The sequence below is a fragment of the Electrophorus electricus genome, chromosome 4 (genome assembly GCF_041902795.1).
Source record: "Electrophorus electricus isolate QZ-2024a chromosome 4, ASM4190279v1, whole genome shotgun sequence".
In the NCBI taxonomy this organism is placed as follows: domain Eukaryota; kingdom Metazoa; phylum Chordata; class Actinopteri; order Gymnotiformes; family Gymnotidae; genus Electrophorus; species Electrophorus electricus.
The window spans coordinates 14,444,566-14,556,705 of record NC_137500.1 but is presented as its reverse complement, the minus strand read 5'-3'; the positions used below and the strand labels follow the sequence as shown (position 1 = coordinate 14,556,705).

General features: G+C 41.2%; 4 protein-coding genes and 1 long non-coding RNA gene across 11 annotated transcripts; 2 read left to right on the top strand and 3 right to left on the bottom strand.

Moving 5' to 3' along the window:
* Window positions 1-26,405: 26,405 nt before the first annotated feature.
* Window positions 26,406-42,286, top strand: drd4-rs (dopamine receptor D4 related sequence). 2 transcript variants are annotated; one of them, XM_081712559.1, is made up of 6 exons: window positions 26,406-27,837; window positions 32,352-34,583; window positions 34,757-35,061; window positions 35,497-35,609; window positions 38,435-39,135; window positions 40,859-42,286. In XM_081712559.1, the coding sequence occupies exons 2-6, from the start codon at window positions 34,463-34,465 to the stop codon at window positions 41,065-41,067; spliced, it is 1,449 nt and encodes a 482-aa protein (XP_081568685.1). In that variant the 5' UTR covers window positions 26,406-27,837; window positions 32,352-34,462; the 3' UTR covers window positions 41,068-42,286. The 2 variants fall into 2 exon arrangements, with proteins under 2 accessions (XP_081568685.1, XP_026870054.2); XM_027014253.3 differs by lacking the exon at window positions 32,352-34,583 and having other exon boundaries at window positions 26,409-27,837.
* A 28,336-nt stretch (window positions 42,287-70,622) lies between these two features.
* irf5 (interferon regulatory factor 5) lies at window positions 70,623-80,969 on the top strand. Of its 3 annotated transcripts, XM_027014272.3 has the most exons (12): window positions 70,623-70,899; window positions 71,662-71,851; window positions 72,734-72,795; window positions 73,454-73,577; window positions 74,127-74,249; window positions 75,670-75,856; window positions 75,945-75,970; window positions 76,130-76,157; window positions 76,332-76,655; window positions 77,168-77,557; window positions 77,960-78,078; window positions 79,018-80,969. In XM_027014272.3, the coding sequence occupies exons 4-12, from the start codon at window positions 73,527-73,529 to the stop codon at window positions 79,204-79,206; spliced, it is 1,437 nt and encodes a 478-aa protein (XP_026870073.2). In that variant the 5' UTR covers window positions 70,623-70,899; window positions 71,662-71,851; window positions 72,734-72,795; window positions 73,454-73,526; the 3' UTR covers window positions 79,207-80,969. The 3 variants fall into 3 exon arrangements, with proteins under 3 accessions (XP_026870073.2, XP_026870072.2, XP_026870071.2); XM_027014271.3 differs by lacking the exon at window positions 71,662-71,851; XM_027014270.3 differs by lacking the exons at window positions 71,662-71,851; window positions 72,734-72,795.
* Window positions 80,970-82,012: 1,043 nt separating this feature from the next.
* Window positions 82,013-97,955, bottom strand: tnpo3 (transportin 3). 2 transcript variants are annotated; one of them, XM_027014276.3, is made up of 23 exons: window positions 97,682-97,955; window positions 95,855-96,055; window positions 94,824-94,897; window positions 94,470-94,626; window positions 93,458-93,601; window positions 91,291-91,466; window positions 91,007-91,145; window positions 90,694-90,840; window positions 90,152-90,259; window positions 89,848-89,939; window positions 89,498-89,637; window positions 88,828-89,019; window positions 88,306-88,397; window positions 88,050-88,126; window positions 87,827-87,887; window positions 87,565-87,705; window positions 85,419-85,535; window positions 85,125-85,219; window positions 84,516-84,672; window positions 84,217-84,384; window positions 83,719-83,831; window positions 82,971-83,062; window positions 82,013-82,795 (listed from the first exon to the last, which is right to left on the bottom strand). In XM_027014276.3, the coding sequence occupies exons 1-22, from the start codon at window positions 97,799-97,801 to the stop codon at window positions 83,002-83,004; spliced, it is 2,772 nt and encodes a 923-aa protein (XP_026870077.2). In that variant the 5' UTR covers window positions 97,802-97,955; the 3' UTR covers window positions 82,013-82,795; window positions 82,971-83,001. The 2 variants fall into 2 exon arrangements, with proteins under 2 accessions (XP_026870077.2, XP_035379621.1); XM_035523728.2 differs by having other exon boundaries at window positions 88,050-88,114.
* Window positions 97,956-100,131: 2,176 nt separating this feature from the next.
* On the bottom strand, window positions 100,132-104,297 carry calua (calumenin a). 3 transcript variants are annotated; one of them, XM_027014274.3, is made up of 7 exons: window positions 104,223-104,297; window positions 102,778-103,014; window positions 102,439-102,632; window positions 102,104-102,270; window positions 101,842-101,902; window positions 101,426-101,625; window positions 100,132-101,117 (listed from the first exon to the last, which is right to left on the bottom strand). In XM_027014274.3, exons 2-7 carry the CDS (start codon window positions 102,996-102,998, stop codon window positions 101,013-101,015), a joined length of 948 nt encoding a protein of 315 aa, XP_026870075.1. In that variant the 5' UTR covers window positions 102,999-103,014; window positions 104,223-104,297; the 3' UTR covers window positions 100,132-101,012. The 3 variants fall into 3 exon arrangements, with proteins under 3 accessions (XP_026870075.1, XP_035379639.1, XP_026870076.1); XM_035523746.2 differs by having other exon boundaries at window positions 104,261-104,284; XM_027014275.3 differs by having other exon boundaries at window positions 104,082-104,223.
* Window positions 104,298-107,597: 3,300 nt separating this feature from the next.
* On the bottom strand, window positions 107,598-108,570 carry LOC145657639 (uncharacterized). Its single transcript, XR_014123512.1, has 2 exons — window positions 108,352-108,570; window positions 107,598-108,253 (listed from the first exon to the last, which is right to left on the bottom strand). It is a non-coding gene; the product is annotated as an uncharacterized LOC145657639 (long non-coding RNA).
* Between the last annotated feature and the right edge of the window lie 3,570 nt (window positions 108,571-112,140).

The following is a 112,140-nucleotide window of genomic DNA, read 5'->3' as shown; positions in this document are numbered from 1 at the left end:
GTTATTTCCTATCATTACTGAAAGGAATAAATAGCGCAAATGTAATATAATTTTCTTGTACTTTTAAGCATTCATTGAGCATTTAGTATAAGACTAAAATAATCTGTCCAGTCCAGACAGGGGGGCTTGTGGGAAGGGATGAATAGAGACAGGGAATAACCTATCTGAGAGAAAAGGTTGAATAAAATGCAAAAGCAAAGTTCTCCAGGCTTCTGTTTCATGGAGTGTTACTAATTGGTGGAAGCTGTGTAAAATTAAAAAACACAGCCCTGGCTGCAGTTAGTCAAGTGCAGCTCCATTTGTCTGACCATCACAAGTTGATTGTCACCATCATCTCACTTTTCCCTGGTCCTTCCTTAGTGTGCTCCTTTCATCTCTCATTCTTGCCCAGTGGGGCCATAGCAGTGCAATTTCTTGAGGTTATAAAGAGAGTGTTCAACTCTGAACTTACCCTTGCCACTTCCACAGTTCTTTGCGTTTCTCTCTCAACTTATAAAGGTCAATAAAGGCCTCTGGATTTTTAAAGTAGCACCTTTTTTGTATAGGTGTGTGTCTCCAAAACAAAACCTGACACCAGCTGCTCTTCTAATTTTCACTTCTCCACTGTCCTTGGTTGCTTTCTCTGTTCCGCTCGCGACCTCTCCTGTCTGCTGCTGGTCCTTCTTCATTCCTGTGTGCCACTTGTTTTCAATAAATTCACAGTTTACTCAGTTACCTGGCTAATGGTTTTCAAAAAATTATTAAGAAATTAATAATGTGAATTCTCTTTTTTCTCTCTCTTTTTTTGGTTAAAATGCAATCCACATATCAGACAGTAGTGTGGTTACAAATCAGCCATCCTGACTGCAGTCATCGGAGTGACTCTGTTGTCACACTTCCTACATGTTGTGTGCCATATCTTGCTCTGCATGCAGACAGAATTATAGGTGACTCTCAAAATATTGGAAACACTGTGACATATATTCATGACTAATAAATAAATTATTAATATGAATCCAAGTGTCTTGATGCTGGGGTTATTTCCAAGTTAACTAAACATGTTATTGGGTCATCCTACTTATTATCACATATAACAAATCTATCATTTTCACCCTGATATGAGTGGTTGCTTCCAGTCCCTCAGACTCAGGAATTCCTTACTGTTATCACTCCTGACAAAAGTTTGCCTGGAGGATAATTTCTGTAGCACTTTCTCTAGTACTTTCTGCCTGATGCACCACTAGAAATACATCTTAAGGTTAACAAAAAAGCCAATATAAACTTAAGGTCCTTAAGGTTCACCATCAGATGCATTGTGAAGACGAAGACTGCTAAAATAATTTAGTGAGAGATTACTGCGAGCAGTGTGGCTATCTTACTTTACATCTGTGCAATAAACCACATAAAGGCTCAGAGAAAGCATTTGCAGCTGTTCTCTTATCATTATCAAGTTCTTAACATTATAGGTTTATTAAAAGCATTAAAAGTAAAATGCACATAAATGTGCAAAAAGATGCATCAATTATAGTAACAGGTCAAGGTAATGGAGATTAGCTGCCTCTATCTGACGGCTATAATGCGAAGCGAACATAAGGCGGACGCAAACACTGAGAAGAGTGAGATTTATTATGGGCAAATCCAAAGTCAGGGTCGTAATAATGGTCCAGGTTCAATGAGACTACATGACTGGGATACATAATTGTAGGGATGAAAAATGAGGATTAATATACATATAAAATGTCAAAGTGTCTGTCACGGTTGGCCAGTCCAACACCAAGAGGGAAACGCTCACATCAGACGAGGGCCGTACCGTTTGTTTACCCTGCTCCCAATCACCTGTTTACTGCTTCTCATCGCTATGTCTCACTCTTTATACTTCCACAGGTCCCGAGGAACAACGCTGCGCATTAGCGGTCACGGAAACCACTGGAAGCCTTCGATGTATTGCCACTCAATTTCCAGAGTATTCCCACGGATAATTTTACTGAATATATTTATCATCATCGCCTCTCGCTTCTTCTGTGCCACCAGCATCACAGAATGCACAGCCAACTGGAAGCAAAGTGAGTAGGCCTGACTGGGTTCACCTGCTGACAGTTCAGATGGCAGCTCTGGACCAGAAGCAGGAGATCAGGGAGATTCGCTCGATGGTGCAGGTACTTGGGAAGTACGTACACTGCTTGGGCACGAGCGCAGAACAACGGGCAAACCCCACAATCAGTTCACCAGTACTGGAAGGGATAAAAGGACTGATTGCTATCCCTGAGGTATACGGAGGAGACCTGGAAGCTTGTGAGGGGTTCACTGTACAATGTGAGCTCTTCTTTGGTTACCAGCCTCGGGTGACGGATCACGTGAAGGTGTCATTCGGGATCTCCAGGTTTACAGGTAAAGCTCGCGCATGATGTGCGGTGCTAGTCACTGACACATCGTCCCTAATGAACGACTATTCTGAGTTCGTTTGGGAACTAAGGGCTGTGTTCAACCCCCCCCATCAGGGGAGGCTCTGCAGACAAGCCCTGTTGCACCTGAGGCAGGGTATCAGACCAGCTGCAGACTACGCTATGGAGTTCTGGACCCTGGCTGCAGGAACAAGATAGAAGGAGCCCGACCGACTCTCTGCACTAGCCTTAGTAGACTCAGGGGCGGCTGGTAACATCATGGATTGGGGTTTTGCTAGAAGGTTGGGGATAAGAGCCCTCGCCCTCCCCTCCCCGCTGAGCGTACAGGCCCTGGATGGAGGCCCTGTAGGTCCCCCCCCCCCCCGTGTGCTCCTCAGGACCAATGGGGAGCACACGGAACACATCACCTTTTACCTTCTGTCCTCCCTCTCTCATCCTTTCACACTAGGCCTGCCAGTGTTGCGTGCCCACAACCCCCATGTGACATGGCCTGACAATCACATTCTACAGTGGGTACCCGCTTGCTACAAAAGGTGCCTCTCCAACAAGATAATGCCCCTCATGGCAACCTTCATAGAGAGTCCTGGAGCAGACCAACATTCACCATACCCCCGGAGTATGCAGACCTGGTGCAGGTATTTAGCCCCATGAAGGTTTTTTTGTGCCATTACCCTCAAGGAGGGCATGGTGCCCCCCAGGTGCAGGATCTGTCCCCTCTCCAAAGAGGAAGAGCGAGCGATGGAGCAGTACATCTCACAGGTGCTGGAGCAAGGGTACACCCACCCCTCTACCTCTCCGGCATCAGCCAGGGTCTTTTTCGTTAAGAAAAAGGACGGGGGCCTAAGACCGTGTGTGGATTACCGAGGGCTAAACAAACTATTGGTTCAGTACCCTTATCCCCTCCTGCTGGTTCCAGCAGCACTTGAACAGCTGAGGGGGGGGCTAAATATTTCACCAAGCTGGACTTACGCGGTGCTTATAACTTGATACGGGTCAGAGAGGGGGATGAGTGGAAAACCGCTTTCAGCACATCCACCGGCCACTACCAATACCTGGTCTTGCCATATGGCCTGGCCACGGCTCCATCCATCTTTCAGGCACACATCAATGAGGTTCTGAGGGAGTACCTGGGAAGATCAGTCATCCCTTACATTGATGATATCCCGATCTATTCCTCCTCCTGGAACCAACACGTGCAGGACGTTTGGGTCATGCTCCAGATCCTATTGAGTAACCTCCTATACTGCAAAGTAGAAAAGTGTGAGTTCCACTATAGGGAGGTAGACTTCCTGGGGTATGTCATCCAGGAGGGCAGTGTGTGTATGCAGTGGGGCAAAGTGGAGGCAGTGAAAGACTGGCCAAGACCACACACGCAAAAGACACTACAACAATTTCTGGGCTTTGCTAATTTCTACAGGAGGTTCATCAAGAACTTTAGTTCCATCGCTAAACCTCTCACAGACCAACTCCGGGGACCGGCTAGGCGGGTCAGGTGGACTCCCGAGGTGGAAAGGTCTTTCGAGGGGCCACTTTCATCACTGCACCAGTACTACAGCAGCCCAACCTGGAGAAGCCCTTTGTGGTGGAGGTGGATGCTTCAGACACAGGAGTGGGTGCCGTGTTGTCTCAACGCACGAGTGAGAGAGGGGGATTTAAACCCGTTGCCTACTTTTCCTGGAAGCTAAGCCTGGCAGAATGGAACCACGGTCTAGGGGACCACAAGTTGTTGGCCATGAAATCAGCCTTCGAGGACTGGGGGCATTGGCTAGAGGGAGTGCGACACCCCTTTACAGTATACACTGACCACAAAAACCTGGAGTACTTACAGACAAACAAAGAGACTAAATGCTAGACAAGCCTGGTGGTCCATATTCTTCTCCAGGTTCAAGTTCAACGTAACCTACAGGCCTGGGGAATGAAACACCAGGGCGGACGTGCTGTCCCGACAACACCACGCGGAAGCCTTACCAACAAGTGCGGAACATGTTCTTCCCCCCTCATGCTTCTTGGGGTCTCTGGAGTGGGACATCGACCAACAAATAAAGGCCACAAACCCACATCCGCAGTGCCCACCTGACCACCTCTATGTACCTCCAAAACACTGGGGTGCCTTAATCACATGGGCTCATAGCTCTGTGGGAACGGGACATCCTGGTGCCACACGTACAGCTCAGCTAATCAGCACCCGCTACTGGTGGCCCGCTATGCATAAGGACGTGGTGAGATATATGTCTTCTTGCATGGAGTGTGCCTGCAGCAAGACCCCACGCATCCTCCCCGCCAGTAAGTTGCTCCCCCTGCCTACTCCTCTGAGACCCTGGTCGCACCTTGCTGTGGCCTTTGTTACCTCTGAGGGAAATACAGTAGTTTTGACAGTTGTTGACAGGTTTTCGAAGATGGTCCGGTTCATTCCTCTGAAGACACTGCCCACCACGCTGGAAACAGCTGATCTGCTGTTCCGCCAAGTATTCCGCCAGTTTGGTCTGCCTGAGGACATTGTGTCTGACTGGGGCCCTCAGTTCACATCTCGGGTGTGGAGAGAACTGCTGGGCAAACTCAACATCATGATCTGGAGTACGAAGTGATACCCCTGCTCGATTCCCAGTGGAGAGGCAAGGGGTTGCAATACCTTGTGGATTGGGAGGGGTACGGCCCTAAGGAACGTAGTTGGGTTCCGGCCTCCCAGGTTTTAGGCTCCGACCTCATTGCCTCTTTCCTGGCGAGGCGGGCCTCACTCCAGGCGGCTGGCGGAATCTTTTGGGGTGGGTTCTGTCACGGATGGCCGGTCCAACACCGAGAGGGAAACGCCCACATCAGACAAGGGCCATACCGTTTGTTTACCCTGCTCCCAATCACCTGTTTACTGATTGGAGACACCTGCTTCTCATCGCTATGTCTCCCTATTTATACTTTCACAGGTCCCGAGGAACAATGCTGCGCGTTAGCGGTTACAGAAACCACTGGAAGCCTTCAGTGTATTGCGACTCGACTTCCAGAGTATTCCCACGGATAACTTTACTGAATATATTTATCATCATGGATAATAAAGAGCACGTTAGTTCAAGTTCGCCTCTCTCTTCTTCTGTGCCGCCAGCGTCACAGTGTCATCTGATGGGGATGGTACATGAACTCTCAACTGGGAATATGTGACTTCTGCCGCCTGGATTTTTAAAACTTTTTAAAAAAACGTTTTCACTTTTTAAAACATTTTTGTTTAGTTATAAATTATATCACAATATATTTTCATACAAGACATTTCTTTTTCATTTATAGGCTACTTACACACTCTTCGTATTAAATTTTAGAGATAAAATAAAGGAAAAAATAAAGAGATAAAATAAAGGAAATCCACTCCAAAGTAAAGTAAAAGCCAAATAAACATGGAATGTTATATATCAGACTGATAACGAATGTAAATGGAAAATGACAAAAGAATATTTAGGGGAAATGAAAAAAGATGAAAAAGAAAAGCATCCCCACTGTATAGTAAATCCCTGATATGGCCCTATTGCTTAGTAAATATATATATTTTTATAGCCTTAAATATGTTATTTGCTCAATTTGGTACACATCACACGCCTTTTGGATCCATGTGTTATTTGCAGAAGGTCTGGGTTCATCCATTTGATGGAACCAAGTTCCATCAAATGAACTGGTTTCAATCAAACATTTCAGGGCTGCTTCCTAGGAAATATTTCATAAACCTTCCCTTGAGACTTCCCCTCTAGACCATCAGGTATTACTTCTAGTAGCCACCATAGGATCTTGTGGGATATTCTGTTGGAACTCCACCTTAAGTGCATCATATATCTCATTCCAAATGACTTGTAACTTAGGACATAAAGTCATCTGGCCTTTTAAAAAGATATTTGCCTCATACCAGCTATCAGCCTCCCCTCAGATGTTTGCCATCAAACCCCCATAGACAAAGGCATAGGACCTGGCATGCTGTATGAGTTGTTCCCCCTTATTAGCTCTACAGGCAAACATGTCCTGACAAATCTGATGCAAACCACTAATTAATGCAAATAATTCAGAAATTTGTTAATTATAACACTAATAAATGTCAGCTATAAATCAGCAGTGGTTTAAAAGCACTGAAACTTCCCTCCTGCTTCATGGGCTGGGGGTGCATGCTTTAATTAGCAGCACTGCTGGGACCTGCTCACATACTGTGTGTGGAACGCAGCAGAGCCAGAAGGTTAAACAATTGGAAAAGCAATCACAGCTTGCCGAGACTTACTGATGAGACGATTATCTACTGGGCTTGGAGGTTCTGGGAGCAATCAGACATGGACGACGTGCAGGTGTGGGTGAGAGATAGGGGTGGAGGTGGAGGTGGAGGTGGGGTGTTTTGTGGTGTGAACATGTAGGATGATGGGACCTGGAATACTGAATGTCAAAACTGTTGCTGAAACTGGATCCAACACCAGGTGGCAACTGATCAAAGTTTAGGACAGTGTAACAAACAGGCATGGAAGTGTAATACAGATATAACTCACACTCTGTTATCAGTCCAAAGGGATTTAAAGTGCATGTGCAAACACACACACACACTGAGTTTATGGGAAGCTTTTATTACTGTAGTTAAATTTATGGTGTATATCTTAACTCTAAGCCTAAAGAGATATTCTGACACTAGTTGTCACAAGGCAGGAGTTCCAGGCTTCCCAGGGTGTGTCAAATGTGCAGTAACAAAATAGGAGCAGATTCAGAGGGTAAAAAGAGAAGGAACAAACTTGCATGTTGTGTGGCTGGATATTGCCAATGCATATGGGTCAGTCCACCACCAACTCATCAAGTTTGTCCTGGATTTTTTTTTTTACACGCCTGACTGCATTCAAATCATGGTTGCCACATACATTGAAGACATCCAGATGTGCTGTGCTCATCAGAACATCACCACAGGCTGGCAAAAGTTAGAAGTGGGGATTCCATGGGGTGCTCTATTGCCACCATTTTGTTCATCACAACATTTGAGGTCAGTCTCTTAGGGGCGAGGAAGATGGTGGGAGGAATGAAACTGCTGTCAGGCAAAAGGCTCCCACCAGTCAGAGGCTACACTATATTGCCAAAAGCATTCACTCACCTATCCAAATCATTGAATTCAGGTGTTCCAATCACTTCCATGGCCACAGGTATATAAAACCAAGCACCTAGGTATGCAGACTGCTTCTACAAACATTTTTGAAAGAATGGGTCACCGTCAGGAGCTCAGTAAATTCCAATGTGGTACCGTCCAGTCGTGAAATTTCCGCGCTACTAAATATTCCACAGTCAACTGTCAGTGGTATTATAAGAAAGTGGAAGCGACCGGGAACAACAGCAACTCGGCCACGAAGTGGTAGGCCATGTAAAATAAGAGCGCGGGGTCTGTGGATGCTGAGGAGCAGTCAATCGCTACAGACCTCCAAACTTCATGTGGCTTTCAGATTAGCTCAAGAACAGTGCCTAGAGCGCTTCATGGAATGTATTTCCATGGCTGAGCAGCTGCATCCAAGCTTTACATCACCAAGCGCAATGCAAATTATCGGATGCAGTGGTGTAAAGCGCGCCGCCACTGGACTCTAGAGCAGTGGAGACATGCTCTCTGGAGTGACGAAGCATGCTTCTCTCTCTGGCAATTCGAGTCTTGTCTGACTGCATTGTGCCAAGTATAAAGTGTGACAGAAAGGGGATTATGGTGTGGGGCTGTTTTTCAGGGGTTGGGCTTAGCCCCTTAGTTCCAGTGAAAGGAACTGTTAATTCTTCATCGTACCAAGAGATTTTGGACAATTTCATGCTCTTAATTTTGTGGGAACAGTTTGGAGATAGCCCCTTCCTGTTCCAACATGACTGCACCAGTGCACAAAGCAAGGTCCTTAAAGACATGGATGAGCGAGTTTGGTGTGGAAGAACTTGACTGGCCTGCACAGAGTACTGCCCTCAACCCGATAGAACACCTTTGAGATGAATTAGAGCAGAGACTGCGAGCCAGGCCTTCTCATCCAACATCAGTGTCTGACCTGTGTCTGACCTGGAAAAATGGTCAAAAATTCCCATAAACACAATTCTAATCCTTGTGAAAAGCCTTCCCAGAAGAGTTGGAGCTATTATAGCTGCAAAGGGTGGGCCGACATCATATTAATCCCTATGGATTAAGATTGGGATGTCACTCAAATTCATATGCGTGCGAAGGCAGACGAGTGAACACTTTTGTTAATATAGTGTATATGGATGATATTACCACCATACTCCAAACAGCAGTTTGATCAGCAAGACTACTGTAGAGGATTGATCAGCTAGTGGGTTGGGCAAGGATGGAGATCAAAGACTCCATATCGCCATGTTAGTCTCTTAGAAAAGGGATCAGATGTGATAATACCATCTTTGTTGCCAGCGGTGCGATCCCACTGCTGTTGAAATAGCCCATTCATAGCCTGGAAGGAGCTCTCAGACAGACAGATGGGGAATATAGTAAGGAAGCGTCTTGCTGACGGCCTTGACAGGATCAATCAGAGCCAGCTGCCAGGTAAGTACAAAGTATGGTGCTACCAGGCCGTACAGTACCAAAGGATCATGTGGGTGCTGAAAATAAGTGAGATCTCCTCCTCGCCAGTAAGCAAGATGGATAGTTTAGCAAACTCATATATTAGGAAGTGGTGGGGTTGCCAAGATGCTTCTCAGGCCTCTTCAGTAGGAGCAAATTACATCTGCCTCTGCAATCTGTCAGCACAGGATACAAGCAGAAGAAGGCTCATCTGATTCTGGAACGGAGGGAATCCACCAACCATTTGATGAGAAGAGTGCACATATAAGTACACACAGGAAGTAAGTGGAAAGTCCAGGATCAGGAAATCAGCAGGCTGCACACTGCATTAGCAGTACACTGAAAAGGCACCGTTGGAATGCAACAGATAGCAATGCCCAGCAGGTAGACCATCAACCTGTATCAAGATGTGCTTGTAAATTAATCTCCATTTACTGCAATTGTAGCAAACTGTTACCACAGACAAAAAATTTACCACATAAAATTGATGTACTCATAAAATAAAACAACCTCTTTGACACCCACTTACAGAGAAAGCAAGAAGTTACATAAGATAAATGTTAGTGCAACAAAATAAAACAGAGCTAACTGGATGCATCTCCTACAGGAATTAATGACAATTGTAACTGTTCTAAATTAAATGTAATAGGCCTTTATCACTGCTGAATCGGTTACCCGATATTTTCGTCAAAGCAGTGCAGGGATAGCGTTTCTGTTTTGGCCAAGACGACGCGGTCTGATTAGTGAAGGAGAATTCATAAGTCAAGGGTTCCACGTTGAACAAAGGCTACAAGTTCTTTGAGAAGTTTATTTTTAACTACAGAGGTAAGTAAATTGCAAACACTAGCCTTGTCTGCTATTTAGCTAGGCTAGCTAGTAAAAACAGACTAAGGCTAATTCTAATAAATAACTGCAGACTATTTGTTATTTGTATACTTTAATGTGTGACGTTGGGGAGGCGAGGCAAGCTGCACAGACGAGCCGTGTCGAACACACACAGACGTTTATTAGCACACGAAAGTAAACAAACAGAAAGTAAAACACAAACAGTGACACTACGTATAAGTGACACAAAATGCCATAAACACGCCATAAACAGTGATATGAACACTACTAAGGTAACAGCTCACACCGGGTTAACACCGAAAAGGGCTGATTATTACAGAGGGACTTCAATATACACGTTAAATGACGACAAAGGACAGGTGTAACACGCAGTCGACTAACGTGGGAGGGGCGGGACACACACAAGGACATGGAGAGGAGTCGAGGAGAAGGGGGCCGTGCCATGACATAATGCACTACAAATAACCTGGAAAAGCGCTTATCATCAGTCTTAAGTATTTGGTGGATAAATAATAAAAGAATCTAAACTAAATAATAGAAAGTACACTATTACTTCGCACTGGAAAGCTCTGGTTCCTCTTCTGGCAATGGTTCTTTGATCTGGAAACACCACAGTTGATGATGATGCTAGCAGTGAGATGTTTTGGGGACACTTGGTAAAACTGATTTAAATATGACTTTTTACCCTTACAAAAGATATGCAATAACTTAATATTTTGTAACGTGTGTATATAATATAATGTAATCTATCATATGAGCACTGTATTGCAAATTGTATATAAAACTCTCAAACGTGGCCTGCATCCAAATAAATATTTTTAGTTAAATTGATAGACTAATCTGGTAGACTTCATTAAAATGATTAAAATTTGGATTTTAGCCAGAAGCTAAAGTAAATGTCATGCTTACTATTGAAAGATATTGACTGAATTGTGCATTTTATGAGGAATCCAAAATATTTTAAGCTTATGTAAATATTTCTTTAACATTCTTTGTATAGTGTACTTTTCCGCAAATACCATCTGTGAGAAAAAAAGATACATTTTGAAAATACCAATTTGCAGTCAACGTTTCAGCCCTAATGTAGGGCGGTCGGGGCTTCACCTGAAGCATGCCAAGCCTCATGAGGCATCACATCTAACTAAAACTGAAGCTTCCCACAGTTCACAAGCACAAGGAATGAAAGTACGTCAGGTTTTACTCTCACAGACCCACTCTTGCAAGTGGCTCTGCTGGAAGATGCATGAAACGTTTTAGGAAGTACTCTTCATACTCTTCTGCAATTCATGCATGTTATGGGCCACATACTAGCCATAACCTTAGGAGAGGTTTTGGCTGGGTAAAGGCTGATCAAACTAGTGCCCACATAGTGTTGACTGATGGGTTCTGTACAAGATCCCATCTGAGTGGTTGTGAGAGAGAACCACTAATGGGGGGATTAGGCAGGATAAGCTAGAAAGATGTATCAGCAGTAGTCACAGCAAACGCAAACAAAGCAACATAAGCCAAGAGACTTAGGGAGAAGGTGGAGATGGCAAACACACGCATGCAAACACGCACGCATGCACACGCACGCATGCAAACACGCACGCATGCACACGCACGCATGCAAACACGCACGCATGCACACGCACGCATGCAAACACGCACGCATGCACACGCACGCATGCAAACACGCACGCATGCACACGCACGCATGCAAACACGCACTTATGCACACACACGCATGCACATAAAAAGAATAAAATCATATGCGAAGGCTACAGGTTGTGTAGGAAGCGTGAAGCATTTTCATTGCTGAAATATATGGCAAGGCACCAGTAAGAACAGTTGGGTGGGAGGTGGGGGTTAACTGCCTTCTGAAACAGGCAGTTAAAAAGGACTGTTCCTATGGCACACCCCCCATAAAATCCAGGCCTAAAATGCTCTTTTTTCCCTATATCTAATTAAATAAAACATAGCACAAATTCTGTAAGCTTGTAGAAGGCACTTTGATGAAGTAAGATTCTTTACATATGCAAATGAGCAATTTTTCCATTAACTCAGATTACAAATAGTTTAAATACCATGGGAGTAATGTAATGGATAAACAGGACTATGACCTACTGGTAAAATTGCCTGAGTACAGTATCTCAAATTAATGGTGTCCTTGGTGAACATTCCCTTTAAAAAAGCCACTTTGAAGGGCCAAGGTGAGCCTTGCAGAGAATCCAACACATCCTATTCTTATTGGAGGAAAAGAGATGCTGTCCTTAATCACTAAGTCACATACAAGACAGTGGGGTGTTTACATGGACATGTGGAAACGATGCTCAATCAGTAGTTTGAAGGGTTGGCCAGTGCTACGTTGCTGCATATTTGAGGAAAGATATGATGGCAGGCTTAATACACACTTCACACTTCACATTTTTCTTACAGGTTGCCTGACACATTAGATCAAAACAAAATATGAAAAGGAATAAAAGTTTGTGAGAAACAAAAATACAGCATTGTGACTTGTGACTCTCCCTGTGAACGAAGTGATTTACTATCTACAGTAGAGGCCTCAAAAAAACTATTTCTGCAATTTGCATTCAAGACAGCTATGAGTCACTCTCTGTATGTTCCTTCCTTTTCTGTTGTGAGCTCTCTCTAAGTGTACACATGCAAAAGGCACATCCGCAGACACATTTGTGCTCCATGTAATATCTCTATAGTAATGCACACAGAAAGCCTGCTTGCTTCCTTCACTGGTCCTGATGACGCTCACCAATGCAGTGCATGATTGAAAAGTGAAACAGCTGCCTGTGATGCATTAAAAGATGCCTTATAATCACCTCCACTTTAATGCCCTGAACTGGGACAGGGATCTAAAGCAGGAGTGGGTGGGGAGTAAAATGGGCTTCTTTCCTCTGCAGTCAGGAAGGCGCATATGAAAGCTACAATTAGCGAGCTATCGAGTGCCGAGCTAAAGCTGAGAGAGGAGGGAAGAGGAAGACTCTGGTGGTGTGACGCAGACCTCACGAGTAAAGGTGGAGGAGGGTCTGATTGGAGGGGAACAGATGCTCACACCATCTCACATTCAGTTGAATGGCAACTGAAAATCCAGTGAGAACGTTACAGCTGAGGTTCAATGCAATTAACAGCCATGCAAAAATGGTGGGGGTTAGGTGTGGCTTTCAAATTCCTCTCACTTCCTGCTGTCCTCAGTGTGTGCATTATTAGAGAGGGCATGTATGAGACTGATCAGGATGTTCCTTACTTTGTCATCGTAGGAGAAGGTGTCTGAACGAGTCTCATAGTGAAACGGTATGCTGTACTCTGAGATAAATCAGCCACCATCTCCGTAAAATTCATGTCTTATTTTCCAATTCTGAACTCAGTAGAGACTACAGTAGACTACATAAGAATGCTTAGCAACATGTTAAGCTTTATTTAGGTTACCAAAGAGTGAAAAGTCTCGGCTAGTAAAAAAAAGGGTATGTTTTCATATTATTCTATTAACATTTCTACAGTATAAACAGTATGTTCATCTTATATTCATGTTTTTAATGAATGCCTCTTAATGGATACATAGCTTTATATGCTTTATAAGCATTATATGCTTGAAGGCAGTAATTATTGAAATTTATAATACTGTTATATGTGATCTCCAAAATGCACTTTCAGAACATAAATGGGTATCACTCATTTTTTAGAAGCTTTTCTTATGCAGGTTTGAGAACTTTGTTAGATTAAATTTAGACTTTACATAGAATAATATGAGGCTATATCAGATAGTAGTGACAATACTGCCCTCAAATGTGCCAATTAACCTTTAGGGGTTTTATTCTATAAAGTTCATATATATTTCAAACATATTTAATGGTCAGATTTATGCTTTAGTCAGTACATGATTACTCTAACTCTGGACAAGTGCCATAACATTTTCAAGACTGCTGTTATAATTACGTTCCACAGTAATCTCCTTAACAGGACAATTAAACTTGCTATTTCATTAGCAAAAGTGGCATTCTAAAAAGCAGTCTGAGTGCTCTTTTAACTGAGCTGTCAGTACCACCAATAAGGTCTATTTGCAGCTCAATAAAAATGGGCAGAGGTTTTATAGTTATTTATACATGCTATTGTAATTACAGCACTCAGGCAATGCTGAGGCACCTGAGCCTTTTTCAGGTTCTGGCTTAGCAACACTTCTTAAAAAAACAGAACAAAAACAATTCTTCTGCATGAAGTGCACCAGGCTTGTCTGGCCATTTGTTTTGGTGTTTTCTTTCTTATTTGCCTTTTGGTTTTACAGCATACATCAGAAATCGTTTTGCTGTCCGGACATTAGTTTGCTCCTATAAACCAAGCACATACTGTGCATATCTCTTTTGTCCCGTTAGTGCTTTTAACGATGCAGGGAACATTTTTTGAAATATTAAAAACTGAAAGAATGCTTGAATTTTAACAGAAAATAAGTCTATTTAAAGGGGCATGATATGACGCAGAATGATAAATGATATGTTCTGTAATAAGTGGGACCATGATATTTCATAAGTACATTATTCGGATACTATGTAATACCGTGAAAATCATTTTACTTTAAACGGGATTTTGTGTCACTGGAAGTGAACACTTCAGACTGGTTGAGCAAGGGACATACAGGTATATGTCCTCACCTTTAATCTGAGAAAGTGGTTAGCTTTTCTGAACACATAGTGTTCTGGTCTTTCTCCTGCGTGCACGCACATGTACACAAGTACACACATACACATAAGCTCACATCTGAAATTTCATATAATTTCACTGTCCATTATTCTTTTTAAAGGTCAAGACTCAGGGTATATTGGGCTTATGATATTTCATATAACATTGACGTGTTGATTTGGAATGTGCTTTACAAAGGTCAAATTTAACTGTTCCAGAACAAAATTACCAAGTTTCCATTTGGAGGTAATGTATTGTTATGCCTGTGACTCACCCCTTGTTAGTAAGCATACTGCATTTGTATGGGCTATGATGTGGCCCAGGCTGTGGTGTAACTGGAGTACACTTCACTATTATGTAGATAGCATATCTACATTACAGGTATTTCCAAAACAATAGGATTGTAGTAGGTAGCACATTGCATTTGAAATGAAAATCTGTTTGAATTACATCTTTATTGTTTGAACCATATGTCATGAATCCTCCAGTCCTGTTTGCAGCTTGCCCTGGTTCTCTGTAACATTATATCATCTATGTTTTCCACATAGCGCCAGTGTGCCTACAAAGATGCTTCACTTCAGAGTTCATCTTGCAGCTGCTGCCATTGCATCATCAGGAAGGGCACTGTTCGAGCATAACCAGGTCTGTCAGGTCTTTTACTGTTGCTAAACTTAACAATGCATTTTGAGAGATCTAATTTATTTGTAGTAACACTTTATATTAGGGTTCAGTTAACTGGCCTTAGTTGCAGCATTTGTAAACATTAACAAACAAAACACACTGTTTGCAGGCCAAGGTCATGGCCTATAGTGTGGTGTCCCAATGGGCTTCTGATGCGCTTGGTACCATGCAGGTGAGAACTGAGTGGATGGGAGCCTGGTCACATAGCGTGACCACTACACTCCCTTAATAAACATGTCAGACAAAGTGATGAGGCTGAGCAAAAGCTCTGTGAAAGTAAGGGCCTGTTTCCCTAAACACTGCTGTTTACTTTCAATGATTTACTTCAGATAAGATATTCATTCCTTCAGAAAATCAGAACCCTTATGTTATAGTCATTTTTAATGCACTAAATATCAATCTTTAGGAAAACAATTTGATTAGGAGGATGGTGGGAAAAGAAGGAGAACTGAACTGACAAAACAGGTGCTCTAAGGTCCCTGTGGCCTTTGTTACGCTCCAAGCAGTAATGACTTACACTTACATTCAAAGGCCTGCAAAATAACATCTGCTCCCTTTTTATCAGAACTCACCAGTTCCTTTATTAGAAACACTTATTTTGTCACTAGCCTTCTTAGCTACACCTAGGAGGCATTTTATAACAGTATAATTACAAACTGCAGCCCATCTGTTGGCTTGTATAATTTGCCAGCCATCCTCTGCCCCAGTTGTCAATAATCAGTGTCTAACCGCAAAGCCACTGCTGACCAGATATTTGTAGAACGTGTTCAACACAGTATTAACTCAGATATGTGGCACTGCTGTCGCTGTTGTTCTGGTATAAGTTCATCAGGCACAACTATATCTAACATAATAGATGCACTGGGCCATGCATCTGATGACCAAAACTGAACTTGTTAGATATGAAGCCCCCGTGTGGGCACTAATGCTTCAGTTCTAAACATTTCACAGAGGTCAACAAAAAAGAACGACAAGGTTGTAGTTCCGATTCCCAACTATGGAGACAAAAACACCCTTGAGGTGCGATTTCATTAGACCTATGCCTGAGGGTGTTATTAACAGGTGTGTGTTTAGTGAGAGTCTCATGTCTGAGTTTGCCCCAAGAACACTCACAGAGCCGTATCAGGGCCTCTGCCAAGACAGGGGAACAGCTGTTTGGGCCAGACTGTGTAATCCTGCATGCCAAAAGTGATGACGAAGGGCTGGGCAGGTGGGTGGTAGTGTTGGTCAAAGAGAATAATGAATGATGAAAGAGAGGAAGAAATTGGGTTAAAAGCGTTGCTTTGAGATGGATGTGATACTGTAGTGATGGGCCATGATCTATCTGAATATTTTTAGTATGTTGGTCTCTATTGCACTTTGATTCTTGTAACTCCTGCTCACTATACACTGGAAGAAAATGAAATAAAAAGATCAGGTAACAAGACATTTGATTCTCCTACCCTGTGCTGTTATTTAAAAATGGAAGACAACACAGTTTTAAAAACTACTCAGAAAAGACTTCGACTTTGCTGCTGCCAAATATATATATGACAATTTAAATATATAAATTCTACAAAAACTGCTACTTTGTTGTTCACCCCAATAGTCATGCTTGAAGTGACCCATGTTGAAGTAAAGCAAAGTGTCCCACAATACTGGTATATCAGCTTCATTCTTGATAATGACTTCCTTTGTGTCACATACCTGTCCCATTTACCAGCTCCATTTGAGTTAAAGTAGATCAGATAGTTAAAGTGAATTGTGGTTGTGTAGGCTTTGGACATTCCATTTAAATGAACTGATTATAAATCCACTGATGTGTGGGCAGCTGCCTGGGAGGTCATAAACTCATCACTGTCATGAGAAGTTTGTAGGAGTATAAGTAAAAAGATGCTAATATTCTGCTTGTAAGAGCAGAACTTACTTTTAAAAGCACTCTTTATGTGCTACTTTGATTTCTCCAAATTGTTAAATGGACATATCCATTTTTGATGTTTTAATAGCAGGAAAATGATAACAATGTACATCCCTGATTTTATATGCATCCATGTGAAGCAATATGTAAAAGGTTCAGCAATTGGGTTTAATGTGATGATGAAGATAAACTGAGAGAACTCCAGTGAGATAAATGCAAATTGCCTAACCATAACTCTAACAAGACCAGAATAATAAAAGAATCTCAATCATGTCCCGACTAACACCCAGCCAGACACGAGGCACTGTAGATGTTGCAACACTCCTCTTCACGCATGACACCATTCCTCTTCACCTGAGTACTGATTATGCACACCTGTCCCTGATCTCACCAGGGCTTTATAAACCAACAGGTTTCTTCTCAGTGTTTCTCATTAGCCTGCCAGCCAGACTAAAGCTACACCTGCATCTTTAACTTAACTGCATCTTACGTGCTTTGCCTACTAGTCAGCAGTACCTGATCATACTAAAGTGCTCTTCATCATCTATCATCTCATGGGGAGAGCCAAGGTCTGAGGCACCATGCTGGTTACCACCAATTCCCTGCTGAGGCTAATCTGCTCATAAGTTCATAAAACAACTGAAGGTGTTCACCATTCAAAGCAGAGAAGAGTTTGTGGGAGAGTCCCTGCTGCACCTTAAGTAGCAGAATATCCCTTGGTTTTCCAGACAGTGACAGCAGCCGCTCACTGGAATGAAGAGGCTTTAATCAATGTTTTCATGGATGGGTTAAGGAGATACAAGCTGAGCTGACCTGCTGTAAGCTCACAGCTTCTCTGGATAAGGCAGTACAGTGAGTGATGACCAGCATGTATGACCAGCTCTTGAAAGTGAAGGACCTTTTTCTCTACTCCTATGCCAATTCAAGGGTCACATCACTCATCATGTGCCACACACCCTCGTTCAGGGCAGTGCATTACCCACCAAACATCTATGTGTAATGCACAAATGGTCTTTGTTCTGTCATGTACTGCCTGGACCCAGACCCTGCTTCTTCGTTCCATCGGGCCCATTCCTCTAGGCCTGCACCTCATTGCCTGGATCGCCTTTGCTCATGGTTCACTACTGGCCCCTGGTGGTGGGGTACTGTCACATCTCATCCAACACGCAGCCAGACATTAAGCAGTACGCACACCCATGAGCACCGATTCCAGCCCTGGTTTGCAATGCACCTCACTTTTGTTTCGCCCACGGCATCACTCCCCTTTACCTCAGAACTGATCACACACACCTGTGCCCAATCTCACCAGAGCTTCACAAACCCATATGTTTCTTCCCACAGTGCTTAGCATTAGCCTGACAACCAAAGTGAATCTAAGCTTGCATCTTTCTGAATTTAAACACTTACCTCAGCTGTCTCTGTTTATTCCATTCATTTGTTTGTTTTGCTTTTGGATTCCTTTTTTTTTCTGCTTTTGTGTTGTTTATTGTCTTGGAGTACAGCAATAAACCCAAGTGTGCTGGACAGCTTGTGTCATCAGCTAAACAATGAATTTTAAAGAATAGATGTCATAGGCAGAATAAGTGAGAGAATGCATTTATAGACACAATATGTTTATAGACATAATTATCAGAGTTAGTTTCAAAATAACTTAATCTTAATCTTAATTCTTAATATTAGTCTTAATCATATATGCTATTGATCAATTAAATCTACTAAAGAATTTCACTGCAAAAAAGATGAAATAAAAAGCCTTTATTGTAAATAAAATGATGTAATAGTTAGTCACAGCAGGCAACACACAAAGGTGGCAGCAAAACTGTAATCATGTTTTCTGTTTTTCTCAGTTAACATTTTTCATTCTTTCCTTCTACCTGCATTTTTTATGCTGCAAGAAGTAGCTCCCAGCCTGAAAATTTGATGTTATGTGAGGCATATGTTATATCATGACATCTATATCAAGGGGTGTGTGTGTGTGTGTGTGTGTGTGTGTGTGTGTGTGTGTGTGTGTGTGTGTGTGTGTGTGTGTGTGTGTGTGTGTGTGCATGCACGTGAATAAAAACCACACTTCCTAGCACCATGACATCTGAAAAACAACTTCTTTCTTAATGATGTGATTAAATTATATTGGGCTATCATCTTGGACCCTTGCCAATACATTAACCCCTGATACCAGACACATCAGCCCCCACCCTCATGCTTGAATCTTACACCTCTCAGAAAGGAAAATGTGAAATTAGGTGTATGTAGCTATATCCTGTTCATTACTGATCCAACACTGTGAAAACACAGATACACTTGGAACCATTCTACAGTGAGCTCGTCCTATCCTTCAGCTGCAGGAGTCTGGTACTGTGTCAAGATTTGCTGACCCCTCGTTAGCAGGCTGACTGTCTTTAATGTTCAACATAACTGAGTGACTAAAAGCTTTCTTGCCACCATCTACCATTTTCTGCTCCTCTTACCCTCTATAAACCCAGCTTCCACCCACGGCTTAGAGCGAAAAATGATTAGGAACCGGAAATAAACTCAGCAGTTGGTTGGGCATTAAAGATTAAGTAGCCACTCTGCTTGAATGAAATACTGGCAATTTGAAGTCACTCAAAATGCTTAAGCACTTTTTTTTTGTTGCAATCCCTGTGGGCTCTTTTCCAGTGACAGAAAATTAGAAATCCTTAACGGTAAAAGATATTGTACATGAATGCATGAAGGCCAGCTTTGTGTTGTGTACCTCAAAGGCCATGCAAGCTTAGAGACCAACTGTGATTGTTAGTAAATTAACAGAGATGTAATTAAAGATTCTTAGAATTTTAGTAGAATAATTTATTAGAATTCTCTGAGCAGCCCATAACACTGCTAGCATTTGGAAAAATACGGCATTGTTTATCATTGTTATTATCAACACATCTGTTCACCTGTTTTTGAATCAGCCATGCTGTATCCATCCATCCACTGTTCATTTCAAGGTCTTGCTTTTTCCAAGAATTGGTTATTAATGCTGGCAGGATCTGGACAGCATGGAAAAATAGCAGATACCTCAAATAGTACAGGTCTATTGTCAACAGGACACTGTGTAATAAGGTACAGGCTTATTGCCAACAGGTCACTGTGTAATACAAGGACACAGATCCAGGTATTCAAGGACTGTGTGTGTGTGTGTGTGTGTGTGTGTGTGTGTGTATGTGTGTGTGTGTGTGAGAATTATATCCATTGTAAGAACAAGGAAGAACCTCACCAACCAATGGCTTTTATTATTTTTATGTTTTCTCAGTGTAGCTTCTCACTACATTACCCAAGATGCAGCTGTGACCTTTATAACAATAGTGTGTAATAAAAATTGCAGTTAGGTTCTGGGCTCTGCAGTATGCTGAATTTGAGCAGTCAGGGGCAGTGTCTAATAATCTCACCATAATAGTGGTTGGAAAATGGTAGAGATGAGTAAATGAGGAAATAAATTATTTTCATGCACATGTGTGTATCTCTGTTGTTTATAGGAACATGTGTGTGTGTGTGTGTGTGTGTGTGTGTGTGTGTGTGTGTGTGTGTGTGTGTGTGTGTGTGTGTGTGTGTGTGTGTGTGTGTGTGTGTGTGTGTGTGTGTGTGCACGCGTGGTGGGGAGGGGAAGTCTGTGCTCTGCATCTGTCCTTTACTCAGAGCTAAATCAGGACAGCAGAAACTGATGTCACTTAAAATCCATTTAGTTCACACCTGCTGCTCTGGATTCACTTGTTTCCCACTCTCTTGGTCCTAGATTACCCGCAACTACACTTACACAGCACAGCAGGGGTCAAAGTCAGGCACTGTGAGATAGCCCAGGTGTACAGCACCTGACAGCTGGAACAACAGCCAGAAGGTGTAGTGACACAGCCTGCTGTATGATTACCGGTGGTGTGAGCTTTCCGGGGTGTGCTGCATTTGCACAGTGCCCTTACACTGAAGGGCACCTTTTTGACAAGGTGATAGATGCTGGTGACCACACATCAGGCACAAAGACATACACACAAAAAAACAGACATAGACACACACACACACAAACAATAATCACTAATCTTTTGCTGCCCAGAAAGACACACCGACACCCACCCACAAAATCCACACACAGAGAGCAAAAAACTGAAGTCTTATCACACTGTCCTTCAGCTCAATGCAGGGAGTGTGATAAGACAAAAGGAGAAACGTATGTGTGCGTGACTGCGTATGTGTCTATGTCTAAGCACACGTGGGCATACGTTAGCTATCTTTGTGATCTGACACACAGGAACTAAGAGGTGTTATGTACTGTCCTCATCTCTATCATAAATGCAAAGCTCTTAAAGAACACAAAGCACATATCTTTCTGCCATGTCAATGGCTGATGCTGTGCATAGCATTAACAAACACTAAATCAAATAATTAAATTAGCAGACAATAAGACTCAATTATCTAAGATGACTTATTCAATCAATGCTCTAAAGCCCAACTTAAAATAATGAAAACTGCATGATCCTTATTTCTTTGTGCCACTTTACAATAAAAGGGAAATATTCTCAGCAAATTTCAAACATTTTCTCCAAACAAAAGAAAACTGGAAAAGATTGTGATTGTTGTGTTTTCTTTTTTAAGTATAAGTAAGAGCCACTAATGAGACACTTAAATGAGATTAATAAGAGATAAAGTCAGTCCAGATCGGAGAACTGGCACACGCACTGTGAACCTACATGATACGCATTGACCATACTGCACATCAATTTTCAAAACCACATCACTCACAGGTCTCATGACTGATAGGCACAAGACGCAGCTCTGCTCTGTTTCCGTTCAGGGAGAAAGAAACAGGTAAGTTATCCAGGTGATATGCCTGGATATTCCTTTACCCTCAGATACTGAGCCATCAGAAATTCATCTATTTACTGTGCATGTGCATATGTGTGTGTGTGTGTGGGGGGGGGGGGGGGGGGGGGGCATGGTAGTGATATTCTTCCATTAGCAACAAATAATTGAAATAATAAGTTTAACTGATCCGAACTAACATCATGGCACCATTTTACCACTTACAGCCTTGAACTAAAGTGACTATAATGAAGTAATCAGAAGAGCAGTGCTGCTCCTAGAACTGGGTGGGACTGCATGGATTTGAACATAGTCATATAGAAAAGAGCTTTGTTCCATTACTTAAACACAACAGCGATGTTAACTGGCTCCCAGCAAACTTGCGTCTCTTAATACAATAAGCTGTTTGGTCTGAGACATGGGGGGTGGGGGGGTGGGGGGGGGGTTGGATGGTTGCCACCCTTCTGTCTATTTAAATGCTGCTTTCTGCTCCTACTTCGTGGGTTTGCCTCTGCTCAGGTTGTTATGTATGTTGATGTGTGTGTTCACTGTTCTAATGGAGCAAATGTTTGGAGCTTAGCCTTGTGCAATATGCCTGGATGATTTCATAGTTTTCTCTTGCTTGCTAGATGAACACGACTGTATTGGACAGTGAGTGCACCTTTACGGAGCTGAAGCACTAGTCATTGTTATAAACCTGCAGAGGTGAGATTGTTAATATGGGTGTTTGGTGACCAAACTTTAACTGAGTGGTCGTTCTGTCATTCAAAAGATTGTACTTTCAATCTGAGAAACACTCTATATTTATTTTCTTTGGGTGGTAAGAATGGTTGATTTTATTTCTCTAAGAACGAAGGAATCTCTAGTCATATATAGTTGGGATATACGCCTAAATTCAAATCACAGAATTAACCCGGAATTATATTATTCAAACATTTCCTGTAATATTTGTTCTTGTTTTGCAGTATATTTTAAATTAAACAATGTAATGATACAGCTAGGGACACACCAAAGTTTTAACCAAACCTTGCATCAATCTTGCATCAAAGGTACACTAATAACATGGTCCTCTTTTAAACCCAAAGGTTTCAGAAAGCCAGTTTGGACTGTAATGTCAGATAGGCTGTCTGGATATGTTCATGTTTTGGAATTTTGAATAAACATGCAACATAATATTGATAAATAGTTTTATATTTTACGGTTCATTAGTTTCATTTTGTCAAGTTTTATGCTTGTAATATGTTTCTGTAGTAGTATATTGTTGTTTTGTACTGGTGTCGTCCAGTGCTGACAGTCTAGCTTTTCACAACCAACTGATAACTTAAATTACATATATTACACATACACTCCATTTTATTAGGCAGATGGATATTTAAAATATACATCTTGTGATCCGAGTACATAGGCGTAATATGCTTGTTTTAGTCAATAAATCTAAATGTATTATGTTCATAAGTACAGAATCAGAAAATTATTGTTCTTATATTTTATGCCATAGTGCTGAGATAATAAACATGATACAGCTGAAGTTTCTTGAATTGCTATTTTATCAAAATAAAAAAAACTCAAATATATTTTAAACCACAGTGCTGTTACTTCTTGTATTGTTCAGTGACAATAGACTTGACAAAGGCAGCCATAAAAGCTTCTGTGAACCTCTTCAGTCCCAGTGCTGATTTCTTTTCAGTGAATGCATATGCCTGAGGATTTGATTTCTTAAAGGCAATGTGAATTTGAGGGGGAACTGAATTGAATGCAACGCCTGGTCCTCGTTCTTGTCCCCAGCACTTTCAAAGCAAAGTTACGCCCATGACTGATTACATCTGGTGGTTGGACTTGGCAGAATTTCTGTTTTCCCTTGCATGCATAATGGTAACTGCACTATGCTACTTACAGTATTGTTGTGATGCACACAGTGAATAACTCAAATTGGTTGGTGTTGCATAAAAAAGTATCTTTGTCAAAATGGTTTCCCTTAGTGGTATGTAGCAAGTCTCCCTGCAGGTAGCTCGTTGGCTACTTTATATGTTTTGATTATTCTCTAATTGGCACTCTCTCCTGGTATAGGTACTAGATGGAATATATTTTAACAATTTTAGTTGAAATTAATATTCGTGCTATTATAGCAGACCTACAAACTGTTTTAATCTTTGTTAACTTTATCTTGTATTACTTTCTGTAAAATATTTCAATAAACTGAAAAGATAACTAAGAATTATGTTATTATTATGTTTAGTATGCCATAGATACAGAAAGTTAAGCTATTTCTCTGTGTGCAATCTTGGAATATTTTAGTTGATTTTATTACACCGAGCCCACACCTTAAACCATTTTACTAAATTAGAGATAAAACAACAATTGCCTGAAAGTAATTTTCTTATGGGGAGTCGCCAACTGCGAAAAGCGTATTTCTACATATATATAATTATTATAATATATATTACACTTTGGTATATATACATTGCAGTGCAGTATTATAATAACTCTGTATTAATTATAGCCAGACAGGGCACTAAAGTTAGCCAGCAGCCAGCAGGGAGTGTTCTGACAATCAAAGCTGTGTGTCAGGATTGGTGAAAGGTGATGGAGCTAACAATGGCTGGATGACTGGGAAAAGACTTAAAGAGAAATTAAAGCAGGATGTCAGTGGAGGGAAAGAGAAAGGGAGTGATGCATGGATGGAAGGATGAGGAACTGTGGGATGTGGGAGGTTGGGATAGCAGAGAACTAGAGGCAGGATAAATGAGTGATGAAGAGAGCCAAACGAAGGCGATCTCCTTGGAAACAGCCTAAGTGCAGAGATGAAAGTGGACGGAAGCAGATGCAGAGGCTGAATGGATGTGAGAAACCTGGGTAGCCCCTCTCTCACCATTCAAAGGACTTCTATTACTGGGTGTTCGTCTGGTTTACAAACCCACAAACTGATACACACACCTACAGAACTCATTAGCGAGATTTGAACTAGAATCTTTTTTGCTACTGGCTCAGGTTGTTCGTTGCTCTCTGATGCAGCTTCTTCTGTTTCTGGCTCAAATCTAAATGGTTGAATTTCTCTGTTGTGATGTACAGTCGCCACCACTGTCACTGCAGTTTCATCATATTCATCAAACTCAAAAATATCTTAGAAATCTGAAGAACCAGCAGCGGAAAATTCGCAGTCCAAGTCAATCGTAATGATGTTTGATCGCAGAGTTGTTCACTGTTGTCCGCCAGTGATGTCACTTGGCAACTTTCTGGAATTTCTGGAGCGACATTGGGTTTTTCCGTCAATTTACTTGAATTTCTTATTTTTAAAGAAATGAACTTGGAACATGTGTGGAGGACGAGGGGCCTGAGGGACTGCACATGAGCTTCACCATCTCAGGGTTTCCCTGTGCTACAGGCTCTGGACTCTGGCAGGAAACACGATGGTCAGTCTCCGGACCTCGGCGTGCTTGGGGACGCACATGTTTCTTGTTTTTTTGCTGGTTTTTTGTTTGATGTGTCAGGTTCCATGCATTAAGGGGGGGGGGGGGGGGGGGGGCTGTCATGTTCGCTCCTCCCTGGTGCCATGGTTCCCACGGCAATGCATCTTTATTTACTTCCTGGTTTTGTTTCCTCGTGTTCCTTGATTTGGTTTCTTTTGGTTCTGCTTCCTAGTTAGTTCAATTAACCTACCTGCTATTGTACTCACCGTTTCGTGTTAATCCTCATCAGTCTCTGCAAACCCCATATTTGTTATCAGTCTTTGTGAAGTCTTATCTACTCGTTTGGAACATTTCTATGCCGTTGTAGATCCTTGTCTGTGTCTCTGGTTTGTTGGATCTCTGCCTGGTTTTGGATTTCCCTCTTTGCCTGTTCACCATCTGTTTTATTTACATTGTTGACTGATTTTTGGATTTTCCACCTTGGCTTGTATTTTGGATTACGACTGTGGAATTCCCGTGTTCTCTAATAAAGCTTCATTCATCTTAATGCAAGCCACTCCATCTCTGGACATGCTCAGAACATTACAGTAATGACCTTGGGTATGTTGGCAGTATACACATAGCAGTAAACACCAGTTAAGCAACTTAATATATTAATATTTTAATGAATGAGACATTATTTATCTGACATCTATGCCTTTAAAATAATACATCCCATGTACTAAAGCACTTAAAGAGTTTGGATACCAGTGTGCTGGGCATGATTATCACACTGTACCTGCTCCTACACATATAACATGCAACAATGGGATCAAACCAATCAAACTTGTCTTGTAGTTGCCATCCGTAGATGCTATAGCTCACTAAATCTTTTATCTTGAGCCAGCCATCCCATGCCTCTGTGGCTCATGTGAAACATAGTTGGTGGTTTCAGCTAAAGTGAGAGGGCTTATCTGTGTATCCCATCTTTTAATCTTCCATTGCCTGAAACTGCCAATTCAGTCAGCACATGACCCTCAACCCCATCACAACAAGCAGAAATGTGAGGACTTGCCACTCTTTAATTGGTTTTTTTGGATATTATCAGGTCAAAAATATCTCAAGGTTATTTTTTCCCCCCTTTTATTTTCCATGGAACTTTCTAGGCATCTCTGACTGGTTTATCAGCGTTTGCCAGCGGTCTGCTTCACTGCTTGGCAGTGTTCCCCTGTGGATGGAACTGACGCTGGACGACTCCAGAGGCGAAGCTCTCAGCAGCTCCGCTTCATGGCCCTGGCTATATCAGGAGATAAGTACACACTGATACATGTCAAATCAAACTTCAGTAACCAGAAATGTAAGCATCAACAGATGTGGACAGAAGCCCAAAATTTAGCACAAAAGCCAAACAAACAAACAAACAAGGTCCAATCCATGCGTTTTCATCCACCAGACACTTTGTTAGAAACATTTACCTTATATTTTCACTCACTGGCCACATAATTAAACATACCTATCTTCTAGGTGCATTTGTATGTATGAAAAATACTGTAGCCTATATGCTGGTGTCTGTAATTTGACATCCATGCTCTGCCTCATTCACCATTGGTCAGTTTCTGACCACTGCACCACTACTCACTGGATATTATCTGGGGGGGATATCATTCTCATCACTGACATGCTAGCAGCCAATCTGTTTCTGTGGTCAGAGATGACCACCAATGTGGTGGAGATACTGGAGGATAGCTAACTCCATATGGAGGCAACAGGCTTACTCGAGCTGTAAACTGTAAGCTGTAAGTACAATGCTTGTACAAAGATCGTCTCCTGTAACAGAAGGAAGAGTTATTTTCATTGGTTCATTGTGAAGGTGAATAGAGAATTTGTGAATAGAGCTTTAAGATCATCAGAACACATGTTTGGGTTCTGTTCATGTGACTATCATTACTGTAAGCAGGAGGATAGGTGCTTCATGAATACTGGCCTTGAGCTTGTGCACATAAAAAATGCAGGTGTTAAAGGGGTGTAGACAGACCTGATGTAGGTCCAGAATTTAACTGTGAACCGGTCAAATTGCTGATTGATGGTCGAGGTGAGAGAGAAAGAAGGAGTGCCGGAAAGGAAAACTATTTGTGAGATAAAATGAAAGAAAAACGGTAGGGCAGTAAAGAAAAAATAAACTATTGAGAGGGAGGGAGAGCAAGGGGTCAGAGAGGAAGGCATCAGTGGGGAGGGAGGGGCGGTTACACAGTTCCACACAAATGGAGAGAAGAGGAGGTGGAGAGTGTGAGAGTGCACACTCACACAGCCTCTCCACAGAGCGTATAATGAACACAGGACGACAGAGGAGAGACATGCATCTGTAGCCTCAGGAAAGTTTCTGCTGTGCGTGAAAGACAGACTGAGACCATCGGCTAGAGGAGGACAGGACAGGGCTATGGGAGAGAGAGGATTTCAACAGCCAATTAAGAGGTCTGAACAGAGACTACAACATAAGGACACAAGTCTCTGACCTCTGACCTTCAACAGATGGACATGCTCCTCTGACTGTCGAGCTAAGAAGCTTTCAGAATGCCCAAAATGGAATTCTGAAGATTTTCTGTGATACTTTCCCCTGACCTTAAAGTTTTATACTTCAGGGTAAGTGGCTTCAATTATTTTGTGAATGTGAAATATGTACTAGCCTAAGAACACTCTTCATATGCTACCAGTGCATTTGTTGAAACACATTACAAGTACAGATACCAAGCAAATATAGCTGTTACAAATACAAATGATCAGTTAAAAGGTTGGGTCAGATTTGCATCTACCTATTTAAGGAAAGCATTCATCATTTTTCTCTTTTAAATTATGTAAATGACAACAGAATGTTATAAATATGTATGAGCTCAGAATAATCAGCAGTTTACTTGACTAAAGTCAGTCCAATCACAGCCAAAATCTTTCTTATTACTGATTCTAATGGCTTTCATTAGGATCCAGAAGACAAAATTTAATTTCAGGTAGCATTTCTATAATCTGAAACTGGCATTGAGCATTTTACTTGGTAGTCTCCAAGAAACACAAGGAGTAGATTTTGTATAAATGCATTTGTACATTTTCCTTCATCACATACATTTTTAAAATTAGTTTCTTTTGTCGTGTTTTAACTTGTACATGTAACAGGTGGGGCTAGATAACATAATTCTTACTGAATATATATATGATTGTTAGTTTTCGTGTTTTAATTGTATCTGCAGAGCAAATTCATCAGAAATAACAATCCTCCACCCATGATGCCTTCCACTACATAATCCACAACATAATTCTGCCAGACAATATGGAAGATTATAAAGGAGACCCTTGTGACAATTATACAAGCAGACATTTCATTGCTGGAGTTTTACGATGATCATGAGTCTTTGAAGTGAGGGAAAATTACCTAATAATGAAGCATGCTTGTGCATACACACACACACACACACACACACACACACACACAAACCACACACAAGAACCTTGACCATGGCACACACACTAACACGGATCGTTTAACACTTATGTAAGCCTTATTTGAACAAGCAGCTAATGTCACATCTGTTCACAGCCAACTTGGTGGCTTAGTTTACAGCTATTTAATCTCCTAGTCATTTTGATGCTCTTTCTTTGAACTCCAAAAAACTGAAACACCAGATCTCACTTGTGCCTGGAGTCCAGGCAGGTGTTTCTGGAGTCCAGGCAGGTTTATGCTGGTAGGAGAAAAGGACGGCAGCTGTTCCATTGTAGGCGAGAGCAGCTCCCGCTTGAAAGTGCCACCAGTCCATCAGTGATAACATATAAATATGATATTGAGTTTCATCACTGATGAAATATAAATGTGACACTGAGATTCCATCACCATGTAGCTAATTAGATCTATAATTAACAAACCCCTCTGTGGTGTCTTTTGTCTTGACACCGCACATTAGTGAGGCTGAGAAATTAATATTGCTAATAATTACTGATGAACATGTTCTTGAGTGTCCCACTCGGTATAAGAGTGAGGTGTGGCAAATGCAGAGCTGTGCTCAGAAGGAGACCTTCATATTTGTAAATGGGAGGAGCAGCAGCACAGCCCAATCCTCTTTCCACCATGCAACATGCTTTCAAAACCATACACTTGTGCTGCAGATGTGACGGGTAGTATTAAATGGCTTTGCGGTAACTAAGAAACAAAATCACCAAAAAGTTTTAAAATCAACAAATACTAAGTACCATAAACAAAAACAGAAAGAAAGAAACCAAAAACAAACCCACTACAGCCAATGGCCATCATCTATTGCTTCTGGCTCCTGAAAGCCCTTTTGGCAGTGACCTCTCGTGCCATTATGAGGCGTCATGGGACATTAATTTTCCCCTCTTATGCCGCCATGCTGCGCAATCACAGCCCTCCTGCTGCAGCGGCTGAGAAACACATCCGTTAAGCCTCACGGCCATCTGCCAACACAACCCACAGGTTGGTTGCTATGGTTTCCAGACCCATGGTGGGCACACGCCCTCCCCAGCCACTTTCTGCCACTTGGTGTTACGCGGACAATTACTTCACATCTTGTAAACTGCAGAGGTCTCATAGCTTAGTGGGCACACTGTTCCAGGAATGTGATTGGCCCACAGGATTCAATCTGTCACCCCCTCTGACACACCCATGCAGAGATGGAAGATTGCTGCACCCCTAGCAGACTGTCGGCAAAAGCAGATAACAACGAAGAGTAGAGAAAAACAGAGGAAAGCAAGCATGTCAAAATGGTTTACACCTACACTTAGTGTTATAATCACAGACTTCCCTGGTCGGAAGACTAGGGGCTCATGGGTTTATTCAAAATTCAAAAGCCGCATGTGCCTTGCCACATCAGAGCTCAGAGGCAACATGGACTGGCAGATGTAATGCCTGAGATGTATGGAAGAGCTCTCAGCTATATAACTGATCACACTGGGGACTGCATTCAGTAACTGGCTGTATTTAATAACTGGCCCTTTGGGGATAAGTCTGCCCTGTGTGATATATACTGTGTATATATACACACACATGGCCGATAGAGATCTAACTTGCTAAGGGTCTAAAGGGCAATCAGATGGATAATGCTAACAGGCTAACAGCCAGTACTCTTGTTTCAGGCACCATATAAAGCTCAGGGAGAAGAAGAAATAGAGATTAATGCATAGAGAGAGAGAGAGCGAGAGAGAGAGAGACCATATGACTATGCAGTCTAAACACTACCAGCTACCAGTGTAAACACTAAATGCCCCAAAAGGCTTCAAACAGAGTAAGATGTAAATATAAACACAAGTACCCTGAGAGAATACTAAGGGCCACATATACTTGCCACCACACACATGCACACACTTGAAATTGCTGTTTTAGGCTGAGTTCACTCTATTAGCTGATATCTCAAATCACCTCACTGTGTCTATCGTCACCATCTCTCAAGGTTGGCTTTGGCTCCTCTCCCCATTTCTTCTCGATTTTTCCTCGTTGATTTACTAATTGCTGACAGTGAGGCATCTGGAGGCAGTGCTGCCTTGCCAAGTCCATGACTGAGTTTATGCCTCTCAATCCACTAATGATATTTGGTTTCATGGGTACCAGCCCACACCTCTTCAAAATCTCATTACATTGTCTATATTGGTGAACCTGCGGTTCACACACGGCGACAAAACAGAACAGATACTCCCAATGGCACAGCGATGTCTCCATGCACAAGACAGCCTTTATAAAAGTAGTTATAACTGCATTAATTCCATTTATCAAAAAGTGTTTATCATGAGTATGTGTGTTCTGGATACTAAAATAACGAGCTGAGAAAGAAGGTGGTGCGAAGAAGCCAATAGCTGATCTTGACAAGAAAGATCTTTCAGCTCCCGTGATCAATGTGAAACATCTCATTGCAGCTCTCTTTGATTGAGTGATAGTAAACAAGTTAAGCATAGATCTTATTGATGTTAGTTTGTGCTGGCGGATGAGGATGAGAGTCTGCGGACGTGAATTCTTAGTATGGTTTGGTTTTAAATTTGACATCCATTTGGCACAGGCGTCAGCCTCTGACAGACAATCTTTACCAGATCATGCTAAGAAAGCCTTTCATTAACCTTTAACCCAGAACTGAAAGGATCTCAAAACTAAGCAAACAACACTAAACATACAGCAAATGGACAGCAAACAACACATACATGACATACATACCATTACACATACACACAGTAATACATAATTCAGCATACAACATAAAAACATACTGCATATACATACAAGTACACACATTAAAAAGGTTAAGTGAAAAAAATCGATGTACATATGCCACACACACACACACACACATTCATAATCTTATTTCTGCATCCCCCCACAGACCATCAAAATTATTGATGAGAGAACCATGCAAATGAAAAGGCCAGTGAGCCTTCAGCAACACGACAACACTACCTTTTCCCTGCCTCTTAAACACACAAACACACTCCACACAGTGCGAAAATCTATTTCATGCACACAAACTCTCACATGCATGTAGCCCCCCCCTTCTTCCCCCAAAGATCCATAACACTGATGGTATCTCCTTACAGTGGCTGTCTTCTCCTTAATGTCTCCACCTATTTGCTGGTCAGAGTCCCAGCGCTCAATATCCTGTTTGTTATAAATCTTCAAAAAGAGACATTCAAACATACAAAGGAAATGTCACAGTCCACCGGCCGGTCGAATATCTCCAACACCTCCTCATAAATCAAACCACTAATGGTGAAAAACACTTTCTGCTGCACAGCCTCCCACTGTCTTGAGAAAAATTCAATGCCTGTGGCGCCAGCTGTTATGTTTTCTCCAGCATCTTTTTCGGTTAACTTGCAAAGCCCTTCTCTCAGGAGTTGACAGCAACGCCTCTCGTTTGAATAGAACCCTTCAGTAACTTCTGCCACTTTTGTTTGCTGTTCCTTTGATATGCAGCGATGAATGGAACTGTACTAAATTTTTCTGAATGTAAAGTGCCGCATGCACCTTGGGTCCGCCTACGGTCCGCTGTGCTTTGATTGGAAACCTGGTAATAAAAGACAGGAGAGCTGTAATTATAAATATCGGTAACAAGGGACAGACAGAGGCCTGCAATTACCTTGATTACTACCTGTTGTTCCTATTGTTCTTGTTGTAGGGGTATGCGTCTGTTCTGCCACTTTCTGCAGCCTGGCTCCCTTTAAGTGGCAAATTGCACGATGACGGGCAGGTTGAGGTGAGTGTGGTGTGGTGAGGGGCAGGCCAGGCGAGCGTGGTGTGGTGAGGGGCAGGCTGGGGTGAGTGTGGTGTGGTGAGGGGCAGGCCAGGCGAGCGTGGTGTGGTGAGGGGCAGGCTGGAATGAGTGTGGTATGGTGTGGTGTGGGGCAGGCTGGGGAGAGTGTGGTGTGGTGTGGTGTGGGGCAGGCTGGGGTGAGTGTGATGTGGTGTGGTGAGGGGCTCCAGGACTTCAATGGAAGAGAATCAATTCAAGAAGAGATGGAAAGGCTTGCAAGCTTGCAATAATGGAACTAACACAAACACACACCTACAACCACACAAACTCCATGTTGAAATGCTGTGTACCTCTAAAGCCTCTGGAGAAGACCTCGTCAAGCTCCCATGAAGTTCCCCATCAGCGTGCGAGACTATTAGAGTGTCTCTAATCAGCCTCTGGATGTTCGAGTGGACACAGTGAAAACCCTCTCTTGCGTGAAGGTAGAGGGTAATAAGTTGAAGTTTTGGGGATTTTTTTTTAAGTCATCATATGCGACCATATGACCATACGTGAGCGCTGTTGTATTTCAGAGTTTATTAATGTGACCATGTGCATATTTCCCTGCAAACCGCACATACAGGGAGGGCCTTGGTTGCCTTTTTTACTGCCAAGAAAAGTGAATTGTGAATTGTGATTATTAGCTATGTACAAGCAATTTCAAACATTCTGTTCTGACAAAACACTCACAAGGGCTCATGAGTGCTTTTGTTGTTTTGTTTTTTTCTCCACCGTTCTTGTACATTGTCTTCATCCTACCGCCGTCGTTATGCTTTGATCCTTGGGATGACATTTACAGCAGAACGCAGGGTACAAGAGCCATTCATGGATTACCCAACTGACGAGTGCCAGGGACGCACATCAGTGGAGGAAGTGGGGGCGGTTGTGTGTGTGTGTGTGTGTGTGTGTGTGTTTGTGTGTGTGTGTGTTTGTCTGTTCTTGCATGCTTGTATGTTTGTGTATGAGTGCTTGTACAGCAGAGGATTCTTCACAGGAAACCGTTTAAATTTCATTTAAAACCTACACAGTGAAACATTTAGGAGATGAGATGAGAAATGAAAACAGTTCTCACAACGCTGTCGTTCTCAAAACAGTGCTTGACACAGGAATTTAAAACATACAGCGAAAATCATAACCTATCATAATATCATTACCACAACAAATCAACTGACATTTCAGTATCTGAGTGGGGAGAGAGGGAGAGACAGAGAGAGCATGACAGGGGGGATAATCATATTATTTGTAAATGATGGCAGGGGAAAAAATACGTTTTGATTAGGAGAAGCAGACAGAGCTCTGGAGGTGAAGTGGAGAGAAATGATGCGACTGCTTTTTTTTTTATTTATGTGCATGTTGACAAGTGGCTCTCTTTTTACGCTGCTACGCACACCGATGGGTGTCATGGCAACCCTCACCTGTTGTCGAAAGAGTGGAGAATTTCAAATGATGTGCATCTTCAGATCCCACGCTTAATCCTGGCTCACAGCATATACGGAGCAATTTCAGTGAATCCTTATAACCTTGCTGCTAATTCCTGGAAAACCTGTCTGTCTATCTATTTATCTGTCTATAGGAAAAGTTTAATCTTATGGTAATTAATTAAATACAATAAAGGAACATTAATTGTTACCAATATTGTATTATAACATCAAAGAATAGCATAATATTAAATGCTCTTTTCTTGGAGATTTGATTCTGGGTTAGTGACTCAGTACTTTCCCTGATTACACACACTGTTTTTCTTCTCTGAGCACTGACAACACTCACAGCATCTCTGTCATACCAAACTAGAAACTCTGAGTAAAGTAAAATCAAACTTCTCCAAAAACAGTCACTGGACCATATGTGCTCTTCTCAGGTCTTTTATAGCTTTTTCACTTGCGTTAACAGTGGCCCATGATGCAGATTTGTCAAATTGCAATTAGCACCCCTGCTCTCTTTTGGCAAGTGTGTCTGCCTCCAGAAATAAAGTGAGACCTTGACGAACATGGCCGTGAATGTTTGCGCTGATGAAGAGTCACGGATGCATCATACACAGTGCCAGAATACGAGCGCTACACACACTGACGTCAGCCGTCACGTCCCATTCAGTGCAGGACTTGATAGGCCTTTTGCAAGGTACATGTCACGCATGGGAAGACCGAGAGAAATACGAACAAATAAACACACACGTGTCCACACACATCTAGTCACACAGCAACCCATGTATGACCATCAGCACTTGAGGACAAACCCTCTCCCTTGTGTCTCACAGCTCTGTACCTGCGCAAACGCATTTCTATTCTCCGCAGATGCTGACTGCAGGCCGGCTGCAGAACCCGGGGGCACCATGGTGGGTAATGTGACACCTGCCAGCGGCAGCAGGAACAGTGGTAGCGACAAAGGCCCAGGGGAAGACGCTGAGCACTACAACTACCTGGCGCTGGCGTGCGGAATCCCCCTCATCCTCATCATCATCCTGGGCAACGTGCTGGTGTGTCTGAGTGTGCTGACTGAGCGTTCGCTCAAGACTGCCACGAACTACTTCATTGTCAGCCTGGCGGTGGCTGACCTTTTGCTGGCTGTGCTGGTGCTGCCACTCTACGTATACTCAGAGGTGAGCTCGGCAGTGGGGAGCACCTGCTACACACGGGAACACAACTGGGAATTCATGTTTGGGGTTGAGTAGGGGTGACAGGAGACTGTATATTGTTTGCTGACAGTCATGCGGTGTAATCGCTCGCCCTTGTTAATATGTTTTCGAATCCTCATTTTTAAAAATAGGTCGTTTGCAGATACCGTTAAAAGTTCCCCAAGAAAAAGACAAAAACAAAAAGCATTCTGGAGGACTGGTCTGCTTTTTCATCTTCTTTATAAAGACAAAGAGAAAGGCTTTCATTCATTTTTGATCTTCGTTAATAGCTTTTACTGACTTTTTTCTGTTTGAAGAGAAACAAACTGTGAAGTGAGCTACAAACTGAGTTCTGTAGGATTGCAAGAACAGCACAACTTTCAGTGAATCGGTAAAAAAGGGTCTCTGTATGTGTTTCAGTTCCTTGGTGGAAAGTGGACTCTAAGTATGTACATTTGTGATGCACTGATGACCATGGATGTGATGCTCTGCACTGCTTCAATACTAAATCTATGTGCTATCAGCATCGACAGGTAAGGCACCTGCTGACACACATAACCCTGCACACCATTGTTCTCTTACTGTACCCTTTCATTTTCCCTCCCATCTGTTACAATAGGTAATTATGGTAATTTTTCAATATTTGATTTAATCTGTTGTTATCTTTAGAGCTCTAGCACAATAAATTTCCTCTTATGCTTAAACTGGGATCAGTGTTCAAAACCCACTGGCACTAAGAAAGAATGCACTGCAATATCCATCCAAAAAACTTTTTTACATGCATCCTTATACACACTTACTCAACACACTTGAGATCCTAAAAACAGTGAAAAATATTTATATGTGTATATGTGTACATGAATTGGAATTCGGTGATTAAATGGCTCTGCTGCTCAGTGGGACTCCTGCCTGAGTATAACATGGGATTAGATTCCTTAAATTGACTTGACCCCCAATCAAAGTAGTCTCTCTACAAAGAGTAAACACCATTTTACAGCTTTAAATGCTTTAAGGAGACCATACAAAAACTAGCTTTGCTGGATGTTTAATAATATGTAATATTCTCTGCTTTCTGGAACGAAACACCAAAACTCTCTTGTTATGCAGATAAACAGGCGAACAATTTAATTAATGATACATGTAAATTGAAAAGGTCTGTTGATAAAGGCTATTTTAAAGAGAAGTCAAAACACAATACCTTTATGTGACGAGGAGGCTGAGCAGGATGTGGGGACGAGTTCGTAAGACAAACACATACGTTTATTTAGACACTTCAACATGAGCATAGCACGCAGGCTATTGGGTTCAAACATTAACCCACCCAGACTCAAACACAAGACTTATATACACGTACGCCAATGAAACACAATGCGGAGCAGGTGTGAAACACAAGGAGGGCGTGGCCATACAGACGAACGTGCACACACACACACACACACACACACACACACACACACACACACACACACACACACACACAGGGAGACGTTTGGGGGGAGGGGCTGTACCATAACAGAGCCCCTCCCCAATGGCACAGCTCCCTAAGTGCCAGCCTATTGGGCCACGGCCCTGAAACCCACGCCGAATGGCGAGGCTGGGGAACCGAGCGACCCGACACGGGCCAGTGCGAGCAGGATAGACGGGAGGGAGACAGGGACCAGGACCAGAACAGACACAGGGACGGACACACTGACGGGCACAGGCACAGACATAAAGGGGGACAAAGCAACCAGTAGAGTGAGCAAGACAGGGATGGGTATGGTGATCAGGACGGGTACGAGAACATGACTACATAAAGCACTACTAAACAGTCCTGGGAAGGTAGCATGTGCCCCAGCCAGTCCTCCACGTGATGGCTGGGTTGGAGTCTGCCTCGCCGGCTTGTGTGGCGGCAGCTGCTCCGTCTTCGGCGTGTGCATCTGGAGGCGCACCAGCTGATTGGGCCATCTTGGGGGCGGGCTCTGGTGATGGCGCCTTCTTGTCTTTACGAGGCTTCGGCGTAGGCGCCTGAGCTCTGGGGCTGCGAGCCTTTGCGGGAGGAGTGTCCACATCGGAAGACGACGCCTCCCTGCAAGCCTCATTGGGTAGCCTACTTATTCCGGGTCGGCGCCTCCTGGGCAGAGGCTTAGGTGGTACCTTAGGTGACGGAGGCTCTTCGCTCTCAGAATCTGCCGAAACAGTATTCATCTGTGAGAGAGAATCCCTATGAAGGGCCTCCTCCACCTCCACTGCCGGATTCTCCACCTGATGGATAGCGGAGTCCGATCGGAAGATGACGTCAGTACAATCCGATTGGAGGCTGATGTCCATATAGCCCCCACTTTGTTCATACTCCCCGTAGCTCTCCCAGTAGTCCCAGTAGTGTAATGGGACCCCGCGGAGTCTGGACCTGGATACTGGTCTCCCTTGTACCGGTTTTCATAGTCTGTCAGGGGCCTGTAGGACTCTGCAGAGTCCTCCCCTGAACTACACCCAGAATGTTCCAGGCGCACTCTCCCCTGTCGTTGCAATACCGAGAGTGTCCAGGCATATGGCGGGTTTCTCCGTAAGGGCTGGGGAGGAATGGTTTTGCGCCTTCTTTCCCTTCTTGCTTTTCTTTCCCGGCGTCCTTCGGCAGTCGATGTTTCTGTGACGAGGAGGCTGAGCAGGATGCAGGGACGAGTTCGTAGGACAAACACATGCGTTTATTTAGACACTTCAACACAAACATAACACGCAGGCTATTGGGTTCAAACATTAACCCATCCAGAATCAAACACAAGACTTATATACATGCACGCTAACACAACACAGTGAGGAGCAGGTGGAGGGTGTGGCCATACCGACGAACACACACACACACACACACACACACACACAGGGAGATGTTTGGGGGGAGAGGCCATACCGTGACACTTTACTTGCATATTTGGTTCTATTCCCATGGTACCAAAACAACACCTTGTCCTAACCAGAAATTGAACTAACACTCATAATACATGACTATACAAAAGCCGTGTATAAGCCTTCGATAAACCTCAGTATGCTTAGGATTTTTGTTGGTGCTGTCCATGTCATCATAGACAATGTATCTTGACTGAAAAATGTACAATGAAATCAATACCACCAGCATTTTTTTTGACAGGCAGAAAAATATGTCAATTTTTATTAAAGAATGGTACTTTGTTAGGCAGAAATACATAATGCAACAAAATATTTTAAATAAATTCTCAACAATTCATATTGGAAAAAAACTTTTTTTTGTACTTTATGTAGTTTTTGTACTATAGTATTACAGTGTATGTGGCAAATAGAACCTTGAACTTGAACCAACACATTGAGATCCAATTGGACAAGTAGAGTGATCTTTGTGTTGCAGGTACATAGCAGTAGTAGTGCCTCTGAAATACAACAGGAACCAGTTTAGTGTTCGTCAGCTGGCCTTGATCACAGCCACATGGGTGCTGTCCCTGGGTGTGGCGAGTCCAATATTCAGCCTGAACCAGGTGCCCAACAGAAACAAGGACATATGCAAACTGGAGGACGACAAGTTTGTGGTGTACTCCTCGGTGTGCTCATTCTTCGTGCCCTGCCCTGTCATGCTCCTGCTCTACTACTGGATGTTTCGTGGCTTGAAGCGCTGGAGCTCCGGCCGCAGCCGCTCACACCTGAACCGGGTCCCTAGAGGGCGCCACAGCCTGTCCCTGCGCCTGGGGGATGCACTGCAGAGGGAGAAAGGCCGCAGCAGGGAGAAAGTGGAGTATCTCATGCCAGGTGGCCTCAGCCCCGCCTTCTTCCCCACCACACCAGCTAGCCCGCTGTCGCCCGCCAACCTGGCAACCGCAACCATGGACGAGCAGGGAGACGGACAGACCCCGGCGGCCAAGAATGACCCGATGACCATGCAGATGGACAGCGCATCAGAAGTGGAGAACGTAGAGAAGGCTACTGAGAGCGGGAGTGTGCGGGAAAACGGGCTGGTGAAGAACCAGGAGGTGCGGAGAGGGCGTCGCCATAGCAAGAGTAGCAGAGTAAGCGGGCGAGAACGTAAAGCCATGAAGGTGCTGCCCATCGTTGTGGGTAAGATCGTCTCAGCTGACTGTATCTCTGTGTGTGTGATTATATGTAAACACCAAATGGTCATAAGCCACAAGCCTTCAGTCTGTTTGAAGTGTTCAGGCTTCCAAAGAAAAAGGTCTTTGGTCAAATTATTTCAACTGAATGCTTTTGGAAAATAATTTACCAACAATTATACATTTATAAACAACCTTCAAGATGAAAAGTCTCAGAGCCAGAGTTTTGAATAATCTTGAATATAAGCAAGAATACTTAACTAAGGTAAATCTGACTGGACCTGAATCCTTGTTTAAGCCTCCCTGTACAGTAGTATTTGTAGACAATGTCAGTGACAGTTTCAAACTTAAGGAAAAATAAAAACATCAGCATCTGCAACTATTTAGACAAAGCTTGTAGAAACATCCAAGAAGACTTGCAGCTGTAATTGCTGCAAAAGGGGCTTCTTCAAAGATTTGAATAAAAATGTCTTTAATGATTTTGTGAATAATTTCACTTTTTGATTTTTAATTAACATTCAAAACTCTTTAAAAATGTGTTTTCACTTTGTCATTATGGGTTTATTGAAGGGTACAATGGCAATTATATCCATTCAAAATCAAAACCACAATAGATTAAAGTGTGCATCAATTAAAGACATCTGAACACTTTCTGAATCCACTGTATGTATCAGACATTTAAAAAAAAATTGTATATAGAGGGGTTAATTTAACACATTATTTGTTTAATTATTTTTTGCTAATCCCATCCCAAAAATACTTGACAACACCAACACCACCCCTTTGGGGTCCAATACATTTTTTTCTTTCCCCTTTTAAATCTGAATCGGTTACATATAAAGTGCATTGTGTTAATGCACTGGTGCAACAAAGTGCCTTTGCCCAACACCCTATAGATTCCTCCCAGTCAACCCACACCATCCATTCCCAGTTTAACATGTTATTTTATGTTGGGCCAAACTGAACATACCATATATTCAGGTTACACTACTGGCACAAGCAAGAAGTCTGTTAAACATAATCTGAATCTATACTCAGCAGCTGCTTTATTAGAAACACTTCTTTCATCTCCTACACTCACTGGCCACTTCCAGGTGCACCATTCAACTGTTCATTTATAGACTGTGGCCCATGATATGAGAGAATTCGTTAGCCATCATTTACCCTATTTATCATTGGTCAATTTTAAGATACAGGACCAGTGCTGACAGTATTAATTGGGTATCATTCCCATTGTTGACAGAGCCTTCACACTTACTCGGTAGAGTCATGGTTGTGGGCTTGAGTGGGTACAAGTGTATCAGGCACATGAAGGTTGCTGTCAATGGAGATGTGTCAACATGACTTCAAGGTCAAGAGCAGTCTATAACCTTACGTATGTCCAGCCACAATAAAGCCTGTGGTGAAAAACTGACCATTGTTAAAGGGATAATGCATGGCAACAGATGGAGCACTGATTGTAATTGTACACCTAAAAGATGTACCTACAAAGCAGGTGTTTTTATTGTAGTGGCTGAGGTTCAGGTTCAGGTCCAGGTTCAAAAGGTTCTGCTGTGAGTTTTTATCACATTAATTCTACCTGATACCATCAGCTAATTAGGAAAGTCAATGAGATTGGAACTAAATCTTGAGACGGGTTTTAACTTTAGGAGCCTGAAACTACTGAATGTATATTCAAAAAATAGCTATGGTTTTAATATCCCCTAACCTGGACATTTTTTCTCCACTAGGTGTGTTCCTGGCATGTTGGACGCCCTTCTTCGTAGTGCATGTGACAAATGTACTATGTGAGTCATGTGACATTGGACCAACACTGATCAGTGTGGTCACATGGCTTGGTTATGTCAACAGTGCTGTCAACCCCATCATCTACACTGCCTTCAACGCTGAATTCAGGAATGTCTTTCACAAACTCCTGTGCTGTCACTCAGGAGACTAGCTCTACGCATACTGGCCATATCACACAGGTCGAATGCATGGTGTTCCTTGGTCATGATCCAAAATGAAGATAAATATCTGTGAAGCTTTTAGAGAATGCCTTGATACCGTCCACCTGATCACTCCTTGCAGTGCTATGGCACTTTTGGGAGACTGATTCATCTCTCATAATGAATTACTGCCTGATTACTACAAGTTTCAGAGAACAAGACTGAACACAGGAGTTTGTGATAAGGAAACATTACTGAGGCCTTAGTTGACAAAACTGATGAGACTTTTTCTTGTAAAATTGTTGCTTAATTAAAATAGATTACTGACTACTATTATAGCCCAGAGGCATAAAATATGTGAAAATGTGTGCATTTGAAATGACAGTTGTGTGTGACTAATATGTGATAGTTATCTGTGTCGGTCTCCACCACAGCCTTCAGAGGCTCCCATATAGTCCACAGTTTTGCTCTGCCCCAGCTCTGAGCACAACTGTAGCAGGCACCAAGGATCTTGATTGCATGGCTCAGGTATGTCAGTAGCTGGGAGGTGTGGTATCGCAAACATGTGGACAGGTTGGGGGTCCAAATGGACCTTAATAGACACTAATTTATGTTCATTTCACAAATGTCAATTATCTCATTACTTATATACAGATACTTTCTATAAAGATCTGACAAGCAGCTTTTAAAAGAACATAAGAATGAACACTTTTTAAACTTACAAGATGCCTCATCTTGACATTATAAAAGTTTTAGATTGAAGATATAATCTAACTCCACTGGGAAGTCTTGAGAGAAAACGTAGCAACTTCACTTCTGAAGCTTTGTCTGTTTAACTTGGAAAGATCTAACTCAGACCTGTTTTAATGAGTGAGGATCAATGGCCTGTATATAGGACAAGTTAACCCAGTGGCTTTTTTAATCCCAGTGTACAATTCTCACTCATTAAATTCACTAAGATATCCAGGCTGTGGAATATGTATTTGTAGTGAGCCTCCATGCTGGCTTGTGTAGTAACTTTGAAGGTCATGGCTGTTATCAAAATCAAGTTTTTGCTCATATGATTAACAAATAGCTGTGCTGATATTCTGTGAAGAAGCTATAGTGGAAAGCGTTCTGCTCAACATAACAAAGGGAAATATGTGCTGCTTTATCCAAAGGTTTGGTTCCACTCAAGCTGTACACATGTAACTATTTAACTATTCATAATAAATGTCAACTTCCAACTGTCATTAAGAGCAGTCTTAATCCAGATTTAGACAAAAAACGTCAAAACATTTTCCGCAACACTCCCAGTTAGGGAACTACTGTTAACATGGCCTCCTTCCTGTAATTTATAAACAAAGTCAAGATGGTACAAAACAAAATTCTCAAAGAACTGCACATCACATGCTATGTCTGCTATCATCTAGGAGAGAAAGGAAAACAAATGACATGTGGAAATGCATGTTGAGGAGTATGATTTGTCATGCTACAGCAAGCATGTGATTCCATCTCCAAATGGATGCTTCAGTTGACTGATAATTGAACCACCTCCACACAGCTAAAAAACCACAGCTGTCAGAGTCAGTGATGAGTTACATGGGTAATTTGGTACCTCTATGAATCCAGAACATAGATCGGTTCATGCAATGGCATACAGTGTGCCCATATTCTCAGTGCACAAAACTAGGTTAAAGATCTTAGTGAAAGCCATGATAACCTCTGATTTACAATATAAATGAGGCACAGTGAGGTCATGTAGGGCACACGTTAAGTAGACAAGTGTTGCGGCCCTGCTACCCGACACCATCTTTACATTACAGCTATAATGCTCACCATAGCCAATCTTAAGTGTCAAACATGGTCAATATGGTGTATATCTCTTACAAAGGTCTACTCACATGATCATCTTGATGTATTTTAACTCAAATGGCTGATAACCGTTTGGTGATTTGTAAATGAGAATGTAATATGCAAAGCCTCAAAATTAAATACCCTTGATTTTAAGCATATCCAAGTAATAGTCAGACAGCAAGTAGATCATGCAGCATGTATGATTTTTGAGCACAATATTATAGCCTCCACACAAAGAGGGAGGTAGAAGGTTTGGCTGAAGATAGTCACATGCGCTTATGCAGGTGCTCAGAGATCGATCAACACAGCAGCCTCAAAAAGGAGAAGAATGAGAGCGTGGGTGAACCCAGCTGACTCTTCCACTAGTCTCACAGGCTCTATGACAGAATCCAGCTAGACTGTCATTACTCTCTGAGCACTTCTGATACCCTACAGCCACATGCCTGTACTTCCATCCCTGCAGCGATTCCGTTCGGCTCTTTCAAAGTGTCTGGAACATCGCGTCGGCCAGAGTAGGTCATCCTTTGAACAGCGTTTCAAACAGAGTAAAGCATCTGGCAAAACTAGGATTGACATCCTAGTTAAACATGTCCTGGTCTATAAGCATCCATTTGAGGATCTAGTTGAAAGCCCTGACACAACCATTAGCCAGAAGTCGACAGGCTAGAGAACTGTGCATGGTGAATTTTGAGAAGCCTATCAAATTGTGGTCAGCAGTGAATAAATTATGAAACACTTTATCTTGTGATAATGTATTCATATTAATAGGCTAGTTATACATTGAAATCACATTTATAGTGCACTGATGGAAAATTTGTTTAAAACAACCCCCTACTACTGTGTTGCATGTCAAGGAGTATTACTGCTTCACTACATTTTGGGTCATTATTATTCTCACTGCTCAGTTACCACATACCTAATTAATGAATATCAATATATATTTCTTTGTAAATGTAGAATATGCAAAGTACTAAAAAGCAAAAGCTCCCAATTTATTGAATATAGAGACCCATGTTCTAAGGCTGCCCCATGTTTTAAATGAACAATAATCTGTTCACTTTGCCATTAGTCTATAATGCTTTAAAAAGGTCCATCTTATATGACGTTTTAAATTTGCAAATTTTACAGTACTAATGCATTAAGAAAGGTTTGACTATCACATCTATTTTAATCATGCTGGCTAGCTAGCAAATGTGCAGTAGATGGTTTTGCTAACTTGTGAAGCTGAATAAAACTTGCAATATGTAGTGTTAGGTGATTCAGGACTCATCTAGCAAAAAAGATAAATATCACAAGAATACTGTTTAAGATTTTTTTTCTATGGTGTTAATTAATGTTAACATACTTTCAGGATGCTGATTTTGGAGAATATTCTTCTCTAATGCAACATCAATGACAAAAACACAAGGTGGTTCAGGTGGTTCATATTTTAGAATTCCCCATGGTCGCCTGTGGACTGCTCCTGCACAAGTGCAACGGAAAGCTCCATTCACACTTCCTATAATAGTTGCTTATCTGGATCTCAAGATACATTGAAACACAAAAGATGTGAAGAATTAAAATGCATTTCCTGGTGAAGTTGTTACTAATAGCTTGCAGTGATAACCTTTATTTGGTAGTCTCTTGCTTTATGGCAAAGGCACCCTCCAACCAGTTTGGGGAAAAAAAGACATAATTAAAACTAGGAATGTTAAAGAAAATTAGAGAATTTACTTTATACTATGAAAATGCATTTATTTTTGTGCAAAAATATTATACACAAAGTTTAAACAAGAAATAAAAGGTGAGTTTCTTTATTTGCTCTAACTAAATTGATCTTACTAACACAAAAAAGATTGGTAGTATATACTTGAGTTAGTTTAACAATAAAAGGCTCATAGCTTTTACTTCTAGATGAAATCTAGATGAGAAGATTGCAAATTGCAAAGTGTTACCTCATTTAAAAAAAAAAGTAGATCCAGTATATTATTTTTAGAGTGTATTTGTGCTGTCAGAGTTATAAATGTCTCTGTGCACAGGTGACCTCACTATTGGGCTGAAGTAGTGTCTATTTTGGAAGGTTATCCCAAAAGAAACTCAATTTCCTCACCTTTTTGGTGTGCATCCCTAAAGGAGGGTAGTCACAAGTACCCAAAATGCTCAATTGCTTCTCTACATAACATAGAGTTCCATTTCCCTGAAGTTCCTGAAGGGCAGTTTTGACCTTCCTTAGATGGAGCGTAACATGGCTGTCTTTCACATGCACAGACAGCGAGAAGAAAGGCACTGGTGTTTATTGAAACAGGTATGGTTCTGTGTTCATAAAGCACTCAAATAGGCACGGGATAACTGGAATAGTGGCTTATGCTATGCCACAGATTTGACTTTCTGCCCACACATGACACACCTGATAATGGCGGAGCTGTGGAAACATAATTTGATTATTTCAAAAGATCCCCCCCTGAACCTAATTCATAGGGGAAGGCAAATTGGAGAGGCACTGTCACCTTTCGAGTCAAACATCTGGGCCCGCTTTGGCTTTTACAACACTGATCCTACAAACTAAATTGATAAAGGCAAGAAATCTGACAGAACTGTCTCATGAAAGTAAAGTATATGGGCAACACAAAGAACATGCATAAGCATCTTGTTCATTATCTGGATATTGTTATGGAAAAAAACAGCTAAGGTTACCACAACTGGAAGTCACCGTATAATTAGTAGTGTTTCAAGAAAAGCTTCCTTTTACATCCCTGAGGGCTACACATATTGTTAAGTCTATCACTGGTTTATTTGTAAGTACGTTTGCCCATATAGTGTAGTCAAAAATGTCTTATCTCCTGATAATTTATTGATTGTACATTGTTATTGAAATATATAGGTTACATTTTATTGAGGTTGTGAATTAAATTAATTTTATATTGCTATTGATATTTTATACTGCCTGGCCAAAAAAAGGTCACACACTCTAAAATTTCGTTGAACCACCTTTGGCTTTGATTGCGGCACGCATTCATTGTGGCATCATTTCCACAAGCTTCTGCAATGTCACAACATTTATTTCTGTCCAGAGTTGCATTATTTTTTTCCCAAGATCTTGTATTGATGAAGGCAAATTTGGACCACTGCGCAAAGTCTTCTCCAGTACATCCCAAAGATTCTCAATGGAATGGGGTTCAGGTCTGGACTTTGTGGTGGCCAATCCATGTGTGAAAATGATGTCTCATGCTCACTGAACCACTCTTTCACAATTTGAGCCCAATGAATCCTGACATTGTCATCTTGGAATATACTTGTGCCATCAAGGAAGAAAAAATCCATTAATGGAATAACCTGGTCATTCAGTATATTCAGGTAGTCAGCTGACCTCATTCTTTGGGCACATAACGTTGCTGAACTTAGTCCTGACCAACTGCAGCAACCGCAGATCATAGCACTGCCCCCACAGGCTTGTACGGTAGGCACTAGGCATGATGGGTGCATCACTTCAGCTGCCCCTCTTCTTAACCTGATGTGCCCATCACTCTGAACAGGGTAAATCTGGACTCATCAGACCACATGATCTTCTTCCATTGCTCCAGAGTCCAATGTTTATGCTCAATAGCAAATTGAAGCCATTTTTGCCGGTTAGCCTCACTGACAAGTGGTTTTCTTAAAGCTACACAGCCGTTTAGTCCCAATCCCTTGAGTTCCCTTCACATTGTGTGTGTGTGGAAATGCTCTTACTTTCACTATTAAACATATCCCTGAGTTCTACTGTTGTTTTTCTACTATTTGACTTCACCACACATTTAAATGATCGCCGATCATGATCATTCAAGATATTTTTCTGACCACGTTCCTTCCTCAGAGATAATGCTTCCCCACTGTCCTTACACTTTTTAATAATGCGTTGGACAGTTCTTAACCTGATTTTAGTAGTTTCAGCAATATCCTTAGATGTTTTCTCTGCTTGATGCGTGCCAATAATTTGACCCTTCTGAAAAAGATTAACATATTTTCCATGACCACAGGACATGTCTTTCGACATGGTTGTTTATCATATGAGAAGCTACTCACTGCATCAGTTAGGGTTAAATAACTTGTTGTCAGCTGAAATATAATCAACCATGCAGTAATTATCCAATGGGAGGCTCTTACCTATTTGCTTAGGCCAGGCAGTGTATTGCTCAAAATAATTAGCAAGCAAATGTGTGTCTAAAGCGTTTAACAAAACAAAATTAAGCATAAAAGTACACTTACACAAACAAAAGTGCTAGCATAACAACCAGTAGTGATAATGGAAACTAAACAGAATCAAATAATGCTAAACGTAATGACATAATAACCCACAGTTGGTGTGGCACATCTGAGGGGGGTATGGATGAACATAAACAAAATGTGATAAAGCAAACAAAGAATAACATAAATAAAGTCCATGGTGGACACCAAGTGCTAGTAGCTGTCAGCAGGAGGAGGGTGGCACCGTGAAAATTATTAAAATTACTAGTCATTTCTAACATTTAACTTACCTAAACTTTAATGCAAGAACACAGCAGAATCGTTTTTTAAGGGTTTTTTAAATTAATTAATTCATTATTTTTAAAATTAATTCATATTTTAGGTGATATCATTTACAAAATATGCATTAAATTAATGTTTTAATGAAAATTCCATACTGCGCTGTCCTTTCATTAAAGGTGAGAAAGAGTGTCACTAAGTGTCAAGCCAATGCTGGAGGCAACGAACACCATGTGTGATGAGAAGAGCCCACCAGTTTCTTTCATTGCTCCTCTTCTGAATGACGCAGTTGGTACGCTTGAGGATTCTCGTCAGAACGATGAAGAGCACCAACCATCGAGACCTATCAAAGAGATATGACTCTACACAGGAAAACAACTACCTTTACTTGTCATTCACTTGTCATTAGACCCCAGGTTTAAATCTCTGCTCTTCCTGCTGCCAGAAGATATGTAGTAGATGTAGACCAAAGGGTCAAAGGTTGCTGCACTGAAGGTGTGTACATCTTACAAAGAGAAGTGGGTCAGAATATGAATTCTTAATTTCAGTTTTGTGTCGATGTGCCTTTAAATCATCAGACTACTGCTTGAGATGCCATCCTCCAAATATTTCCAATCCATATGCAAAAAGTAATGTGAGAAAATTTTAGTTCTATAGAAATGGCTATGTGAACATATTTTTTAAATAAAAATGTGAAAGGCTACTGTGCATTTCCTTACAAAAGGATGCAGACTTGGAAATCGAAAATGATTCTCATGAAAGTACTACTGACAGGAAGGAAGCACGGAGAAAAGTGCTGCTGAATGGCTTATCAATAAGAATAGGCTGATCTTTCTACTGAACACACTCCAAAGAGGACATCGGCACTTGCTGACCTTCTTGAGCAGATGTTCAAGAACACCAGAGCCCCCTTCGTGTTGGCTACTTCCATAGCTGAAAGGAGATCAGACAACACCAAGATGCTCCACCTCTACTACTGAGAGATGAGCCTTTGGATTGGTGGAAATCTCAGGTACAAGGCTACCAGCTTATCGCCAAGTAGGTACCAGATGTATCTCTGTCTCACAGGGACTAGTGTATCTGCTTAAAGTATCTTTTTCACTGCTGGTAACAATGCAGATCCATTGTAGTTCCTGAAGAAGAACATGTATATTTGAGGATGAATTGAAATGTCCCCAGGTTTACATAAAAGGAGTTGGTTATGTCTGTTATAATAAGAATAACCACTGAAATGTGTCCAGCTTTGCATAAAACAAAGTTGATTATACAGTTTAATGGAAATGGAAATGTGTATTGTATTTTTTTTTTGAGAGAGAGAGAGAGAAAGGGAGAGAGGCAGAGAAATAAATCAGGTTTCTATAAACCTAATTTACACAGATTGAAAATATGTTTTTGGCATTTTTGTGTCCTTCCTTTCGACATTTAACCCCAGAACTGTTCTGCTTTCTGACAGTTCGTCCCTTTGACAATTTAGTGCTATTTTACATTGGCGTGATGACACACTTGGACATGCAGTCCGTATGTGTGCGTGCACTGGGTTGAGGTGGAGAGGGGGGCAGGGAATGTTTGTCCTCAGAGCTACAACATATGCACTCCATATGCACAAAGTGCAAGCATGCGTGACATTGAAAACTGCTTTTTTTCTTCTTTTTTTGCATTCTTTTAGGACATTTCCTATGTATGCCGTGCACAAAAATATCACATAAGAAATCTTCAAAGGCCATATGACTTACTCAGTAATGTCATAATGACTTTTGTGTAAAGACTCACTTCAACCCTTTCTGCCATCGCAGTTTGATAATATTCTAAGAAATGTAAAAAAACCAAAAAAACAAACAAGTTCATCTCTTTACAGCTGTCCCTCACTCTCTTTTCAGCATTCTCTTTCAATTTTTAGCCAACTCCTTTCCAGGGATTTCATTCCACTCTCTCAAGCCTTCTCAGTTTTTCATCCAAAGGTGGGTAGAGCTCTTTTCATACACAGTATGAAACACAAAGCCTGGACAATTTTCGTCTTATTTCCACTTTCCTCCATGAGTATAACCATAAACCTCACTGAGGGCCCTATCTTTACCAAGCAATCTTAATGACCTTGCTATTTTTACATGAGCAAAGGTGGATGCATGCTTGCTATGTGCAAAGGGTTTGAAGTGGAATATACCTATATTGCAAGACGTGGCGGTTAATCAAAGAAGAATTGCAGAGACTCATTTATTTATCTATTGTGGTGCAGTTGCATGCAGGTGTGGTTACAAACAAAACAACCCTCCCACTGCACGTGACAGGCCAAACCACATGACTTGCGAGAGGCGAGCGTTCCGTGACAAACTTGGGAAGTGGTCAGATGTTAAAAATGTTTTGCTTTAATAAACAATGTATTATTTTGAAATTAAGGACATCAAATTTTTATTTTCCTAGTCTAATGTTATAATGACAGCTCATCGCTAATTTGGTAAGGCATGAGCCAATTTGATTGTATATAGGATATGAGGGTTGACATAATTAAATACTACTGCAGCATACATAGTCACACCTGTTGATAACGTGCTCATTGTGACCTAGCCCCTTTTGTAGGAGGCGGATGCTCATCACCAGGTTATCGCTTACACTGAAGGTCAAAAAGATACCAAGAATATTGCTTTATTACCACAGGCTGTGATTTTCTGCCTTATTTTGTAATCAGAATCAGAATATTTGATTTGCCAAGTACAAAGTGTACTTCTCTTGGTGAAGGTGTCAACATATTAATTAAGTACAGTAAAATAAATAGAGAAAGACATACTATATATTGACAGCGGCGGGTGAATGGAAGCGAGAGGCGATCTTTATTCTCCATCGGTAATCCACGATGGGAATACGGGATCTCAAATACAAGGTGTAGAGGAGCTAGTCTTCGTCTAGACAATCAATGATGCGTGGTTCGGCTCGACGCAATAGGACCGCTAATGTGCAGCTCTATCTCCTCAGATCTGGGGATTAAAATAGAGCAGGGAGTGAATGTAATAGGTGAAAGCAATTAGAAATCAGGGGATTGTGAATGGGGCAGGTGCGATGAGTAGTCCCTAGCAGGGGTGGGTGTGTCTCCCCTGCTAACTGGCTGACCAACTGGCTGACCAGCATATATAAAATATACTACATACTATATATCTGAAGACTATATAAAACTATATATACTATATATAACTTGTATATACATAACTATATATAAAATATACATAAACTATATTTAAGCATAAAAGACAAGTATACAAACAACGGCAAGTAAAAGTTCGCACAGTGCGAGATAAGTACAGATAATACCAAGTACTGCAGAGGTACATATATAGTATGAATGATAAGAGAATAAGTGACAAAATAAATATAAACAATGTAAAGGAAAAGGGTTCTTATTCAGAAGGATTATGTTATGGTTTAAACAGTGATTATGTACATTACAGTGTATGTAATAAAGTACATAAGCAGTTTAAATCAGAGGGATGTGAGAGGGGTCCTTGTTTAGGAGGTAGGTTAGATGGCCTGGTGAAAAAAGTTTTTTAAGGCTCTCATTCTTGGTCTCCACTGTGACAGAAACCGCTAGAAGAAAGTGACCGGGGTGTGAGGGGGTCAGCCATGATTTTTCCTGCCTTCATCCACCTTCCAGCTGTGTAAGGTCTTTGAGGGCGAGGAGCCGACAGCTCATGATTTCCTCTGTCCCTCACACCATTCGTTGCAGCTTGTGCTTGGTCTAAGATGCAGAACTGAACCAAATGGAGATGGAGGATGTGATGATGCAACTACCTGTTTTTCGGTTACAGAATGACCAGAAATGCTTAGGTTCACAGTTTCTGGTACTTTTGTTCAGGCTCTAACTAAATATTTGAAGAAAAGAATTATAGATAATAGGTGGCATGCTGTAATCATATCCATCTAAAACCGCCATAGAGTATCATAATTATGAGCATCAAGGAGGTTATTGTTACACACTGTAATTGCTGTACGTTTCTAGCACACCGCTTATTTGCACCTGCTGGTGGAATCACAGAATTATCACATAACTGGACTGAATTTATTCAGGTTATTGCAGTGCTACGTGGCCTTGTGCAGCCTCATTTACATGGAACTCACAATTTTACTTTGACTCCCACCCCCATCCTTCCCCAACATGGAAAAAAAAAAATCATTTCATTTGTTACTGAAGTTATTATTTTGCAATCCTAGAAAATGCTACTCTTCATAGGGCAAATTACTCTGATTCCATCCTTTTAGTCTTCTGTTACACTTTAAAAACATTTATCATTTATATTACTTACACATGACTGACTATCTTAGCCTAAGGGTGGTGGTGTGGCTTATGGTCAAATATTAGCAAGATGTCAGTTGCAAATGGCTGTCTAATAGCAATCACAAGACAAGGTTTTCAACACCAGACTTAACTGCAGTATAATTGTAATAGTAGTGTAAAAGTGGAACTGTAGCAGTATTCACTCACTTTTTAATAATATTGCTTCATCCTGTTTTACAAGCCACATCTAACCCAATTTTTACATTTTACACTTATTCATTTGCACAGGCTCTTACTCAGGAGATGCAGATAATACCTTAGTTTTTTTCACTAAGTCTATAAGTTTTTTTTCTTTTATATCTATGGTCATTCTGAAAAACCAACTGTAACTGTGAAGCAGTTTATGAATTCAAAGCCTCTTTGTGTGTTACGGACTACTGCCCATCTATTTGTTATTTATTAATGTCTTTATTACAAACATTTTTGTCCTACAGCATAATAACTTTGGCGTGTTATTTCATATTGTCAAACTTTCATGTCTGTAGCAAAATCCAATTTCTAAAGGATTATTTATTTATTCTTTATTTACATTGCAGACTTTGTTGCTCCTAACAAATAAAACCATTCAGATAACAAAATACAGCAGGACTGTGTCTCTCTCTGATCTGGAATAGATTACAACTGAACCACAAATGAAAGAGCAGAACAGCAAGGGAGTCAACATGTAAGTGAATGTAAGAGAGCAAACACTAATATGGGCAAATGAGCAGATAGGGCTATGAATTTGTCATAATCAGTTGACCCCACATCGTTTGTTTCTCTTCATGTTGTATCAGTGTTTATGTTGAACAATTTGATGTTTCTTTCACTAACTCAAAACTCATGATGTGTTGCTATGCAGACTTGAGAATTTGATTGACATTAATGAAAATGCACTCAGCATGAGGATTTTCTCTCAAAGGCAGACAATAGTTTGTCTTTAACGGTTTCTATTTGACCAAGCTTTCTTTTCCATAGTGTTCCTCAGCATTAAGTTCTTGGCACATTGCATTTCATTATGTACATGCTTCCCTTTGACAATATCATTAGATATCATGGCCTCCAGGTTCATTAATATGCTGTTGTAGCAAAAATCTACATACACACTAAACCCTCAAATAGATTGCCACCTTTCCTTCAATTAACCGCCTGACCAATATAAAGATTTGGTGGCTAAACATTTCCTAAAATAAAATAATGATAAATCTCAATCCAAACTATTTGCATCCCCACTCAACCTGACGAAAATCGGCCACCCCGCGCTTACACTTCTTTGTCCTTTTTGATAGTTACATTAGAAATATCACTAAAACAGTATACTTTCCTTTCCAGAATATTACCAGATTATTTCTTCCCCATTTTCTCAATATTAACTTTATTCATGTGTTTACGATTTCTAGATTCGACTTCTGTATTATTGCCCTTTATGGGCTAAAAATCCAGTTGGTGATCATATCCTTTTTCCACACACTCTGGCATTGTACCAGAGGCCTGGGAGTTGGAGAGCACATATGTTCCTGGGGTTGCATTCTTCTCGACTGAGATTGATGTTGTCATTGCGGGGTTTTGTTGGCTCGACTCCTGTATCTTAGACTCATTACCCCCAGTACCCCTATCAGCACTGGGAAATATTCTGTCCACATTCTCACTGTTTCTTCTTTCAGTCTTTTTTTTCTTTTTCCAACTTCCCATATTCCTTTGTTTGCTGACATAAAAACCAGAACACTCCTCACAATGTGGCAGATTCAACATCCAAAGGCTGTACTCCAACCAGAAAGAGGGGGAAGGCACCTACAAAGTGTGAGATCCACTGTCCAGAGTGATACACGAAACATCCATGAATATGTCCAAGCAATGGCCCCCAAGGATGAGCTAAGGAGGGACTGCCTCAGTCAGATGGAGGACATGGTTACCATGGAAGCAAAAGAAGTGCCATGGCAGGATCACCCCCCCCCCCCCCCCCCCGCCCCATGGAATGTACCACTGAAAGATAGCAGAGGTGGTGGACATTAGACAATCATATCCATCGCTGGAAAATGTATGACCTGAGGACAGCATAGAGACACTAATCATGGCAGGACAAGATCAAGCACTAAGTATTAGGTCAATTAAGATGTTGACTGTGAAATGGAGCAATGGGATGCAAGATGCTGGAAGGGAAAACATCCACTGAGAGAAAAGCAAGTGGCAGGGATGACATACTGGAACATTTGCAATGCATATGAGCAGGACACCCTGTAGTCCAAATGGGAGGAACCACAGAGAGTTTTGGAGAACAACAAGGTTAAGAACCTATGGGATATCCGGATCCGGAAAAATAAACAAGTAGTGGCAAACCAACAAGACATCGTGATAGCAGACAAGGCACAGAAAACAGCAGTGGTAATAGATGTGCTGGTTCCAAGTGAAGCAAACATCAAAAGGAAGGGATATCGCATTTAGTGCTATAATTGTATATTCTAGCTATGACTGCAATTCTTAAACTTTGTGATTCTCAAGCATACAAAGAAGCCTAACTACTTTTATGGTGTCACATACCATTATAATGGTATCCGCTTATTTAGGTGGTTCAATATCAGTCTTTTTTTCTATCAAAGCCTCACGTTTTCACACATTTACAGTGCTATTTCTGGATTGTTAATAAAGTGTCTCAGTTCTAATAAAAAGATGTTGATAAAATGTCTTAAAGTAGGAAGTGGTGAAAATTCCCAACATGGAGAACATTACCAGATATACCAATCTTACTATATGCAACAAGAAAATGTAATAGAAATATTAGTGTGAAGAATCTTAAGATTCTTATTGCAGAAATTGCTTGTAATATAATCTGCTTTTATTCATAATAAATAATTAAACCACGAGGATCTTGAAAACAAGCAGTTGGACTCTTTTAGATTATGTAGATGAATGAACACACACACTCACACTCACAAACACACACACACACACACACACACACACACATATGAGAAACAGAACACTTTGGATAGAGGTCCTTTGTTCGAATTCGTTTCTCCGGAAACTCTTAGTACTTTACTACAATTCGGAATCTCTCTGGCTCTCTTTCCCATATATATGTATGGGAAACAATTCGAACAAAGGACCTCTGTCCAACATGTTCTGTTTCTCATATGTGTGTGTGTATGTGTGTGCGTGCGTTTGTGTGTGTGTCTTTTTTTTTAACTGCACTGCCAGTCCTGTGTAAAGGTCAGTGGATTAGCAGATAGCAGAACAGTCACTGAACAAAATCATGTCATGTGAAGAAACAGACCATTAGGAAAGTGAAGTAAACAAAAGGGAAGTGCTGTCTTGGCTCTGGAGCGCGTTAGTTTATACATGGGAGGGAGCGAACAAAATAAAGCACGAGGAGTGAGGAACTGGAGAACTGTCCTAAAATAATCCGCTTTAAGCACTATAAATGGTATGTAAAAAATAGAGCAATTACATTGTATTAAACAGTCAATCCCAAATATTCACTTTCTTGTATTTCTTTTGCAATACTGCCCTCTAGGATTGGAACTCGTGAGACTTGCAGAAAAGTTTAACATTATCTGCAATAGAACAGGCAGGTCTTAAGAGGTCAAATATATTTACATACACACAATAACTATAAGTCAGTTTAGACATAAAAACCTGTCAGTTGCATACACTACACTAAACAGTACTCTATTATATTAAGCTTAAACCTTATTTTAAGGGAGCACTGTTTTGTTGCATGGCAGCCACTATTTGTACTGGATAAAACAGAATGCAATGCAAGGCTGTGTGGTGAGAATAATAAATCCTTTGTTAGTCTATTGCATTTTACTTACCCACTCCAAAATGCTGGAAAGCTAATGCAGAACAACGTATCTAAATCTGAAACATTTCCCTGCACTCACTGAACCTTCCACCTGCTGTTAGTAAAAGAAAAGATTAAAAAAAATCACAAGGCTACTTCTATAGGGTACTATCAGAGTAGCAAAGGGTCAACTATTGCTGCCAAAGCACACTTCAGTAATGTTCTGCTATGGATGTCACAGAACAAAACTCAATCACTCTGAGTATACCTCTAACAGTGAACCTAGTAATCCATTCAACTGACAGGATTAACAGTTAGGATAAACACCCCTTTACTGAAAAGGTGTATAGGCTCCTGAGCTGTGGTTCATTGTTGAGGTCGGGGACACATTTACAGCAGGCACTGCACCACAGCGCCCAAAGTGTTTTTGTGTGGGCGCTTGTGTTTGTGTTAATTTGTGCCTTTTACGTGTGTCTAGATGCAGAGTTTCAAGGAGCGCACCAGACTGCCCTGAGGGGGCAGGGATTCTGCATCCTTACTCCATTTAAGGAGTCTCCTCGGCTTGCGGTTCCTAGCCCACCTCATGTAGGGTGGGCACCAGGCAAAGCCGTATTGTCTGTGTGTATACGGTAGCCTGGGGCTCGCAGTCCTGGAGAGGAGCTGCCAGGAGCTGAGCCCCTTGGGAGAGGGTTCTGTCACGGGAGGCTCCCCCCCCCCACCAGTCACATGGTAAGGCCTGCCGCGTGCAGGGGGGTTTACGCTTGTTTGTGGCCACACCCCCGTGAGGTCACGCACCTGTATGGCGTTAATTGTTAGTGTTTGTTAGTCTATTTAAACCCCCGTCAGTTTAAATCCCTATTTAAACCCCTGTCATGCTTGCTTGTTTTACCTCAAGGGTCAAATTGAACTTATTGTTTTCACATGACTTGGACTGAGAGGAATACAGACTGACTGGAGAGACATATCCACCAACATAGAGAATAGTGCACCTTCAGGATAGTCATGAACTAATTTAAACATTGCATGACTACAAGACTTGTTGAAACTGAAATGCTTTGCAAATGCAAAAGTAAGCTTTCCTTACTTAACTTTGTGCAATGTGCAACATGCCCTCTATTCTTGCAGAAGATGTGGGAATTGTGTACAGTTAAAATAGTAGTAATACTCTAATCAAATTATTGTAGTAAATCCCTGATCTTAATGAAGATATATATGATTTGTCACATCTGGACCTTTTTTGAGCATGAGAAATTCATCTGAATAAACTGATTGATCAACGTATTTCAACCTAAAACTCATATAACTAAATACGTGTACGGCGGGCCGAACAGTGGGAAGGGGATCATTCCATGACAGAACTCCCCCACTCTAGTTTTTCGAGAAACTAGAATTAGCTATCTGTTTAACTTTTTTCTTTGGCTGTCAGGAACAGTAAGCCAAGTCTACTTCCCCTGGGCTGCAATGGCCAAGAATTTCATTATTCCCTTGTCCTCCCCTTTCAAATGTTCTGCATATGTGACATATCTGTGGTGAACAACTGGATGGAAGCTAGCAAGCAAGTCTGAGAGAAAGCGCACCAGAGATTGGAAGTTATGCTCCAGCAACAGAAAGCACAGGTGGATCACCAGCATGGCCCTACAATTTACAGCACAGGGAATCATGACTGAATGTTCACCTGGGTGTACATGTCACTCGCAGACTTTGTCTAAGGTCTATCCAGCGCCCTCTTGTTATGTGTCACTTATTAATCCTGTAGGTACCATACAGACCAGCAGGTGGCAGTACTCACAGGAATGCACAACACAAGCTTACGTCAAAGACAGAAAAGGGGGTACATTCAATAGCACATGGCACCTGGTTTTTAAATACTTTTGATCAAACTTTGACGACCTCATTACTACTCTGTGAAGTTGTAATCTGAGCACTGGTGTCAGTTTTGTTCCTAGTTAGATATGCAATTGTACTAAATAGAAATCTATGATTATTTTTGTTATTTTCTGTTAGGGTGGAGAGATGAGCTGTTCAAGCAGTTCTAAGTGCCTTTCTGTACTTGAGAAGGCTCTCCTTCCATGCGAACCGGAAGACTACAAGTTTAGTGTGGCGCCATTTATGTTCTATTTTTTTAATGTTCTGTTTTAAATTGCAAATATGATCATCATACCAAGGTACTTATTTTAATTTTTTATTCTTACATGGAGCAACATCATTCAGTGTGCAGCGAAATACTGATTCTAAGCATTGATTCTTTGATCAAGTTCCATGGGGTTTGATGGTATCCTAGTCACAAATGGTAGATCTGGGAGATTCACAATAAATCTAGATGCAGTGGCTGATGTGATCGTGTGTCTGGTGTGGTAGTGAGGCGAGGTTACTGTATTGTGGCTCATATGTAATTCAAATGAAAGGAGAGAATGGTCCGAGATGGCATCAGACTGGGGTACTATGACTACGTTCTCTATGTCTACACCAAATGTCAGTACTAAATCAAACGTCCTCCAGAGTGTGTGGGTTCTTAAACATTGGGTAAAACCAATTAATTCTAAATATAGAACTAAAGGCCAGTTTGAGAGGGTCTCAGATCTCAGTGGGCACTATCAAAGTGAATATTGAAATCACCAACAATAATGGATCTTTCTACTAGAGTGACTAGATTAGAGAGGAAATCTGCAAACTCATTAATAAATCCTTAATAGGGTGCTGGTGGCCTGTAGATGCCAATTAGTGGAAGAGGCTGGGTGGGCTTCTTATCACTGAGTATATCATTTATCCTAGTAAAAATAATGTCAAAGGACTCAAAATCATAACCAACTTTCTGGTTTATGGCTAACATGTCAGTCTAAATAATTGCAATGCCTCCTCCATGGCCAGTTAGATGAGGGTGGTAAACATAGCTGTAGCCAGAAGGACACACTTCATTTAAAGCTATGTACTCATTTGGCTTGATCCAGGTTTCTGTTAGACAAAGTACATTAATCCATCCATGTGTGAAAAACCTAGGCCTGATCTTTTTCATCTCTCATTTGATGCACATATGTAGAACAGCTTTTTTCTACCTATGTAATATTGCCAGTCTGCAAGAGATATCCCTTAAAGATGCTGAGACACTCGTCCATGCCTTCATAATCTCTAGGTTGGACTACTATAATGCTCTTCTAGCTTCCAGTAAATCCCTAAATAAGATCCAATTGGTCCTGAATGTAGCAGAAAATGTCAAAAGACAAAAAAAGAGAGAATGTATTAAAAGTTAAAATGTATGTAGAAAAGTTTTAAATATGTTGGACATTCAAATCTTCTCTGTTAAAATCAATTTAGTTTCCATTTAATCCACTGTATTTATGAAGATTACATTCTTAGCTACTCATAAAACCTCCTTACGTTTTTACTGTGAGAACATAGCAAAACTGTGCAAATGACTAATCTGTTCACTATAGTATCCATTAAGTTCCACTAATACCAGCTGACCAACCCACCAACCCAAACAGCTCACCACTCCCTACCTCCCTACTACCTCTTCCCCATTGAAGCTTAAAATATCTGACTGTACCTATCGATTATAAACAAGAAAGAGTTATTAACACTAACATTTAGTCCCACCCCCATAAGATTTGTTCATTTAAATGATCAGATAGCAGAGGTACAACAAAATAGCATTTTACATTTCCCAGTTCAGAAGTTGAAATCCATGTCGAGTGAATTATTCCTTTTCGTCAGTGTACTTTTTGAAGTGCACGTCAACATTTTTAATAGCAGGCCTTAATAACATGAAAACTGCTAAACAGAAAACAGTATTGCAACATAGTAGCTAGTGCTACACTCCTGTATAAAGGGAGAGAGGAGAACTATTAGAACCTCCATGCATTTAACACCCTTAGGCAACTGCCTACAACGCTACTGTATAATTGCATCCCATACATGTAGGATTAACTGCCTCTATGTTGACAGCAGCTATTTACCATCTGGACACCCAAATCCCAAGATCACATTTAACAGTCATGAAGGTCCTAAAATTAGCACAGCACCAATATATATATAAAGAAAGTAATTGTGTAAGTTCGCTGTCATAACATAGTAGAATCCATGGGAATTTATGGATTTACATATGGCTTTGTGGCAAGGACGGAATCAAGGTTTCCCAACACCAACACAAGAATGCCTATACGTACGTTCAAATGGACCAATAAGAACACTCCATTCACAAAAAGTACACAGCACAAGCACGCAGTTGCTTATTAACCTCTGGCTTCAGCTGCCTTGATGGAAAGGATACTGGTTTGAACAACTGCAAACCTTACGAAATGGAGTTTACCTCCAATTCCATGCATGCAGGCCAAAAAAAAAAGAATGACATTTTTCCCATGACATAAAAAAAAACCCCTCAAACAAGCCAAAGGTGAGCATAATAAGAAAGCAGCAGAAACAGTGATCTGACATAAGCATTACCAATATCGCTGGATCCTACTGGCACTCTGTTAGCTGCAGTGCTGTCAGGTCCTGGTGACTGATGGTTCACCCACCATCTACAGCCCTTTCATTTCTTCCCATTACGTATATATCACTTTTTGAATCTCTTTAAAATCAGCAAATCAAATTGTTATCAAATCACACCACTATATTCTTGAAAAACACTTTCCTACACAATGTATATCTTTAAGTAATCTTTAAGTCATTACAGAATCTGGAGTAATGCCATCCTGCAGAATGCTCATTTTGTTAGGCTACTGCAATGAACCATCGATAGAAAAGGCTGTGCAACATGGATCTAATGGAATGCTACTACAGCAGCACCCCCAATGAAACAGACTATTTGAAGGGCATAAGGAAATTATTGATGAGGTGAAGACCATCACCTAATATTGAAAATTTGGCCCATGCTCTGGAAACATTCTCCTAGCAAGCTACATCAGCATTTGCTCTTAGGACCACAATACATTTAGTTAGTCAGTTGTCGGGCAAAACCAGACGCTTGTGGATATGAAAAGGGAGGTGATTGGTTAATTGTACAGAGATAGGGGAATAATCCAAGGTACATAAAGGGGCAATCCAAAACATAGAGAAATAACCAGTCCAAGTCCGAAACGAAAAGAGCAATGACAAAAAGTACCAGGCAGAAAATCCGACAGGGGTAGGCAAAAAGACAAAAACCAGAAATACGAGAACAGGGTACGATACACAGAAAGGCTATCCAAAAAGAACGCTTGGTATGCTTTAAGATAAACTATCGGCAATACTTCGCAAAGACTGTGAGTCTGAAACATTCTTATATACATTTATAATCAAGACATAAAGGTGAGTTCAACACTCTGGCGACACAGATCTGATTGGACGCCTCCGATTGTTCACGTTGTTGACTGTGTGACGAATGGACTGCTGGGTACTGGAGTCTACATTGGGATCTGGCGTTATGACAATTAGACATGTAAATTGCTTGCCTGTAGCAACTTTAACTTTCTTGAGGTATGAGCAACACTTAAACACTTAAATTGCATATTTATTGTATGTTTTGTTATTACAGCTGCTTATATCCTTGGTCAGTTCCTGATCTGTATAATCCCAGATGTATGCAAAACTGTGCAGACCATTGAAGAGTGTGGTGGTTATCCAGCAAGGAATTGTAGAATGTTTTGTGCCATATGTCTTCAAGCACTGCCCTTCTTCATTATGGAACCAAGGGACTTGTTTCCTATTGTTTCAATTTTTAATGGTCAGGAGTGTATTTATTTTCTTGTATATCTAACTCTGTATTCTCTTCTTTGTCCATCTTTCTATATGACAATAATAATGACATGACCCAAATTTTGTCCATGCCAAAGTTGCCAGACCTCAAATTAGGCAAACAGGAAAAGGAAATTGCTTTGCTTTCCTTACTTTGAAAAAAGTTAATAGAGAATGAGGCTTTCAATAAGGATGGTGAATGGGAGCAAGGCATGCTTAAAGATCAAAATTCTGCCCGGGTGGTGGACTCTGCCCATACAGTGTTAAGTAGCAAGCTACATTGATTTTCATGACAGACCAGTGCATTTTGACTGTATTTCAACTAAATCAATGGCAACTTGCAATGTGGCTATAGCCACATACTACTTTAGTCTTGGATTTAGGTTACAAACTGGAACTGTTGGGCTACATGCACACATTATTCATTGGCAAAAAAAACCCATTTTCTCCCAGGGTTAATTCTAAGTAGTTGGGATGTTATAATGAAGCAGTTCTAGCATTAGCACACCCCTAGGAAGAGGCAAATGATTATATAAAGAAACAGGCACCCAAACACTCTGAACAGGGTTCTTTTGACAGGATGAGAAGGGTGAGTGGTCATCATTTTATGACCAAGGCATCTCAGTCATTTCATCTCAGATGTTCAACTGACTGAATAAGAGTAAATGAACAAAATGCCAGAGAACCCAGAACAAACTCCAGTTTTAACATAGATAGTCAGATAATAAATATGCCACTAATCTTCAACATGTTCATCATAACAAGCCCATTCTGTATAGTGCAGTGATGTATCTATTCTGAAAGAACTTACTTTAAGATGAATGACACATAGGGAATGTTGTAATAGTTAAGTATAATTACAGCACAGTCTCAGGTTTTCTAGTATTGTCTCAGACTGTACCAGAATATATTCCTAGGGGAAGGATACTTTTTAAATAATGTGGTGTCACAGTCTGATTTGACTGGTCAAATATTTACATGGTCTTATTTTAATAGCTGTGAGGGCATTAAGCCCCCCCCCCCCCCCCTCAATACTAAATAGCAGTGGACCTCCACTTTCATTAGAAAATCTCTGGTACCGTGTGCTATTGAAAATATGTTTTTATTTGATGGAAGCTTGCTGTCACTGCTGGTCTGCACTGTACCTCAACCAAATTCATACCAACTGCCTGATTTTTTTTAACAGGTAATGATGGTCCTTAACAATTGCTTGTCCTTGTTAGTGTAATGACCTGGGCACCATAGGACGAGGAGCAGGACGTACAGACCTCCTCAACGGCGATAGACATTTATTTACACATGTGAAAGACAACGGCACTCACGTGCAACATAAGCAGTGAACGCTAACACAACTACGGCTAACGAACAATGTGAACACAAGCACAAAAAGGTACAAACAAAGGCAACAAGAATGACAAACGGTAACGACAATGACCGACCAAGATGCACACACCAGCCGCGGTTTAAATACACACAAACATTACAACACTAAAGCATGTGCAGGTGTGTGCTGATAACAGTGGTGTGGTTACAAACAAGACAGACAATGAACTCCCACTGCATGCAGCGGGCCAAACCACGTGACCAGTGGGAAGGGAGCAGTCTGTGACAGAACACCCCCCCCCCAAGGAGCACGGATCCCAACACGTCCTTCCCGGGACTGCAAACCCCAGGCCGCCGTGTGTACATATACACAAAAAACATACAACAGAAGGCAATACCTGGTGCTCACCCAACACAAGGTGGGCTAGGAGCCACCAACAAAGGAGGTCTCTCAATACATGAAGGGGACAGGCAGAGTCTCTGCCTCTCCCAGGGTAGTTCGGTATGCTCCGTGGCAGGTCCACCAGCTCCGAAGGTGCGGCTACGACGTTGAGCGTCGGCAACCTCCTCGGAGGGACTCTGCTTGTATGTACAGCACATCGCACCCACATGCACCGTGGGTGCACACAACAAAAAACAGATGTGCTTGTAGACACACACAGAAGGCACTTAGACACAGAACCCGCAGAAAGCACAGGTGCTGGGGCTGTGTCCTTGGCCATACTGGACATGCAGAGGGGTCCTCCTGTCGCTAGCTGGCGAAGGGGAGCCCCAGAGGCAGTCCACCTCCTGGGCTTTGGGCAGACCTGTCCAGTACTCAGAACACAGGCTATATACTCACTAACCAGCTCCACCAAACCGCCTACACTGCAGTCCCTGTGGAACCCCTCAGCTCTCAGAAGTCCTGGCTCAGTAGCCCCAAGAAATTCCAGGGGCCATTCCTCTTGTACTCTGGTGTGGCCGCAAATACCGGTCACTGTCCTCTCCCCAATATCCAGGGATCCAGGAAGCAGCTTGGGATGTCCCTAAGCACATCCCTGTAGGACGTTCGTTTGCCGTTGAGAGAGTAAGTGTCCTGTGGTGGTCAGTCATTCTGTAACAGCCCGAGTGCCACAGGGTGAGGAGTAGGACACACAGGCTCTCTCAACAAAGACAGATGTTTACTAAACACACACAAATAGCTAACACATTGGCACGCACATGAAACAGGTAAGGTGAACACAGGCAACAGCTTACAAACATAATGTGCACCACTACCATGAACATAAACAGGAACAAGGACCAACATTGATGCACACTCCCACAGCAGTTTAAATACATATAGACATCACACGGTAAACCATGTGCAGGTGTGTGCAAACATGGGCGTGGTTACAAATGAAACGAAGAACTCCTACAGCAGGGGAGCAATATATTACCTTAGTCACTGTAATTGTTTCAGATTGCATCTATCTGTCACAGAATGCTCCCCTGCTATGTTATCATGTAATGGGGTTGTTTTCTTTGCTTTAATTGGGTGGTGGATACTTGTTCAAGGTTTCAGGTGTACGCTTGTTTTTGGACTTCTGAAGTAAAGAACTGTGCCCCATTTCTCAAAACATCATAACGTTAACATCATCTTAAATATTAGAGCGAATGTTCACTGTAACACTCAGTTTAACATTTAAAAATGAACTTTGTGTTACTCTTCAGAAACCCAGCCCTTTACAATATCTTATAGAATATAATAACATTCTAAGTTAAAACATTAACTTCTAAAATGTGTTTGTGATCAGGTTTATATTAGATAATCTTCAGAGCAGATAATTAAGGCATAAAAACACTGCACATAAATAAATATACCCATCTATGTAGTTTGCCTTTGGCCTTTTCAAGAGTTCACTGCAACTGGGAATAACATGATAGATATATTAATATGAAATAAAAATTTTAAACAACAAATGTGTTGGCAGTTTGAGACACCACTTCTAAATGAGCACTATGAAATGTAAAATCATATAATTGCATATAATAATAGGAAAATAATCCGTCTCTCTCCGGATATACTCCTGATACTCAAGATGCATTAAGCAACTAAATGTAAACACTGTCTTTTCCCTGGTGCAATTAACTTCATGATACCCTTTAATGCCCAATGGGGACATTTAACCTCCTTACCCTGTCTTATCTGTAATTTCATCCTGTAGTTCCCAACGTAGACAGCAGGTGCTGATATTTACCAATAATACATGCAATTGTGTGCCATTTATATTCAAGCAAAATCTCCAGGCCTCTGTAGGATGAAAGTTATTTTTGTTAAATTCACAGTGTATTTAGTCTGATCGAAACTCCCTTGTTTGTCTAATGTCTAATGCTTTGAAAACATATATACTAGTTAAGTTCTGACTGTCAGACACACAAAGTGTCATTTCAAACATAGTTAATAAATGTAACAATACATTTTAATGTGAAAAATGAATGCACAAAAACAGATTTAAGCTCTTAGTTCTCTCTCAAATATTACACAGCTCCTTTCAATTTATGTCATTTCAATAGGATATACACAATAAAATGTCCAGTTGTGGAGAAAGGCCTAGGTGAAGGTTCCAGTGGAGTTATCCAATATATATGGAGGCTCCGAATGGTATTTATTTATTTGTTTCTTTGTTTGTTTATTTCATAAATTTTCAAACCTTTTTATTGACAAATACATACAGTTTAATCAAAGGCTTAATTTTTACAGTGTTCACCCTTCTTTTTTAAAGACTTCTGCAATTCGCCTTGGCATGCTGGATATCAGCTTCTGGGCAAAATCTTGACTGATTCTTGCCTGATCAGTGCTTGGATTTGATCACAGTTTCTGTGTTTTTGTTTGTTCACCCTCTTTTTGAGGATTGACCACAGGCTCTCAATGAGATTCCTGGCCATGGACCCAAAATTCCAATGTTTTGTTCTTAACTTGGTTATCACTTTTGCCTTGTGACATGGTGCTCTGTCATGCCGGAAAAAATATTGTTCATCACCAAAATGGAGTCAGGCTTACCAGAGTGGGGCTTACCAAGCAAATGCTGGTTTTACACCAAGAAAGCAGGTAGAACAGTGTAAATCCTTTACAGGATTGCTGTGACTCCAAAATCATGTCAAAAGCAGGTGAGAACAAAGTTTGCTGGTGATTACCAATGTGATCATTACTTACTTGCACAAATGTTGATAATGTCTCCCTGTGTTTGCAGGATGCACAGACTGACTCTCTTGACCATGAAATGGAAGAAATGAGAGAGGACATTCTTACTTTGGTTGCAGGAGATACCTCCCTCTCCTCAGTTCTGTGAGCTCATATAGGACAACGTTCACAGAAGTGTCCTTTAGCTCCGCAATACAGGCATATGCCCCTGGAATAATGCCGGGCCCATTCCTGGGAGGTAAGAGGTGCTGTTCTTACAGATGAAGATGATCAGCTGCTCAACAAAGGCTGATGGGTGTTCCTTCGATTGTCCACTGTGCCAGCAATCTGAATAAGTTCTGACAAGGTTGAGGACACACATTGAGGACAAGATGTAGATGATGAGGACGAGATGTAGTTCTGCAGACAGACCCTAGTGTAACACAGTTCTGGGAGGGGGTTAACTGCAACTGCTTCCCACTGTTATGGTGCAAAAATCTTGGGCATAGGTAGGGGCTGTGAGTCTACCCTGGTGGATCTCATAACTGGGAACATGGATCCCTGCCTGCTGCCGGATGGTCAAAAACCTGACTTAAACAGGTTATAAAACTGATTCAGAGCACAGTGCTGGGTCTTGGCTGTCTCATGAGGCAGTCTCCCAGGCACCCGCCTCACAGGTCAGTAAAGCCAACACAAGACAGTGGGAAACAGTAGGTGAAATACAGTACACAGTGCATTAAAACATTCTTGCAAAGATCTGGAGAGCCACAGTAACTACCTTTCAAAAACAGTCAAAAACAGTGAAAGCAGTTGGTACAGAGCGAGAAGACAGAACTGTAGTGAGCCTTTGAATAGTTTCTTGTAGCTCTGTGACAGTTGCTTCTTGTTTGGCGAGACTGTGTTGCACCTCTTCTGGATCCATAGTTAGGCCAAGTATTCTGCAATGATAGCAAGCACTCAAAAGGACAAAAAAGGACCCAATTGTAATAAGTTTTATTTTGAAGACAAGCAGGCTACTAATGCATTGAGCATGATTCAGAGTGTCCAGAGCGTGAGGCTGAGGTTGCTGAAATTGTTCTGATCCAAGATCAAAACAGGAAGGCTGAGTCCAGGATGAGGATTGGAAGGGGAACACAAGTCAGTACAAAGGGCATCAGGCAGAAAAACCTGCTCAGTATACAACATTAGGTGGGAATACTTCAGAAAGAGGAAGGGGAAGAGAGACGTATAAGAAGGGTGGAGACACAATGTTATGGGTGGAGAACTGGGAAGAAACAAGGATTTGCAGAAAATTGCAGAAAATATTTATTTGAATGTTTTAATGTGTTCATGCAGCTGCCAGCTGCTTATAGTGTGATTGTGCCTAGTTGGTCATATACTACAGCTATATAAATGCTCTGAAAATCATTGCAGACCAAAAGAAAAGGAAAACAGATACTTTTTGGTTTTGATTTTATATATATATATATATAATTTCAAATATTCACCAGCTCTTTCTCTACCAATTCTGAAGCACAGTTCTGAATTCTTGAAGGCTGTAGTTGTCTTCTTATTCAAATTTTCTGTTCCACCTTAAATCTCGTTTTTCTTGTTCTTTTGATATACCATTTAAGGTGGTCCGGGAAATATAACTAAAACACGAACTTAAGCTTCATGACCAACACAAACATTTATTTTCAATGGTAAAAACCAAATATAATCTACATTTCACGTGGCAGCCACACACATACATGCAAGCACAGTGAGGCTGTTTATGTACCAGTGAATTAATGTGCGTGTATATGCAAGTGTAAGATATCATACGCAAGTGTAAGTAGTAAGTCATTTATGTGAAAATGTTTCATATGTATGCGCAGTTATTTCATCTGTATGCACAAGTGCTTCATAGTTATGCAGTGCGAGTGTGAGCAAGTGTTACACTGCTTTCGCCCTCAACGGCCCCTCATATTTGCACACTTCAAATTTTCATTTTTACTAACAGCAGTGAATACAGCTGTGAGCTTGGATGGATAGTGTGTTTTGGACACACTATCAATCACGGAATTACTATTTTGGCATACTACTTTAGTAGAAGTATGCGATTTCGTACGTAGCTTGTGAGACTTGGAAGGTATAGATACAACACATGCTGTTTGCCTATGTGGCAAGTTAAGATGAAGACGCTAGGTTTCCATTAGAAGCTAATGCTAGCTTGTCTGTTAGCTTGTCAGTTTTAGGTGCATTAGCTAGCATAGCAGATTCCGACAACTACAGCCATAATCCGTGAAGCCTGTGATAGCTAGCTAGCGTCAACTAGCTAGCTATGTTTTGTCAAGTGGAGCAGATTTTTATGGACGTTGTTTGGATGTGAGGTTATTATTTATTTACTCCCACCCTTATAAATTATTTTTTGTATAATTAGCTATTAATCTTCTCAATATAATCTGCTATCCATTCTGGCAATCAAGGGTGTCCATTCTGGATATGTGTTCAAGTCATTAGCCACCATGCTAGGTAGCATGCCTTGCCTTGAACCAGCAAACAAACTGCTAGCTATATAAAGTGATGCATACTCATGAATTATTGAGGTTGAAATTATGTTACGTTCAAGTTGTTGAAACAGTCTGGAAATGTTGTCAACTTTAACTATGCAACCAAATTGTGTAGAGGGATGTCTTATAGATATCTTTTCATGATCATGATAAAGTCTGGGGTTTTGGTTTTTTCCACTTTACAGTCAGATCTCACTGCTGTTAAGATAGCTGACAAAATTGTCTTTTCACCATCTTTTCAGTGGGGTTTTGCTGGGAGGGATTTTTCACCACTCATACCTTGTTTGTTGTTTGCCCTATGGCTTTGTGCAAGACGCAGGACACAGATCATTGAATACAGTGCTCATTTCTTTCAGCATGCTTCTCCACAGCAGACTTTGACAAACAGCAGGATAGCGCTGCAGCCCTTGTGAAGGATAATTGCACAATATATCAGCATGAGTTGCCTCACCATTCCAGAGCCAGCTATATTTACTTGTGAACCACACAACTTCAATGATCGGAAGGATTGTTTTCAGACTCTAATAGATTATTATTTTTTTAATCACTGAGAAATGTTAGTATCTTCAAAAACATGTAAGTGGGCCAGTAAGGGAAGCCATTTAAATTTACATTACAAACGTTTCCTAGTTTCAGCCCTCGTTAAGTTCCTCACAAGAGATTCCAATGTCATGTGTAATCCAATTACATCCGTTAATGCACTCAAACGTACTCTATACAAGTGAGAGTAAGAAGGCTAAATCAACACAACCATGGGGTCCAGGTGTAAGGACATTAGCTACAGATAAGAAACCTGCAGCTCCATGCTGTGTATTCTGAGAGATGTTAGGTCACAGTCTCAGCAAGTGCTGTCATTTTAAGGTGAAGCTAGTTGCAGAGTGACAAGTTTGACCAACAGAAGAAATTATGTTTTGCCAAATGTCAGGTCGTCATTTCAATAAATGTAATATTATTTCTTCCTTCTCCAAATTTAACTCTGTTGTGATAGTGTAGCCAACTCTAGATGTATTACATGTAAATATATTAACACAGCCATTAAAATAACCAGCCATAAAAGATCAACTGTTAATAACAATTCCTCATATGCATCACTGCATGTGTTAATTTTTGTATTTCTTGCAAAGAGATGTAATCAATTTCACTGGAGAAACCAAAACAACGTTTACTGATCATTTCGTTGAACGTTTTTGGACCTTCAGAATTAAGAATTTGTCATGTCCAGTAGTAAAGCACTTTAGTACTAGTGGACACTGCATTAATGACGTGTGTCTGCGTCCTCTGTTGTTGCTATGCCAATGAAGTGCAGAAACCTTTTTAAAAATAAAACATTTTCAAGTACATTTTTTAACCAATAAAATTTCTAAAACTAATAATGGTCCTCAGAAGTGCTTCAATAGCAAAACGGAGCCCCCAAGTATTCCTTGTAAATGAGCATTCTGGGCCAAAATTGTTTTACCGTGGTTGGATCAGCCACCTCTCGTCAAGTGGCACGTTTAGGGCTGCAGGCCTGAGCTTCACTCTGGCACTTCTCTAGGCACTAGCATTTCTGGAGTGAGGTACTCCAGCAAGGCTTAAGAATTCTTTGGTGTCTTTGTTGTCTAGATTCAGTGCAGGTTTACAGGTGAATTGAAGAGAGCAAGTGTGATGGTGCATACTGCACAGAAAAAAATGATGCTTTAAACTCCACCTTGATTTGCTATAATTAAAAGGCTTGTACGTGTGTTATCCACTCCCCATCTGGGAGGGTAGATTCAGGGTGGTTTTGCAAATCCAAGTATAGTTTAAATGAATGCTCCATTCTAATCATTCACATGTCACTAGAGAGTAGAATACTACTTATCACCTATTCAAAATAAATAATATATAAAAATGGAAATCTATGAACTGTAAAATAAACAAAAAAAATGTGTCAATTAAAAAGGGCTCAATTGTCATAAGAAATAGAGCACTACTGGTAAAACATGAAGAAAACACTAATGTAAAGTACTGGGATCGTGGGAACCATGAAACTGATATGAGTCTATGGTAATCATCATCACGAATATAGACACCCACCTAGCGACCTCAGACCTGAACTGCTCTTCAAATGTTAGTGCTTGAGTTTGAACACGAAACCCCTGTTATAACGTGTGTGTGTGTGTGTGTGTGTGTGTGTGTGTGTGTGTGTATACATACATATGTATTCAATTATCCAATTAAATGCAGATGGCACATTATATATATATATATATATATATATATATATATATATATATATATATAGTATTTTAATTATTTTATTTAGAGTTAATTTGGTAAAGTTTCAGTCAGATTTACTGGGTTTCTTTCATTGTTATTTGAATATGAAATGTTCTCTTATAACAGGATTAGTTGGGTTAATTCAGATTGAGGGTGATGCACCGTTTGTACATGAAAATGTACTGCTTCCGTTTACTATGCATATCATCCGGAAGGGTGGTACCTGTGTAAGTTCTGCAAATAACCTCATAGCTCCTGTTTCGTATGACATTTACGACAGTATCTCTCTTAGCACTGATTACGTTTTTTGAAGTGCTGTGAGTACAAAACTGTCGCAGCTTCATGGATATCCGTTTTCTTTTTTAATTTAAGATATTTAGAGCCGTACACCTGGATCCATGCGTGCAAACAGCTACCATCTGTGTGGTGCGTGTTTGACCGAGCCAGGATTACTTCAAAAGTTAATCTCTGGAGTCTAACGACGGAATATTTGTTGTGCAGGTAATTTGTAATTCACTTACGTAATTATTATTATTTTTTTGGTGATGCTGCACTCACTGTCTTCAAAATGGGCAAATGCGTTTGGGCCAATCGAGTTTAAACGCTACGAAGGCAAGCTGTTTAAAGTTTGTTTTATTTGCCCCACATGCACGTTCTATGACGCGGACGTGTTCGGAACAGTTTTCAGTGCAGTTCTAAATTGACAAATTATGTTCTTGCTTTTCGGAGCTATACGCTTAACTTTGTTGCTATCAGGTTACTTGCACGATAGCTAAAAAAGGGAAGTAGCTGAGATCGCGTAGAATATAGTATATCTCTCATTGTGGCTGCAATTTAGATTTGTACCAGAAATCGGTATTCGGGATCTGCAGTTTTGAAAGATAATTTGGCTATCTGTCATTGAATGGACTTGAATAGATATATAGCCATTTAAAATGTTTGGTGTTTGTTGTTATCGAGTTAATAGGAAACCTTTTCGTGATTAAATATGAACATTAAGACAAATCATGTTATATTTCTGTAGAAGCCCAATAATGTCCGGTAGCCTGTAGAAAGGCAAATCTCTGTATATGAATTGTCAAGATCGGATACTTAGGTTACCGGTTAGCCAACTCGATGTGGATTTGCACCTTGAGATCTTAATGTCAAAATGTTTGTTTGTGTTCGATGAGATCAATTTATTTCCTTAACAACATTCTACTGATACAAGCTGTCAAAGCATAGTCTTGAACTGTGCGCATTTATGGTGCGTTTCCACGGCAGGGTACCGGCTCGGCTAGACTCTACTCCTCTCGCCTTTTTTTGGTTGTCCATTGGGAAAAGCTGTGGATAGTACCTGGTACTTTTTGGAAAGTTTACTAAGTGTCTTGCAGAAGAACTTTATTTTTGATTCAGCTTCAAAACATGTTTCTTAAGGTCACAGGCTTGGTTTTTGCACCATGTTGCTTCTGTGGTGAGTGGATTTCAAACCGTGAATTAATAAAATACTTAATGATTTACTCTTATAAGTGTTTATTTTACAATTCCATTACACAAGCTAATATTATATTAGATTTAAAATAACTTGCCAAAAGGTAAAGGCCTGCATTATATAAACTGCACCTTGTAAGAGCAGAGGAAATGCACTAAAAGTGTTGCAATGTCCAAAGTTGTGCAAATCTCCAATTTTGACACTTACATATTGCACATTAATTATGGGTCATATTGCTTTGTTCCATTTTTATAGCAGACCACTGAAGTGAAAGTTAGTGATTACTAACTTCCTTTCTTTTGCATTCATAGATTTTTTTTTTTAAGAATGTATGCTGCTAAACATAAATTTGTGTAACTGCTAGAAGCTGAGAGTTGTGAAATACCCTTTTCTGTCCAAGCTCAGTTGTTTGAAATTGCATAATATTATATATAAAAACCCTAGTAATGCAATTTCAAACTAAACTTGGACAGAAAAGGGTATTTCACAACTCTCAGTTCCTAGCAGTTACGCAAATTTGTGTGTTTTTAATATGTATGTATGTATGTATGTATGTGTGTATGTGTGTATATATAATATATATAATATGTATATATAATATGTATGTGTATATATTTATTTATATATATATATATATATATATATAATGTGTGTGTGTGTGTGTCTGTAAATGTTATTTTCACATGGATTTCTCTGAAAGCATTTAGGGAAGTATACTAGGAAGAATATGGATGTGTCTGGGTCTTTTGTTGGCCTTGGTGTGCTTGTGGCACGGCATCTCGTGTTTAGAACTTATAAATAGTGTATTTACTTTGGCAGATATGCAAATGGTTACTCTGTTTTCTGTTTGCTGTATTCATCAAGTCTTAGTCAGCGTTCATTGGGGGATTGATTTGTGCCTCTTCAGTAAATAAGCAAGCAAGCATGTAAGTAAATAAATGATTTTAACTTGTGTTCTAATACTTGAAGGAAGCACTATGTTCATGTAATTATCTTGTTTTAGGCAATATTGCCCCACCTGTTGTGCTTATTATTAGGCCCCATCCCAACTTCAAGCCTGTTACTTAGTAATGGATCACATTGATTCCATCTCTGCTTTTTGGCTGTTACACACCTATCTCAGTGACATCTCTTCTTGCCAATTTAACACCATCTTTTTATCATTCTGATAAAGGTGCTACATCTAAACTGTTCAAGTGTTTGTGAATTTAGGTCATGTAGAAGACATCATTGAAAGTCTGAGCAAAATGTGGTATTACAGTAATGGTGAATCCTGCAAATATGCCTTTGCTTAGTTGTAGTTTGTTGCAGTTGGGACTGTAATCTGACCCTTCATTTAGTAAAAGATGGAAATGAGGTGAATGCCTTTTGCAAATGTTTGGATCACACTGCTTTTGTATTTTAACTGTTGCAAAGTTTAATTTGCTGTATCCTATATTGTCACCTGTCAGTTTGTGATTGTAGCATTGTTGCCAAAATCCATATTTTGCCACCTTAGCCTGTTGTTTTGAAGCTGTCTCAGTATATTGTGCTTAGTACATTTCAACTAATTCTGCAGGCACTGTGTTGCCCCCTCCTACAAAGGTATCCATAGGTCAGACCAAGTGGGCAGACTGTTCACACCCTTAAAGGGCAGCTGGCCTCCCCATCTGGCACCATGAGTGTCCAGCCCAGGAGAATTCGTCTTAAGCCGTGGCTGCTGGCTCAGGTGAGTAGTAAACTAGGTACTGTGAGCAGTGTGAGCAGTGAACTCTGTTTTGTTCTGAGTGTGATGTTTCCTCATATAAAAGGGCAAAAAATAGTCTTGACTAGGGATGGCGAGAACAGAGCCTCACACTTTTCATGATGCATATTAATTATTCTGAGGTTTGCTAAAATGTGGTAGTGTCATGTAACAGCACTACAGGTATTTCGCAAATGAATACATTTTAATTATAGTCTAGTGTTTATATTACTACTAAAAACTGTTAGGATGTAGGAACAGGTGAAAAGTCAAACAATTGGTGAAAAATATTGTTTGAAAAATATGGGCTCATATTTGCTGTGCATTAAAAAAAAAAAATCTTTTGTGCTGGATAAACATTGCACTGCAGAGTTTTAGTATTTTCCTGATTGCTTATTAGCTGATTACCAGGCCCCTTTACCAGTTAAACTAGGTGCACCAGACCTCTCTAAATACTCAACTGTGGTCTATCCCTTCAGGACATCACTGTGACATTGTTTCTTTCTAAACCTATATTAATTTTCATTCCCCCAGGTGAACAGTGGGAAATACCCAGGCCTCCACTGGCTCAACAAGGATCGCCGTTTGTTTCAAATCCCCTGGAGACATGCCACACGCCACCTTCCCACACTGGAAGAAGAAAACACTATATTCAAGGTAAGTGCTGCTTGGCTGTGATGCTTGTCTGTTTTGCATACACCTCTGAATTTGTTATATGCATGCTATTGTAGTTAGTATAAGAGATTTATACACAAACTGTATCCACAGTTTCCTTACATACTAAGCATCTTGATGTTAAATGATCAGCTTCATCCATGTGTTTATTTATTTGAACATTTAAAGGCAGATAGAAGGCAGACTCTTATGTTGAAATAATTGATGCAGTGCCTGAATCCTACCTGCCTAATACCAGTGAATCCCCTTGAGATCATGGATGGGTGTGCTAAGAAAATATTCCAGCAATAGCAGTGAGCTATAAGTGGAACACAGCGCAACAGGATCACCCTAGTATTAAATGATGTCATCTATACAATCACTCAGTAATAACTTTTTTATTTTTCAGAATTCCTTTTTTTGTTTTGTTTTTGTTTTGTCTTGCTGTCATGAACATGACTTTTATAGTAAAACAACTTTACTTATTTCAACAAGGGCTTACTAGGATTTTGTCCAAATGAGAGAGTGAGAACTTTAACTTGTCTCCTTTAGTAGATCTTAGTTTATAGTACATCTTAATTTAGAGACATTGTACAGATATAGGGGGTGCACCAAAGGTAGTTTGTATTATGGCTGCTTACTCCAGCCTGCTCTGCGGTCAATCAGTTCAGAAGAAAAAGAAGAAGAAAAAGAGAAAATCAGGTGATTTTTTTTTTTTTTTTGCTTTCTCTTAATATACATCTTTTATTTTTCAATGTATTATCTAATATAGAAGTATTTAGCTTATATATAAGTATGCTTTTTGGTAAAGGGGGGAAAAAGACAAGGCAAAATCGAGCACTTGTAAGCATTTAGCAAGAATACTTTTTATTTAATTGCAGTCCAATATTTTCAGTATTTTTACTAATATGTATTTTTGACAGGTGCTCAACCTCACCCATCACAGAATAAACATTTTTGTAGCAATGTTCATTGACTCCAAAGAACAACCATCAATTACCATTTTTATGATTCACCAAGTTCCTGGTGATCCTCACAAATAGGCATGCAGACATACTCTTTTTTGCTCTAGGTTTAGGTTTTGTAATGGGTAGTGTGGAAACCACCTCAAGTGATTTGCCTTTCACAGCCATATCTTATGCGCTTGCAACTTGCTTTCCTGCTTATTCTATCTGATGGCTGAGTCGCTTTTCAGTCATATTCTCAAAAATAGCTTTGCAGAACTAAAAGTGGTGAGAGTTTCGATTCCCTCCATGCTGTGTACTGCAGCAATTGGTCATAAGAGGAAGTCCTGAGGCCCCAAAATCAAAAGGCCTTTCTAGAACATCTGCTAACCTCAAGCAGTTGGAGAAGCACTGTCCAAGTTGATTCAGATTCCTAACAACCCTACTAGTGCTAATTCTATCCATTCCACACTGTACAGGCTTGGGCCTTGGAGACAGGGAAGTACCAGGAGGGTGTGGATGAACCAGACCCAGCCAAGTGGAAGGCCAATCTGCGCTGTGCCCTGAACAAGAGCCGTGAGTTTACTCTGAAATATGACGGCACCAAGGAGACCCCTGTGCAGCCTTACAAGATCTACGAGGTTTGCGACCAGCCTTTGAACGGAGGTAAACCGTAGTGGCAGGAGGTGCTTGGGGTACAACTGGAAGTGAAGGTGGAGGTGTCATTAATTCCGTGTCTTTCATGCCCTTTTAGATGGAGTCGAGGAGGAGGAGGAGGAGGTGAGCTTTGCAGGTGGAGTGGATGAAAGCATGAGGCCATGTTGCATGCTGCCAAGATGGCATTAGCGCACTCAGAAATAGAGTTGATTTTGCTATGTACTCATTGGTCAAAATAACATGCTTTTGCTTTCACTATGTTCCCCTTTGTCTTTCTTGTAGCTGCCTAACTTTGAGCACCTTTCTATCAGTAAGTTGTTGTTTTGTTTTGTTTTTTTGTTTGTTTGTTTTTTTCTGTAGGTAGTATATATAATTTCGTGCATAAGCTTCATTTGAGCTTTTTGAGGAAATATGATTGTGAAGGTCACACCTTTATTTGTTTTTTGTATTTTGACACATGAAACTTTTATATTTTCTCTGTCAGACTCTCGAATTGCTGAACCTGCAAACTACCAAGCATTTCCCCGCAGTACAGTTGATCCATTCCTGGTGCCTGTCATAGCCCCTGATTTCACTGGCCAAGGCCACATGGTTGCCACTGTGAAGCAGGAGGATTTTATACTCGGTGAAGGCCTTCCGAATGGACTTGGCATAGGTACAGGGGTTATACCACCATCCACTGTCCCACATGCTGTCAGCGGTCCAGGAGCTATTGTGGACAGTCCCATGCAAGAGGTGCAAGCCCAAGCAGAGAGCCATGTGCAGCCCTGCATCTCTGACCTGCTGAGCAGTCCCCACATGCTGCCCTGTAAGCAATGCATCTTTAGATTACTTTACTTTATAATATCATTGGGGTTAATGTCAAATTTTATTAAAGCACTTGTAGAATATGCATGCTGATGCATGCATCTCATGTGCAATGTGAACATCCTTCACAGCAGGCCCTTAGCCTAATACTTTAACCAAGTGCACATGCTAGTGTTTGTTCACAGGTGAAGTGTTTCAGACTTGGAAAACATTACACTAATTAACTTGTTGGACTTCTTATAGGTTAGCTGTTTAGTTTGACTGCATGAAGCATCTCGTGTCTCTTGCTCATACGATTTTGCAGAGCTTTTTGCAGTGGGTCTGTGATTCTGGTAGCAACGATTTGACAGCATATTGGAAAAGCCAAAGCTGTTCTGGAAATAAAACTGTGTTGATATTAACAATTAACAAATAATACTTGCTACACATTAACACTATATGTTGTACACAACAAACAACAGTGTCAAACGGTACCATTTTGCTTTTTCCCTCCATTTCTTCTTTCTGGTCTAGTAACTGACCTTGACATCAAATTCCAGTACAGGGGCCGCCCAGTTGGCTCTCTGACTGTAAGCAACCCCCAGGGCTGTCGGCTCTATTATGGTAACCTTGCCCCAACGCCGGAGCAGGTGGAGCTATTTGGGCCGGTCACACTCCACCAAGTGCTATTCCCTGGCAGTACTGACATCCAGAATGAAAAGCAGAGGTTCTACACAGACCACCTGCTGGATGTGATGGACAGAGGCCTGATCCTGGAGATCCGCGGGCAGGACATCTATGCCATACGCTTGTGCCAGTGCAAGGTGTTCTGGTCTGGGCCAGGTGTGCCTGAGAACGGCCCACCCAACCCCATGGAGAGGGAGCGCAAGATCAATGTGTTCAGCCTCAACAGCTTCCTGCATGGTTAGTGAAGCTCCTTCACTGAGGTTTCAGATTTTATATATTTAGTAGAGTGAGGGGGAAAAAATGGAAGTATATATTTTTGGATCTCCTATGTTTTATTCTTATTCTCATTGTGTGATCAATAGGCCATGTCTGAGGCCCGTTTGGAAAAACCACTGCCCACTTTCAAATTTGTGCACTAGAAATTAAATGACCATAAAGCCAATAGTGAAAAATGATGAAATGAAAATAAAAATAATTTAAGCTTTTAGATACTCGCAAAGTAGATGTAAACAAAGTCCTGAATAAATTAACTCTATATTATAGCAATAACATATTTTTGAAAAATGTTAAATATTAAAACATTACACAGTATGTCTGTGATCAGTGGGTCACAAAAAAAATGGCTTGTGGTTCTGACAGGACTCATCCTGTACCAGAAAGGGGAGGCGCCGACCCCGCCACCTTTTGAAATATACTTCTGCTTCGGGGAGGACTGGCCTGACCATAAGCCCAAAGAGAAGAAGCTCATTATTGTCCAGGTGTGCAAAGCTCAATTCATTCACAAAAACATGTGTCTTAAGCATTCCCACTTCATAAAATCTAAAATATGCTGCAAGTACTCTACATATTGTGCTGATTACCATTTGCAATGATTGTGACAGAACTTTTTGTTGGGGCAATTTAATGGTTGTGAATCATTAGAACACTGATAGAATTTAACAAGAAAAGCAGGCAGAGCTTATGGGAATAGTACGTTTTGTTTGTTTGTTTTTTAATTGCAGCAGACCAGTTACGTATTGGAATGTGGACACTGCATTGTGCAATTTCCATAGTGTAGTTTCTGGGACTGTGCTAATTACAATACATCAGTTTGCTGGGTAATGTTAGTTAGTCATTTGTGATGAATTTCTTTCCACCCTAACCTGTGGAGCTACCATCATCCTAATTTACCACTCTAAAGAGTTTAATTTCACTTCTGATAGAGTGGCTCTAATTTTCAAATGGTTATGAAGGCCTCAGGAAAATGGATCTCTTGCATTGTTGGTGGTTGTAGGCATAAGTTTTGAAATACTGTCCATAATAAATGTATGCCTAGTGTAACATGTGGAATATAGTACTTAAAATTTTCAGTGTCTGTTGTTACTTCAGACCAACTCTTGCCTCCCGGTATGATTTTCACAAGTTGCAATTGGGGGGGGGGGGGTAGCTTGGCTAATGATGAAAAATTCTACCTTGTTATTGATATTTGATTTTTAGGGTATAAACCATTTGCCTATCTAAAAACCCCACAGTGGTGAGGGAACTGATTTGAGAAAGGTAGACTCTGGGTCTGGGAAATATGCCCTCAGATTAAACACAAGCCTAGGCTAAAAATAATTTCTAATAGTGGTTCAGCATTGACACTACAGTGTCATCCATCTCTGACAAACCTGCATTGTGTGTGCTTTTCACAATACTGCACTGGTTGCTGCATTTAGGTGGTGCCTGTGGTGGCGAGGATCCTCACTGAGATGTTTTCTGGTGAGCTCTCGTGGTCGACGGACAGCATCCGCCTGCAAATTTCCAACCCTGATCTGAAAGACCAAACCGTGGAGCAATTTAAGGAGCTCCACCGGCTGCTGCAGAATCAGCATGCTCAGGGCACATGGGCTCAGAGCCTCCAGTAACACTCCTGGGACACTCACTTGGGTCACTGCCATGGCAATTTTCAACCGTCCAGGAACTGGCTGCCCTGCCCTTAGATCAAAGTGCTTAGGGGCTGAGGTGCATTTTGTGCATTACTCTGTACTAGCCTCATTTGTGGACTAAGCTACACACTGGAGATCAACATACACTTTTATTTATGGTTTAGTTTGACTAAAATGGTTCATATTTGGCCAGAAAAATATACTCAGTTCTCCTTAGATACCCAATCATGCTTAAATTATCTTTTGGATTTTTCTAAGTAAAATCCACCAGACCCTGGTTAGGGAGTAAAGTTGAAATGCTTTGATCTCACAGTGGTGTAATGCACTAAATGAAAGGCTTACATAAGCAAAAACCTGTAATTCTTGCAGTGTGAAAGGTAGGTAAACTGACACCTGCGACAGTGTGGTCTGCATATATTACACTGGTTGGGAAAGACGCCCCAAAATGTGTTCCAGCGCTGAATTACTAAAACAAACACATCACTAACATTTCCTTTGGGACTAATCTTAGCCTGAGTCCAGTCTGAGTTGCTTCCCACTCTAAAAATATCTCTAGGTTTAAGCACTAGGTTTATTCTTTATCGGGTAACTTGACCAATATATGACATTATGTATCACTGCTCTCCCACCTGTTGTGCGCACCTGCAAAAAGAAAAAAAACGAATCTTTGATTATCCTGACTTGAAATGTAAATACTTTGCTTTGTGTTCCTTGATTTGTTTCTTTTAACATTGTATTTCAATAAATACCATAGCAGTATTCTTAGTGTGGGCACTTGATGCTCCTTGGTAATTCAGTTGTTCCTTTTGTTTCCAGTGCTTTTCCCCCTCAGTGAATACGTTCCTCTTCAAGGAACGTAGCCTGGACATACACTATTATCACACTTCTGCAGGTCTGAAATAAGCTTAGTCTCATGTAGTATGTGGACTCAAAGCCATATAGAATATAAAATGACAGTAACTGTTTCAATAAACGTATTATATTAACACCTTTTACAGCTGACTGCTGGAGCTGTCGTTGTGAGAGTTGGCTTGTCTTAATACCTCCTCCCCTCAGTTTGGGTAAAGGTGTAACAACTTGATCTTGACACATCAGTCTCAACCCAGTCCTTGGATCCCACTAGATGGTTCACATTTTTGTTACAACACAGCTCCCAAAATGCCTGCTCTGTGATCAGGCAGACATGTGGGCTCTCACTGGTCCTGAGCACTAGGTTGAGAAACATTGCCAGACCACTCTGCATGGGGAATTTTCATTCATCCTTAGCTACAGGAGCAGCAGATGACACAATGCTCCAGTCAGTTTTATACATGTGTTTACTTGATGGATCCATAATGAATATTTCTTTGTAATACTTCCTTGTTATCCCTGGATATTTTAACATTTAGGGGAGGTGCTGTTTCTCACTGAATATAAAAGGTGTAAAGGAATGAGGAAGTTTCTCTCTCATTGTCCCAAGTCTGTCAGTTGCACAGAAGAACCACCACCTAGACGTGTATTTATGGATGAGAGAGACCCCATAATGCACTATGGTTAAAAGTATGTAACAATCAGGTTATTTAAATGACTGGGTCCATGTATTTAAGTATGCTACATACTACAAAAAGGAAAAAAAAACCTTTGATTATGCTGACTTGAAGTGTAAATACTTTGTGTGTCCAAATCTCTTTTACCATTGTTTGTATTTCAATAAATACAACACCAGTGTTTGAGAGCAGGTATCACCTGATGCTCCCTGATGATTCAGTTGTGCCTTTGTGTTCCAGTGCCTGTAATGATCACTTTGGGAAAATGGGGAGTGTTTATGCATAAAAGGATTTTTACCCCAAGACTAAAGAAAACATGCAACAAACATGAAAAAAAGTCCCATTTGACCTTCTGCTTGCAGTTTTTTTTAACCTTACCTGCTACATCAGCATGAAATTGGCAGGCGACAAAGGACCTACAGTGGTGAGGTTCCAGAATCTACATTAACATACATGGCTATGTACGTAACATTCAAAGTAGAGCGGGAGTGAGGTGTGCTAACTAACAATACACTTTGGACAGACAGTAGAATGCTTATCTCGAGTAGAAAAGAGGACCTTGTCCATTTAGGCCTAAAGAAAGTTGTGCCTGATATGGTCAGGTATGGACTTAGGAATTTCTCCCATCATCCACAATTCTAGTTTAGTTGCATATCATTATATACAGTACAGAAAAGTGGAAGCAAGACAATAGAGCCCCTCTATGGTGGCAGATTGCATCGGGACAACAAAGAGGGATGTTTAAGGCCACCTATAAGCCAAAGCTGTATACCTGTATGTTTTATAAGTAAATTTATACACAAGTGTATTCAAAGCATTGTTTCATACTTATTGTAATATTTTAACTGCTCTGTCAGTCACAAAGTCCTGTTTGACAAAAATTCTAAAAACAGATTCGAATTCGAGATTTGAGGAAAAAAAAAGTATTGTGCCCCTGTATATCACATGTAGTGTACAAGGTTTAATATACCTATTTACAGTTTCATAAATAAGGGTGTTAGTTACAATCATTTCTACATGAAGGCTGTTACTACCACAAAATCTGTAAAACATGCGAGTTTTGGCATGGTTAACACTCCCACTTCCACCATGTACCATGTGTGTGACGAGGCCTGTGACCAGATTTGCTCTGCCGAAATCTGGTCATACAGGTTGAGAGAGTGAGGCAGAGGGGGAGGAGAGCAGAAGGGGGGTGGGGGTGAAAGAGAGGAAGGAGCAGTTATGGACAACGTCCTAAATGATGCTCAGACACAGCCGCCTTTGCTCCTCACTGCGGTTTAGCTTTTATTGTTCTAGAGATGGCTACACGCTGTCAGAGGAAATTGGCTCCTCTCAGAGACAGGCAATGCCAAAAAGGTGGAAGAACAAAAAAAATATATATATATATAAATCTGACTGCCAGTTTATCTCACGTTACCTTCACCTGGCAATTCATAATGGTAAAACTTCCGCCAGCTTTAAAAAGGTCAAAGGTGACACCAAATCTCCCAGCATTCCCCTTCTGCTGCCATCTGCGGTTGCCACAAGCTGCTGTCATGTGCAAGCACACCTACTTTTCCTCTTCCTTTCTGATGGCATGACAGCAATGGCAAGTTCCAAATCCTAAACACACGTCCATGAAAATAAATCTCTCCATTTCTTTTTAAAACTGTACAAGTCTTTTTTTGTCTACAATGCGTTACGATTGGCAACCAGGCACGTCCTTATTTTTTTTCTTTTTCCATTTTATGGTCTTTCAGAAGATGGGTGTAAGTGTTCCCACACTCTTCCCCCAACAAGAAGCTTGCCACTCCTTGCTGTAGCCATGGCACCGGTGTGCTTAGCGAGGGGGTAAGGGGAGGGGTGGGTTCGTCCTTTCGCACCCTCGAGGCGTTTTCCTGGGCCCCCCCCATCACTCCAAAGCTGCGATGCTTCTCACTGGGCTTCCAACGGTGCCAAGTCCCACCCATCCTTCATACAGGAGTTCTCTTTAGTTTCTCAAAACAGACATTTCTGACCCCCCTGGTCGTCACCTCTGAATGTTTGCAAACAAAAGATTTGACCTGCAAACAGGCGAGGGCAGGGAGGGTTGGGGGAGGAGGTGGGGTGATAGAGACAGAGGTAGTTAGGAGAGTTAGTGACCATTTTGCTTAAGTTAAAATACATACCACATTTAACAAATCAAGTATTTCAACACACAAGCACTGCTGGACAAGATTTAAGGCTTTACAGTCTTACCTGGCGCTGCAGTGTGGTAGGGTGAACACAGCTATCGGTAAAGTCTGGTGAACTCTCGCACTGCCCAGCACACCTGCTTACACTCCTCCGCACTGCAGATGTTGCCAAGGGAGAGTAGATGGCAAACAGTCATTCATACTGTTAAATAAGCTGATGCCACCAGGCTCCAATAAAAGCCGTGTTGCACAAAAAGCTTAAAGCAATAAGCATTCTCAAAAGGTACTCAGGGCATGGCAGGCTCGCGTATGGCTTTGACCATCATACGCTTTTCCCCTCATTAAATCTGAGTCACAGGTGCTCTGTCACTGCACGCGTGGCCTCCAGTATAACCGTGCCGTGCGTCAGGGCCGGAATCGTGCCTTCGGCCATGGTTGCGACTTGCCCGAAGGGGGGGAGGGGTATGGGAGGAGACGTGGGGTGGAACGCTGCTTCAGAGAGGAGTGTGCCTCTCTGCCTGTCCAGGCCTGCCCTGTGTGTGCTCAGCTGAATAAGGCTCTTGCAAAACGCGACTGGCTCAAGGCCTGATGTCTGTCGGGATGGGACGGCGTCATGAGCCCAGGGCCAAACGAGCGACACGCCTATTTACACATATTTGAGGTGCAATCCAAGAACGGACTATTTATGCACTTTAAAACCTGACTGCCTGCCGTCACGTGGATGCTACACTTCGGAAACGGAGAGGCGCAGGTTACCGATCTGATGTGGCTTCTGCACATGCATGTTTAAATGACACTAAAATTTAACTCACCTTGTGACCTGCTTGTGAAAGTCTGTGAGTTGCTTATGAGTGACTGTTACAGCCCCTCCCGACATCTCCTTGGGCAATCCCTTCAGTGCGGACTCCAGCCACCGGCAAAAGGTCTACATGAGAGAGTGAGAGAAAGAAATATTCCAACACTGACTGTGAACTCACTTTGGGGCTGGAAACTTGCGAAGGCAGAAAAGCAAACAAAAATTTGAAAAAATAAATAATCTTCAGTGCCCTCTAGTGGTTGTATAATCTTTTTCTCTTTAGTTATTTTGGGGGGAAATTAAACTAAAAGAAATTCATCAAATGAGTGCAAGTGACACAGATGTGAAGCACTGCATCACAACTTTTCCTTTGATCCCTAACTTGAGTGCCAGCTGCCTTCCCTTATGGCATACTTGATCCATAAGGTGCGTCGCATTAAAAACCACCACCCACCACAACCCCAACCACCTATTTGTCAACAACAAGCCTGAGGGCCTTTGGTAAGGGACATACCGGCCGGTCGAAGACCATGATCTCCCAGAGCACTTCGGCGACGTCGGGCAGTGTGTATGAGGGTAGACAGAAGCAGCAAGTGTGGATGAGTTGCGTGACCAGCTGCTGACCATGCTGCCCCATGGCCTGGCCAATCAGACGCTTCCGCACCTCAAAGTCATCCTCATGCTGAGAGTGCGCACATGAGAGAGAGAAGAATAAATTTAACACTCACTGCAAACGACTACAAACCTCTTTAAAAACAAAAATGTTACAATAGCAAATAAGGGTCAAGCTTCAATGAATGCTCAGCCACCCACATCGTTTGAGACACCCGTGTGAATGAGATCTCTGACAAACTTCATGACACTGCAGTTGGCATCCCGGTGGTCCAGGGTCGTCGCTGCGATGGCACACTGGATGATGTGGATGATGATGCTACTGCTTAGCAACGTTACAGGACTGCGCTGGACAAACCTAAAAGGGAGGTGGAGGAAACTGAAATGCTTCCAAAAAGGCATTTTGTCCAGTACTTCCACTGTATATCAGTCACACTATTAACCGAATACTCATTGTTGAAATAAGTGCCAATTCTATATGCCTTATTGGGTATTGAATCCTGGAAAAACTGAACAGTATGCACATATTCAAATGGCTGGTAGAGCCTTGTGTAACAATGTCAAGAGCTCTTGAGATCAGAGTATATGCACTATGAAAACATCTCAGGTTGCCAGAGCTGTGCACAGCGCTGTCATTCACTAAGCAATCTTACTGAAAAGCGCAACAACTGGTTTTGGAATCCGATTCAGGCAGTGCTCGTTGACGGCAACCACAAAAATGCAGTCAGCATGATTCACTGGTTCTTAATGTCACCAGTTGTAGGGAAAATGTAGGGAAGTCTGGCCACCAATGACACACAAAACTGGTACCTAGTAGCAAGTCTGAACAGGTCGTCGACGGTGTCAGGATGGTTGCGCAAGCCATTGGGTTGCTCCAGCAGCTGGAAGGTGGGCATGCACAAGGCCTGCAGGGGCATGAGGGATGATGTGTCACAGCTCAGCACTTAGGGAGGCCATTAGAACTGACAAAAACTCACAAAAAGCTAAGAAACACTTCTGGTAGAAAAAGGAAGTTGTGCGCACTCAAGTGAGGGTGTGCTGGGGGGGTGATTGAAGGACAGGAGGAAAGAGTAAGAGGCACACAGGAGCACACAGATGGGTCACCTGTAGCATGTCCAGTAGGCCTTGTCTGCAGCCCTCCTCCATCCCATATTCATCCACCAGGATGCTGCCCAGGTACAGGAAGCAGGAGTGAGGATAAACCTGGTACACATTCACCATCTGGAGCAGAGAGAAGAGTGTCAAAACACAAACATGCGCACATCAGCACGCAAAAAGATGTTGGCGGGGTAACAAAAAACCAAGTAAAAAATATCAATTAAACACCATTGGTTTTAAACTGTACTGTTAATGCTCCCGACTATCTCATCCGAGGGCATCCCATCTACCGTCTTTCAGGGAAATGACAATTAGATCTGGTTGAAATAACTTGTGATTTACGCATATGCCCTATCCTGTGTCATCCTGCCAATGACCCACTTGGATAAAAAGAAAACTTGTGTGTGAATGCTGTTCATAGATTTCAGTTCAAAATTCAACACAGTCATCCCACATCACACTAAAAAGATGAGGATGAACACTCTGCAACTGGAAGCTTCCTGCACGGGAGACCTCAGTCTGTCAGGATCGGAAGCGTCACCTTCAGTACCACCACTAAACACAGGAGTCCCTCAGGGATACGTGCTCAGTCTATTGCTTCTCGTATTGCCGCTCCATAATTGCTCTGCAGAGCACAGCTCACATCACATCTTATTTGCTGATGACACTACAGTGCTGGGCGTCAACAGGTGAGACAATGTGCAGGAAGGAGGCCAGGCATGTTGCAGCTTCTTGACAAAAACTTGGTTTATAATTAGGTTATAATTGATTAGGAGGACCTGTGGTGAGCACACCCTCCTGTACATCAATGGTGCACCTGTGGAAAAAGCCAAAGGCTCCAGGTTTCTTGGAGTGCTCATCAGAGGACCTCACCACCACCTGCCTGGCCAAGAGAACATAGCAGTGCCATCACTTCCAATGCAGCATGAGTGCAAACAGGCAGCATATCCCTACAGCGTATTGTGAGAACAGCTGAGAGGAGCATCCTGGTTTCTCCACCCAACACCTTCTAGCACAAGCACTGCATCCACAAGGCCACCAGCATCCCACCCCTCTGGGAGTCTCCTTAACTTCCTGCCATCTGCTCATACGGGGACATCTATGCCACCACTGGCAGACTCCACAACAGCTTCCTCATAACTACTGAACACACTACCCCACCCCCAAACACCTATGCAACTTTCTTGCATATGTATGATTATTCTGGAATTGATTGTATTTCCTGCTTCTTATTCACTCTCCTTACACTTTGTGCTGCTGTACTGCTGTGTTAAACCACCTACACTAAGTATACGGAGGAAGGTAAATAAAACGTGATGTATTCATTTGGTCTGTCCTATATCAACTCCAAAATATAGATCCTTAGCTTTCACTCAAGTCTCTCAAAACCACTGTATGTCTGCTAGTACAGCCTTATGACATTGTCAAAACATGATTCATTACATAGCAATGCTTAATACTGAAAACCTTTTTTTTTTTGCAGTCAATTTTGACATACCAGATCAGCAATATGCATTTATAGCATATTCTGAAGTTTTTTTCGTGGACTTACAATAAATGCTTCAGTAAAGGATTTCAGCAAAAATCTTGTATCTGAATCTTACTGGGGGTATTGCTGTTAGCTATAAGAGATGCTGCCCAGGCCGAATAATGTGTGCATTCTTTACTAAACCTTATTTGTTTTCTGCCTTACACCTTTTGCAGCTCTCGCCATTTTCAGCAATTCACCAGGTTATAAACTGGTGTTCTATGTTCAATGTTAATTCTCAGAAGATTCCAGATATTATGAAGACACTAGTATAGGTAATTATCATTTCATTTAAAATTAGAATAAACACATTTTTAACTAGCAAAATGTGTTATATTTAACATATAAAATGTCAAATCAAACCAAATCTGTACCTCAAAATCAAAAATCATACCTAACCTGAAAATGTCTCTCATTTCACCCTTAAATTCACCTGTTACCACCCACACACCACAAAGATCATCCTAGTTGCACCCATATCTCCCCTACACAGACACACGCACACAGGCAGCCACACAGCCAGACACAGGTAGCCGCCACACACAGCCACACACACCCGTCCAGGCCACGCCCCAATCCGCACCCCCTACACATGCAGGCAGGCACAGGTCCACACGCACGCACCTGTGTGACGAGTGGCTGCAGCAGGGAGGCCGAGCCCTTGCCCACGCAGCGCACAGCGAACCTCAGGCAGCGGCAGCAGCGCTCCACGATGCGGTTATCTGCCTGGTGGGCATTCAACGTCTCCGACAGCACGGGCCAGATCTGGGGACACACCCACAATGGCCAAATTACACCAAACAATGGAACTGCACAGGCAGGACACGATGCAGTGAAGACTGTAACAACCACAAGCAAAGACCAGGGAGAAGGTAGAGGGCTTTACCTGCTGGATGACTTTTTGACAGGGGTGGGTCTGCCCGTTTTCTACAATGGGATTTGTGTGTCTACAGGGAGCAGGTAAAAGGTGAAGGGTACGAGACGAGTTAAGATTAACCTGTAGACATGTTTGCCCATCCAAATGATAAAACTAGCTCTCGAATGGCATGACTGATATAGGAAGTGAAACCACACACAGGTTAGCCAGAGGTGGGGGGGTGCAGCCTGACCTGAAGATGACTGCTAATCTGTCCAGCCACACTGTGGGATCTGACGATTTTCCATTACTGGAGTCCTGAGACAGCAGCTGCAAAAAAAGAATATGCGCACACACACATACATGCATGCATACACACGAAACATGCACGCACATAAACAAACTAGAATACTGGTAATTCATTTAACAATATCCAACAGTCAAATAAGGACAAATGTTTCTCTTTTTAGCACGTACACAAAGAAAAGACATAAGATACGAACACAGACCTTCTCCAGAGCCATGACTTGGACGGAGCACAGGTCACTCAGACACTCGGCTATCTTCTCCAGCGGGAGACGAGCCAGAACCAGAGCAGTGCCTGAATGAAGCCCAGTAAACTACGTTATCCACAGTCCCCATGGACAGGACATGGCAGGCAAAAAGTAAAGCTCCTCATCCAACACAGACGCACAGATGCCACTTTAACATGCCCAGACTATGCAAAAAAAACATAAGCGCATCCAAATAGCCTTCATCGGGTAACCGTCATTATCATAACCAAATGAAGTCTTCATACTATGCAAAACCACAGTCACCATCCGCCCCATTAGACACGCTGTGGAGATGTGGAGACTACAGCCAATCTCTTGACATGGCGTGGAATGCCCTTTGAAACCAGCAGTGACAGGTGAGGTGTAAAAACTCCAGGGACCAGTCAAAGCCACTTCAGAGTCTCTGCTGTGTTAAGACTACCGCTGTGTTAAGCCAGGTCAGTCCCGGGTCTCGGGGGGAGATTCTGCTGACGGTACCTTTGAGCAGGCCGATGGCGGCATCGGTGGACAGGGCGAAGGAGTCGAGGGAGCGGGCGATGTCGAGCAGGCCCTGGAAGTGCTGCGCCATGTGATCCCTGCAAACGGAGCAGATGTTGTGGATGGCCTTAGCAGCCACCGACGCCAGTGGCTTCTCCCGCAGTCCCTTCATGAGGTAGTGCAGCACGGGATCTGAGTGGCCGCACACACACGCATAGACGCACGCGCACGCATACGCACACACACACACACACACACACACACACACGTGAAACAATAATGCTACAAGCAGCATTCATTAACATAGCTGATCATGATTTCTCTTTTTTTTTATGTTGTTTTGTTTTAAGATAGATGTTAACATTTCAGAATCAAGATTTATCTTTGAATTAAGATTATGATTTAAAAAAAACAAAATAGTTAATTACATAAACAAGAGGTAAAATAACATTTTAAAAAAGAAAGAAAATCATATCTGAAAATCTTATCCCACACAAATTCGACAGTAACACCAAACCAACCTCGGTATCTCCAATTCTCCCTTTCTTCTAAGCATCAACCTTTTGTGACATGCCTGTCCTAACCTGTGGAGCTGACTTTAACGACCGACCCGGGTGACCTTTAAGCTAAGGCCAACTCTGCTGCAGGCTGGTATGGCAGTGGTGCTCACCCAAGAAGCGCGGGTGGCGGTCCACCAGTTCACTCATCTCTCCCACGAGCTCAATGCTGGTGTAGCGCACTGCGAGGTGCACCGTCTGGGGAAGAAGCACCACCTGCTCTAGTACTTCTGTGAGGGTGGGGTTATTCTCACTACACACACACACACACACACACACACACACACACACACGAAAATTCTAAAGTTAGAAAGTTATAAAAAAAATTAATGACAAAATTGAAGCATTATTATTTATATACCAACACTTATGTGGATAGCCCTACAATGAGAATATTCCTGTAATTGTATTTGACTAATATAATTGCATGTATTAACGTGTCCACGCCGAAAATCTCACTCACGGATCTACACTCTTGGCGATGGAGGCCATGATGAAGAGTACAGCCTCGGTCACTTCCCAGGGTGGGTTCCCCTCTTTCAGAGTTGAGTACAACTGGCAGAGACACACACATTAAAATTTTTCATTTAAAAATCATCTAAATGAATGAGCTACATTAGGAATACCCTGCAATGCTTTCAGCGTTTCCAATGGGCTGCGAGTTTCTATCAGCTGATATCCTCAAATGTCACCATTTAGAGAAGACTACTGCTTACAAGAATGACTTGGTTACAGAATATGGCAACTTTCATTAGAAAAGTCCACACCTGGGAGAAACATTCTGCCGAGCCCACGAGAAAGATCACATCCTTAACGAGGTCGGAGACCCTCATCCTAAATTCCCCAAAGTCGTCCGTGTCTTCTGGGATTCCCTCCTGTAATGTTGGAATATATACACAATTAATGATGTCCCACCCTGAACCAGAGCACCATACTCTCCTAATATAAACTAAAAAGGTAACAAGACAGCTTCACCTGAGACTCTTGTCTTTGATTAAAAAAAATTGAAAATCCCTGGTGTACATCTAGACATAGCGACTGGTATGAATATTTATTAGTCACACTCTACCCCATTCATAACTGGTCACTTTCTGACCAATACTACAGACTGGCCATTTCTGAGAGGTGGACCATTTTCAACACAGCAGGAACACTGACATGATAGTGGACGATACTGGTATGGTAGAGGGTTTTGCCCTGATGTGATTGCAGCAGGCACAGCGAGATTGTGCAGTAACGGGCTTAGAAAAGCCTGCTCCCGAAACCCTGTGTTTTCATGACCACCGGTGTAAGGGGGAGTGTGGCTCACGTGGTCAGGGTCAAGCTGGCAGTGACGCGCCAGGCTGTGCAGCAGTCTCTGGATGTACGGCCTGAAGACGTTATGCAGTCCTGGGTCGCTCATCTTGAACAGGTGCTCGCCCAGCCGGTACCAGAAGTTGAAGGAGATCTCCACCACCTTATTTGCAAAATTAGAGAAAAGACAATGACATCAAGCAGAGAAAGAGTCTCACTGCTGTGACCGTTTGTATGTCTGGCCTGTTTTTGCATGGCAGGTCATAAACAGAACAGTTAATGCCTGCGTGTGCAGGCGTGAGTGAAAGAGAGGCGGGCAGAATACTAACCTCATACTGGGGATGACCAGCACAAATTAGCAGCAGCTCCAGGATGCGTAGGTCTCCCAAACCTTGCCCAGGCGTCCGTACTGTAATCTCCATAAATGTCTCACACAGCTCAGTGAAGATCCGGCAGTAGTTCAGCACCCTGGACGGGGGGTGGGGAGATTACACAAATGTTTTTAGTTACATCAACAAAAACACAGCACATGTCCCAGGCATACAAGAATGATGTGGCTGTGAATGAAGTTGGAAAAGCCCAGCAGGGGGCAGCAGTGTGCCCGTTGACTTACTTATCGAGGTCCTCGCGGGCCACGGCCATGTGGTAGGCCGCCTCGAGCGTCAGCACGCCCTGGAAGAGCTGGATGGCCAGTGGCATGTGCGTGTCCACGTTCTCGATGGCATAGAGCGCAGAGCACACGCAGTCAGACGCGGCCTCGTGCAGGTTTGTGGGGGTCTCGTCCCTTTGCTGCCGTCAGAGAAGAAAAGATGCTACTTAATCGGTCAAAAGACTGCAATCTGTTGCAGAACAGTAGGATGATAGAATGTCTTAAGGAATGTGTTTATGCTGCCCGGGCAATGCATATATGCTGATCTAGGACCAACGCCCAGCTGTATCTGTATCAGTTAGAACACGAAAAAGAAAAAAAATGATCCTAGAACATGAAAAATAAATAAATGATCCTAGCATATGTAAGCCACACTTCTTTCTCCAGGAGGCCGTGTGCCTTAAAGCACAAGAGAGAATGCCAGAATGGAATGAGCTAGAAACCCAACAGGTAAGGTAACTTCTGCTCTCTGTTGGTAAAATGACAAATTTGCATGCATGGCCACCTTTTCTGGAGAAACAGTGCAGACACGCATGAGTAGTGCTGGGACTCATTCAGCTGCAAGATTTTTTGCAAAAGTTTAAGTCAGAAAGAAACTCAAGTCACTTTTTTTTCTTATTTGCTGCCAAAATCACAGGGGAGATTAGGATAGGATTAGTGACTAGGAAATTTTAAAGACTTATTTTCTCTTCGTTGTCATGTTGATGAGGAGGAATAAGGTGGACCAATCGAATCCATTCCTTATTATAGGCCCAGTATAACGTCTACCTGCTAATAGGAGTGAGCCTGTTGCCAGCCTTTGTGCCCTGGCTCAACAAGACCGTTTCAATTCACCACTTGCCACAGCTTGCTTCTTTATTGCTCAGCAACTACTATGAGCATACAAGATGAGTCAAACTTGGGCACGCATTATAAAGACCATGGCCAAAAAGAAATAATTTGCATTTTACATTTTTATGATGCTCTTACTCAGAGCACACTGTGTATATTTATGTATTTACATTTCACTGGAGTGCCAAAAGTCATGGGACAGGAACTAGTATAGTGTAGGACCCCCTCTAATCCAGCGAAGTGCAGCAAATCGATGTGGCCTTGATTCCACAAGTGGACGGAAGACATCTGGAAGATTGTTAAGCCATGCGGTCTGGATAGCCACCCACAGCTTCGTGGTATTAGTAGTTGCAAGATCTCGGGTGCAAATGGCCCTTTCCACCACATCCAATAAATCTAGATTGGCCTCTTGTCAAGCGAAACATGCATGCCACACCATTCGTCAGAACTCTCCAGGATGCTCCTCGAACCAATTCTGGACAACTTGGGTCTGATGGCAGGGTGCATTAACCTACTGGAATATCCCATCATTATGTGGGTACAAGTCCATAAACGGCTGCAAACACATCAATGATGTGTTTGGGCAGACAAGTGGACCTAACCCATGCCAGGAGAACACATCCCACACCAGTATGGAATCACCACCAGCCTGCACAGTACATTGTTAACATCTCGGATCCATGGCTTCATGGGTTCTGTCCCATACACAAACCCTACCATCAGACTGAAACAATTGGTACCGTGACTCATCAGACCACGCCACATGTTTGCCAGTCTTCTAGGGTCCAGTTAGCAACTTCACAAACTCAGGTGAGGCACTGTGTCCAGTGTTAACAGAGGCACTCTGGTGGATCTTCTGCTCCCATATGCCATGGAAGCTAAAGATTGCTGCACTGACCTGCAGGATATGCCTCCTGCATTGAACCTGGCTATAATTTCTGCCAGAGTTGCTTGTCTGTTCACAAGCAAATAAAAAATGCCATGTGGGAGTGCCATGTTGTGGTAAACTGTATCTGGTGCTCATGTGCACATCCAGAAATCATAGGCTTAAACATTCACCTGACCCTGGTTTACAATGTGTTACTTAGTTTTCAAACAATATGTACGCACAGAATGTTCCCCCATGTTCCTTAGCAATGCCATTCTGCTGCCCCCCCCCCCCCCGTTTCCCTCCACAACTAAAATTAGGTTAAAATATGGGCACGGATGGACAGACAGAGAGATTAGCACATGCATATTACCACCATTTTCAGGCAATGTCCTAATAATTCTGGCTGCAGGTACAGGAAGCAGAACTCACCAGCACTTGGAAGAGCACCATGAGCAGCTGATTGTTGGCCATGAAGTTGCTATCAAGAACGCCCAGGTTAAACCAGCTGCCCAGGCAGCGGAACACCTTAATCAGCATCTTCTCGTCACTCCCTGACTTCTCCACACATGTCATCTGGTTGGGGAAAATGGAAAAGGTCAAGGCACAGCTGTGTCTGCTTCCTGGGTTCACAAACCGAAAGGTTTGAAACAACCGATGGTCTGTTTCATCATGCCTGATTCAAAGCATTGCCTGAAAATCTGAACCTGAGGGACTAGGAAATGCGAAACACTATCAATAATAATAATAATAATAATAATAACAATATAAATCTGATGACTGGGTCCTAACTCAGAGTTTACTTGTTTTGAAGGGTGCATCAATCGCTCACACACCCACCGAAAACTTTACATAGTGATGGACATAACTCCTATTTGTTACAGCCTTGGCAAAAACTCAGAAGCTTTAAGGATTTCAATCTCAATCTCTATGGGTTTTAAAATGCACATAAACCATGGATAATTATTACAAAAAATGCAAAGGGCAAAAAAACAAGCAATAGCATCATAAACACATGCAGTTCTTTTTAACGCTTATTGATGGCTACCAATTGGGTGTTTTCCCAATAACAATTCATCTTAGTGAGTTACGAACAACTTTAAGAACAAACTTTTTTTGTATTTTCCAAAAGCCTTCTTAATCTCCAGAACTACAAACGAATTAAGTAATTCTTTGCTGACTCCGCCTCTACCCCTGCACTGAAAAAGCACCGAAAATAATTATAAAAAGTAATAACTAGTAGGTATTTAAATGACTTATAACTAAGTGTCATGTCTAACTCAAGTGGCTGAGGAGGTGAAATTGCATCCATCTGCCACTCTTGACTTTAAGTTTAACATAACATTGCAGAACAGGAATATATATATATATATATATATATATATATATATATATATATATATATATGAGAGAGAGAGAGAGAGAGAGAGAAAGACAGACTCACTAGCAGCGTGACCACAGTGGTAGAGTAGAAGGCCAGGTCCTCTATGATCTCCGTCCGCCGATTCGAACCGATCCTCAGAGAGCGGCTGTGCACCTCCTCTGGGAGCACAGTGAGGATCTCGATCAGGAAAGGCATTGAGGTCACGTCGTTACTATACCTGGAGGAGGGTGAAACAGGGAGCGGTATTGGATAATTTTGGAATGTAAATTAGGAAAGCCAGCCACAAACCGCACATCATCATAACCACATCCTTCTATCTTCTATGTTTTGTCTGCTCAAACACGTCAAACTGTGAAAATGACAATCCACCACTTTGCAAGTTTTTTTTAAGATTAACAAAGAGAGGAATCTTACTTTTCTATGAGTGTGTGGACACAGCCCTTCCATGAGGCCATCTGAAGGGCAAGATCAGCGATTGCCAGGGCAAGCTGGGAGAAAGGGAACACTAAGTCTGAGAGGAAGTAGCAGAAGAGGAACTAACATTTTGCTGCTTTGTTGCTAAAATGGGCACATAGTCACTACTAAGTAAGTGATGGAAAGTGATGGATCAGAAAGGTAACTTCCATCACAAATCAGCCAATACAAGACATACACCAAAACCCAGGCTTTCATTACTCTAAATGTGAAGTAGCTCTTCCAGTGAATCTAAGACCACTGTGAACCTAACTCCATAATTGCTTTCCAATTAGGTCAATTCTGTTCTTGTGGGTATAAAGTGTGTGTAATAAATATATATATATATATATAAATATATAATACACACACACACACACACACACACACACACACACACACACACACACACACACACACACACACACACACGTGTATTTCACTAAAACCTCTCCTTTCTGAGGAAACTGGGCAATCCTAATCAGGAATAAAGCATGTCACAAGACTGATGTCATTTGACCTGCCCATCATTCATTTTTATCATACATGTCACTTCTAGTATGAACAGCCTTGGAAGTGAAAGCTAATCTAGCAAGAACAGCCTACTGTGATAATTCTCCAAATCAGCATTGGTTGCTCAGTACACGCAGGGCTAAACAGTGCTGATTCACCCCTCTTGTACCATTATATTTAATTCTGATTGAGTCGAGTAGCAGGCAGGATCTTAGGGCAGAAGGATGTCAATCAAGCAGGCTCATTAGAATAACAGGACCACAACAGAATACTTTGTAAACAGGTGTGATGAGTATATTCACACAGTGCTTTATAATATTCTATCTTGTTTCATTCAAATGTTGCTGGACCCTAAACATAACACTGAGGTTTAATATCATACAAGCATTTTATATTTTATGCCATGTCAGTGGGGCCTTTGATCTCTTCATCTTCTGGATGAAGGAGGGGAAACCCCTGGCCAGTACCACCATTATTACCTGTGTGACTATAATTGGTGATAAATCTTTGAGATTCTGGATGTGTGAGAGGAGAGAGTCGCGCAGTGCGATGTGCGTCTCCTGTGGAAGCTCATAGAATGATGTCTGGATCTTCATCTTCATGGTCTGAGCCGCAAAGTAACATGACTCCACGTCCTGCTTCAGCTGCAGGAGCTGATCTGAGATCTCCCATGCATGCATCTGCATGAGGGAGAGGAAGCAAAGAAGATGAGACCAACCTAATGAACAGTCCAGACAGCAAGAGACATTATTCATTTTCCCTGTGCACCATTGAAAACTGGGGGGATACGGCCAAAACAGTGAGACAAGGGAGGACATTGGCAGCTACTCTACAAAATGTTATTCAGATTTGTTCCTCTCCAAACACAAAGAAATGTCCCCAGGAAGGTGAGAATGGGTCATCATCACTCCTCAAGATGCAGATTACTTGACGTAAGTTTTGAGAACGACCATTAGAGAAACAGGGAGTAGGCTTTATCACATGCAGAAAACATGTCCTGTGTAATTGTGACATACTGGTTCTTTAGTCAGACAGAACACGCTGAAATTTGCATTTCACAGAAACTGAAACAAAAGGCCTGTTGCATCACATGGAGATAAATACATCTAGAGGGACATGTAATCTACATGATTTTGTTTTGCAAGTTGCCTGACAGTTAAAACAGGGTACTTGATGTGATCAGCTCGTTCTTTCTAATTGACTTTCAAATCGACTTTCAAATCATTACCAGTCATCGAAACGCGTAGTTTCGCCAGCCCTTCTACTTACTTTTTATGAGCACGAATAACTTTAAAATTAAAAACTGAGAACATATAAATCGATTATTTTATATTTTTGACAATCATAATATAACTGTCATTCGTTTTGAAGTGCAGGATGAATTGAGATGATTATGGATTTCATTACAAACAAAGCCACCATTACAGTGTATCGAAGAACATGCAGAATTACGTGCCTTGATTACTGCAAGCATAATTTTTGCTTAATTTAACTTGGGCTGCTTTTTACTTCTGCTAACTCGCACATCTAATACACAATAAACTTGCATAGCAGATCGCTGCCCTTCATACTCACAGTATTCAAAGATGACAAGAAAATCATATTTAAGCGAAGTAATTTGACAACTAACTACGATGCGGAAACCGCATTAGCCGTGTCATTCACTGAGGGCGATCTTAAGCAACTTACTTGAGGCCTTTTTTTTTTAAAGTAGACACTAAATATTTGAAAATGCCATGGCCCACCACAAGTCCCTTCGACGTTATCAAAATGACATGTCAGTAATATCGCTTGAACGGACGCGCCCCAAAAAGTATTTGACGACTAAACACTACCGAGTTTCACTCTGTCGCTATTGCATGCTTACTGAGCGAAACTGCTTACAGGCTAGTAGCTGGTCGGACCAACAAGCCCAGCAGTATAGTACAAGTGTGCTGTCGCTAGCTAGCGTACTTATTAGCCAAACAACACTCGCCTATAGCTGCTAAGACAGTGCATTGCCCCAAGTTAAGTGTTTACGTTGCTCGACGCAGTTTACTTTGAATCCATCCGTTTCCAGTGAACAATACGTGACACTTATTTACACCAGTAAGCCACATGTACCTTCGGCACCTTCAGTCACAATAGAATTGGGTTTTACATAGCTAGCTAGCTTAGTTAGCTAGCTAGCTAGCTAACAATCTTGAGCCACTGCTTTGGCAATGCCAGTTTTGGCGTTGCGGATGCAATGCTGTGGTGAAATGAATTAAAATTGCTGCCGAGGTGCAGGCCCATTTTCGCAGCCATACCCTACTGCGTTTACCTACCGATCTCTGCAGTTCTCCGAGCCACACCGACGCTCGCTCCTTGCCGGCAGGGTCCGGATCGTGGTAAAGTGCCTGCACGGCCTGATACACCAGAGGTAAGGAGGGTTTCCCACCATCCATATCTTTGCTCTGTCTCCCTAAAGAATTTATATTGGTAAAAACAATACTATGGGCTTGTATTCCTTAAAGGTTGATGGACATATAGGCGATACTCATTCGGCCCTTGTGGTCTCCGTTCTGACCGCCATCTCAAACACACACAGGGTTACCTGTGTGCTCAACAAAACTATCCGTGTGGAAACCAAGTGTAGGAACGAGTTATTCAAATTAACTATACAAAATTTGCTGTTGGCTGTTTACTCTTCCACAGACTCGCTCCCAAAAGTAGATTTTCATAAAATCTGATATACAATAAATGTTCTTAAATATAAGAAAAAATTCACAATTTTGCACCATATACTTTGTAGTACTCCAAGACACAGCCACTAATTCCTCTAGGTGGCGGCCTTACTACGAATCAGACGAACTTGATACGTTTGCTTGTGTAGTTAATCCAGACAAATAAATTAATGGATCCTGACTGACTGCTTCCTTTTTAACATGTACACGTTTTTCAGTTTTCCCTTTGCTTTCATAAAGGAAAATGAATACAACCTTCCTCATCAAATAACGTTAATAGTTAGGAGCTACCCCTTATATAATAGCCTAGGCCTATGTAGTTTTCAGGTAGAATTAATTTGCTGACCTTTTGACACAGGATAACAAAATAAGTTTATAATATGCATTCAGATATTTTCCATATAACAAATACTTGATTCTGTATTAAGACATTATATATATATCAATTAATGTCAACATGAAGCATATTATAGACACCAAGGTGTGGTGTGGTGTGGTGTGGTGTGTGTGTGTGTGTGTGTGTTGGGAATTTTTTCTCCAACAGAATCACTTCAAAAACTAGTATTTCCGATAAAAAAGTAGGCTTTTTAATATCAACAAGTGGACTATTTATGGTTACCATTAAAAACAGTTGGTTCATGGATCTAATTTAATCACAAATGTTTTTTATTATGTAAAGAAATAAAAAATTGTTATAAGAATAAGTTAATGATGGCATTTAATATGATTCCCCTTCCTGGTGCTCAATGGAGCTTCTGCTTCTAGGACAGAGGCACTGACCTCCTGACCTTTTTTTGTGATCACTGATAGCTAGCTACCCTCTTATTTATGGATCTCTGTAAAAGTCAATTCCAATAATAAAAATATATTATCAAAACCATTAGCTATATGGTGTCATTTATTCCTTAGGAGTATAAAGTTAATAATCATAGCAAAATAAATGGCATCAGGTTAACGTCAAGGTTATTTTTGATAATGAGCCAATGGCTGTGTGTTATCCACCACACTGAACATAGATGTGGCAACGGGAGGTTGGCGAAGTTGCGTCTTACACTGAGCTCACACCTCATTCAGTAGGCTGCCGCAGACGGTGAGTGAGTCCCATGTACGCAGAGCCAAACTCTAAATTCTTTACGTTTTAAATACAAAGTGAACTCTGCTTTGTCCCTGCCTAGATAAATAAACACTATAGTAATAATCATTCAATCCAAAGCTATTGAGGTCCAGGTCCTACAGATTTCTCATGCTTCCTTTTCGTAGGAGCCAAGCGGAAACATCAAAGCAAACTGTTGCATTAACAATCTAATTTACTGACAATTCCCACTTACAAACTCAGGCCGGAAAATAAATATTTATAGAAAATTGGCGCCAAACGTCAGTTATGTCATTAAGTTTAATGAACTACTGAGTAGTTACTTTTGTCCTGAATAAAACCAAGCATACATTTAGGCCTTCCACATACACAAACCATGTAGTCTAAATACGTACGAAATGCTGAAAATCAATTAAAATTTTTTATTTTTTTTAAAGAACACAATGGTCAATAAACACAGACATCGTTCCTTTTCTGATGCATGGTTGAAACCAGCTAAAAGGTGTGTTCAAAACAAGACAAGAGAAGAACCTGGCAATAAGTACATCTAATACAAAATCTTATTCAGAATTTATTTCCCTCTATAAAACTCCAGCTGTTTTCATATTTCAGAGGGACATAAACCCACCACAGGACAGTGTGATTAGGTAATTTTTCTTCCTTAAACATTAGGGCTAGTCCTTGACATGATTGACAGGACCACCATTAGAGAAACAGGGAGTAGGTTTTATCAAATGCAAAAAACAAAACCAAACCCAAAACAAAAACAAAACACTGCCGTGTGTTTATTTTGGTTCTCCAGTCAGACTGACCACATTGCAATTTGCATTTCATAGAAATCACTGCCCTAAGATGAAAGGCAAAGCCAGCAGAAAAACAAATAACATTATATTTCTGTTATGAATGACTGTAAAAGGCAGATGATAGAAGACAGTAAAGTTAAACAATCAAAAATGAGTCAGTGTACTCATTTATTTTTAATGAGAAATTGACAATTTGAAATATTTAGGTGCTCATACATTGTCAGATCAAAGCAAAACAAACAAAATTAAAAAGCCCTTAATGACTATACACATGACACATAAAACCCCTAAATGCATGGCCATAATAGAATGCAAAAAGTGAAGTCAAAGTGTTGCAACTACACTCATCAGGGCAAGAATAAGACAAGCAGCAATGAATATGAAAGCAGCAGCCCATCCTCATGGCCCCTTGGCCAATCAGATGGTGCGTGTGTGCGTGCGTGTGTGTGTGGATGGAGGACTTTGCATTCTTCAAGCAAGACAGGGAGGATGACCTCAGCTCGATGGTAGCCTTGAGTCCATCTGAACAAAATCATCTTTGGATTCAACTCAAGTTTCTTTGAAGCAGCACACCTGGTGCAACCTCAGCTACAGAAATGCAGATTTTATAGAAATCCTAATATGTGTATTAGCACAGGGTATACTGCACTATATTACACTGATCCAAAATATTAACAGGCTGTTTTCAAAACACAACAGCAAACAGTTGCAGTGAACTGATTTTTATATTTAAGCCAGTTTAAATCAATACACATTAAATTCTAAAGCACTCATCTTTGTAATACTAATACAATGGAATTTTTGGAATGTGAGGCAATGAATCAAAGATTAAAGCAAAAGATCCCTCAAAAATCCAAAAAAACCCCAAACAGTACAAAACAAAACAATGTAAAAGGAAGTAGAACTGTGAGTGTAAAACAAAGCAGAGTCCATTACTCTCTGATACTTTAGTGTCAAAAATTATGGCATATAAAATAAATTATATTACTTACTGTATCAGGTTTTAAAAAAGTTCTTAGCTATTGAACTAGAAAAATTAAAATTCGTCATGTCGTACTAATGCTTCTCCAAAGTCAGTTGCTTGACTTCCCACAAACAAGTCATACTTGTTGAGTATTTCCTCTTTGGTCAGTTTGCCATCCTGAAAGAAAGGATAGCATTAATTAAATTATAGTTACCAAACCCAACACATTAAAAGGAAACATGCTTCTGTAAAGCATAGCAACAAGTTTTTTTCTTGTGCTTCAAGAAACTAAATGAATAGAAATGGATTTAGGAAGAGAGCTTAGAACAGTTTTTCCATGTTCCTTATTTAAAAATATGGCTGGACCTTTGACAAACCACCTCTACTGTTTAATTACTAGATCACTGTTTTTCAGGTTTAAGTTTAAGTCTTCAATCTTTTTACTTAACCCTGATGAACTTCTTACTGCACCTGTCCTAACCCACCTTGTTGGCATCTGACTCATAGAACAAGTGCTTAGCCTCAGCCTCTGCATGGTCATAGTCTGAGGGCAGTATCCAGTCCATTGTCTCCTCTTTGTCCATCTTCCCGTCCTTATTTTTGTCTCGGAATTCGGAGAACTGCTCACGCTCTGTAGCTACCCATTCTGGTTCGTCCATCTCATCTTCATGGTTGTACATGTCACCTGTCATTCAGACACAAACACAAAGCTGTGACTAAAACTGGGCTCCCATCTTAAAACATTCCTGCTTTTACCTTCCTGTTTTTCAATGTCAATGAAATGTATTGGGGTGAAATCTGGATTCCTAGAAATTTGCTCCTGGTTTTAATGCAGTTTTGACCATCCCAGACAATAAAGTTGCCTGTTTTATTATTTAGTTAATCTTGTCTCACCACTTACCAATATATTCATCCAGGTCAATAAAACCATCCCCATTTTTATCAATGTCCTCTATGGTCTCCTAATAGGAACAAAGGTAAGACAGACACTGGTGAAAGTGACATCAGGAAAACACAAATGAAGATATTTTAGCACTCCAACCACCCTTAGATTAAGAGCTACTCTTCTGCATTCCAATTACCTCAAAGAAACTTTTTGATTTAGAACCTTATATAATAAAACCAATACATTCAAAGACTCTGAAAGATTTTGTTAAACCTACCAGCACTACAATTTCCTTCATGTGTTCATATTCCTCCGGGTGAAGGAAGGCAGTAAACTCCTCCTTATCTGCAATATGGTCTTCGTTTCTGTCCGCCATCTTGAAGCGGCGCTCATCTCTGGTCATCATCTGCTTGTAGTTGTAGCCATCATCTGGCTCAGGATCATCTAATAGGGCACATATAATTCGCATCCACTAAAATGGCACTTACTTTAGCCAAACACTATTCAAAAATGATTGTGTGCCCACTCACAGTTGGACAGCAATAACATTCTACAATTATTACAATGCTATAACATTCTTAATAATAAAATGCTACACATTCTTAAACACACCTAGGTAGGACCCATATGTGACATTTTTGTACTCATCCCAGGAGATCACGCCATTATTATTCATGTCAAAATCCTTCCACTGCCTCTCCACGTTGTCATAGATGTACTTCTTCTGAGCTTTTTTAATCCACACCTTTAGCTCTGTCTCTGTGACAAAGCCATCCTGATTGTCATCTATCTTATCCACGATTTTGCTGAGGAATGGAAAGAGGAAGATGGTGACATGCTGTGCAGAGGAACAAGCTCCCTCTCACCTAAGCCCAGATTTATTCAGATTCTATCTCACAGAAAGATGATCGCAGCTTCTCACAGGCGATCGGCTACCTTGACAGTCCTCACCCAAGCCTGTCCTTGCTCTCCTCCGGGGTCAGGTCATCGAAGGACTTTGCCGTCTCCTCGCCAAGGAAGGCACCATGGTCGTAGTCAAAGTTCTCAGCGTCATTGTGCTCCTTGCTGCTGAGTGGCATATCGTGGTGCACACGCTCCTTCTTCTCTGTGGGCTTGCTGGAGCCGTAGACCACACACAGTGCAAAACACATCAGCAGAGGGCGGATCTCCATCTTTGACACCGGAGCTCTGTGGCATGACAAAATTCAGCAAGCAGACATATAGGTTTAACCATAGATAAAATGACAAACAGTCTTCCATGGGTATCTGTGCAGTGATGAACTAATTGCTAACTTAGCTCTGGACAGTCTGACCACCAAGGTCTCAACTCCATAAATTCATACACTTAATGTAATTTTCTAGTGACAGGTATCTAGATTTGTGGTGAGTGAAACAGCCCAGCTGTGGTTGAAAAACAGGTATCAAAACTGGTACCTACTTTACCCCATCCATTTTGAATCAAGGTAATTTTTAAACCTGATGGTATTTAAACGTTTTTTACTGTCAGGTTTAAATACCATTAGGCTTAATTTCATTTGTAACCTCACATTTCCCAAAAAGGGCATAGCAGTCTACTTAACTAGCTAGTGTCTTGAGTAATAATTGTGTAAAATGGGATAAAATAAATAAGTTTTCAATATTCAGTAGAGCGCAGCACCCAAGTTCTATGTAATGGTAACATGCCATTTGTAATAAAAGGGTAAGTAAGTAGCTTAACGGTTTTCTAACAGTTTACATACATCGCTTGCAAAACAAATTTGACAGTAATTACAAGAGCCTCAGCTAACTTGCAGCAGTATACATCACGACCTCCCAAAGGTTATGCCCATCATGTCTACAATGTTCTGCATGTTTTCAAGTGTTTACAGAGAGGTCAAAGTTACCAAATATAAAACGGCAGTCCACAATCTAATAGAAACAGCTAAGATAGCTAGCCAGGCACCACTGGCTAAATGTCTAACAAACGAGAGCAGGACAGTGGATTATCTACATATCTAATAACCAAACTGGCTTCAATCTAAAATATATGGTAACTTAGCTAGATTCGCTAACGCTAGATAGCTAGTAAATTAACTAGACAGGCGCCTACAGTCTCTGAACATGTAATATTTTTCAAAAGAAAAACATGCAGAATGAAGGACAGGACGAGTAGCTAAAGAAAAGACATTCTCTAAATGTGCCTGATCAGATATGTAGTGTTAGCTAGCAAGAACGCTAATGCAATAGCTAAGAGTAAGAACAGCTAGCTAGCATACCGTTAGTTAAACGGATATTTTAACATTTGATAGGGTAGGTAGCTATCTAGTTAATAAAAACTAGCTAACAATTTGTTCTTCAAATACCAAAATCATATTACACTGTAACTGTAGCTAAGGATAGTTAGGTTAATTACTCACGAAGTAAACCGAGCGACAGTATATAGCTAACCACCTACGTGGGCATTTAAAAGGATACCCGACCACAGAAGCCCCTGACTCCTATATAGGGGTTAAAAAAAAGTCAGGGATCCAATCATAGCCCAAACAGAGTGTTTCAATTCGCTCATTGGTTCACTTCTGCAACCAACATCGGAAGTTCATTGCAACACAAACTTTACGTACTAAGTTTTGATTGGTCAATCTTTTTAATGCGGCCAATCAAAACCCAAAAGTAGACATCGATTAATAGACCGTTTACATCTTTTTAGCTTTGCGAGTGTTCGTCGTATAATATCTGATTGGGTACGACTTGCCACGTCCCCAAATTTGAGATGGATACTGGGTCTCCTTTCCGTGGTTCTCGCTGAGCCTAATGACTATCATAGGTTTGGATTTCATATTCAATCATGTGTGACAAATATCCCCAATGATCTTCTTAAAACATAGCCTTTACATTAAAGTATGAACATGTTTTTGACCTCATATGGAACCTTAGTTCCCTCAGTGTGTGCATAAACAAGTTTTATATATACTCACACCAGCCGCTTGGTCCCAACACATAACTTGTGCCTATAATAACTCACCACTTCTATATGCACTGATTTTATATGCATAATGTAGCATTGTCACAGAAGAAGAATCAGAAGACACTTCTGCTTGAGAATAGCTCCTTTACTTCAGGGCACACAAACAGAAAACAAGCTGAGAAATACTGACTAAAAGGGGGAAATCAGGGAAAGGATCACACAACATGAAGATTATTAGCACATTTTCAGCATGCTAATAAACAGTAAACGACAAGCTAGACCAGACTAAACTTACATACACTCATAATATGTTTAACTAACATTTAAGAAATGTTCAAATTTAAGACATTTAAATTGATCTAATTAATTATTCAGGGAGGCACAAAACCATCTTTGTCTATCTCTGTTGGTGAGTGGCAGACGCCACATAGCCTCCCCTCAAGGGTCAGCACTCCACATAAACCCCACACATTACCTGATGTGCACGGACATGCACCGCTCATGCTGCGGCCTCTCCACAGACGTTGTCCTGCGGGGTGCTCACTGCCCGCTCCTTGGCAGCAGGTGGCCCCAGGCTTCCACCTTGACCAGAAGCTGCCTTCTCCCTCTCAATTTATCCTGACTTTTTGCTTCTTAAACATCTGGTGAGCAGCATGTTGCTGTGATCTGCTTTCTGCCCAAGCTGCACTCATTGCAAAGTCTGCAGTAGCAGCTGATCTTCCTAGCTGTGGAGTTGACGCTGAGAGTGGCAGTGGTAGCTCAGTGGTTAAGGTACTTTACTAGTAATTGGAAGGTTGTCAGTTCAAGTCCCACCACTGCAAAGTTGTCACTGTTGGGCCCCTGAGCAAGGCCCTTAACCCTCAATTGCTCAAGGTGTATTTAGTTATAATTGTAAGTTGCTTTGGATAAAAATGTCAGCTAAAATGTAAATGGTTGTTCATTCTGGAGGCTGTTTGCTCCTCACTGAGCAGCTCTTTTTCTAAACTGGCTCAGCTTTGTTGCATTGACTGGCACAGTGTCCTCTCTTCCAGCATGCTTCTCTGATCTCCATGCAGTCTTGTTTGTGCAGAGTATGGCTCCCAAGTGCCTTCACCATTGTAGAATGGTAGGTGGATTCGTGCTGTCTCTGCCATCATCATCATCATCTTTTTTCATGGAGCAAGCCAGGTTCCACTGATGAGCCTCGTGGTGCTGCTCTCGTTGCCGACTTCCCCAGCCAACCATTCGCTCTCATCTGACTACCCACATCAGGCAGGGAGCAGATATACTATACTTTGGGATACCCCTTTCAAGTTGTATCTTCTTCATCATCCACTCCTGAATTATTTGATGGGCTGTGAAACTAGAACTAGTTTTGTGTCTTTATTCCTTTTCTAGCATAGTATAGAAGAAGAGTACTTGACAAGGGCTCCTTTATTCTAGAGCTCATACATAGTATGCAAGCAGAACAGAACTGACAAAAAGAAGAAATTGAAGTTAACCAAAAAGAACACACAACATAGAGATAGTAGACACAATTTCTAAGTATGTTAATAGACTAAACAGAAATACACATGCTAGACTGAATGAATTAAACACATACACATAACATTTGTAACTAGCATTTAAGATGTTAAATTTAAACTAATTACAGTATGCAGGCAGGCACAAGGCATCATGGGAATCCTTGCCATGACCTTCTCGCGCTCTCTTTCTCTGAAGTAGTGGTGGATAACACAATACAGTTTTTGCAACATCAAGTATCATTTACAGCTTGTCAGGCAAACTCATTCATCTGCTTTGTTCATTGCTATTCGGTTTCTGATCACAGACAGGCCCACTCTTGCTCAGATCTCATTCCCACTTTATAAATAACAATGTGTGAATACACAAAGTGTCTGAGAAACAGAATGCTTCAGACAGAATAAATCAGTTCAGGAATCCCTTCAAATGAATGTTAATGTTTTCATAACACTTGACCATGCTGGTCCCTAGTGCTAGAAAAATATTCACCTGCCCTGAAACATCAACTCTAGTAGGAGGTTGCCGGCTAAACAGAGGTAAAAGGAATCTTGACTTTTAATATATAAGCCCTTTCAGATTCAGATTAAAGATGATTACTTCAAATCTAAAGAAAATACATTATTGACAATATTGACAATATTATATATATTTATCTGTATATATATATTTATCTGTATATATATTTTTTTCTCTATGCACCCCTGGTTCTCTTCCTCAGTTTGGACAGAGCACTCTCCACCATTTCACTGCGTGTTGTACTGTGTATGACTATGTATGTGACAAATAAACCAAACTTGAAACTTGAAACTTGACAAATAAGAAAAGGAGAGGTAACAAATGTGATTAAAAAAATGTAAACCAAATAATTAATTATACCAGTAATTATACTTTTGTCAACGCATTCTTGATTTAATCTAAAGAGTATGTTAAATATTACATAATATGTTAGTAAACATACACCAGCCAAGAGTATGTTTAACCACTGTCAGGAGCAGAGGTAGCTTAGCAGTTAAGGTACTGAACTAGTAATCAGAAAAGTCACTTTGGATAAAATTGTCTGTGAAATGCTAGAAATGTAAAGCATTACACGTTTCCGGTGATCAGGCCCTGGATGTTGAACTTGTCAAGCCGGTTCATCTTGGCTGAGACCTACTTTAGGCCAAAAGCAGAATAGCCTGAGATTCAGAGAGTCAGACTCACACAGTATGCTTTTCCATGGTCTTGTCTGGCTATAAGACCTTAGGTCTGGTATAAACGTAGTGATTTCGATGTTTATATTGTATAGTAAGATGATCTAAATGAGGCAATGTTCTGAGCATAGACACACAGACACACCAGTGTACATTTATTACAGTGTGTAATTTGTTATATTTACAAAAATCTACAAAAAAGAAAACATTTTACTGAAATGTCAGCAATGTAGCGTAATATTTCTTTATCTTACTAACATGAATAAGAGACATAAACAAATGTGAGCAAGAATCATCTTTAACAGATTAGTGTGGTCCATGGTATAACAAAACTCAGAAACTGGCCAATTCCACAAATTAAAAAGCTGCTATCTGATAAACAACATGTAGTCTGTCAACAGGCTACTGTTGCTTTTCTGCAAGTTTGTCTTTAAATCATACGTGGTAACAGTTCCATAAGGATTTCTTGTCGTATACATAGTTCATCCAGTGCAAGGCTATATTTAAGCCGTAGGCTACACATAGCTCAGAAGAGTTATACCCAAAACTCAAACCGAAACGTTCATTTAAGTCCAATGTGCTTTGTAGCCTTATTCCTGATCCGAGGCACAGAGACATCCATCGCAGTGCAGTCGCTTGATGTCCACTGGTTCTCTGCCTTGGTGTACATCAAACCCCCAACAGAATCAACTATACCGTAGATCGCCGCTAAAATCGAAAGTGCTGTCCCAATAAAGTACCACTCCAGCAGGTAGACCACAGGCATGATCACGGCGCAGAGCTAGGCTACCTAAAAGTCAGAAACAAAAATCCCGGAAGGACATCATTTGAACGGAATATAAAAACACGTACCAACAAAAATCGTTCAATAAAACGTAAGATTCTTACCTTCCCAAATATATAAGTGGGTTACTGCGATGTTCAGAATTCAGCACAACGTAAAATCTGTCCAGTGTAGTTCCTGGATTTTAAGTGGGATGGGAATATGACATCAATTGTTGAATCATGGGAATTTCCGCGGCACTATTCGTTATAATATTGCAGTTAATGGCCATATTTAGCCAGCATGTAACCTTTGATTAATAACTGTGTGTACATAATTGTGATTCAAATTTTACATTCAAAAAGTAGAAAAGCCATTTAAAAAGAAAAAATAAAGAGGAGAAAAATTAATGGTATTGTCTTAACATAAAGGTTTTCAGACATTGGCTATTAGAAGCATTTAATCTAATTACTTTTAGGGTAACGCTAAAAAGCAGCCAATTTGTCATCTGTCCTTAAGTACTAATGACTTGATCAGGTAAACTGTAAAATGTTTCGTGCCCTCTATAGATCAAATGAATGAAGCAATATGCCACAGAAGATGGCAACCAGAGAGAAAACATGATGTACTGCAAAAAAAAAGGAAAGAGCTTCATTCCTCCACCACCGATGCTATATCTGCGCAGACACGAGGTAGTTTGCAAAGTAATAGCATTTCTTATTGCATGTGAAAGATGATCGTTTAAATTCTCCATTTATCTCTCTTGTAGTAGTCCAGCGAAAATGCAGAGAAAGCGAGAACAACAAACCAAAACCTGAAAAAATAACCGTTAAGTCACACACTTTGAACATTTAACTAAATGGCCTCGGAAGTCTCATTTTCATTATTAAAATTTTAAAAGGCAAATTGTTCATTTTACAATAATTATTTGTGCAAGAAAATAATATTTTAGTAAACAGAAACCCAGGCATCGTTTTATCGAAACATTAGTTTCACTTTCAGCTTTTCATTCTATTGAATGTCACAGCCAGTTCTCACTTTCTTGGTACTTACCAAAAGTCATTTTTCACATTGGCAGACTCTATGCATCTACTGGGTATTACTGTATCACTTGCTTCATAGGTATATTATCATATTATGTTGATACTTATAATAATTGCATCATAACACTGTTAAATTTGTCTGTAAACATATATATTTTAATCCATTAAAACATTCTGCAAATAAGGAAAAACACTGAATTCTTACATTTAGTAATTAGGTCAGACATGGTATATTAAAACTTTTTAATCTAACAGTGCAGGAAAAATTTAATTAGTTAAGAAGCATGTGCAGGGCTAACAGCAATGCTTTAATTTAGCTGTAAAAATCTGGTTCAGTAGTCACCTGACAAAGCACACTACCACACATAACGACCACCCAAACTAACTCAGTAGCTGAGCACATCCATGCCATGTGGCTGGGTCTGACAGTTGCCATTTAGAGAAAAAGGCTTTCCACATGAGACTCATCTTCACTGTAACCACATGAAGCATATAAAAGTAAAGCTTACCAACAGCAATGAATCAAACTCTTTTTAGTTCTCCCCTAAACACAGTTTAATTGTTCTCAATGTCCAGTTGCAGTAGGTCCAAATGCTCTTATTACTGTTTACCAAGCTGCAGGGCAGTAAGAGCCTCTGTACATTTAAAGAGGATTTTCCATGGCCAAGGTGCTTAAGCCACTTCAGTTCTCTGGCACCTGCAGATGAGCCTATTCAGGTGGAGTCTGTGGAGATGGAGCAAGCATAGTACCATCTCTATTTGTGAACATTTTACTGATGTTTTGCTTGCTACTTTTAAAAGTGGACATAAGCTACTGCACTTTAAGAGGAATTCTAAGCTTGGCATGATTTCAGGCACATCATGCACATAAACATACACACACACATAGGGGACATTGTGACAGTGTATCAGTGCCATTTCTAGGTTCCCTCCACTTTACAATAATTCTCCAATCCTCTTTGAGAGAGTGACGTGTGAGCCTGACAAACACATAAACAACTGAGCCAGAGAGGGAGAGCAAGCGAGAGAGAGAGAGAGATAGTGTGCTTGCTCTATCTCACTGTCCTAGCCTTCTGCTCCCAGCTTGAGGGACCCGGAGGTGGGACTATCTCCACAGCAACTCTCTCATATCTGTGTGAACAGGTGTGCAGAGCAGAGATCCTCAGAAGGCTTCCCGTGAGAACCCGTTGCTAGTGTTCATCTGTGTAGCCTCCTCTCTCTGCACATGAGAGAAATGGGTGACGGATAAATGTTGAACTTCCCAAGTCTGAATTTTGAATCTTCCACAGCACTGATTTGAATAAGATTCAGATCATTTTTTATTTGCATTTGCACTGCATTGAGACCAGGCAGGCACAGAGAGGCACAGGTGCAGAGAGGCTGGATTGCAGAAGGGTGCGCTCCCAGAACATGACTCATGTGGAGAAGGCTTTGGTGGTTCCAGGAGGGGACCTTGGTCAGGCAGCTCACACAGCTGGATTAGAGGACAACACGGAGCTGTCTTTTGCACATACACTGGATCATCACCTTTGCGGAGTCTCTCATGGAAGCTGGCACTGGCACAAGACTGTTGCCCAGCGCTACACGGCCACCCGCATACAGGCAGGCTTTCCACCAAACAGGTAAAGGTCAAGGGTTGTGGGCTACAAAGCCAATGGAATATATCTAGTTATATCACTGCACAAGCGGTTAGGTTTTTCTATATTTAGCAGCTCCTTCCACTTTGCCTTGGACATGGTTTTACATACAATGTGCGTAAATGATCCTCAAGGCTGAAGTCTTTTTTTCCAGTAAATTCTGAGGGTAAGTGACCTTCAAGTGAAATCTTTTGCTGGTAAATTCCCATGACTTGTTGAGATTAAGTGATCACTAGTGATTCAAAATATTCCTCTTGGTAGCCAGTTTGTACATTATCATCACAGAACAGATAAGAAAAATTTGTGTATACATCTCTGGAAATAATCAAGAGCACTGTAAAATGATCAGGTTCTCTGGTTTTACTATTTAAGTGTTTGTGTAAAATTAACATTTTTGTTTTATTACATAAACTACTGACAACACTGTCCAAAATTCAAATAAAAAACATTGTTATTTAGAGCATTTATTTGAAGAAAACTAACTGGGGAAAATTAAAAAAGACCTTTCATGTTACCCATTAAATAAAATTTGATTCAGGTGATCACCTGATCAGTTTATATATATATATATACATACACTGTATATCATATCAAGTAGCATAAGGGGTGCTAATGCTGGAAATCAACAGACACTGGAATGGAATGGCTGTTGTACATGTGGAGATAAAATTTTGGAGTGGTCTCTTAATTTTTCCACTTGTTAGTCAGTGGTTTAAAATGCTGAGACCACAGAATTGACCTTTCAGAAGCCACTGAGCAATTTTTGGGATGTGCACAACAGGCTATCCCCACAGGTAGGCCAAGGCAGGAGAGGGCCTGGGCATGTCCAAATGTCAAGGGAACAATGTAGATCCATGTGCAAGAGCAGTCTGCAACGCATAAATATATGGACCTACATGTACAAGACAAGACAAGTGCATTCTGTCTCACCTTGCAGGATTGATTGCGCATGCTGGGAAATGGGCAGGCAGAGTCAACACTTTCAGAGCAGTTCTGGGCTGTGCAGCTGTTTTAAGATTGGACTCCTCTATGTTTTTTGTACTGAGTCTCCAGTCTATTAGGCCTTTTTTGCCTACTAGGGCTTCGGACATGAAAGTATGAAAATTAAGACCTGGAATTTAAATGTTGTCTCAATGTAGTAAATTCATAGCAGAGATAATGACTGATTTTAAATTAAACAATGAGAAGCAACATGAGATTTAGATACCTGGCCTACTTCTTTTATATTAATGCC

Excerpts from the sequence above, each read along its gene's own strand:
- drd4-rs (XM_081712559.1), top strand. The coding sequence starts at position 34,463 with ATGTTTGCGCTGATGAAGAGTCACGGATGCATCATACACAGTGCCAGA. Across the intron at positions 35,062-35,496 it reads CACTCTACGTATACTCAGAG|TTCCTTGGTGGAAAGTGGAC; the intron begins GTGAGCTCGGCA and ends TATGTGTTTCAG. Across the intron at positions 35,610-38,434 it reads TGTGCTATCAGCATCGACAG|GTACATAGCAGTAGTAGTGC; the intron begins GTAAGGCACCTG and ends TTTGTGTTGCAG.
- irf5 (XM_027014270.3), top strand. The coding sequence starts at position 73,527 with ATGAGTGTCCAGCCCAGGAGAATTCGTCTTAAGCCGTGGCTGCTGGCT. Across the intron at positions 73,578-74,126 it reads AGCCGTGGCTGCTGGCTCAG|GTGAACAGTGGGAAATACCC; the intron begins GTGAGTAGTAAA and ends TCATTCCCCCAG. Across the intron at positions 76,158-76,331 it reads CTTTGAGCACCTTTCTATCA|ACTCTCGAATTGCTGAACCT; the intron begins GTAAGTTGTTGT and ends TTTCTCTGTCAG.
- tnpo3 (XM_027014276.3), bottom strand. The coding sequence starts at position 97,801 with ATGGATGGTGGGAAACCCTCCTTACCTCTGGTGTATCAGGCCGTGCAG. Across the intron at positions 96,056-97,681 it reads TCGGAGAACTGCAGAGATCG|ATGCATGCATGGGAGATCTC; the intron begins GTAGGTAAACGC and ends TCCCTCATGCAG. Across the intron at positions 87,888-88,049 it reads AGATTAGCAGTCATCTTCAG|ACACACAAATCCCATTGTAG; the intron begins GTCAGGCTGCAC and ends TGCTCCCTGTAG.
- calua (XM_035523746.2), bottom strand. Across the intron at positions 101,903-102,103 it reads TGAAGGAAATTGTAGTGCTG|GAGACCATAGAGGACATTGA; the intron begins GTAGGTTTAACA and ends TGTTCCTATTAG. Across the intron at positions 101,626-101,841 it reads TGACCTGGATGAATATATTG|GTGACATGTACAACCATGAA; the intron begins GTAAGTGGTGAG and ends TCTGAATGACAG.